General features: G+C 43.3%; 1 protein-coding gene across 1 annotated transcript; it reads left to right on the top strand.

Annotated features, from left to right (window-relative positions):
• Positions 1-5,915: 5,915 nt before the first annotated feature.
• LOC120021214 (collagen alpha-1(VII) chain-like) lies at positions 5,916-113,262 on the top strand. The gene is made up of 103 exons (XM_038964880.1): positions 5,916-6,581; positions 10,932-11,021; positions 19,781-19,853; positions 19,947-20,190; positions 20,366-20,522; positions 20,681-20,774; positions 21,181-21,339; positions 21,473-21,630; positions 23,374-23,503; positions 24,001-24,120; positions 27,250-27,405; positions 29,505-29,624; positions 30,271-30,420; positions 32,666-32,782; positions 33,017-33,163; positions 33,299-33,424; positions 33,521-33,667; positions 34,404-34,676; positions 36,639-36,782; positions 37,002-37,133; positions 39,668-39,814; positions 40,209-40,340; positions 40,589-40,735; positions 40,984-41,103; positions 41,266-41,415; positions 41,532-41,668; positions 41,763-41,889; positions 42,468-42,611; positions 42,814-42,989; positions 43,110-43,148; positions 43,294-43,320; positions 43,427-43,471; positions 43,568-43,681; positions 44,037-44,108; positions 44,652-44,705; positions 44,810-44,884; positions 45,002-45,115; positions 48,249-48,275; positions 48,420-48,473; positions 48,639-48,710; positions 48,807-48,866; positions 50,001-50,045; positions 50,141-50,176; positions 50,458-50,502; positions 50,690-50,725; positions 50,879-50,914; positions 51,262-51,333; positions 51,550-51,609; positions 53,300-53,335; positions 53,492-53,598; positions 59,700-59,744; positions 61,501-61,572; positions 61,900-61,951; positions 62,426-62,506; positions 63,080-63,115; positions 63,276-63,311; positions 63,757-63,837; positions 63,961-63,996; positions 72,586-72,657; positions 72,821-72,876; positions 73,427-73,462; positions 73,656-73,695; positions 74,220-74,324; positions 74,422-74,487; positions 74,614-74,649; positions 74,773-74,808; positions 75,080-75,115; positions 75,357-75,482; positions 75,729-75,938; positions 76,062-76,097; positions 76,189-76,233; positions 76,345-76,461; positions 78,079-78,114; positions 84,586-84,621; positions 84,714-84,758; positions 84,942-84,974; positions 85,664-85,726; positions 85,938-85,973; positions 86,127-86,207; positions 86,339-86,407; positions 87,652-87,687; positions 94,182-94,307; positions 94,418-94,489; positions 94,891-94,926; positions 99,112-99,168; positions 99,353-99,424; positions 99,563-99,634; positions 99,920-99,955; positions 100,171-100,251; positions 101,643-101,696; positions 101,961-102,014; positions 102,175-102,237; positions 102,339-102,401; positions 104,028-104,144; positions 104,229-104,306; positions 104,705-104,758; positions 104,915-104,963; positions 105,202-105,210; positions 105,729-105,818; positions 106,251-106,382; positions 106,862-106,924; positions 109,350-109,532; positions 112,811-113,262. Exons 1-103 carry the CDS (start codon positions 5,916-5,918, stop codon positions 113,260-113,262), a joined length of 9,813 nt encoding a protein of 3,270 aa, XP_038820808.1.
• The last annotated feature ends 8,634 nt before the right edge of the window (positions 113,263-121,896 follow it).

Genomic DNA, 121,896 nt, shown 5'->3' with positions numbered 1-121,896 from the left:
CCGTGTTGATGTCTTAAAGTAATAACGGACAGTCGTTTCTCTTTGCTTATTTGAGCTGTTCTTGCCATAATATGGACTGGTCTTTTACCAAATAGGGCAATTTTTTAAATGTTTATTTAACCTTTATTTAACTAGGCAAGTCAGTTAGGAACAGATTCCTATTTACCATGACGGCCTACCCCGGCCAAACCCTAACCCGGACGACGCTGGGCCAATTGTGCGCCGCCCTATCTTCTGTATACCACCCCTACCTTGTCACAACACAACTGATTGGCTCAAATGGAATTAAGAAGGAAAGAAATTCCACAAATTAACTTTAAACAAGGCACATCTGTTAATTGAAATGGATTCCAGGTGACTACCTCATGGAGCTGGTTGAGAGAATGCCAAGGGTTTGCAAAGCTGTCGTCAAGGCAAAGGGTGGCTACTTTGAAGAATCTCAAATATAAATACATTTTGATTTGTTTAACATAGTTTTGATGTCTTCACTATTATTCTACAATATAGAAACTAGTAAAAAATAAAGAAAAACCCTTGAATGAGTAGGTGTGTCCAAACTTTTGACTGGTACTGTATGTATACTGTAGCTAAGAAAGTAATAGTAAGTGTATGTTGTGTAGTAAGCTGTTAGTAGCCAATGTGCCTCACCCTAATAATTTTGTCTATTTTCCCCTCTTAATTTCACCTACTGTTTTGACTTGGTGGTGCACATGTAGCCTATAACTTGTTTAATATAAATAGAATCATTGAATATTGTAAGCACTTTCATTGTCTGCTTATATGGCCCCTTTATTTATCCTACGGTTCTGACTTGGTGTACAGGGAGAACACTGTAAGAATGGCCCATGTTCTGAATTCTGTCGCTGTACATTTCAAAAGTGCTGAAGAAATAGTTATATTGACTAAGTCCGTTCTAGCTCGCTCATCAATGTCTTAATCGAAATTACGGATTGCCTCTTATCCACTTGTCGTCCCATTATGCCATAGTTTGTACTTCTCAATTGTCCGTAGAAACCGTATTTGTGCAAGTCAGCAGCTATGTTTTTTTTAAAGGCAGTAAAGGAGGCTGAATGAACTGTTTCGCTGCCAGACAAGGCTCTGCTGATAGCCAGGTGTACAGTAGCAGTGGTAAAGTGTTGGGACTGCTTTTGGGACTCTGCTGTTGGGACAGTTTTATGTAGGCCCTAACAGTTTGTGGGCACCGTTTGTCACCGTTATAGTGCAATTCATGTATTGATTAGTGTTGTGCTGTGTTGCGGCTTTGCTGCCATTTTATGCCCCACCAAGATTTACATGCTAAAATCGCCTCTGGTTATTTCATAGTTTTTATGTCTTCACTATTATTCTACAATGTAGAAAATAGTAAAATAAAGAAAAACCCCTGAATGAGTATGTGTGTCCAAACGTTTGAGTGTTACTGTATCTCTAATTCCAATGTAAAGGGTTTGGTATAGAGGCAAATATGTCATCAACGCACGAGGTCTTCGCGCCATTGGCTGCTGCTGATGAGGGCGGGTAGAGCGTGCGAACCCCAGCTCGGGACTGTGAGGGAGAGAGAAAAGTGAGACATAAAAAAGGAAAACGAGGGAATTGCCCAGGACTCTCGTTCAAGCATCCGAACAAATCTGATTTCCCAGTACTGCAGTTTCTGCCCAAATTGAGCCGTCCATTCTGCCTGTGTTACAGTTAAACTAAACACGACATCTTTTCGTGGGACCTGGCATGCGCCACGGGACGCTTCGTAAACTTTATGCAGCAGAGGAGCCTATCTGACAACGGACTGGAGTGACAGAGTGAATATACAGTTTGCCTATTAATTTACTAACTCGCAGTAGACGTGGAGGAAGAACGGGGAGACGGTGGATTATTATGCAACAAGTGGAAAGGTGAGTGAGGACTTGGAAGGCTGCCAGGTGAGGTCGTTGCCGTCTGTTGTGAGCTCGGATGCTGCGGCTGAGAGGTTCGGGACATGCATTACGCACGGTTCTTACTCACTTAATAAAAGTGCTACCGTTTCTATGGTGCATGCTTATTTGGTTTATTCATGTCTGCTCTAGCCTGGTGTGCTTAAACACAGAAATATATGCCTATGTCAATCAATCAACCACAAATCACCAGTCTCCCTGAGGCAAAAGCACTTGAACAAGACCAGACAACTGATTAGCTGTTTACTTGTCAAATGATTTAAATTGTACATTTTTTATTTCATATATTTTTTTTAATTCAAATTTATTTGGATCCCATTAGCTTTTGCAGAGGCAGCAACTATTCTTCCTGGTGTGCAAAATGCTGGCTAATTGTTTTGAAATCAGGTTTTTGATACAGAGTCAGACTACACTGTCAAACCAAGTGTTTAGGATCTGAAAACATAACTAAAAACTTGTCTATAACACTTTTTGAACGCATCAAGGCATTTAGAATTTAAATGAAAACACATAAGTGTCACACACACTTTTAAACACACGCATATGTTTATTCAGCACAAGGTGGTTAGGTTTTAAACACTAAACACTGGGGGTGTTGTTTTAACACTGTAGGGTGTAAAGCCGTAAAGCCAAATTTCGAATGATTAAATGCACTCTAAACAAGACGATGGGAAATAAAATCTGAACACTTAGGAGATAAAGGTATTTTCCAGGTTGGAAACTGACTGGAAAAAGCTGACTATCATGTTTAATCTTGCATTCTAAACGCATGTGTTTAAGATGAGAACACTTATTGGCAAATCTAAATGCCCAAAGTTTAAGTTTTAAACACTGATGTTTAGGTTATAAACGTGTCACATGTTTCATGGTTTTACAGTGTAGGCTACTTCTATTGCTTCACAGTCTCAGACTAACTCAAATTGTAGCCTTCGGGGTAAGCATATCTCATTACCTCAGCATCCAGCATCAGAATGCTGAAATCACCTGGTTCATTAGACTTTATAATCCGAAGAAGAAAAAAGATGAGTTTGAAACACAGAGAGTAAGTGAATAGGTTGTATGCACCTGGCCTGAACTCTTAGAGGAACCTTCTAAAAGCAGGCATTCATTCATGGGTCATTCCACAAAATGAGTCCCTTTGATATTTTCAGCGAAATTATGTTGCCACGAGCAGCACTGTAGGTATTGAGATGAGCGAAATGCAAGACTTCGCTCTCACACAGTCACACACAGTATCTGCGTATGTGCACTGGTTCGCTTCACACTGTAACATAACTTTTAACGCTATTAGTTGTTGCGGAAATTGACCCACTATGCTGTATACTTTCTGCATCAACGTCATATCGCAGAGTCTACCTTTAAGTAGAAAATGTACACCGATATTGGATTTTAAAAGCCTGTTATATTAAATGAAGTTCCCTTTAATATAGATCACATGGACAATTCAATTAATCCGTTTTTTTATATGAATAAAGACGTGCTAAAGTGCCGAAATTCAGAATTTATGCCCCTCTGTGCACTCGCTGTGACTTCTCTGAAGATTTTAACCCACTTAACCCCAACATTTCTTCAAGTTTCATTGTAAATCCCTAGGTATTTTGTTGCTTTGACAAAGTCATTTCTGAAGATGATTATTTATTTAATGTGATTAGTGATTCAACCTGTCCCTCATTTTAGGGTCAACCCTGTTACTTGAACTGAATTGTTGTTTTAATTTGGTGAAACTGTTCCTTTTTAAAAACATAACAAAACGAAGAAACGTTGAACCTCTAATAGTCAAATCATCATAGTGTAAAAGCAGGTGAGCTGGTTCTACTCTTTTTGGCAATTTTCTGGTGTTTTGTGGTGGAAAACTAAATGGGTCGAGCATAACACGTCAACCCTGTTACCATGTATAGACAGGCTAGAAATGGTTGAACAATTACTTTTTTTTTGGTGAAGTTTGCGTTCAATTGCCCATCCCTGTTGCATACAACCAGCTTTGAATGTTAAAATTAAGTGGAGAAAAAAAAAGAAATCACACCAACTCATTTCGTGGAACAACCCTCCTATTAATTTAAAAGAACAGGATGTCTTTGATCAAGTACCAGCCTATGTTCTTTCTACATTGGTATAGTATTATGTGGCATGCAGTTACTGTAAATATAGAGTAGTTGCAGTGTTTCACTCAGGTGATGACATAAGTGTTGACTTTGTCTGCTTGGCGACATTAGATATTTCACACTTTGTGTAAAAGTCTTAAAAAGAAGATATTTCACACTCTGAAGAGCTGGGCCCCTTACGTGTCTACCCATGTTGGGAACTGGTGCCACTGGTGTTTATTTCAAGAGGTTTATTTCCAAAGGTCCATCAAAATGTTCTAGGATTTTGAAATAAATTGTAGCCATTTTATATCAGGCTGGGGGCAATGCAGCGGGCTCACCCCACCCTGTTTAAGTAATAGTAGGGAAAACTACAGCCAGGCCTATATGCTGGCAGATAGTTGTTCTCAGGTGGTCTCATTTTCCCCATTCTATTCTCTTTGATGTGCTGGAATGGAACAGTGCAGGAATCTTAGCTGTTGTAGCTTATACTCCAAACTATCTGCAATATCCATGTACTGTATGTCGTGACTGAAATTGTTGTCAGGATTTTGCAGGAAGTTTGGAGTATATCAAAAACAGCTAGGATTCCTACACTGTTTCATTCCACCACATCAAAGAGACTAGCATGGGTTAAATGTGATGAGTCAGAAAGCACCAGTTAGTTACCACCACCACCCTGCCCCTGGCAGCGGTTTAACAATGTCAGAGGAAGCCTCAGCATCAGCCACCACATCCCACCCCACACCTGCCTGCCCGGGTTGAGCCACACTGGCCCACCTGAGAACAACTCTGCCAACATCCTGTTGTTTCCCCTGCTATTATCTGTCACTGGCATGCTACCATGACAAATATGGCGACCAGATCCAATGAGACAACTTTAATTTGCTGTGCAAAGCCCCTCCTCTCCCTCTGTTTTTCCCCCTCATCTCTCTTTCTTTCTTTCTCACTTTCTTTCTCCCTGCTATGTTCTCTCTTTTCCTCTGTCTGTCTGTCTGTCTGTCTGTCTGTGTGTCTGTGTGTGTCTGTCTGTCTGTCTGTCTGTCTGTCTGTCTGTCTGTCTGTCTGTCTGTCTGTCTGTCTGTCTGTCTGTCTGTCTGTCTGTCTGTCTGTCTGTCTGTCTGTCTGTCTCATTCCATCCCTTTCTGTGAGCTGTTATGAATTAAGCGGCCGTCTGTATCAATGGTTTCAATCGTGTGTTCCATTCCCTGGGAAAGTTCTGTCTTTGCTGTGGGTTTCTGCCTTTTGCTGTTTTTTTTTTACCTCCCAGTGCCACAGCGACTGAGACTGCATAGTCCCCCCTTCTCTGAATTGTCTTTATTTCCTCCTCACCTTCTCTCAATAATCACTTTCCTGTCTCTCGCTTCCTCTCAGATTTCACTTTCACCCCTCTATATCCTTCTTTTTCATCCATTCATTCTCCTACTCCTCATCCATGGTTTGTTTGCTGCTCATGGCGTGCCACTTTCCTGGGCTGTGTTGTGTAGAGACCTGGACGGTTACCAAGTGTGTCATCTGTGGAAGGGAAGACTGCTGTTGGTTACTGTCTGTTTGCTGTGTTAGTCCATGTTGGTGTTGTCAGGGAGCTGATTCTCTATTGTCTTCAGAGAGTTTCAGAATAGAAATGAAGTAAAGCTGAGTTAGAGTAAGGTATTTATAAAGGTTGGGGAGGTCTAGACATACAGTAGTATGGAACTGATCTGACTCTTATGTGGGTTTAGTGTTAGATAGCTGACTCTTAAGTGGTCGTTAATGTCTCATGGAAAATGAACAGGACAAAGGCTATAATCTAGACAGGAAAGAGTCTCTTTGTATGTTTGCCTCGGCTTCTCTCTCCTTTCTCTGTGTCTATGTGGCGAAAGTGACTCACTACTTTCTTATAGATGTTCTCACAGCGAGCCAGGTAAAGATGCACCAGAGCCAGGTAAAGATGCACCAGAGCCAGGTAAATATGCACCAGAGGCAGGTAAAGATGCACCAGAGGCAGGTAAAGATGCACCAGAGCCAGGTAAACATACACCAGAGGCAGGTAAAGATGCACCAGAGCCAGGTAAAGATGCACCAGAGCCAGGTAAAGATGACCCAGAGGCAGGTTAAGATGCACCAGAGCCATGTAAAGATGCACCAGAGGCAGGTAAAGATGCACCAGAGGCAGGGAAAGATGCACCAGAGGCAGGTAAAGATGCACCAGAGGCAGGTAAAGATGCACCAGAGGCAGGTAAAGATACACCAGAGCCAGGTAAAGATGCACCAGAGCCAGGTAAAGATGCACCAGAGCCAGGTAAATATGCACCAGAAGCAGGTAAAGATGCACCAGAGCCAGGTAAAGATGCACCAGAGCCAGGTAAATATGCACCAGAGGCAGGTAAAGATGCACCAGAGGCAGGTAAAGATGCACCAGAGCCAGGTAAAGATGCACCAGAGCCAGGTAAAGATGCACCAGAGCCAGGTAAAGATGAACCAGAGGCAGGTAAAGATGCACCAGAGGCAGGTAAAGATGCACCAGAGGCAGGTAAAGATGCACCAGAGGCAGGTAAAGATGCACCAGAGGCAGGTAAAGATTCACCAGAGGCAGGTAAAGATTCACCAGAGGCAGGGAAAGATTCACCAGAGGCAGGGAAACTTGCAGAGTTTAAAGAAACTTAAACATTTCTTACAGTGAAAAGTCTTCATGTTTGGAGACAAGTTCATGAGGTCCCTGACATTTCATCTGCTACATCTTGTAATCCCCAGGGGCATGTTAGGAGCTTGTGCAAACAGGGTTATGGACTTCTCAAAGACAATTGATCAAAATGGAGTCTCTTTGTTTGGTTTGGCTGATAAGAGAGCGTGGACATGACCGTGCTTGATGCTTTAGTGCGTTCCATGATAGTCGGAACTAGGAAGCTCATAAATTTCCGACTTGGTAATTCGTTGAACGCTGCACGTGATTAACCACAACCAGTTAGCAAGTCGGACATTTCAGAGTTCCGACATGCACTTTAACGGGGCATTACCATGGAGGTCACTGACTGGGTTGTCTGTCCTGTTCTTGACTTCAGACATGTACTGTAGGCCTATACAGTAGAGTTGCTCTTTAACGTGGCTCCCGTTATAAAAGGGACAAATGCTGTACACTGAACAGAACACTTAGGCCTACACAACATCTCACCGGTGAGTGAAATAGTGGGATAATTGACTATGACATTTCCCCCCCTGTCCCCCTCCCCTCTGTCCCCCTCTGTCCCTGTGCTGATGTCACGCCAAGGGAACCTTGCTGTTACACAACAGTCCTCTCTGTCACTCCAGGCGAATGGCATCTCTCACCAACTGTAACACTGGCATTTCACAGCTGCTCTCTTGGGAGAAAGTACAGTGTGTGTTCACTGTCTCCTTACTTTCCTTCACTCTCTTCCTTTCTCCCTTAGCTACTCTTTCCCTTTCTTGTTCTTGTTCATCTCTCTCTCTCTCTCTCTCTCTCTCTCTCTCTCTCTCTCTCTCTCTCTCTCTCTCTCTCTCTCTCTCTCTCTCTCTCACACTCACACACACACACCCCGGTTCTTCATCAATGACTATGTAAGGAACACAGTTCAATCAGTCAGTGGTCTATTAGGTCACCCCAGGGCAGCAGTGTCATTGTTACCAAAAGGGATAACCTTATGACCTCAGTGCTATGCTTCATACCCCAGGTGGGTTACAGTGGGTGTGGTCATACCCAGGTGTGAAAGCTGCTCCCGGAATGTGCAAATGCTGCGTTCATAACCAAGTGGGAACGTGGTAATTACCAGTTGTGAAGTCATAAATACCAGTTGGATGCATTCACGTGCTTTGAACTCGTTTAGAAATGCAGATTAGCTAATGGCCAACAATCTGCATCAAACATAAACTAAAAGTACAGCTATCATGCTTGTAAATAAATTAAAGTTTAAAAAAGCCAATTGCAATGAAATTCCGTTTCTGTGGAAATTGCGATTTTGGTTGTTTTGGATACTTTAAATCCTTCACTTTATTGTAATACACTGCTCAAAAAAATAAAGGGAACACTTAAACAACACAATGTAACTCCAAGTCAATCACACTTCTGTGAAATCAAACTGTCCACTTAGGAAGCAACACTGATTGACAATAAATTTCACATGCTGTTGTGCAAATGGAATAGACAAAAGGTGGAAATTATAGGCAATTAGCAAGACACCCCCAAAAAAGGAGTGATTCTGCAGGTGGTGACCACAGACCACTTCTCAGTTCCTATGCTTCCTGGCTGATGTTTTGGTCACTTTTGAATGCTGGCGGTGCTCTCACTCTAGTGGTAGCATGAGACGGAGTCTACAACCCACACAAGTGGCTCAGGTAGTGCAGTTCATCCAGGATGGCACATCAATGCGAGCTGTGGCAAAAAGGTTTGGTGTGTCTGTCAGCGTAGTGTCCAGAGCATGGAGGCGCTACCCTGGAGACAGGCCAGTACATCAGGAGACGTGGAGGAGGCCGTAGGAGGGCAACAACCCAGCAGCAGGACCGCTACCTCCACCTTTGTGCAAGGAGGTGCACTGCCAGAGCCCTGCAAAATGACCTCCAGCAGGCCACAAATGTGCATGTGTCAGCATATGGTCTCACAAGGGGTCTGAGGATCTCATCTCGGTACCTATTGGCAGTCAGGCTACCTCTGGCGAGCACATGGAGGGCTGTGCGGCCCCACAAAGAAATGCCACCCCACACCATGACTGACCCATCGCCAAACCGGTCATGCTGGAGGATGTTGCAGGCAGCAGAACGTTCTCCACGGCATCTCCAGACTCTGTCACGTCTGTCACATGTGCTCATGTGCTCAGTGTGAGCCTGCTTTCATCTGTGAAGAGCACAGGGCGCCAGTGGCGAATTTGCCAATCTTGGTGTTCTCTGGCAAATGCCAAACGTCCTGCACGGTGTTGGGCTGTATGCACAACCCCCACCTGTGGACGTCGGGCCCTCATACCACCCTCATGGAGTCTGTTTCTGACCGTTTGAGCAGACACATGCACATTTGTGGCCTGCTGGAGGTCATTTTGCAGGGCGCTGGCAGTGCACCTCCTTGCACAAAGGCGGAGGTAGCGGTCCTGCTGCTGGGTTGTTGCCCTCCTACGGCCTCCTCCACGTCTCCTGATGTACTGGCCTGTCTCCTGGTAGCGCCTCCATGCTCTGGACACTACGCTGACAGACACAGCAAACCTTTTTGCCACAGCTCGCATTGATGTGCCATCCTGGATGAACTGCACTACCTGAGCCACTTGTGTGGGTTGTAGACTCCGTCTCATGCTACCACTAGAGTGAGAGCACCGCCAGCATTCAAAAGTGACCAAAACATCAGCCAGGAAGCATAGGAACTGAGAAGTGGTCTGTGGTCACCACCTGCAGAATCACTCCTTTTTTGGGGGTGTCTTGCTAATTACCTATAATTTCCACCTTTTGTCTATTCCATTTGCACAACAGCATGTGAAATTTATTGTCAATCAGTGTTGCTTCCTAAGTGGACAGTTTGATTTCACAGAAGTGTGATTGACTTGGAGTTACATTGTGTTGTTTAAGTGTTCCCTTTATTTTTTTGAGCAGTGTATAACAATATTGTATGATTACTTAAGGAAAATGGTTCATTTCCACGTTTTTGTCTACATTAGCTAGCATGCCCAATGTGAACACGCTATCTCAAACTTCCCAGAGAGTGTCACAGCTGACTTGGCCCATTCAAGATAGCCTAACATGCTACAGATAAATGGAATCAGCTGGTTTAGACACATAATAATTAGCTAGCTAGTTAGTAATGTAGTAGTATAAAGTTGTAATTTACAATCAACAATGTAGTTATCAATACAAAAGTGGGTCAGATTTTCATTTTGTCTACAAGTAGCCGTAAGCCGGAGCAAAAGCCAAAAGTTCATAAAAGAGGTCCGCACTTTCTTCCGGTGTTGCTTGATCAGTGGGTAGGCCTATTAGCTGGCCAAAATGACATGAAAAGTCATCCAAATATATTAACAGTATTGCAGTATCCTAGAACTTGTTGGAAGCGAGTGACATCTTGCTATCATTTTTCTGTCATTTTGAGCCGCATTCAATTTCTTGCTAGCCCTGGCCAATCACTTTTACTCCCCTCAAGATGTAAAAACATTGGATAGGTGTAGATTAATTATCTACCAACACAGGTACAACAATCCACTTCTTTTAATATTTGAGGGGGTGTGAATGAGTGCCCTGGCAAGAAGGGGTGCAATTGGGATTGGGTTCATGTCATCGTAGCACACGTACGACATCTTCCTGTTTTCTAGTTGTAATCAATCATCGTTGAAGCTGACAGCTGACTTTTCCGAAAATAGCGACATTGCTTGTTGTTTGATTTACATAGTTAGTTGTCATTACTTTGAGCAAAGCTGCCAGTATGCGCTGAATTACCGTTAATCAAGGATTATCTTACAATCGTCTGTCACCTCATCATGAATGGAGAGATGAGAAAGCATCTTCACTGACAAGCAAGGTATGTTACGCTAGTTAATTAGCTAGCTAGTTAGTTACTGTAAGTACACAATGCATTACCTAGACTTTATAAACTATCAGGCCTTCACTACCTCCATCTACTTTGAATTTGTTTAAGGTAAGCTATAGCCAATGTTGTTGGAGTGAATACCACTGAAGACAGGCTTGAAGACATGCTGGTATAGCATTAGCCTAAATGTTTAACTCACTATTTCACCAGCCATGGTATTTTTCATCCCTATATCCCACACAACAAGTTAGCTAGCTAACAAGTTCATGTTAATTCATTGAAAGCGAGATACAGATTAGAGACACACAAAGGTTTGAAGAGGAATAGAGCCACTTCGCTTTAAAACAATTGTGTCTCCATGACAATTTACTTTATTGTGGACCCAAATAAATAAGACTGATAAAAGCACTGAAACATGTTTTTTCCCCCCCTCAGGGTAAGATGGTGAAGGGAAGGGGCAGGCTCATGGATCTGGTGGTGAGAGCTGGATCTGAGGTGGCTGTCACCATGGAGCACTCAGCTAAGGTAAGAATTATGACCTGGTAGTTTTTGTTTGTGTGTGTTAGAGATCTCTTTGTTTGACTGTTTGTCATAGAGAGTCAAATTCATTATTATCAATATGAATTAAATCCTTCTTTCACATTGCCATACGGGCCTTCAACAAAACCAGGTATCAGTCAACACACAAAACTACTCAGTCACTTTATTGGCTTTTTCACACTATTACTGTACTATTTTCCTTGCCTCTCCACAGTTATATTTATGTTTCGTGTGATTGTCTTGTTCTGTTGTGAGTATTTGTATTGTTTTTACTTTTCCTAAATGACAAATGAATCTAATCTCTCAGCAGATGAGATTGTCTCCATGACCAGGAGAAACATGGGCAACTGGTTCCAGTACCCGTTCCTGCAAGCTGAATTTAAATGATCATTATTTTTGCCATCATTCATGCCTTCCAGTATTGTATATAGCCAAATCAAACAGATCTTTCTTTACTGTTTTTCTTATAAAGAATTTGTTGTTACCGGTTCTTACATGTTCTGTTTGAGCTGCTTTTGAAAGAAAAGTCGTATTAAAAACATTATTGGCATTGTTGAATTCGATTTTTATAATAGCAAGCTAGGACTGATGGTTTGGTTAGCTAAACTACTGTAGCAAGTCTGTTTGTTTGGTTATCAAGGCAACTACTGTAGCTATCTAGTAAACTTGCTAGCTAATTTATTGGTGATTGTTGAATGCAGTTCTACTGTCAAATGACCATTTCTAGTGGCAAATGTGTTAAATTATAGCCATGGTACAGTATAAAAGGGATAATCAACTCAGGGCTCTATGCATTCTCTGGAAAATAATGTAACTCCGTTGAAGGTCAGTTCCACTCCACTAGGGTGTCTTGGAAACACCTTCCATGTCGTTCATTATTTTTCATAGAACTCATAGCCCAGCCCCTTCGTTGATTATCTCTTACATATAATAATTTAATTATTTAATGCAAATAATACCAGCAGTTGCTGTTTTAAAAATAATAAATATAGTGACAATCTCTTTTGAAACAATCAAGCTGAGTGTTGGTGTTTTTCTCTCATTCGTCTCAATGGAATTAGAAATAAACTTAACGGAATCTTTCATTGCCATTTTCTCAGTTTTAACATTTTGGCTGAAGTCAACTTTAAATGCTCATAACTCGGGTTCTGATAAAGCTATGTCCGTGATTTAAAAAATCTGGATTTGGGACAGTTGGTAGTTTTCAGAGCTATAAAGAATTCAAAGTTTAGCGTTTTCCTAGGCCGCCACACAGATTAATTGATTTAGCTTTTTATAAATAATGTTTTGTTACATTTAACTGCAGAAAATGTTATCGAGGTAATTTCCTTAGTAGGTGACGTCAGAGGTCAGTTATGTGGGAGAAGTCGGAGTTCAGGGATGATTGATGATTTTCCCACTAGTAGTTACAAGTTGGAGGGGCGTTCAAGTGGATTTTTCCCAGTCGTATGTGGTAAATGCCACCTTTCCACTTGGTTGTGAACGCAGCATAAGTATGGACTCTTATCGGGGTGTCCTTGGATCACACCATGTGGTAATAAATGATGGTGTTAAAAAGCTTTTAATAGCTATGTTACATTGATGAATACCAGAAGGACAGGTGCTGTCTCAGAAGGTAAAAACAATGTGAGCGAGAGAGTCAGAAAGAGAGAGAGAAAGGGAGGAGAGCCAAAAGAAGAGAGAAGCTGGCATATAAGCTAAGAGGGGAGAGAGAAGACAAGAGAGAACACCTGAATGCACTTCAAATCAAATCACATTTTATTTGTCACATACACATGGTTAGCAGATGTTAATGCCAGTGTAGCGAAATGCTTGTGCTTCTAGTTCCGACAATGCAGTAATAACCAACAAGTAATCTAACCTAACAATTCCACAACTACTACCTTATACACACAAGTGTAAAGGGATAAAGAATATGTACATAAAGATATATGAATGAGGGATGGTACAGAACGGCATAGGCAAGATGCAGTAGATGGTATAGTGTACAGTCTATACATATGAGATGAGTAATGTAGGGTATGTAAACATAAAGTGGCATAGTTTAAAGTGGCTAGTGATATATGTATTACATAAAGATGGCAAGATGCAGTGGATGATATACAGTACAGTATATACATATACATATGAGATGAGTAATGTAGGGTATGTAAACATTATATTAAGTGGCATTGTTTAAAGTGGCTAGTGATACATTTTTACATAATTTCCATCAATTCCCATTATTAAAGTGGCTGGAGTTGAGTCAGTATGTTGGCAGCGGCCACTAAATGTTAGTGGTGGCTGTTTAACAGTCTGATGGCCTTGAGATAGAAGCTGTTTTTCAGTCTCTCGGTCCCTGCTTTGATGCACCTGTACTGACCTCGCCTTCTGGATGATAGCGGGGTGAACAGGCAGTGGCTCGGGTGGTTGTTGTCCTTGATGATCTTTATGGCCTTCCTGTGACATCGGGTGGTGTAGGTGTCCTGGAGGGCAGGTAGTTTGCCCCCGGTGATGCGTTGTGCAGACCTCACTACCCTCTGGAGAGCCTTACGGTTGTGGGCGGAGCAGTTGCCGTACCAGGCGGTGATACAGCCCGACAGGATGCTCTCGATTGTGCATCTGTAGAAGTTTGTGAGTGCTTTTGGTGACAAGCCGAATTTCTTCAGCCTCCTGAGGTTGAAGAGGCGCTGCTGCTTCTTCTTCACAACGCTGTCTGTGTGGGTGGACCAATTCAGTTTGTCCGTGATGTGTACACCGAGGAACTTAAAACTTTCCACCTTCTCCACTACTGTCCCGTCGATGTGGATAGGGGGGTGCTCCCTCTGCTGTTTCCTGAAGTCCACAATCATCTCCTTTGTTTTGTTGACGTTGAGTGTGAGGTTATTTTCCTGACACCACACTCCGAGGGCCCTCACCTCCTCCCTGTAGGCCGTCTCGTCGTTGTTGGTAATCAAGCCTACCACTGTAGTGTCGTCCGCAAACTTGATGATTGAGTTGGAGGCGTGCATGGCCACGCAGTCGTGGCCGTACTTTGTAGGATGTTTACCATGCTACAACTGATCATATAGTTTTCAACTGGTGTTGTTTTTATATCTAACTGTCATTGACATATAGTGTTTCAGTTGTAAATTTAAGATCTTAAAGACATGTGGTCAGACTGTGTTCTCACAATCTGGTTTCCTTAACTCTACCTTCATGTACATATTACCTCAATTACCTCGACTAACCGGTGCTCCCTCACATTGACTCTGTACCAGTATCCCCTGTATATAGCCTCGCTATTGTTATTTTACTGCTGCTTTTTTATTTTTTGTTACTTTTTATTTTCAATTTTTTACTTAACACTTTTTTTCTTCTTAACTTCTTAAAGCATTGTTGGTTAAGGGCTTGTAAGTAAGCATTTCACTGTAAGGTTGTTGTATTTGGCGCATGTGACAAATACAATTTGATTTGATTTAATTTGACCATAAAAGAACTGTAGCTTTATAGATTCCACAGAAAATGTAAAAAATAACATGAAAGGTAAGAGGGTGGATTTGGTTTCTGTTATTGCACAATTGTGAGTAATTCCATTTTATAGGTGAGGAACCTATATAGAGGATCTCGATTTGTCTAGGGTTTTAGAGAGGAAAGGGACACTACATTTGGAATTAAATATGTATGTCGGTTGCTTACGAGAAAAGTTCAGGAAATGGCAGTTATGTGGTTTTGAAATTATTCAAGGGGAACAAACATTTCAGACTCATGAGTTTCTGCCTTCAGACAATTATCTAAAAGGGTTGTTGTTTTCTCTGCTCCCCTATCCTATGAAAAATAAATATATTATGGACTTTTTAATGAACTGTGCACTGACACGTAGCAATAATAATAATAATAATATAATATGTGTCATTTAGCAGACGCTTTTATCCAAAGCGACTTAGTCACCTAAAGGATCTAAGATTGTGTATCTTTCTAAATTTGTCCTGCTGTCGATTGTTGAGATACAAGAAGTTCAGCACGAGTTCTGCATACCAGTACCAGGACAAACATTTACCCCTTCACAAACAGAGTGAGCTTTGTGTTAGATACTCAAATCGCAACTCTAAATAAATTTGACCCTTGCTGAAGGCAGGTGTGCTTGTCTGTGTTTAGTGACTGATAGCATGAGTCGGACATTGACTCATTCATCCCAACCACAAGCCGCGGGCTGTATATGTGTGTGTGTACTCAGTATGTATGTGTGCGTGCGTGCATGTGTGTTGTGTATGTGCATGCGTGTGTGTGTGTGTTTTTATGGACATATTGTAGACTACACAAAGTAATGCAGTGTCAGCTTCTAAAGGTCTCCAGTCTAATGTAGTTGTTAGTGAGTCTGGCAGTTTATTAGCGTGTTAATTGGTGAGTCCCAACATGACCTCTTTCATGTGTGAGAACAGCTTGACATTGTCTGCTCTATGGGCTAGGGTTAGTTCAGTAGTGTGACATGCTATGCTACTGTAAATGCTTACAGATGCTGGGATTTTGATTCACTTTACAGACCAATACATATACTCTGTCCTCTGCCTCTGTTACTCTGTCATGCCTACATATAAACATACAGTTGAAGTCAGAATTTGACATACACCTTAGCCTGTTTGGGCTGCAGGGGGAGTATTGAGTAGCCAGATAAAAGGTGCCCATTTCAAACGGCCTCGTACTCAATTTTTGCTCGTACAATATGCATATTATTATTACTATTGGATAGAAAACACTCTCTAGTTTCTAAAACCGTTTGAATTATATCTGTGAGTAAAACAGAACTCAAGTTGTAGCAAACTTCCTGTCAGGAAGTGAGAAATCTGAAATCAGGCAGTCTGTTCTAGGGTCAGTTTATTCATTTGCATGTATTCTATTGGTCGACATGCACTGCATACGCCTTCCCCTAGATGTCAGCAAGTAGTGAGAATTGGAATGGAGTTGCTAGGCAGATCTGAGGCCATATAAAGGGTCTTGGTACGTGGGGTACACTCTTTTCAACATTCGCCATGACGCAAGACAGACCTCAGGATGGCGTTCTGGAAAGCTCTCGTTATAGGCCTTAGATATATCCGGCTCTGATTTTATTCGATATAGGTGTTAAAAACGTCATAATGTAGTTATTTTAAACCGAGTTATATCATTTTATATCAGTATATTGCGATTTTTGGAATTTTCTTAGTGCTGCGTTATAGTGAGTTGGGCACGTCTTCGCCACATGGCTAATGTTTACTGCTAATTCCAAAGTTGAAGGCGACAATCTACAACCGAGCAACGATTCTTCTGGACAAAGGACAACTTGCCCAAGATTCTGATGGAAGCTCATCAAAAAGTAAGAACTATTTATGATGTTAATTCGTTGTTCTGTTGAAAAATGTCAAACTACTATTCCGCCATTAATTTCGGTGCGGTCTCGCTTTAACGCACGCTGTATGTCGTAGTAACGTTAATTTTAAAAATCTAACACAGCGGTTGCATTAAGAACTAATGTATCTTTCATTTGCTGTCCAACCTGTATTTTTTAGTCAAGTTTATGATTAGTTATTAATTAGATTAGGTGCCTCTCCCAAGATTTCTCCCGACATTTTGTTGGCAGCTTGGCTACTATTCTCATTGTATAACCACGATTTGTGCCGCTAAATATGCACATTTTCGAACAAACTCTATATGTATTGTGTAATATGATGTTATAGGACTGTCATCTGAAGAAGTTTGAGAAGGTTAGTGAAAAAATGTATATATTTTGCTGGTTTATTCGTTATCGCTATTGTTGGCTTGAATCAATGCTGTTGGCTATTGTAGTAAGCTAATATAATGCTATATTGTGTTTTCGCTGTAAAACACTTAAAAAATCTGAAATATTGGCTGGATTCACAAGATCTTTGTCTTTCATTTGCTGTACGCTGTGTATTTTTCATAAATGTTTTATGATGAGTATTTAGGTAATTCACGTTGGTCTCTGTAGTTATTCTAGTTGCTTTGGTGAGAGTTGTGATGGTGGCTGCAATGTAAAACTATGATTTATACCTGAAATATGCACATTTTTCTAACAAAACATATGCTATACAATAAATATGTTATCAGACTGTCATCTGATGAAGTTGTTTCTTGGTTAGTGACTATGTATATCTTTATTTGGTCGAATTTGTGATAGCTACCTATGCAGGAAAAAAATGGTGGAGAAAAAAAAGTTGTGTCTTTTGCTATCGTGGTTAGCTAATAGAAATACATATTGTGTCTTCCCTGTAAAACATTTAAAAAATCAGAAATGATGGCTGGATTCACAAGATGTGTATCTTTCATCTGGTGTCTTGGACTTGTGATTTAATGATATTTAGATGCTAGTATTTACTTGTGGCGCTATGCTAGGCTATGCTAGTCAGCTTTTTTACTGATGAGGGTGCTCCCGGATCCGGGATGGTGACTCGTGAGAAGTTAAACCAAAACCACGCCCATCATTATCATATTTCCTAGCCTAATCTATTGATTTTTAGAATTGTTTGTTTCAATATCTATGTTTTTGCATGTACATTGATTGATTCATTAATCTCATGCTATTCAAATATTAATAACATACATTTTTCTAAACTAATCCAATCTGTTACTTGGACTTTTGCACCTGTTACTGAAATGGTTGTTCCAGTTTAGGTCGTTTCATATCGTAGTTGTCCCAGTCGGGCAGTCATTCTGAATGCAGTTTGTGGGTTATATAAAAATGTAAAAAACATGTTGGATATCCTCACTCTGGCTGGATTCTAGTGATGTTACATTTGATACCGGAGCTCCGAGGCATGTCTCGAAATCGCTAAGCAGCTAACTTCGAAGCAGTGTGCCGATGTGTGTATCACTTTATCAGAAGTACGTCATCAATGACGTCCGAAGCTTAGTTTGATCACATGCTTTTTCAAACCGTGTGTTGGAAAATGCGAGATCCCATTGATTTTCAAACACCGACACCTACTGGACACTGTACTTATAAGTCTAGTTAGGATTTTGTACAAACTGTTTCACCTGACCGGTAGTTTAGCAGATAGAGTAGGGAACTATGGAATATTCAGGGACGTGAGGGTGAATCCCATTAAAAATACACACTATTTAGATTTTTTTTAATGTGAAACCACACTTTCTGCACTGTTGTTCATATAATTAGTTTTATTTAGTATAGTATAAGCTTCTGTCTTAAGCATCCTAAATAATGCCATAGATTCCGTTTTTTGAAAAATAGTAAACTGGAAGGCGAAAAAGGGATGCATGATGTAAGATGCGAACCTGGTATTCCAACTGATTCTAGGCTACTTCAGATAATGGCTTACCGCTGCTCCATGGAGTTTTAATCAACAAATAAAAAGCTTCTATCTGGTATTCACACGCTGCTATTTATTGACCAGCAGATGTCACTATGGTAGATCTCTGGGGATGGTCATGGTTAATCGAATATCCGGATTTCCAAACAGACGTTAGTGTTTAAACACTTATGAGGGTAGGCTATTCATTTTTGGATATATTTCTTTAGGCCTATTTTTAATAATGAAAAAGCTTTGTTTGAATGAAATTGTCCATGTTATATCGTTACACAGAAGGATATACCATGACATTTTAAATGCTTAATTTAATAAAACAGCAAACTTTAGAATGTAGTGTTTATACGGCACATTAAGCTACTCTGCTTCAGATGTCACATGTCTTTGACAGTCCATTGTGCACTGTAAGTGTAACCTACAGTTCTGAGGATGTTGATAACTGATTGTTTTAATGTTCAAGCTCATTTTCTCTCATGGGTTATGGGATGGGTTTTACATGAAAAGGCATTTTACTATCATAGAGCATTTAGCCCTCCGGTCAGACCTAACAGCGGTATGCTATTTTCACCTCTTCAAATAGGGATTAGCCTATAGGCGCACACCAACAGGGTCCAGAAGACCTGACACAGATCAATGCTAAACACTCAACAGAAAACTATTTTTTTTAAACAGAATCAGTTCTATGATGGCGAATATCAGACTCTTTCACTGTTGATGTTAGCCTAAGCTACTGTTAGCCAAATACTACTGGAATAGCACCCTGTTGTGGCATTTTGCATTATTCTGATTGGGCAATAGAGTAGAGAATTGTAGTTATTTATTTTTAGACTAATCATTATATTTTTTGAATAGTGAAATCATTTCAAATGCCCATCCCTACTTCTGTTGTGCATCACCTTGCCTGTTTTTGAACAGCCATGTCGCGGAAAGAAACAGACCCTATTGCCAGATCCTAAACCATTGCATGAGGCAAGGTATTGCATGACAAATAAGAGATGGCTCTGAACAGTGATCACTAGCTAATCGTCTGAGGCCTGTGCTTAATAGCTTGGTTAACTTCTCTCCTGTTCCCCAAAAATTCAAAAATAAATAATAACTTGCATCCTTTTCCTCCTGACTAAGGCCAGGAGTTTTTTGTTGTTGTGATATTGGTGTTCAATGTGAGTAGTCTTTCTTCACCGAGAGTGTTAGTTAGTTAGCTCCATTGACCTGTGACATGGTGAGGTCCTTGTAGGGAAGTGAGGGGGATGCAAGGCAGGCTGTAGAGTGATGTGTCCCTCCACTCTGTGACCCTCAGAGAGGCCTCACTGACTTATTGAGGACATACTGTGGGACAGCTGTGAGGCAGACCACACTCAGTCTGTGTTTATGTGTATATTTTACAACTCAGTGTAGATGTGTGTCTACAGTGTAGATGTGCATGTGAATGTGCATTTTGTAACGGTTGTGTGCGTCTGTGTGCAGGTTGTGAAGATGTGGAGCTGGGTTTTCCCCCTGGCGTTCCTGCTGTCCTCAGTGCACCAGGCTGAAGCCCAAGGTAAATTGACCCCCCTGCCTACAGTAAAACAGCTATCTATTCTGTCATACTATGCCTCTGCACTAATTCTCTCTACTTGCATCATCATACTAGCCTACTCTAGCCCACGACTCCCAGAGCTAAGATACAGAGACTCACTAATGCACATCTCCTCAGGCAGGTGTAATAATGTTGGACCAGCAGACATAGTGTTCCTGATAGATGGCTCGTCCAGTATCGGCAGGGCCAACTTCCTGCAGGTCAAGGGCTTCATGGCCGGTATTGTCAAGCCCTTCACCAGCTCCGTGGGCCAATCAGGGATCCGCTTCGGCGCTGTGCAGTACAGCGACACCTCAAGGTCAGACACTGAGAGTTTTGTCTGTTATGTTTGTTTCTAGTGACAATATCAATCTATAACACCTGACTCTCCGTTCTTGTCTCTTCCTCTCTTTCTTTCTTACTGCCATAATAATAGTGTATGGTTTTTCCCAGGTAATGAAGTTGTTTATTGTTGTGTGTTTTGTCCCGTTCAGAGTGGAGTTCACCTTCACCACGTACCTGAATGGCACAGAGCTGGTCAGCGCTGTGGAAAACCTCAACTATAAAGGAGGCAACACTCGCACCGGTGCTGGCCTCAAATTTGTCGCTGACAACTTCTTCAACCCCACTTCCATCCGGAATGTCTCAAAGGTTTGAGGGGGGATAGAGTGGGCTGAAAGACAGACTATATTTTGTCCTGTGACAGACCATGACATATTTCTCCCTCTCCCTCTCCCTCTCCCTCTCCCTCTCCCTCTCCCTCTCCCTCTCCCTCTCCCTCTCCCTCTCCCTCTCTCATATATATGCAGGTCTGTATACTGATCACAGATGGGAAGTCTCAAGACAGTGTAAGGGACCCAGCTCAGAAGCTGCGGAGTCTGGGAGTGGAGATGTTTGCAGTGGGTAGGTTTGGGAAGACATTCAAAATCTGTTTTTTTTGTCACATGCACAGGATACAGCAGGTGTAAACAGTACAGTGAAATGCTTACTTGCAAGCGCTCCTCAACAGTGTAGTAGAAATATCAATATGAAAATATCAAAGTCAGATGACAAAATCAAAATATTAACAAGAAGTATAGAAAAGCACTAGAAGTAGGCGAATAGAAGGTCTGTGCAGGTATATAGCTAGGTTTAACTGTTCCGCAGTCTTATGGCCTGGAGGTAGAACCTGTTGGTCCGAGACCTGATGTTCCGACACCATCTGCCAAATGCCAAATTGACTCATTAAACCCGACCACAAGCCTCAGGCTGTATATCTTGATAGTTTGGGTGTGTACAGTATTTAACTGGTTGTTTTTGTTTCTGTCAGGTATAAAGAGTGCAGACCAGACTGAGTTGGCTCTGATAGCCACTCCTCCTCAGAGAGACTACACATTCTTTGTGGGGGACTTTAAGTTGCTTAACACACTGCTCTCCCTGGTGGGCCCGCGTGTTTGTTCCAGCTCTGGTGGAGTGTACGCTAGCGATGGTAAACACACACAGCTCAGTACAATACATTACAGTCTATTACACTATAAACATCCCCTCTCTATATTTATCTCCCTTTCATTGTCTTACCTCTCCTCCACTCTACCTCTCTCTTTCTCTCTTTTTTCTTGCAGATGCCTTCTCCGGTCCCTCTAACCTCCAGTTCTCAAGCCAGACCTCTGATTCGCTCAGGTTCCGGTGGACTCCTGCAGGGGGGCCTGTGACTGGCTATGTGGTGCAGTACACGCCCCTCTCTGGCCTTGGCCAGCCAATCACAGCGGAGCTGCGTCAGGTGGGCATTGCTGGTTGGGTGGTGTTCATTCCTGACTCAGGGGATGGGCAGCAGCTCATACTGTAGATGTGACCCAGATTCTAATGGCTCATTGCAGTTCTGGGAGTGGGTGCAGCCAGGGAGCCTGATTACATGGCAGACAGACAGAGAGAGAGGGATTGGGTTGAGTAGGAACATGTTTCAATGGGTGGATCTGGAGTTTAATTGAATTTCTGTGTCTGTGCAGATTAAACATTGGCAGGAAAACAGTGAAATTCCCCCTCTGTGACTGGGTGTGTGTGTTGGCAATCATGACTAGGGTTGCAAAGCTACTGGTAATTTACCAAAGTTATCAGAATCCTCTGTAATTCTGGTAATTAACAGGTCATCTATGGTAATGTTGGTCATTTATACAATAATTACCTTTTTTTTATTCATATATAGCATTCATTTGTTATACTGTATCTGTGTCCATATGGTTCATGAGTTTCTAGTGGATAGACCATATGATCCATGAGTTTCTAGTGGATAGACCATATGGTCCATGAGTTTCTAGTGGATAGACCATATGGTAGACCATATGACCATATGGTAGACCATTCTAGTGGATAGACCATATGGTAGACCATATGATAGACCATATGGTCCATGAGTTTCTAGTGGATAGACCATATGGTCCATGAGTTTCTAGTGGATAGACCATATGGTCCATGAGTTTCTAGTATATAGACCATATGATCCATGAGTTTCTAGTGGATAGACCATATGGTCCATGAGTTTCTAGTGGATAGACCATATGATCCATGAGTTTCTCGTGGATAGACCATATGATCCATGAGTTTCTAGTATATAGACCATATGGTCCATGAGTTTCTAGTGGATAGACCATATGGTCCATGCGTTTTTAGTGGATAGACCATATGGTTCAAGAGAAAATTGCCTAATTAATTAAAAAAAGCATCTAATCAACAATTGCATTATTTTCAATTAACTCTGCAACTCTTCCAACTTTGACTTTTTTCACAACTGCCACCAGTTTGGTGCCAAAACATTAACAACAACAAAGAGATATTGACATACAGTAGTAAAATAAATAAATAGATTTCATACTGAAACCCTCAGATTGAACACCAATGGTATTCACTAAGTTGATGGTTTATATTTAGTATAATGTTTTACAGCTTTGTCATTCTTTTCTTTTTTAAATCATATTATTTTAATATTTTATATATTTGATGTGTTGAGGTCACACAGAGGGCCAGAGATAATTACACTTTTGATAATCTGAAGAACCCAAAAGGCTACTAGATGTCTTGTGATAAATACATAAAATCCTTTAAAGTTACCAAAATTCTGGTAGTTTACTGGTAAACTTAGAATGTTTCAAGTAATATACCCTCCCTTTGAAACCCTACTCATGACCATAATGAGGAATAACATAGATTAAAGGAAACATTCTCCCCTGTCAAAGGCTTTGACAAAACCTGTTGCTATGTTATTACATTGAAGACCCATTTACAGCAGTAGCTTTGTATGTCAGCTTACATGTATATATATATGTCAGGGGTGCACAAGTGCAATCCTCAAGTTCTGCAATCCTGCTGCCTTTATTTTTTTTGTGATCCTATTTGTCTAGAAAGTGCACACACGCCTAGTTTTTCAGGTAGAAACCAGTCTCTTATCAAAGATCAGATGACGCTGCAGCCCCTCAGGGGAGCAGAACTGAGCACCTCTTGTTCTAACCCCTCCTTCTCCCCCCTGCAGGAGACAGTGTCTGCAAGTCAGAGGAGCTTCGTGGCTAGAGAGCTGAAGTCAGGGACAGACTACCTGGTGACGGTCATCGCCCAGTATCCCAACAGTGTAGGAGAGCCTGTGTCCGCCAAGGCAAGAACCAGTGAGTTCACAGAGAGAGGGTGGGACAGAGGCAGCAGAGGGAGGGAGGGGGGAGGGGAGAAGCTGAGATAATTAGAAACCAATGCACGAATCAATGAGTACACACAGAAAGATGCAGGGAGGAAGAGGGGCGGTGGAAGCCTGGAGGAGAGAAGGAGAGAGTAAAATGTCAATGCATTTCAATTCCATTTGACAGACGGGTGTGGAAGGGGAGGATATGGGGATGACAGGAAGGAGCAAGACCACTTTATAAATGGAGCTTTATCTTTCCTTTCAATCTATGTATATTTTAGATGAGTTCTGAATACCATACCAACACAGTCTTTCTTACCTCTCAATGACATGTCATATAATCTCCTCTCTCCACATCTGTCTTTCTTTAGGCACTAACAAGTTCTCTCCCGTTTCTCCTCAATGTGTCACTCTCCAATGTGAAGCCAAACCATCCTCGTAGAACACACGTATGTCTCATCTGCCTCTCCACCCCTCGTTTCTCAGACTCGCTACCGGGGGTGTCTGGTCTTCGTCTGGTCCAGGCTGGTTTCTTCTCCCTCTCCCTGACCTGGGACGCTCCCACCTCACAGTTCCAGGGCTACCGACTCACCTATGGACCCCGAGGTAAGACACGTGCACGCATGTACAAACACACACACTCATGCTCACACTCACACAGACACACACACACACATTCCTAAACACCTATACACCAGCTACTGCTCAGTCACGCATACTCTCATTCTTTGTGACAACTGCTGATGTAAACATGGCTTTATAACATACATTTGATTGATTGTTCACAGATGAAGGAGAAATACATGCTTTCATGTTAACTGACGTTACAAAACACTAAACTCCTTACATCTTTTCTTTGCAGGTGAGAGTGTAACAGACACAGAAAGGGGGGAGAGAGGGAGGGATGGGGATAAAAACCTACATGTGGCAAGTTGAGAAATGTAAATCTGAGTGTAGTTTTAAGGACAGCAGGGTAGTATGCAGTACTATGGTGAGATACGACGTCTCACCTTATACCGCCCTCCGTCGCTCCCTGCCTGGCAACGAAGAGTTTTATTACCCAATCACTACCACAAATATCACATACACTTTTACAGATAGTTTTACAGAGACGTTAAAAACTATGCAGGAGAGACATAGGGAAACTTCAGGTGTGTAGTACGGATTGAATGTGGCTGCAATTCTATACAGGGAAAGGGTGTGTTATGTCAGATAGATCTATTTATGGGGTGTGTTGAGGTGCGTGGTGTGACGTGCCCCAGAGGAACTACCACCATACGCACACACCATAACTCAGCGAGGCAGCTCCATCCCTGAGTCAGGGTGTGGCAGGAGTACCAGTCTCACATGGAGAACCTTTAGGAGGACAGACTGGCACTCTTGTGTGTTTGTTTTAAATTAGGTCAGTGTGTATTCTTTAAGGGTGCTACACACAATTTCCATAATATCTCTGCAGTAATAGTGAAATGATAGTGTTTCATAATATTTCCCCCCCCAAAAAATATTTTGGGCACATGCAAAATCGCATTCTAAAATGCAGAATTTCTATTTTACAACAAAAGGCTTCTGTTGTCAAAAAGGGAAATCTGTTTAGAATTTGTGACTGTCATTTAGTGGAAACGGCCAATGTAAACATCGCTCTGTCATTTCCTGGTTGCTAAAATTCTACACTTTTCGCACAATTTCAAAAAACAAGCACTGAATAGTGTAGGAAATCATTCATTGTACCATCTAAATCGCTGTGAAATATATTTTCAATAATAAAAAACATGTTTTTATAGCCGTTTGAAGCCGGTGTGCCAAAACTGAAAGTAAACGGCTCAAGCGCGAGTCTTCTCCATGTTACCTAGGGTTTTTACCAACAAGGAATTCAGCAGGAGAATTTCTGCCCCCATTCATTTTCAACAAGGGCATGCAGAGGAATTGTGAGTGGCGAGAACCCTGCTAGCGCCAGAAAAAATTGAGCTCTTCCCTAGTTTATGAACATTTCAAGCGAAGCGTTGTCAAGAGGAGGCACCGACGACTCTGGTTTTATGAGTTAAAGGAGCAGACATTGAAATGGGTTTAGAATATTTATGGGAAAAATTGAATGGATGCAAGAAGGATTCAGGAGGGGATGAGAACGGGCTGGATGAAGCCCAAGGCAGGTAGACATCATCACGCCATGGTAGTTAGGTTGCTGTGGTGATGGCAACCCCCCCAGGAAGAACCGAAGAGACACTTGATAAGGCTAGTACCACACAGTGACGTAGAACGCGACATGCACTGCACAACACAGAGGAGGAATCTTAGTTTGGTCAGGTTTAAGTAGGGTGGCAGTGGTGATTACGGAGAATAATGACAGGTGTGGAGGCTGATTAGCAATTAGTTGCAGCTGATGATGTTGAGGAGCTGCGGTCACGTCAACTAGTTAAAACGTTGCAACAGGCGTGGAAGCTGATTGGCAGTTAGTAGCAGCTGGTGTTTGTTGAGTTAGTAAGGGGCTGCGTTGAGGGCAACTAGCAAAAGTGTTGCATTCAAGTGTGGTCCTTTCTCCTGATTTTATGTTAATTCTTAACCCCATCAAAACTCACCTTTACGGGGAAATGGGATGCGGTAAGGCGGGAGATTTGTTTTGAATGCAGCCTAGTACTGTTGTAATTCACCTAGTTTTCACATGGGGGAGCCATTCTTTGAGTAGGAGCAAGCAACTGCAGGCCCTAATTCATGCACCCAGTACACCCACACCCACAGAGACATTTTGATGTGTCTTGTTACAAATACAAGATACTCTAAAGACCAATGTATCAAACTAAAATACAGGTATTTTGTCTTTTCTAAGTACAAAATACATTTGCAAGGACTACAACAACATTCTCAGTAATGGTAACAAAAAACATTCCACTTGCTATGACTGTGATATGTGGTTGTTTATCTACTTTAGTTGAATGCAGTATGCACTGACTGTAAGTCGCTCTGGATAAGAGTGTCTGCTAAATGACCAAGCATGCTTTGCAAGTGTTCATTTTTACATTTACATTTTGATCAGTTAGCAGACAGTCTTATCACACCATAGTGTCATCAGACTTCTGATACTAATGCAGGGTGAAAGGGGGTCACAAAATTGTGAACTGTTATAAAAAATGATATAGAAGAAGTATTTTGTATTTCAAAAATATAAATTATAGGTCTTGAAAGTATCTTGTTACAAAATATATGGATTGTAGTTTAGGCCAATGAAATACATATGACAAAATTCTCTAAAGTAATTGAAATACATATTTTCCTCTCACTAACAGAAATACTGCCAATCTCTCTACACACACACACACACACACACACACACACACACACACACACACACACACACACACACACACACACACACACACACACACACACACACACATACATGCCTTGTCTGTGGTAGGATGAAGATCTGTGCCCATTTCGCCAGGCAACACATTCCTCTCAGGCTGGCACATTGCCTTGGCAACAGCCTGAAAGTGGAGCTGGGTGGGGCTGGGGTTGCCTCAGACTGCAGGTCAGACAGACAGACATACAGAGAGGCAGGCAGGCACACACACACACACACACACAAACAGTTCTCCAGACTGCTCTTGATCTTCCTCATATTATACACATACACTACAAGCACAAACATGTGCATTTAAAGATGTGTATTGTCAGCTGTGTATTTACTTGCCTGTTGCCTGCTCTAACCCTTGTGAATGGCTGGCTGTGATTGATTGACAGGTCAGCCCAAGGCCCAGCTATTGGAGCAGTCTCTGGCTGCAGACTCTACTTCTGTCACCCTGGAGAGGCTACTGCCCGACACAGAGTACGTCCTCACCCTCTACCCGCTGTTCCCCCGAAACTCTGCCTCCCCCGCCACCCTCACGTCACGGACATGTAAGTACACCACACCCTCTCTCCCATTACCCTCAGTCAGTACTGCATGATGCATCATATCATCTTCTGTTTTAAGTGAACTTCACATTATTGGTGTATTTGTATTTGTTATGGATCCCCATTGTTATGGATCCCTACTCTTCCTGGGGTCCAGCAAAACTAAGGCAATTTAGTTTATACAATTTTTAAAACATTACAATACATTCACAGATTTCACAACACACTGTGTGCCCTCAGGCCCCTACTCCACCACTACCACATATCTACAGTACTAAATCCATGTGTATGTATAGTGCGTATGTTATTGTGTGTGTGTGTATGTGTGTGTGTGTCTGTGCCAATGTTTGTGTTGCTTCACAGTCCCCGCTGTTCCATAAGGTGTTTTTTTAATCTTATTTTGTAAATATCATTTTACGGCTTGCGTTAGTTACTTGATGTGGAATAAAGTTCCATGTAGTCATGGCTCTATGTAGTACTGTGCACCTCCCATAGTCTGTTCTGGACTTGGGGACTGTGAAGAGACCTCTTGTGGCATGTCTTGTGGGGTATGCATGAGTGTCTGAGCTGTGTGCCAGTAGTTTAGACAGACAGCTCGGTGCATTCAACATGTCAATACCTCTCACAAATACAAGTAGTGATGAAGTCAATCTCTCCTCCACTTTGAGCTAGGAAAGATTGACATGCATATTATTAATATTAGCTCTCTGTGTACATCCAAGGGCTAGCCGTGCTGCCATGTTCTGAGCCAATTGCAATTTTCCTAAGTCCTTTTTTGTGGCACCTGACCACACGACTGAACAGTAGTCAAGGTGCGACAAAACTAGGGCCTGTAGAACCTGCCTTGTTGATAGTGTTGTTAAGAAGGCAGAGCATTGCTTTATTATCAACAGACTTCTCCCCATCTTAGCTACTGTTGTATTAATATGTTTTGACCATGACAGTTTACAATCTATGGTTACTCCAAGCAGTTTAGTCATCTCAACTTGCTCAATTTCCACATTATTTATTTCAAGATTTAGTTGAGGTTTAGGGTTTAGTGAGTGTTTTGTTCCAAGTACAATGTTTTAGTTTTACTAATATATAGGGCTAACTTATTCCTTGCCACCCACTCTGAAACTAACAGCAGCTCTTTGTTGAGTGTTGCAGTCATTTCAGTCGCTGTAGTAGCTGATGTGTATAGTGTTGAGTCATCCGCATACTTAGACACACTGGCTTTACTCAAAGTCAGTGTCATGTCGTTAGTAAAAATTGAAAAAAACAAGTGGCCTAAACAGCTACCCTGGGGAATTCCTGATTCTAATTGGATTATATTTGAGAGGCTTCCATTAAAGAACACCCTCTGTGTTCTGTTAGACAGGTAACTCTTTATCCATATAATAGCAGGGGGTGTAAAGCCATGACACATACATTTTTCCAGCAGCAGACTATGATCGATAATGTCAAAAGCTGCACTGAAGTCTAACAAGACAGTCCCCACAATCATTTTATGATCAATTTCTCTCAGCCAATCATCAGTCATTTGTGTGTGCTGTGTGTCCCTATAAGCATGCTGAAATTCTGTTGTCAATTTGTTTCCTGTGAAATAGCATTGTATCTGGTCAAACACAGTTTGAGCCATTGTTGTGAGACATTGTTTGTCAATGGAAGAGGAGAACAGAAGTTCTACAGTTGTCATGCTCCTGAGCCTGACCTCACAGCAAGCACAGTGCCGTGTGGCAGTCGTGGGAAGGCTTCATTAAGAGGAAATCATTTGGAACTGTTTTTGGATGGATGGATTTCATGCCATGTAAACCATACCGATTGGCCTCATGCATTTGTGACTTTATGTGAACCATATGTGAACCATAGGTGGAAAGGTAACAGTGATCAGAAAGGTTGTCATCGCCAGATAGGGAGCTTTGCACGTCTTTCTCCGACACTATTCTTTCAAATCGTTAGAACGTCATACTGCCATCTGGTGGTGACTATTTGCGCTGCAGTAAACATAAAAAGTCTGAAGCTCTTATATATTGTTAAACTGTGCCCTATTTCAGTATGTGAACTGTGTTTAGCACTATTTTTGTGTGTGTTTGCGTGTGCGTGTTATGTCTGTCTTGCAGTGCGTCTAGAAGCGGCCCAGCAGCTGTCAGTGGATACTGTGTCAGAGCGTAGTGTCCGGGTGTTGTGGAGAGGAGTGGGTGGAGCCAGGGCCTACAGACTGGTCTGGGGACCATTCACCGGTAAGGAGAGAGACAGTGACCATTGACAGCAGATTATGTGCCAGTATACCCATGCACCAATCAATATAGACGTACCTTATTAACATGTATATTTACACAGAAGGGTTGTTCTTCAGAAATCTATAGTGACACAGAATGGAATTTATGAGAGAATCAGCAAGGCTGTTAATACTTTGTATAGTGAGCAGTCAGTGACACAATTTATATGTGCACAACAACTGTCCTTGTCCTTTTCTTTCACCCCTCCATACCTTCCTCTATCTTCTCTCCTCTGCTCTCCTCCCCCACCCATCTCTCATCTCCCCCCTCTCTCCTCTCCCCCATCTCTCCCCCCACCCCCACCCCCACCCCCTCTCCTCTCCCCCACCCCACCCCACCCCCTCTCCTCTCCCCACCCCCCTCTTCTCTCTCCCCCCTCTCTCCTCTCCCCCCACCCACCCATCTCTCCTCTCCCCCCACCCCCCTCTCCTCCTCCCACTCACCTCTCTCCTCGCCCCCCACCCACCTCTCCTTCCCCCCACCCCTCTCTCCTTCCCCCACCCCTCTCTCCTTTCCTTTCCCCCCACCCTCCTCTCCCCCCACCCATCTCTCCTGTCTCCTCTCCGCCCATCCCTCTATCCTCTCCCCTTGCCTCTGTCTCTCCCAGGTCGTGATGTGGAATCTGTGGAGGTGGCTGGTGACAGTGAGACTCACACCCTGTTGAACCTGCAGCCAGACACTGAGTACATTGTCACTGTCATCGCTCTCTACGAAGGCAACACAGAGGGTCCTGGTGCTACCACCAGGTTCAAGATAGGTATAGAGCTACACACACACCCATGTATGCATGGCAGACACGCATACACACACACACACCACGCATACACAACACACACACACACGATTCAGTAACTTCCTAAGCACTTTACAAAGTTAAGCAAATTTGGAGAGATCACTGAAACACAAACAGATTTCCCTCTCCTCCTCTCTCGCTCTCATTCTATTTTCCTCTCAGTCTATTTTCCTCTCGTTCTATTTTCCTCTCAGTCTATTTTCCTCTCGCTCTATTTTCCTCTCGCTCTATTTTCCTCTCGCTCTATTTTCCTCTCGCTCTATTTTCCTCTCTCTCTATTTTCCTCTCGTTCTATTTTCCTCTCGTTCTATTTTCCTCTCGTTCTATTTTCCTCTCGTTCTATTTTCCTCTCAGTCTATTTTCCTCTCACTCTATTTTCCTCTCACTCTATTTTCCTCTCTCTCTATTTTCCTCTCGTTCTATTTTCCTCTCGTTCTATTTTCCTCTCGTTCTATTTTCCTCTCGTTCTATTTTCCTCTCGCTCTATTTTCCTCTCTCTCTATTTTCCTCTTGTTCTATTTTCCTCTCGTTCTATTTTCCTCTCGTTCTATTTTCCTCTCGCTCTATTTTCCTCTCTCTCTATTTTCCTCTTGTTCTATTTTCCTCTCGTTCTATTTTCCTCTCACTCTATTTTCCTCTCAGTCTTTGTTCCAGTAACTTCCACTTGTGGTTCATTTTAGCCAGTGAAAGAATGCCTTTATGAAAGACTCTTTCTGCTGCGTCCAACAGACCGTAGTGTAAAGGAGGATAATAGAGGCAGTAGAAAATAGAGGAAATAGAGGAAGAGAGATAACGATATTATTCTGCTTACTAAATATTTACAGTTTATCCTTTTTTGGAAGTTAAATCTGTTGCACACATGCAGACTGTGCAGAAAACACACACACAAACACACACACATACCGCTTCCTGTGTATGACACATTTTTGAGGGATGTCTTCACTTAACAGGGGATTTGTGTTGTTTGAGTTAAAGCTGAGTCATCATCATGTTTATTGGTCTGGATTGAAATCAGGGAGGGGGGTAGCATACTGTAGTTATTTAAAACAGAATGCCTCCTAATGCTCCTCTCTGGGATCTTTGATCTCAAATGGAAGGGGAAACACACAATGTTTGTTAAGCTAAGAGTTGTTCTAAACAAGTATACCGGCAGTCCAACTAAGATGCATTATGAATTGAAATCCCCTCTAATAGCTGATTATAAACTGGGTGGTTCGAGCCCTGAATGCTGATTGGCTGAAAGCCGTGGTATATCAGCTATACCATGGGTATTACGAAACATTTATTTTTATTGTTCTAAATACGTTGGTAACCAGTTTATAATAGCAAGGCACCTTGGGCTTTTGCGGTAAGAACAACCCTTAGCTGTGGTATATTGGCCATATACCACACCCCCTTGTGCCTTCTTGCTTAAATATCCCCTTGTTGGTTCCGTTTTTCTGTGCTCCGTTTTATTTACTTATCAAATAAGGAACACTCAAAATGTGCACTTATAAATCCTAACAATTTTTATCAAAATACAGCTGTAGACAGAAGTCAAAGATCAAACATCACACATACAACTGATGTCTCTCCTGAGTTCTGCCCCATAGGAAAAGTACCAAGTTATTTTATTAAGCCCGAAGTCCAGCCCTAGTGATGTTACTGCATACGTCATTACCTGCTACTCATCCGACCAAGCCCATGCATACACAGCTATACAAACTTGCAAGAGAGAAACAATAGTTCCAGTGTTTTCTAAAGCCTCAGCAGTAACTGTCCACTCCCCCAAGTTGATTTATAGAAGTATGTCTGACTAGCCTCTTATCTCTTTTACTCCCCTGCAGGGCTCTATGTTTATCTTTGAAGTGCTTTTTCACAGACCCCATGCAATAATTAACACATTTCTCAGACCATTTCTTTATAAGATGCAGAGACTTAGAAAATACTATGGAACAATTTTAAAACCTTATAATGAATATATATATTCTTAATCAGTAGTCTAGGACCCTATAAATGTGGAGGAGGAGGGGTCCCATAGCCCCTCCCCTTCTATTAATACAACATAAGCATAGTCAATCATTATAATACATCAAACATTTGGTGCAGCCCCTATCATGACCCCAATTTGACCCCATCACCCTGAATGGGTTTTTAAGAGGTTCTGGCATACCATGATATATCAGTTGATAAGACCCATGGTTGTGTTGTCTCTGTTCCCCCCATGCAGAGCGTCTGGAGCAGCAGGTGCTGAGGGCAGCCACCACCGGGCCCTCCTCCATCCGCCTCACCTGGAATTTCATCCAGTCTGCCAGGGGATACCGCCTGGAGTGGAGGCAGGGAGAAGGTCAGACACACACACACACACACTCATGCTTGCATACACACGTAAGGACACACACACACACGTACGGCACACGAGTGTGCACACACACGTACACTCACACATACAAGCAAAAGATTCATGTACTTTCAAACCCCTCAACATTGAGTACACCGATCCACGCACACAAACATAGATGTACCCTCGCTGACTCACTGTCAACGTCAAACTGCCTTACTGTAGTCTCTCTCTCCTCAGGTGGCAGAATGCAGAGTCAGTCGTTCTCCAGGAACACCACTATTTATGATCTGTCAGGGCTGCAGCCCAGCACTGAGTATGTCATCACCTTGTTCACCCTGTATGAGGGACGAGAAGAGGCCACCCCCGTCTCCACCTCTCCCACAGGTCAGGGATAGGGGCAGGCGCACCCGCTTTGTTTTAGCCTCTTTGTATTTTATATTTACTTCTATATTTCACTTATTATTTGTATCTTATTTGTTTCACCATTTTACTGACTTTCCTCCCCCCTCATGTGTACAGTGGAACAGCCGGTGGGGAGGGTGTCCAACCTGCGAGTGGTAGAGTACCTGGGCAGCACTGTGCGACTGGGATGGACAGGGGTTGCCGGTGCAACGCAGTACCGTATCCTCATGGTCAACACTGAAGGTAAGGGCAAATCTCAAATGACGCCCTATTCCCTCCCTATATAGTGCACTACTTTAGACCGGGAGCCACATATGTTTTAACACTCTGTACTTACAGCGCAAACAGAGGAAACCCGCAGTATCCCTGGAAGCCAGACGACCCTTGACCTTAAGGGTCTGACGGAGGGCGTATCTTATGGGGTCAGCGTGACAGCTGTGGTGGGAGACAGCGAGGGGGACCCAGTCACTGTCTACATCAAAGCAGGTGAGACACACACACACACACACACACACACACACACACACACACACACACACACACACACACACACACACACTGATTGTATGCTAGTGCGTGCTCCAGCCTGTGAGAGAGAGGATGTGGATGGATTGAATGCGTGCAGATCTTGGCTCAGGGTTGCAGTGTGTTTGCCAGTTTGGTAAACAGTGCTGTACTGTGGCTGTGTGATGAATGGCTGCCAGCTGATTGTCAATGTGAATAGGTGGTGAATAGTGATACTGAGGGGAGGTGAGCTGAGGCAAGCACAGACAGATAAAAGAAGAGGGCCGTGTTTAGTAGACACGAAATGGCAAAATGTTTTGAAATGGGAAATGTAAGTTTGATATTGAACATGGGAAGTAGTTTGGTGGTGCACTGAACTGCAATGTTCTTATTGATGTGTGATTTCAGAACAAGCATTGGAGAGAGTGACTAACCTGCGTGTGACAAACACCAATGGTCGGCGACTCCGAATCGCCTGGACAGGGGTTTCCGGTGCGACAGGGTACAGGGTCACTTGGAGACAAGGCAACAGTAAGTGTCAGCTGAATTATGCTTGGAATGATTTTGTGATAAACTAGTCCTTAGAAATACAATGTTGTGATAACATAATTATATCAGCAGTCCCTATTTATGTATGTATATGTTACTGTCTCTCACCTTCTCTTTTAGATGCAGAGCAGTCCCAGTGTGTGTCTTTAACAGTGTGTATCTCTCCTAGATGCGGAGCAGTCCCGTGTTCTGGGGCCAGAGGCCTCGTCCTATACGGTGGAGGGGCTGCAGCCAGACACAGCTGTGGTCCTGGGCGTGGCGGCTGTGATTGGTCAACGTATCGGGGAGGTGGTCACCCTCTCGGCCAGGACCAATGGCAACAACGGCTCAAGCACGGTTAGCGGCCTGCGTATCATTGATGTCACCTCTCAGAGGATACGCATCACATGGTCACCAGTTTCCAGGGCAACTGGCTACAAGATTACCTGGCGCAGTGGAAATGGTAGGCGTGGTTAATATAAGTGAGATGGGTGTTATCTGACGTATAAATTACATTTCTAAGGATCCTTACCTTAGGTCTCAAAGCACATTAAGGCTCAAAGAACACATTGTTTTGGGATTGTCTAGTAGTTGCTGTAGTCTAGTAATAAAGTAATAGCAATCCCCAGTAGCGCTTACCTCTTTGCCTGACCCATAGAGAATGATAGAGGCCTCTAGTGGCCAAAAGGCTGTTTTAGCATTGCCAGAGCCATTGAGGGCTTACACCATTTTAATGTAGTCAACTGGGTGTGACTTAAAACTTTATTGGCTGATGACCCTGTTGGAGTCATGTTCAAGCAGGTCATCAGGAGGGATCAGCCAATTGTAAAGAAATGTACTACTTCAAAATGGAGATTGCCTCAATGGCGCTGCCTGTGCGCTCCCAGACGGCATAATTGGAACTAAACTCAGCAAAAAAGAAACGTCCCTTTTTCAGGACCCTGTCTTTCAAAGCTAATTCGTAAAAATCGAAATAACTTCACAGATCTTCATTGTAAAGGGTTTAAACACTGTTTCCCATGCTTGTTCAATGAACCATAAACAATTAATGAACATGCGCCTGTGGAACGGTCGTTAAAACACTAACAGCTTACAGACGGTAGGCAATTAAGGTCACAGTTATGACAACGTAGGACACTAAAGAGGCCTTTCTACTGACTCTGAAAAACACCAAAAGAAAGATTCCCAGGGTCCCTGCTCATCTGCGTGAACGTGCCTTAGGCATGCTGCAAGGAGGGATGAGGACTGCAGATGTGGCCAGAGCAATAAATTGCAATGTCCGTACTGTGAGACGCCTAAGACAGCGCTACAGGGAGACAGGACGGACAGCTGATCGTCCTCGCAGTGGCAGACCACGTGTAACAACACCTGCACAGGATCGGTACATTTGAACATCACATCTCTGGGACAGGTACAGAATGGCAACAACAACTGCTCGAGTTACACCAGGAACGCACAATCCCTCCATCAGTGCTCAGACTGTCCGCAATAGGCTGAGAGAAGCTGGACTGAGGGCTTGTAGGCCTGTTGTAAGGCAGGTCCTCACCAGACATCACAGGCAACAACGTCGCCTATGGGCACAAACCCACCGTCGCTAGACCAGACAGGACTGGCAAAAAGTGCTCTTCACTGACGAGTCATAGTTTTGTCTCACTAGGGGTGATGGTCGGATTGGCGTTTATCGTCGAAGGAATGAGCGTTACACCGAGGTCTGTACTCTGGAGCGAGATCGATTTGGAGGTAGAGGGTCCGTCATGGTCTGGGGCGCTGTGTTACAGCATCATCGGACTGAGCTTGTTGTCATTGCAGGCAATCTCAACGCTGTGCGTTACAGGGAAGACATCCTCCTCCCTCATGTGGTACCCTTCCTGCAGGCTCATCCTGACATGACCCTCCAGCATGACAATGCCACCAGCCATACTGCTCATTCTGTGCGGGATTTCCTGCAAGACAGGAATGTCAGTGTTCTGCCATGGCCAGCGAAGAGCCCGGATCTCAATCCCATTGAGCACGTCTGGGACCTGTTGGATCGGAGGGTGAGGGCTAGGGCCATCCCCCCAGAAATGTCTGGGAACTTGCAGGTGCCTTGGTGGAAGAGTGGGGTAACATCTCACAGGAAGAACTGGCAAATCTGGTGCAGTACATGAGGAGGAGATGCACTGCAGTACTTAATGCATCTGTTGGCCACACCAGATACTGTTACTTTTGTTCAATGACACATTATTCCATTTCTGTTAGTCACATGTCTGTGGAACTTGTTCAGTTTGTCTCAGTTGTTGAATGTTGTTATGTTCATACAAATATTTACGTTAAGTTTGCTGAAAATAAACGCAGTTGACAGTGAGAGGACGTTTCTTTTTTTGCTGCATTTATATAGGGAAGCTTTCTCTATCATTCTTTATGGCCTGACCCCATCTGTCTACAGGAGTGGAGTCCTCCCGTACGGTGGCCGCTGATGTCACTTCCTTCACCATCGACAGCCTTCAGGAAGACTCCTCCTACCGGGTCTCAGTCTCCTCACTGATTGGGTCTCGGGAAGGATACCCCACCTCCCTGAACACCAGAACAGGTACTCTATCACTCCATTACCAAATTGACCCCTAACCCCTTCTCTTCTTGATAACCCCTACTAGATTTGAATGAGTTGGTTAGCTGTCAACAATATGGTAACAGCTTCACTTAGCCCTCACTTAGTAAATTTAAAGATTGATTGAATTAAATGAGTGCTATCCTATAGAACAGTGCTTGTAAATTGGTGACTGACCTCTTCTACTTCTCTGTCCTCAAGAGTCAGACCAAGTGGTAGTGGGAACAGTGACTTCACTCAAAGCCCAAGAGTCCCGCGGTGAGGTCGTCAGAGTAACATGGGTGGGCGTGCAGGGAGCAACAGCCTATCGTGTGGCCTGGAAGCGAATTGACGGTGAGAGATTTGATTCGCTTTACTGTTTTGAAATGTGAATGATATTCCCATGATGTTTCATGATTAAATAGTGTACTATCCATAGCTCATTTTAATATAGGAATTACCTCTATTCACACCAGCCACACTTAACATATATACACTGCTCAAAAAAATAAAGGGAACACTAAAATAACACATCCTAGATCTGAATGAATGAAATATTCTTATTAAATACTTTTTTCTTTACATAGTTGAATGTGCTGACAACAAAATCACACAAAAATGATCAATGTAAATCAAATTTATCAACCCATGGAGGTCTGGATTTGGAGTCACACTCAAAATTAAAGTGGAAAACCACACTACAGGCTGATCCAACTTTGATGTAATGTCCTTAAAACAAGTCAAAATGAGGCTCAGTAGTGTGTGTGGCCTCCACGTGCCTGTATGACCTCCCTACAACGCCTGGGCATGCTCCTGATGAGGTGGCGGATGGTCTCCTGAGGGATCTCCTCCCAGACCTGGACTAAAGCATCCGCCAACTCCTGGACAGTCTGTGGTGCAACGTGGCGTTGGTGGATGGAGCGAGACATGATGTCCCAGATGTGCTCAATTGGATTCAGGTCTGGGGAACGGGCGGGCCAGTCCATAGCATCAATGTCTTCCTCTTGCAGGAACTGCTGACACACTCCAGCCACATGAGGTCTAGCATTGTCTTGCATTAGGAGGAACCCAGGGCCAACCGCACCAGCATATGGTCTCACAAGGGATCTCATCTCGGTACCTAATGGCAGTCAGGCTACCTCTGGCGAGCACATGGAGGGCTGTGCGGCCCCCCAAAGAAATGCCACCCCACACCATGACTGACCCACCGCCAAACCGGTCATGCTGGAGGATGTTGCAGGCAGCAGAACGTTCTCCACGGCGTCTCCAGACTCTGTCATGTCTGTCACATGTGCTCAGTCTGAACCTGCTTTCATCTGTGAAGAGCACAGGGCGCCAGTGGCGAATTTGCCAATCTTGGTGTTCTCTGGCAAATGCCAAACGTCCTGCACAGTGTTGGGCTGTAAGCACAACCCCCACCTGTGGACGTCGGGCCCTCATACCACCCTCATGGAGTCTGTTTCTGATTGTTTGAGCAGACACATGCTCATTTGTGGCCTGCTGGAGGTCATTTTGCAGGGCTCTGGCAGTGCTCCTCCTGCTCCTCCTTGCACAAAGGCGGAGGTAGCGGTCCTGCTGCTGGGTTGTTGCCCTCCTACGGCCTCCTCCACGTCTCCTGATATACTGGCCTGTCTCCTGGTAGCGCCTCCATGCTCTGGACACTACGCTGACAGACACAGCAAACCTTCTTGCCACAGCTCGCATTGATGTGCCATCCTGGATGAGCTGCCCACCCTTTGCCACTTCTGTGGGTTGTAGACTCCGTCTCATGCTACCACTAGAGTGAAAGCACCGCCAGCATTCAAAACTGACCAAAACATCAGCCAGGAAGCATAGGAACTGAGAAGTGGTCTGTGGTCACCACCTGCAGAACCACTCCTTTATTGGGGGTGTCTTGCTAATTGCCTATAATTTCCACCTTTTGTTAATTCCATTTGCACAACAGCATGTGAAATTTATTGTCAATCAGTGTTGCTTCCTAAGTGGACAGTTTGATTTCACAGAAGTGTGATTGACTTGGAGTTACATTGTGTTGTTTAAGTGTTCCCTTTATTTTTTTGAGCAGTGTATATATATATATATATATATACAGTATATATATATATATATATATATATATATATATATATATATATATATATATATATATATACATACACACACAGCAAATTGGCCAGTGTTACCTAGTGTTGAGTTTTCTGTGTAACATTTCTAGTGTTGATTCAGATGTTAAATTAACTCTGTAAGTGTTAAATTAACACTCATTGGTGTAAAATAACCCAGTGTTGGTGTTAATAACCAGTGTTAAATCAAAACCACACCCATCATTATCATATTTCCCAGCATCCTCTAATGCAGGTTGATTTTTAGAGTTGCTGGTTTCAATTTCTATGTTTTTGCATGTGCATTGATTGATTAATTCACCTTGTGTTACTCAAATATAAATAGCATACATTTTTCTGTTACTTAGACGTTGCATCCGTTACTGAAAAGTTGTTCTAGTTAACACATAAGAGTCTAAGGCTTTATGACATACACTTTATATTGTGTTAAATAATTACATTTTAATGATAACATATTCACTTAGGATCTCACTAGGATTGACACAGGACTGAAAATGGATGGATATATGTCTTTGTCACTAACAAATACAGTCGTAGGTGGTAATTTTACACTTCACTCGAAAGGCAAGGCACTCTGGGAAATATTTGAATAAGGCTTTAAACTAAGCAGTTTGTTGATTTAACACTCCGTATAGACACTGGACCAGTGTTAAATGTCACACTGTCAGTGTTGATTTAACAGTGGAGAATTTGCTGTGTATTAATAAAACATGGCAGCCATTTTGTGCCAGACCACTCACCACCACCCCTTCTGTCTTGGTATAGGTGGGGAGGAGAGGAGCCAGCTGGTAGGTGGTGAGCTCACAGCGGTGGACCTGGAGCAGCTGGACCCAGGGGCTCAGTACGAGGTGCAGGTCATGGCTCTGGTTCAGAACAGAGAGGGATCACCAGTCTCTGTCAGAGTCACAACACGTGAGTTACACTACAGTCTTAAAGAAAAGAGACTGTGCGGTTACATTGTACCTCTGTTTGATTAGAATGGATATGAAAACATTGGAAGGTACAACTTTACAGAATTACTATGTAGCAGGGTTGGGGTCAATTCCAGTCAAATCAGAAAGTAAACTAAATTCCAATTCCAAATGGTCCTCATTGAAAAGCACTGAAGATAATTGGAATGTCAGTGTACTTCCTGAATTCACTGGAAAGAAGTGGAAATTACTCCAACCCTGCTATATAGTACTATGTCCAGTAGTACTGTAACGTGGTGTTTTGATGCGTACTGCTATGTACTGTATTCCCTCTTTCAATATTCTCAGTATTGCCTTGCTCATTGTGCATTTTCTGTGTGTGTGTGTGTGTGTAGCTGGGGAACCTGTTGCTGTGGACCGTGTGGAGGGGGTCAGGGTGCTGGAGGCTACCCCAGGGGTGCTGCGTCTGGTCTGGAGAGGAATGGCTGGGGTCACAGGGTACCGCATCTACTGGAGATCAGCCCTGGGTAAACTCTCACACACACACACACACACACACACACACACACACACACACACACACACACACACACACACACACACACACACACACACACACACACACACACACACACACACACATACATACATACATACATACACATACACACACAGATGCGTACATAAAATGCTCATCCAAACAAACGTTTGCAATTTTTTGGCGGCATCTAATATTTATTTACGTTTTCTAATATTCTCTACTGGTTCGATGCAGGTGAGGCTGAATCCAGCCGTCTGATAGGTCGAGGTGCGACCTCGTTTGACCTGGATGGTCTGCGGCCTGGGGTGAGCTACACAATGAGGCTGGCTGCCATCTTCAGGGACAGAGAGAGTCAAGCTGTCACTATCACTGCCTCCACAGGTACACTTCTCTGCCCACATCTCTTCTCCTTTCATTCACTATAGTTATGGACAGGAGTTTTCCTGACCATGTGACCTGACTAAGATAAAACCTTATAAAAGCCCAAGGTTTTTGTGGTTATGGCTATAGGTTCTAACTGTTGTATAGTCACAACCTCTTAATGTTCTCTATCACACGATTACTGAAGTCACTCACATACGGTTGTCTCTCTCTTAACTGATCACTCACTCCTCCTCTCCTCCCTTTAGCTCCCCTACAGCCTGTAACAGGTCTGCGTGTGGCGGAGGTTACCCAGAATTCTGTGTTGTTAGGCTGGGTTCCACTGACTGGTGCCACAGGATATATCCTGCGCTGGAAAGAGGAGAGAGGTGAGACAGAAACACTGCATAATGGGGTCACATTTGGTAGTTTATTGACTATGTTCCACAATGAAAGGTTATCGCTAATCTTTGTTTGTGTGTGACTGTGTGTGTATGTACTTGTACGTACTCGTCTGTGTGGGTGCCTGTGTGTGTTTGGTCTCTAACCAGATACTGGTCCGGGTCAATCCACCACGCTGCCTGGGTCATCCAGCTCCTACAGGGTGACAGGGCTACGTCTGGGCCTGAGATACCGCTTCACCCTGCAGCCCAACTTCCAGAGGGAGGTGGGCCCTGAGACCCCAGTGGACGAACGCACTGGTAAGACTGACATCACTCTTTTTTAACCAGTCACTCCATTCCCTCCCTTCTCCTTAGTCCTCATACTGGCCCATTATGTTCCAACCCCTCCTCGCTCTCTGTGTCTCTGTCCTCAGTGTGTGTGGGTGGTCGTCTCGACGTGGTATTCCTGGTTCCAGCTTCCAGGGATCGGGCCAGCCTGGCTGATTCTCTGCTCTCCCTCCTGACCAGCGCTGCCGGCTCCCTCAGCACCATTGGAGAACGGGACTCACAGGTACTGTACACATACAGACGTCTGTGATATGTGTGTGTTGGCTGCTAGTGTTCTTCTGTGTGATTCTGTGGCATGGTCTTCCTGTATCCTCCAGGTGGGGATTGTAGTGTACAGCGCCCGACCCAAGGTCTGGTTCCTGCTCAATCGCCATACCAACAGTGAGACGCTGCTTCAGGAGATCCTGTCCACGCCTTTTGAGGATGGCCCAGGGAATGCTATAGGTGTGTGTATTTTGTACGTACTTGTGTGTGCGCATGCGTGCTTGAGTGTGTGTGTGTGAGTGAGTTTGTGTGTGCGCGTGGGTGCCTGTGCATGTGTATGTATATATATGTATATGTATATGTATATGTATATGTAGGTATAGAGATCATTACTTGAAAATAACCCGTTTTTGCATGGACATTGCCATTGAGGGCTTCTGCCATTTTAGTGTTAACTTGGTGGGGATTTTTATAGGTTAGGAGCGATCAGCCAATGCTCAGAGCATTGCCTTCTTCAAATTGGTTTGCCTAGTTTGTAAATGGCTTTAAGCTATATCACCGCCATCTAGTGGCCACAATAAATGAATGACACATAACATTTGGTTCAAGACTCCAGCACTGCAGGTGGCAGTAAATCACCAATATTAGCTTTACACTTTTTTCAAACATCAAAAGAAGAACAAAACGTACTACTTTAAAATAGATATAACCTCAGTGGCGATTCCAATGCTGTCACAGATACCATAATGGTACAGATACAAAGTTGAGATCTCTATACATCTCTATGGTGATATTTAAATGTTTATCTCCCCCGGCAGGCCAGGCAATGACGTTCACCAGACAGTTCCTTCTCAGCCCCACAGCTGGTCGTAGACCCAGAGTTCCTGGTGCGGTGGTGATCATTGCAGATGAAAAATCCTCCGACAACGTCACTGTCCCAGCTAGTGTTGTCAAAGCCTCAGGTAGCCTCACACAGACTGTGTTGAGAGCGTTAAACACACAAGCACATATAGAGCAACTGCATATCTCTACTAATGGAATTTTCGACAGTAACTTTTAACCTACAGTCCCTTGTCACACACATTTTTAAAATTAACATTTTGAACAATAAATAGAAAAATGCCCAATATTTAGTGTGTGTGTGTGTGTGTGTGTGTGTGTCAGGTGTGACAGTGCTGGCGGTGGGTATAGGTAGGGCGGACTCTGAGGAGCTGCGCCAGGCAGTGACAGATGGCAGCACCCAGAACCTTCTATATGCCCGTGATGCCACCCAGCTGGGCACCCTGCACGCCGACCTGGCTGACCTGCTGTGTGGCGTCGCCAGGATACCAGAGGGAGTGGTGAGATAAGAGGGGAAAAGTTGGTGGGGAGGGGAGGTGAGAAAGAGAGTTTAGAAGTCAGACAACAATATGGTGGAGTGCTCTGGGTCTCAGTGTGTATGTTGATGTTTTCTATATCAGGGGCCAGTGACAGAGCAGTGTACCGTACAGTGTCCTCAGGTGAGTTACTGTACTTTACCTCCTCCATCCACACACACGTAGCCATCATTACACTCTCACCATACCTTACAACTTCTGTGTGCTCTCTTTTTCATCCCTCTTTGCCCTGCTATCTCTCATATCTGTTCATTTTTACTATCTCTAGGGTGACCGGGGGGAGCGAGGAGGAAAGGTAACAATTGAATTGTTTTAATACCATTTTCTGTTACTGTATGTTGTCTTGGAAGCTCTATGGTCAGTAGTTGTGTCAGATGTCCTGATCAGTTTCTCTGTTACAGGGAGAGAGTGGAAGAGACGGTGCTGACGGACGCAAAGGAGAGCCTGTGAGTCTTTCACCACTGATTACTGATCTAATACTGGTAGCTCAAACATTAGCATCCACGTATCATCCACTGAGATTGTGTGTGTATGATTTCCAGGGTCGTGATGGTTTGCCTGGCAGGGATGGCCCCAGAGGGCCTGAGGGGCGACAGGGTCAGCCTGGCCGAAGTGAGGACCCCTCAGTGGGGGTCAGAGGGGAGAAGGGGGATAGGGTGAGTACACATTAACACTTATACTCAACACTTGTACTGTTGTAGTGTACTGCTGTAGTGATGTAGTGAACAGATGTAGGATCTTAATTTGATCACTCTTGTTGCTAAGAATGTTGCTGAGGATACGCAAACTTGTAGTGTTTCTGAGGTTTAAAAAGGATTCTAAAGTTTGTAATTTCCACTTTAAAATGTCAGATTTGATTTACTAACTAAACTAAAAATGTATCAACCTCTTCAAACATGAATGTTCATTATAATCCACATTTCCTGTAGGATTATTTTCCTGCTGTAGCAAACTGGCTCAAATTAAGATCCTACATCTGTACTGCTGTATTTACTGTTGTTTATTCTCTAGGGTTTTCCTGGTCTGGATGGGAGTCCAGGGTTGCCAGGGCGACCAGGGACCCCAGGCCCTGGAGGTGTGCCGGTGAGTAGTCAGGGGCCACAGTTACAGCCAGGGGCAATCACAATGTGTAAATCAACTTGCCAATAACACATGTTTTTTATCCTGATGTTCTTATACTGTAAGTAGTAGATGGTCAACCTGCTGTAAATATGTAAGCCTTTTCTGAGCAGCCCATAGGGGCAGGCAGCTTGATGTACAGGTACATCCCCTGGAGAGGACACTAGGCTGTCGCAGGGCCTTAGCCCCAATCCATCTCCTTAATGCAGAGTGCCAAGCAGGGAGGCATCTGGTCCCATTTTTGGAGTTGGGGATCAAACCCCCAACCTTTCAATCTCAGGGTGGCACTCTAACCACATTGCCACTGAATTGGTCCAACCTGCTGTAGACGTGATTTAACAAAATATGTTTTGCTATTTTGTCTTTTTCAGGGTTCACAGGGGCTACCGGGTGTCAGAGGAGATCCTGTGAGTATCCCTCAGCACGCCAATGGGATCTGTTTATACTGTATCTTGTGTTTATGTGTGTGTTGTTGTATTATGAAGTTTGATGTTTTCTCTGTGGCAGGGTGATCCTGGGGTTACAGGAGGACCAGGGACAAAGGGTGACAGGGGCGACAGGGTGAGTACAGCACATCTCTTTATCGTCTGTGAACTATACATTGTATGTAATCCCATCTGCTGTGTGTGTTGGATGTTCACTAAGCTGTTTCTCTGGTGTTCCAGGGTGAGCCAGGGTCAGCTGTTTCAGGAGGAGGTCTGCCCGGGAGGAAAGGGGAACCAGGGATCCCAGGAATACCAGTGAGACACACACACACACACACACACACACAGTCAGACACGTGTGATGGTAAGTCATATTCTCTTCCGTTTAATTAATTCTGAATGACGATGAATGACGTTCTCTCCGTTACCCAGGGTACCCTAGGGCGTCCAGGGAATGACGGGGCCAAGGGCTTTGTGGGACCTGCAGGGACCCCTGGACAGGATGGTCGCCCAGGGATACCAGGCACCCCCGGCCTCTCCATCAAGGTCAGTTACCCTGGTCAGGTCTGGCCCTTGACACAGTAACTAGTGAACAGAACACATGGGGGGAGAAAGAGAGTAGTACCAGCAGAGTAGTACCAGCAGCCTGTAACCTGTATAACCTGTAAAGGCCTTTCGTGGACTACAGGAAATGGAGGAGCGAGCACACCCCCATCGACATCAATGGGGCTGTAGTGGAACGGGTCGAGAGCTTCAGGTTCCTCAGTGTTCACATCACTAAGGAATTAACATGGTCCACACACACCCACACAATTGTGAAGAGGGCACGACAGCGCCACTTCCCCTTCAGGAGGCTGAAAAGATTTGGCATGGGCCGTCAGATCCTCAAAGTTTTTTGAGAGCATTGAGAGCATCTTGACTGGCTGCATCACTGCTTAGTAAGGCATCTGCAAGGCACCCAACCGCAAGGCGCTACAGAGGGTGGTGAGTACGGCTCAGTACATCACTGGGTCTGAGCTCCCTGCCATCCAGGACGTCTATACCAGGTGGTGGAAGGCCCAAAAACATTTCTCTACCCACCCAACATTTCTCTCTGCTACCGCACGGCATGCGGTACCAGTGCACCAAGTCTGGAATCAACAGGACCCTGAACAGTGGTTACCCCCAAGCCATATTAAGACTGCTGAACAAGACCGCTAAATAGCTAAATACCAGACTACCTGCATTGACCCTTTTTTGCTCTCTTGCACTGACACTGACACACACTGGACTCTACCCACACTCTCACACATACTTACACTGACAGCCCAACACACACCCACACACACTACATACGCCCACACACGCATAACATGCGTGCACATGCATACTGACGACAAACACTCATACACACTTTCACACTCACCACATACGCTGCTGCTATTCTTTATTATCTATCCTCTTGCCTAGTCACTTTAACCCTACCTATATGTGGGGTGGAAGGTAGCCTAGTGGTTAAAAGGTTGGACTAGTTCGAGCTGACAAGGTAAAAATCTGTTGTTCTGCCCCTGAACAATGCAGTCAACCCACTGTTCCTAGGCCGTTGTTGTAAATAAGAATTTGTTCTTAACTGACTTGCCTAGTTAAAAACAAAAAATATGTATGTAGTTACCGTGTACCCCTGCACATTGCCTGGTACTCCCTGTATATAGGCATGTTATTGCTATTCATTATTCACTGTGTATAGACGGGTTGGTTGTTCAGCAACAAAACTGACGTTTGTGCAACTATGGGGCAAAGCAAACTGGGTTGGCTTAGATCAAGGGGTAGGCAACCCTGTTTCTGGAGTGCCTCAGGTACTGCAGGATGTTGTTCCAACTAGGCACCACACCTGAACAACTGAGCTAATTTATCAGTTCAGTGATTATCTAAATTCAACACACCTGGTCTTCCAGGTTGGTTAAATCAAAAAACATGAAGTGCCTGCAGCACTCCAGGACCAGGGTTGCCTACCCTAAAGAACAAAATGAAACTAGATGGAACGAGTCACTTACGATATCCCACATGGCAGTTTCTTGTCATTGTTGGTAGCTATCTGGCCATCTAGAATCACAACACGCACATACTTCTGCCCCATTAAAGTGCGTGCATCGTTTCCCTGATGTTGTCAGCTAATCCATCTATTTATTCCTCATGTCACATTTTTGTTACATTTTTTATCTTTAACTCTGCATTGTTGGATAAGGAGGCATAAGTAAGCATTGCACTGTTAGTGTACACCTGTTGTTTACAAGCATGTGACAAATAACATTTGATTTGATTTGACCTGGCCACATTGGGGTGAAAGAGGGTTGGGTTGGGTTGTTTTCACAGCTTTCTTTCCCCTTGCAACTGGTCAAACTGATGTAATTTGGACATTTTGCGCAGGAAATCTTTCAGTTTTTTGGGGGTTGATTTATTGTATTTTCTCCCTAGTCCCTAAACATCTTTGTTCTGCTAAAGATGACAGAGAAAATTGTACCGATGTCAACTAGATTGAAGCATTTATTTTATCGATCAATTACATTATTCTGTTGGGCAAGGGTTTATTTAGTCTTCTAGGGCAACATGTAATAACAGAAGAGAAGCTACATGTATCTAATTTTAGACAAGCTGACTATTAAATAGCCTACCTGTAACGATCGTCTGTTGAATTAGGTGTGGACCAAAGCGCAGCGTGGTAAGTGTTCATGTTATTTTTATTTAAACAGAACACTAAACAAAATAACAAAGAGAATGAACGAAAACGAAACAGTCCTGTCAGGTGCAGCAACACAAAACACAGAACAGAAAACATAGAACACAAAACATAGAATGCCCACCCCAACTCACATCCTGACCAAACCAACATAGACACATAAAAAGGATCTCTAAGGTCAGGGCGTGACACTACCAAAATGTTGGAAACTCTAAGCAGAAACATATATATGCCATCTTTGACTGTAGCCTATAGTGCATTTTCTATATTTGTGGGTTAGGGTTGGGTGCAGGCCTCAGATTTCACTTGATCACATATAGTCGGGCGGTTGCGGATAAGTTATTAGCAATTGTGGGCGGTGAACAAACAGCTGACCTGTGCACCACTAACAGGCACCTCATCAGTTCAAGTTCAATTCAAGTTGCTCCCAAAAACATGTCCCCTTTTCAAAAGTTCTCAGATGGTTATAACTTGGAATAGTTGAAGTGCTGTGAGGGATGTTCATATATCTTTTACTTCCTCATGTAAAATATATCTTCACCTTAAGAGTAACCCCCCAACAGTATGGCTGTGATATGATAATGTGGGATTACATTTTAGATTTCTAGGTTCTTTTCATTCTCTGCCTTTGAGTATATCTGTCATCATCCTCTTTATGTTTTGATCTTCCACCTGATCATGCCCTTCCATCAGTTTCCTTGACAACCAGCATCTTTAGACTTGGAGAGGCCTTGATGTTTCGTCATAGTGCAGTAGACGGGCATTGTGTGTGTGTTTCTGTGGGTGTGAGTGGGTGTGTGTTGGTGCACGTGTGCGTGTCTAGAATTCAAATGTATTCCTATACTGGGATGTAGAGTCTGCGAAACTACAAAGCTCAATCACTAATCATTTATATCTCTCTCTCTATCCCTCTCTCTATCTCTCTCTCTCTCTCGCTCTCTTCCTCTCCCTCTCTCCTTTCAGGGAGACAAGGGCAGCACCGGAGAGAGGGTGAGTCGTACAGGGCTATCCCTAGCTTGTCTTGTAGATTCATTGCATATATCTCTGGAAGAATGATGGAGCATAATGATTATCACCTCTCTGTTATCTTTCTCTGTCTCTCTCTGTCTGTGTGTCTGTTTGTCCTGCTGACAGGGACCTCCAGGAGTGGGCAGTGGCTTGGCTGTGAAGGGGGAGAAGGGATCACCGGTAAGCTCTGTCAATCACTGGACATGTGTCATGTGTGTCTTTTTGTATATGTGCCTGCATTTGTATCCTGCAGATCTCTGGGGTGATAATTATACTGTACACGTCTATGGTTTGATGTCATAACTGACTTATTTACCATATCTTATTGTGTTTTCTTGTGTTCAGGGGTCTAATGGAAACCCAGGAGCTCAGGGTCCCAGAGGATTTACAGGACAACAAGGAGCCAAAGGAGACAAGGTTGGTACTATGTGTGTGCCTGTGTGTGTGCGCCTGTGTGTGTACAGTACATACGTGTGTACTGATAGTGTGTACTGAGTGTTTTTTATGTTTCAGGGGGAGAGTGCAGAGGGGTTGCCAGGACTGGCTGGGAAGGCAGGAGAGCCTGGTGATCGGGTAGGATACACATTTACATACAGTGCATTCGGGAAGTATTCAGACCCCTTGACTTTTTCCACATTTTGTTACCGGAAAGGTCCTTTCCCAAACTGTTGCCACAATGTTGGAAGCACAGACTCAACTAGAATGTCATTGTATGCTGTAGCGTTAAGATTTCCCTTCACTGGAGCTAAGGGGCCTTGCCCAAACCCTGAAAAACAGCCACAGACCATTATTCCGACTACACCAAACTTGACAGTTGGCACTATGCAGGTAGCGTTCTCCTGGCATCCGCCAAACCCAAACGGACTGCCAGATGGTGAAGTGTGATTCATCACTCCAGTGAACGCTTTTTAAGTGCTCCAGAGTCCAATGGCGGCGAGCCACTCCAGCCAACCCTTTGCATTTCACATGGTGATCTTAGGCTTGTGTGTAGCTGCTCGGCCATGGGAACACATTTCATGAAGCTCCCGACAAACATTTATTGTGCTGATGTTGCTTCCAGAGGCAGTTTGGAACTCGGTAGTGAGTGTTGCAACCGAGGACAGACGATTTTTACGCGCTACGCGCTTCAGCACTCGCCGTTCCCGTTCTGTGAGCTTGTGTTGTTGCTTCTAGACGTTTCCACTTCACAATAACAGCACTTACAGTTGACTGGGGCAGCTCTAGCAGGGTAGAAATTTGACGAACTAACTTGTTGGAAAGGTGGCATGCTATGACGGTGCCATGCCATGACGGTGCCACGTTGAAAGTCACTGAGCTCATCAGTAAGGCCATTCTACTACCAATGTTTGTCTATGGAGATCGCATGGCTGTGTGCTCGATTTTATATACCTGTCAGCAACGGGTGTGACTGAAATAGGTGAATCCACTTATTTGAAAGGGTCTCCACATACTTTTGTACAGTACATACATGCTTACATACATATCTTTTTACTGTAAAATGAAGGACATACTCAAGTCATGTACAACATATTCCAACACGTTTGTGTGTTTTAGGGTCCCCGTGGGCCTGCTGGAAGCATTGGACTCAAGGTTAGACAATGGAAAACATTGAATCAAATCTCCATGTTTGGGACTAGAATGTATGATAGAATGTATATTTGGGTGGGTTTGGGTGGATGGATGACCCTACTCTCTCTGTCTTCTCAGGGGGACCGGGGCCAGCCAGGTGAGCCTGGATCACAAGGTGACAGGGTGAGTATGGATACAGCCCCTCTAACCCAGTTAGACTGCTGCTGTTAAACTGGTTTGTCTGCTGTGGGTTGTAACTGACTGTGTTGTCTTTCCAGGGGGAGAGAGGACCTGCCGGCTTGGCAGCAGAGAGGGTGAGTACAGTACCATGCATTTGGTTATGCGTCTTTTCACTGTGACCTTGTTCATGACCATTAAGCTAGATATTGTACAGCTACAGTATATGAATGTCACATTTGTTTTCCATTTTCATGTGTTCACTAGTATTTATCCTTATCCTTGCTCGCTCACTTTTACTCCTACACTGAACCGAATCCATTTGTATTAGCATGAAGGTCACAGGTATCGGAAATGCCTGCTGAGGGTTGTCATGCAGTGTGTTGTTCTGACCACAGTGTGGCGCTGTGTGTTTCAGGGGGAGAGTGGACAGCCAGGCTCTACAGGGGCTCCAGGCCTGAGGGTGAGTAACCATGTCTTACTGTACCTCTACATGATTTGAGTCATTTTCACATCGTGACCCACCACTATTGATTGATGTTGTTCAGTTATAGGATTTGATGATACATGCAGAGGCTTTAGATATTTGTGATATTTGTGTGTGAGTCATGTGTGTGTATGTGAGTAAGTGTGTGTTGACTTGCTCACAGGGTTTGCCTGGCACCAGTGGACTACCAGGGGAGAAGGTGAGGCTAATACAGTCTGACTGACTCTCTGATCATTTAAAGTGAATCTCCACAAAATAAACATGAGTGAACTATGTAATGTAATCAGAACAATGACATCAACTAAACATAGATGAACATCAGATAAAAACACCCTAACCTATCTGTCTCCAGGGCAGTGAGGGCGCTAAAGGAGAACCTGGCCGGAGTGTGAGTCACCTCATACATGGTTTATTTTGATGCCTCGTCATTAGATGGACCGATATGATTTATTTTTATGGATTTTTATGGAAGTACTTCTCTACAGTAATTGAAAAGGCAGAGATCAGTATTGGTCAGTATTGGTCAATGTAATGATATTTCCTCCTTTTGTATATTTCTACACATCCAGGGGCCAGGATTAGGTGGGAAGAAAGGTGAACAGGCAAGTTTCCCACTTTTACTATCTCATACTTCCCATCTCCATATTAATGGTTGATATTTTGATGTACTGGACACAGTTACAACACTTTCTCCATAGACTCATTCTCTCTTCCCCCTCTCCTCTCTTTCCTCAGGGTGAGCCGGGTCTGCCAGGTGCAGAGGGGCCCAGGGGCCAGAAGGGCGATCCAGCCCAGAAAGGTGAAAAAGTGAGTTGGTACCCACAGGTTACATGATGGTGCGCTGCATGAAACTGGCACTCCATGCCCTTCGGTGGTGTGTGTGTGTGCTCGGCATGTGTGTGTATACAGGGGATTTAATTATGTTCTCTATGCAAGCGGTATCAATGTTTTATGCTGTTCATCTGTCTTTCTGTTCCTCACTGTCTCTCATTCTCTAATTTCTCTCCTCTTTCATTCTTCCAGGGTTCCCCAGGTACTGGCTCTCCTGGCCAGGCTGGATCTAAAGGAGAGCAGGGGGATCGGGTGAGTTCAGAGGAAGCTGTGATAATTTATCAGTCTTTATCTAAGCTACAAATCTCATTTTTCTTTATTTTTTTCTATATTGTAGAATAATAGTGAAGACATCAAAACAATGAAATAAGATATGGAATCATGTAGTAACCAAAAAAGTGTTTTATATTTTAGATTCTTAAAAGTAGCCACCCTTTGCCTTGATGACAGCTTTGCACACTCTTGGCATTCTCAACCAGCTTCACCTGGAATGCTTTTCCAACAGTCTTGAAGGAGTTCCCACATATGCTGAGCACTTGTTGGCTGCTTTTCTGTCACTGTGGTCCAACTCAACCCAAACTATCTCAATTGGGTTGAGGTCAGATGATTGTGGAGGCCAGGTCATCTGATGCAGCACTCCATCACTCTCCTTCTTGGTCAAATAGCCCTTACACAGCCTGGAGGTGTATTGCGTCATTGTCCTGTTGAAAAACAAATGATAGTCCCACTATGCGCAAACCAGATGGGATGGCGTATCGCTGTAGAATGCTCTGATAGCCACGCTGGTTAAGTGTGCCTTGAATTTTAAATAAATCACTGACAGTGTCACCAGCAAAGCACCCGCACACCATCACACCTCCTCCTCCATGCTTCACAGTGGGAACCACACATGCGAAGATCATCCGTTCACCTACTCTGTGTCTCACAAAGACACGGCGGTTGAAACCAAAAATCTCAGATTTAGACTCATCAGACCAAAGGACAGTTTTCCACCAGTCTAATGTCCATTGCTCGTGTTTCTTGGTCCATGCAAGTCTCTTATTCTTATTGGTGTTCTTTAGTAGTGGTTTCTTTTCAGCAATTCGACCATGAAGGCCTGATTCACGCAGTCTCCTCTGAACAGTTGATGTTGAGATGTGTCTGTTACTTGAACTCTGTGAAGCATTTATTTGGGATGCAATTTCTGAGGCTGGTAACTCTAATGAACATATTCTCTGCAGCAGAGGTAACTCTGGGTCTTCCTTTCCTGTGGCGGTCCTCATGAGAGCCAGTTTCATCATAGCGCTTGATGGTTTTTACTGCACTTGAAGAAACTTTCAAAGTTCTTTACATTTTCTGGATTGACTGTCTTAAAGTAATAATGCATTGTTGTTTCTCTTTGCTTATTTGAGCTGTTCTTGTCATAATATGGACTTGGTCTTTTACCAAATAGGGCTGTCTTCTGTATACCACCCCTACCTTGTCACAACACAACTGATTGGCTCAAACTCATTAAGAATTAAAGAAATTCCACAAATACATTTTTAACAAGGCACACCTGTTAATTTAAATGCATTCCCGGTGACTACCTCATGAAGGGGTGGTAGGTAGCCTAGTGGTTAGAGTGTTGGGCCAGTAACCGAAAGGTTGCTAGATCGAATCCCCGAGCTGACAAGGTAAACATCTGTCGTTCTGATTTGTTTAACATAGTTTTGATGTCTTCACTATTATTCTACAATATAGAAAATAGTCAAAATAAAGAAAAACCCTTGAATGAGTAGGTGTGTCCCAACTTCTGACTGGTACTGTCTCTGCAGAAAGCCCCAAAGGTATATTGTAAAACATATGTATCATTCATTGAGCTTCCCTGTGTAGCTGCTGAAAGATGCTCAGCATGTAGGTCATGTCCTACAGACTCAGACTGACAGTCTGTAAACACATAAACCTGTTCTTTCCCCTCTAGGGACTCTCTGGCTTAGCTGGAAGACTGGGGATCAAGGTGAGACACATGCCTTGACTGGCTTTTGTCTTTTTTAAATTTTAACTTCTATTTAGTATTTCTATTGCGTCAGTGTTGCTTTCTCATAAAGTAACTTGTACATTCTTGTAAGTAATTCTTAGCTTTCTTATAGTAAAACTATTGTGTCGTTTCCAGCTGATGTGTTCCTATTGGTTTTGTAGGGAGATTCAGGTGAACCAGGAGAGAGAGGGGAGACAGGACGAGCTGGACCCGCAGGAAAGAATGGCATCCCAGGGAAAGAGGTCTGAGACACTACCCATTCGACCCTGGAGCTTTTCACCTCTGCCAAACCCCTGCATGTTATACTATCACGCACCCAATGCAAATCATCCCTGTTTCAATAGTAGTCACTTACTGCGCTAACGACCTGTTATCACTCTAATACTACTACTCTGAGAAAATACAATAGCTATAACATAATAGTAGTATAGTTATAACAAACTCTGCTTCTTCACTACTGGGCCCATTACCTTTTTACGTCTACACTTTTATTTCTCCAGTTCAATCAACCTAGAGCAGTAGTCACCAACCTTTTCTGAGCCAGAATCACTTTCTGAGTCGAAATGCAACCCGAGATCTACCGCTCAGATTTCTTTAAAAACATGACTTCAAAAATGTAAGCCTATGCAACATTAACCAATTAAAAACAGTTCTGCAGCGATGAGGTTCGTGCAGTAGGCTACAGGACCAATACAGTCGTGGCCAAAAGTTTTGAGAATGACACAAATATTAATTTTCACAAAGTCTGCTGCCTCAATTTGTATGATGGCAATTTGCATATACTCCAGAATGTTATGAAGAGTGATCAGATGAATTGCAATGAATTGCAAAGTCCCTCTTTGCCATGCAAATGAACTGAATCCCCCAAAAACATTTCCACTGCATTTCAGCCCTGCCACAAAAGGACCAGCTGACATCATGTCAGTGATTCTCTCGTTAACACAGGTGTGAGTGTTGATGAGGACAAGGCTGAAGATCACTCTGTCATGTTGATTGAGTTTGAATAACAGACTGGAAGCTTCAAAAGGAGGGTGGTGCTTGGAATCATTGTTCTTCCTCTGTCAATCATGGTTACCTGCAAGGAAACACGTGCTGTCATCATTGCTTTGCACAAAAAGGGCTTCACAGGCAAGGATATTGCTGCCAGTAAGATTGCACCTAAATCAACCATTTATCGGATCATCAAGAGCTTCAAGGAGAGCGGTTCAATTGTTGTGAAGAAGGCTTCAGGGCGCCCAAGAAAGTCCAGCAAGCGCCAGGACCGTCTCCTAAAGTTGATTCAACTGCGGGATCGGGGCACCACCAGTACAGAGCTTGCTCAGGAATGGCAGCAGGCAGGTGTGAGTGCATCTGCACGCACAGTGAGGCGAAGACTTTTGGAGGATGGCCTGGTGTCAAGAAGGGCAGCAGAAAAGCCACTTCTCTCCAGGAAAAACATCAGGGACAGACTGATATTCTGCAAAAGGTACAGGGATTGGACTGCTGAGGACTGGGGTAAAGTAATTTTCTCTGATGAATCCCCTTTCCAATTGTTTGGGGCATCTGGAGAAAAGCTTGTCCAGAGAAGACAAGGTGAGCGCTACCATCAGTCCTGTGTCATGCCAACAGTAAAGCATCCTGAGACCATTCATGTGTGGGGTTGCTTCTCAGCCAAGGGAGTGGGCTCACTCACAATTTTGCCTAAGAACACAGCCATGAATACAGAATGGTACCAACACATCCTCCGAGAGAAACTTCTCCCAACCATCCAGGAACAGTTTGGTGACGAACAATGCCTTTTCCAGCATGATGGAGCACCTTGCCATAAGGCAAAAGTGATAACTAAGTGGCTCGGGGAACAAAACATCGATATTTTGGGTCCATGGCCAGGAAACTCCCAAGAACCTTAATCCCATTGAGAACTTGTGGTCAATCCTCAAGAGGAGGGTGGACAAACAAAACCCCACAAATTCTGACAAACTCCAAGCATTGATTATGCAAGAATGGGCTGCCATCAGTCAGGATGTGGCCCAGAAGTTAATTGACAGCATGCCAGTGCGGATTGCAGAGGTCTTGAAAAAGAAGGGTCAACACTGCAAATATTGACACTTTGCATCAACTTCATGTAATTGTCAATAAATGCCTTTGACACTTATGAAATGCTTGTTATTATACTTCAGTATTCAATAATAACATCAGACAAAAATATCTAAAGACACTGAAGCAGAAAACGTAGAAAATTAATATTTGTGTCATTCTCAAAACTTTTGGCCATGACTGTACATTATCACTGCATTTTGGCTACGCTTGAATTGCCCTGCCAATGTTGTTCTTTTCAGACCATTTTGACATTATATTTCAAAATTGTAGGTATATGATCACACTGGTAATAGATTGTTTGTTGTATTACTTGTGAGGCACAGCTGAGTGAGCATAATAAATTGCTTTTTTGCTGGACTGATGCCCTGCATCAGATGGTCAGTCTGAGGGGAGGGAGGGAACAGCGGTGAGGCTGTCTCACCCGACTCACCGTCCCGCCTCTCTCCCTTCCTCCATGAGAAAAAGGACAGACTTTTAGCTGATGGCAAAACTTAAGTCACACTGCATTATTTCTGCTTTATGCACCAATTCATGTTGTTACCCCTATGACCAGAGAAAGTGAAATATTCCTTGATATAAAAAAAGACACAAGCTGCCAATAATAACAACTTAAACATAGCCACGGGAAGTAGGGATGCTGAGGTTGCTGCAGCACCCCCTGAAAAGTCAGAATGTACATTTTTGTATATATATATTTTTAAAATTCTTACAAAAGTAGTGCACTGGGCCTTTACTAGTCCTGTATTAACGGACCAATATAGCTGACTAGTGCGGGCAAACAAAGTGGTGCACTGGGCCTTTACTAGTCCTGTATTAACGGATCGATGCAGGCAACATTTTTTTGCGTCAAAGTTTCGGCAGTGCTGAAAAACAAATTAAACATGAACTTACTCATAAAATCAGCAGCTCTTTGCTGTATTCGTTGAGTCTCTCTAGTCATGGTTTTAAAGGTTTTCAAATCTATTCGAGGCTTCTTTTTACAGTCTATAGTGCAAGGAAACTGTGCAGACACGGTAATCTGAGTTATCTGATTGGCCAGCGGTAGGCCTATAAGTGCACTTGATTTTCCCTCTGGGCCTGACAAGGGTAGGCGAAGTTCTACATGAAATGGTTAAAAATGGGAACATTTGCCTTCCTGGCGCTAGGGCTGCTGAATCAAGTGCATCTACCACCAACAGCGTGAAACAATAAAAAAAATAGGAACGCAAGGCTTTATCGTTGGGTTTTTTACAGAAATGTTTGGTGATCCCGATCGACCGGTTGGTGACAATTAAACTATTAGTATGTTATTCAAGACTGTACCACAAAGGGAATGAATTTCATACTGCCATTCCAGTGCAACTAATAACTGTACTAATACAGTGTGTCTAAATCTGACCTCTTTGTTGTGTAAGTATTGTTATTTACATTTTACATTTACATTTTAGTCATTTAGCAGACGCTCTTATCCAGAGCGACTTACAGTAGAGTGCATACATTTTTATTACATTTTACATACTGAGACAAGGATATCCCTACCGGCCAAACCCTCCCTAACCCGGACGACGCTATGCCAATTGTGCGTCGCCCCACGGACCTCCCGGTAGCGGCCGGCTGCGACAGAGCCTGGGCGCGAACCCAGCCCAGCCTGGGCGCGAACCCAGAGACTCTGGTGGCGCAGCTAGCACTGCGATGCAGTACCCTAGACCACTGCGCCACCCGGGAGGTTATGATATAATGATGACCTAACCAGTCATATAAGACTTTCTTTCTATCTCTCTCCCCCTCATACCCTGATGACACTAGAGGTACATCAACACTAATGACTATTACTACAACTACTTTTTGGAATAATACTCAAACAATACTACTGCTACTACTACTACTAAGTCTATTTCATGTCTACTGCAATCTCTTTTCTGTATACAGTGCATTTGGGAATTATTCAAACCCCCTTGACTTTTTTCCCACATTTTGTTACGTTACAACCTTATTCTAAAATTGATGAAATCATTTTTTCCCCTCATCAATCTACACACAATACCCCATAATGTCAAAGCAAAAACAGTTTTTTAGAAATTTGCGCAAATCTATGACAAATAAAAAACGGAAATATCACATTTACATAAGTATTCAGACCCTTAACTCAGTACTTTGTTGAAGCACCTTTGGCAGCGATTACAGCCTCAAGTCTTCTTGGGTATGACACTACAAGCTTGGCACACCTGTATTTGGGGAGTTTCTCCCATTCTTCTCTGCAGATCCTCTCAAGCTCTGTCAGGTTGGATGGGGAGCGTCGCTGGACAGCTATTTTCAGGTCTCTCCAGAGATGTTCGATCGGGTTCAAGTCCGGGCTCTGGCTGGGCCACTCAAGGACAGTCCAATACTTGTCCCAAAGCCACTCCTGCGTTGTCTTGGCTGTGTGTTTAGGGTCGTTGTCCTGTTGGTAGGTGAACCTTTTCTCCCAGTCTGAGGTCCTGAGCGCTCTTCATCAAGGATCAATCTGTACTTTGCTCTGTTCATTCATTCCCTCGATCCAGACTAGTCTCCCAGTCCCTACCGCTGAAAAACATCCCCACAGCATGATTCTGCCACCACCATGCTTCACCATAGAGATGGTGCCAGGTTTCCTCCAGACGTGACACTTGGCATTCAGGCCGAAGAGTTCAATCTTGGTTTCATCAGACCAGAGAATCTTGTTTCTCATGGTCTAAGAGTCCTTTAGGTTCCTTTTGGCAAACTCCAAGCGGGTTGTCATGTGCCTTTTACTGAGTAGTGGCTTCTGTCTGGCCACTCTACCATAAAGGCCTGATTGGTGGAGTGCTGCAGAGATGGTTGTCCTTCTGGAAGGTTCTCCCATCTCCACAGAGGAACTCAGGAGCTCTGTCAGAGTGACCATCAGGTTCTTGATGACCTCCCTGACCAAGGCCCTGCTCTCCCAATTGCTCAGTTTGGCCGGGTGGCCAGCTCTAGGAAGAGTCTTGGTGGTTCCAAACTTCTTCCGTTTAAGAATGATGGAGGCCACTGTGTTCTTGGGGACCTTCAAGGTTGCAGACATTTTTTGGTACCCTTCCCCAGATCTGTGTCTCGTCAGAATCCTGTCTTGGAGCTCTACGGTCATATCCTTCAACCTCATGGCTTGGTTTTTGCTCTGACATGCATTGTCAACTGTGGGACCTTATATAGACAGGTGTGTGCCTTTCCAAATCATATCCAATCAATTGAATTTACCACAGCTGGACTCAAATCAAGTTGGAGAAACATCTCAAGGATGATCAATTGAAAACAGGATGCACCTGAGCTCAATTTCGAGTCTCATATCAAAGGGTCTGAATACTTATGTAAATAAAGTATTTCAGTTTTTCATTTTTAAGTAATGCGCTAAGGAGTGTTCCAAACTTGTTTTCGCGTTGTCATTATGGGGTATTGTGTGTTGATTGATGAGGAAAAATGTTATTTAATCAATTTTTTAATAAGGCTGTAACGCAAAAAAATGTGGAAAAGGGGAAGGGGTCTGAATACTTACCATTGCCCTATGTGATGTTGTGGGGTTCAGTTTTAAAAGTTTGATGTATTTTGACTGTGTCACTGTGGTCAGTGTGGTGTTCTCCCCCTGTGATGGGACTGAATTATGGATCACTGTGTTTTACAGGGAGCCAAAGGAGACAAGGGCGATGAAGGCACTCCCGTAAGAAACAATCTCTCCTTCCAGCTCTTCCTTCCTGTGACAAACCATGATATCTCTTTCTCTCTCTCTCTCTCTCTCTCTCTCTCTCTTTCAATTTAAGGTCTTTATTGGCATTGGAAACATATTTTTACATTGCCAAAGCAAGTAAAATAGGTAATAAACAAATGTGAAATAAACTATTAATATATTTACTGTAAACATTTCACTCATAAGTTCCAAAGTTCGCTCGCTCGCTCTCGCGATCTGTTTCTGTCTCTATCTCTCTTTCGCTCACTCTCTCTCTGTCTCTCCCTTATTCCCTTATCTGATTCTATCAGTTCCATTCAAAGTGTTCCATGTTTGAATGCCACTTCTCTCTCTCTGGCACCCATTGTCTTTATTAATATTGGTGAGTGAGAGATGTGTATTATTGTCACATGATTCAGTCAGGCCTCAGACCCTCTGCTCATCTGACAGGGGATTGGTGGAGACTAGAGACAATAGCAGACAATAGCATAGCATTTATCTGTTTCTATGTCTTCCTCACTTCCTCCTTCCCCTCTTCCTCTCCTCCATCGGTCTCTCTAATTTTCCGTTTGTTCTCGCTCTCTCCACCAGGGGGAGTCTGGACTCCCAGGGAAGGCAGGGGAGAGAGGACTTAGGGTGAGTAGTCACATGTCTGTGTCACATACAACCAATGAATGGTGTAAATGAATGGACAAAGCCATTGATCACATGACACAATTTATTCCAATAGCATATTGAAGCCAAATGAAGTCGGTTAAGATGGCGTCTCATGGAGACATAACATGCACCGTTTGAGCTACTCCAGGAATGGACGTTGGAGGCTAGCTCAGTGCTGTCGCCTCTCATTGTTGAAGGCCGACCGGTGTACTGCAGGCTGCCATGAGCAACTAAATTATCCTTATATCTTTTTCTGTGTCTGATTTTAAAAGATTCGGTTTAAGGACATACCATTTTTTGTACCATGCATGATTTTCAAAAAAATATAAATGCAACATGCAACAATTTCAAAGATTTTACTGAGTTACAGTTCATATAAGGAAATCAGTAAATTGAAATAAATTAATTTGGCCCTAATCTATGGATTTCACATGACTGGGAATACAGATATGATTTTTTGGTCATAGATACCATTAAAAAATGAGCCTTACAATGGGCCTCAGGATCTCGTCATGGTATCTATGCATTCAAATTACCATTGATAAAATGCAATTGTGTTCATTGTCCGTAGTTTATGCCTGCCCATACCATAACCTCACCACCACCATGGGGCACTCTGTTCACAACGTCGACATCAGCAAACCGCTCGCCAACACGATGCCATACATGTGGTCTGCGGTTGTGAGGCCATTTGGACATACAAATTCTCTAAAAGGACGTTGGAGCTGGCTTATGGTAGAGAAATTAACATTAAATTCTCTGGCAACAGCTCTGGTGGACATTCCTGCAGTCAGCATGCCAATTGCACACTCTCTTAAAACTTGAGACATCTGTGGCATTGTGTTGTGTGACTAAACTGCACATTTAAGAGTGGCCTTTTATTGTCCCCAACACAAGGTGAACCTGTGTAATGATCATGCTGTTTAATAAGCTTCTTGACATGTCAGGTGGATGGGTTATCTTGGCAAAGAAGAAATGCTCATTAACATTTGAGAGAAATTTGCTTTTTGTGCGTATGAAAAATGTCTGGGATATTTTATTTCAGCTCATAAAACATGGGACTAACACTTTACATGTTGGTTTATATTTTTGTTCAGTGTAGATTTACACAAAGATTGACCATGAAGATTGCCATTTTTCCATTCACTATAATGGGGGATCCTGTTTTCTGCTTACAATGCCTGCAGTACCGCAGTCGGCCTTGAATTTCCGTGGCTTCAATGAGAGGGGGCACTATAAAACATTTAAAAAACTCCCTTTATGCCTTCTTTTCAGAATCGTCTTGGTGTACTGTATATGGTGATTGATCACTAATGTAGGTCATGATCAATCAGTGAAATTGCTTATCCATATATTTATATATTCTTATTCCTTTACTTAGATTTGTGTATATTAGGTATTTGTTGTGAAATTGTTAGATATTACTTGTTAGATATTGCTGCACTGTCGGAACAAGAAGCATAAGCATTTCGCTACACTCGCAATAACATCTGCTAAACACGTGTATGTGACCAATACAATTTGATTTGATTTGATGAACCATGACCTACATGATATGAAGTGGATGTTTTGAGGACAGATGAAACCCTGATGAAGACCGCTTAGCTGTCGTTGATTAAATGCAGTTTTGCATCGGAGCCATCAGTGTGCAGCTTTTCCTTTCTTTTCTAATATGTTTTTAGGACTGCCATGGTAACTAAGCACAATCTGTGTGGGTTTTATCCCCTGTCCTCAGGGCCTTGCGGGTCAGCCTGGACGAGCAGGAGAGAAGGGAGACCTGGGAGACCCTGGAGAGCACGGACGAAATGTGAGACACATGTTTATGTGACAATGTGACACTCCTCTGACAGATTGAGCTGATATACTGTATGTGTCTTCTGTGTAATAGTTATTGAGAGCATGGAAGACATGTGAGACACATGTTTGTGACGTGACACTTCTGTACACCCATGAATCAGTCAATAATTCACGTGACACACTTCTGCACTTCTGACACTCTTCTTCCAGATTGATCTGATACTCTATATGTGTCAGTATTTGTGTTGGTTACTGTGAGTAATACAGTAGCAGTTGGTGTCTGTCTGTAGTGACAGTTGGTGTGTGTGGTGTGATGTGTATGGTGTGTCATCCACAGGGCAGCCCAGGACCTTTCGGACCAAGAGGAGAGAAAGGAGTTGAGGTCAGAGGTTATGCTGTTTGTTATCTAATCTGATAAAATAGTTCCAATCTGCTAAAAGTAACAAAACTGTATGTTGTTTATGACACAATAGGGAGCTCAAGGCCCCCCAGGACCTACAGGGAAGGTGGTAAGTCCTGATAAGATTATAACTCTTTAACAATATGTTAATTTAGCAGAGGCTAAATGTGACTTTCAGTCAACAAATATGGCCCCTGTGAGAATCATACCAAAGAAATCGTATTACAAGCACCGTACTAACTGAATGAGCCATCAGAACCACATAGCTACCTACATCTCTCTGTGTCTAACTTCTACAGGGCGATACAGAGCAAAAGCTTAAAGGAGAAAGAGGAGAAAAGGTATGTAGATGTCCCTTACAAACTTCTAACATTGTACGAACACATGTTTGTATGTATACAGCACAGCTCTCTCTCCCAGTCCACCTAACCTCCCAGTGTCCGACGTCACTTCCTGTGTCTAGGGAGATGCTGGTGACCCGGGAGAGCATGGGGGCAAAGGTCAGAAGGGCGAGGCAGGGTCCTCAGGGGCTGCGGGGCTCCGGGTGAGTAAGACTGCTGTCTCTGTCTCTTATCTAACCTTTATTTAACTAGGTAAGTCAGATAAGAACAAATTCTTATTTACAATGACGGCCTACCCCGGCCAAACCCGGACGACACTGGGCCAATTGTACGCCGCCCTATGGGACTCCCAACCACGGTCGGTGATGTGTGATGCCTCTAGCGCTGAGATACAGTGCCTTAGACCGCTGCGCCACTCGGCTCCTTTCTAGCCATAAGGGGGAAGAAAGCCTTATTACGAAAATAAAAACCCAATTTCTAATTGGGTTTAAAGGACAACTTGTCATCCAACCATATACCTAGATATTTGTAGGATGACACTTTTTCAATGGATAAGTACCCTTGATGGGTCACTGCCTCTAAACTACCTCTAAACTTTAAGCAGAGTCTTACGGGGCTATCCTTCCAAATCTAGTGTCTTGAGAAGCCTAAGCTTCGGCGGTTACTGAAGTATACTGACCTGTGATGGCTGTCTGTCTGTCTGTGTGCTGTAGTGTGTGTAATTCTTACCCTGTGTCTTCTCTCTGTCTCACCTGCTCTGTTGTTTGTCTGTGTAGGGTCTCGAGGGACAGCGTGGACCTCCAGGGTCGAGAGTAAGTCACTGTCTGTCTTTCTGTCAAGTGTGTCTGTCTTTCTGTCTGCCTGTCCGCCTGTATGTCTGTCACTTATGTTTGTCTGTCTGTCTAATCACTCTATCCCTCTCTCTTCCCCTCTCTCTATTTCACTCATTGCCCTTTCTTTCTTTTTCTCCAGGGTGACACAGGAGAGAGAGGAGGCCCAGGAGAGAAGGTCTGAACAACACATGCTACAGTGACTTCTCACATTCTCACACAGGCAGATTTTCTAATTGACAAATCCTGATAGGATATGGTTCTCCAAACTGGCTGGTGATTGGCAGGTTGCACTGTCCTTCATTCCACCGGATCCTGTTTACCAGTCTGCAGATTCCCAGTGGGATGAAGCTCAGTGGGGCCTGCTCACAACATCACCACAGCCTTAGACATGCAACTTACTACTGTATACACACATGCTCTGCATCCTAAAAAATATCTCACCGTAGTCATTTTCAAACATTGAACTAACTGTGAGTAACGACGCTGGAGCTCTGAATTGCCTTTCCACAGTAGTAGTAGAGTTTTATCCTCTTGTGCAAAATGTTCCCAGGTCCAATACAACCACTGTGCAGCCCTTATTCTGATCATACTCTATGCATCATGTGTGCTCCTCTCTGTAGGGAGAGAGAGGTGCGTCTGGGCTGGATGGACGCAATGGTCTGGATGGCAAACCAGGGGCACCAGGAGCGGCCGGCCTGAGGGTCTGTACCTCTGTCTCTGTCATACAGACATTACAACAGCTGTAGATTCTCAGGGTACTGTGAACATAACATAAACATTACTGTCTTTAGTTGTCTCTCAATCCTTTTCCCTTGGTGTTACAGGGAGACCCAGGGAAACTAGGGGATCCAGGAAGAGATGTGAGTACCACTGTTCCCCAGGCCAGAATCAACCCCTAGACTCGGGGTGCACAACCCCAGTCCCAGAGGGCTGCACTTCTGCTGGCTTGTGTGGCTCTCTGGTACATTCATTAGTCTGTTAAAGTCAGTGAGTGGAGCTGTTACCATTTGTCTTATCTGAACCTTGGAGAGGTCCCATTAAGAAGTGAGAAAGGACTTCATGCAAAGATGATCTATTATATTGATGGTCCACTGGCCGCTTTAACAATGGAAATACATGTCTGCAAAGGTGAAAGGCAGGTGGGAACATTCTAGCCAGTGATCCTTTGTAGAAAACTTATCAATACACTCGTAACAACCAAAGCATTATGAAATCAAATAAGCCTCAGCTATCAAAATAGCAATTCACTTTCATCTTAAACAAATTCATCACTTTCACATTGCCCTCCAGACAAAAACACCTCACTTGCTTATAGCGTTAAGCAAATCTGCTTTATCTGCGAGGACAGATTTTGGGCGGAGTCGACCCTCTGGCTTTGCCTCTTGCATTCAGCTTCAGGCTAGTATCACATCTGCCAAATTACTAAAATGTCAATGTACATGGAACAAGAATATGAATGCAACATGTAAAGTGTTGGTCCCATGTTTCATGAGCTGAAATAAAAGATCCCAGAAATTTTCCATATGCACAAAAAGCGTATTTCTCTTAAATTTTGTGCACAAATTTGTTTACATCCCTGTTAGTGAGCTTTTCTCCATTGCCAAGGTAATCCATCTACCTGACAGGTGTGGTATATCAAGAAGCTGATTAAACAGCATGATCATTGCACAGGTGCACCTTGTGCTGGGGACAATAAAAGGCCACCCTAAAATGTGCAGTTTTGTCACACAACACAATGCCACTGATGTCTCAAGTTTTGAAGAAGCATGCAATTGGCATGCTGACCTCTGGAATGTCCACCAGAGCTGTTGCCAGATAATTTGATGTTAATTTCTCTACCATAAGCCGCCTCCAACATCGTTTTAGAGAATTTGGCAGTACATCCAACCGGCCTCACAACCGCAGACTATGTGTAACCATGCCAGCCCAGGACCTCCACATCCGGTTTCTTCACCTGCAGGACCGTCTGAGACCAGCCACCCAGACAGCAGATGAAACTGTGGGTTTGCACAAACAAAGAATTTCTGCACAAACTGTCAGAAACCATTTCAGGGAAACTCATCTGCGTGTCCGTCGTCCTCACCAGGGTCTTGACCTGACTGCAGTTTGGCGTCGTAACCGACTTCAGTGGGCCAATGCTCACCTTCGATGGCCACTGGCACCCTGTAGGAGTGTGCCCTTCATGGATGAATCCCGCTTTCAACTGTACCGAGTAGAGGTCGACCGATTATGATTTTTCAACGCCGATACCGATTATTGGAGGACCAAAAAAGCCGATACCGATTAATCGGACGATTAAAAAAATAAAAATAAAAAATAAGTATTTGTTTTAATGACAATTACAACAATACTGAATGAACACTTATTTTAACTTAATATAATACATCAATAAAATCAATTTAGCCTCAAATAAATAAAACATGTTCAATTTGGTTTAAATAATGCAAAAACAAAGTGTTGGAGAAGAAAGTAAAAGTGCAATATGTGCCATGTAAGAAAGCTAACGTTTAAGTTCCTTGCTCAGAACATGAGAACATATGAAAGCTGGTGGTTCCTTTTAACATGAGTCTTGAATATTCCCAGGTAAGAAGTTTTAGGTTGTAGTTATTATAGGAATTATAGGACTATTTCTCTCTATACGATTTGTATTTCATATACCTTTGACTATTGGATGTTCTTATAGGCACTTTAGTATTGCCAGTATAACAGTATAGCTTCCGTCCCTCTCCTCGCCGCTACCTGGGCTCGAACCAGGAACACATCAACAACAGCCAGCCTCGAAGCAGCGTTACCCATGCAGAGCAAGGGGAACAACTACTCCAAGTCTCAGAGCGAGTGACATTTGAAACGCTATTAGCGCGCACCCCGCTAACTAGCTAGCCATTTCACATCGGTTACACCAGCCTAATCTCGGGAGTTGATAGGCTTGAATTCATAAACAGCAGAGCTGCTGGCAAAACGCACGAAAGTGCTGTTTGAATGAATGCTTACGAGCCTGCTGGTGCCCACCATCGCTCAGTCAGACTGCTCTATCAAATCATAGACTTAATTATAACATAATAACACACAGAAATACGAGCCTTAGGTCATTAATATGGTCAAATCCGGAAACAAAACATTTATTCTTTCAGTGAAATACGGAACCGTTCCGTATTTTATCTAATGGGTGGCATCCATCAGTCTAAATATTCCTGTTACATTGCACAACCTTCAATGTTATGTCATAATTACGTAAAATTCTGGCAAATTAGTTCGCAATGAGCCAGGCGGTCCAAACTGTTGCATATACCCTGACTCTGCGTGCAATGAACGCAAGAGAAATGACACAATTTCACCTGGTTAATATTGCCTGCTAACCTGGATTTATTTTAGCTAAATATGCAGGTTTAAAAATATATACTTCTGTGTATTGATTTTAAGAAAGGCATTGATGTTTATGGTTAGGTACACGTTGGAGCAACGACAGTCCTTTTTCGCGAATGTGCACTGCATCGATTATATGCAACGCAGGACACGCTAGATAAACTAGTAATATCATCAACCATGTGTAGTTATAACTAGTGATTATGATTGATTGATTGATTGATTGTTTTTTATAAGATAAGTTTAATGCTAGCTAGCAACTTACCTTGGCTTCTTACTGCATTCGCGTAACAGGCGGGCTCCTCGTGAGGCAGGTGGTTAGAGCGTTGGACTAGTTAACCGTAAGGTTGCAAGATTGAATCCCTGAGCTGACAAGGTAAAAATCTGTCGTTCTGCCCCTGACCAAGGCAGTTAACCCACCGTTCCTAGGCCGTCATTTAAAATAAGAATGTGTTCTTAACTGACTTCCCTAGTTAAATAAAGGGGTAAAAAAAAAAACGGCAAAATCAGCGTCCAGAATTACCGATTTCCAATTGTTATGAAAACTTGAAATCGGCCCTAATTAATCGGCCATTCCGATTAATCAGTCGGCCTCTAGTACCGAGCAGATAGCAGACAGCGTGTATGGCGTCGTGTGAGCGAGCTGTTTGCTGATGTCAATTTTGTGAACGGAGTGCCCATGGTGGTGGTGAGGTTATGGTATGGGCAGGCATAAACTACAGACAACGAACACAATTGCATTTTATCGATGGCAATTTGAATGCTCCGTGACGAGATCCTGAGGCCCATTGTCGTGCCATTCATCCGCCGCCATCACCTCATGTTTCAGCATGATACTGCACGCCCCCATGTCTCAAGGATCTGTACACAATTCCTGGAAGCTGAAAATGTCCCAGTTCTTCCATGGCTGCACATGTTTGGGATGCTCTGGATCGACGTGAACGACAGCATGTTCCAGTTCCCGCCAATAACCAGCAACTTCGAACAGCCATTGAAAAGGAGTGGGACAACGTTCGACAGGCTACAATCAACAGCCTGATCAACTCTATACGAGGGAGATGTGTCGCGCTGCATGAGGAAAATGGTGGTCACACCAAATACTGACTGGTTTCTGATCCACGACCCTACCTTTTTTTTAAGGTATCTATGACCAGCAGATGCATATCTGTATTCCCAGTCGCGTTAAATCCATAGATTAGGGCCTAATGAATTTATTTGAATTGACTGATTTCCTTATTTGTATTTATTATGGATCTCCATTAGCTGCTGCCTTGGGGTCCAGCAAAATTAAGGCAGTTTATACATTTTTTTAAACATTAAAATACATTCACATAACACACTGTTATGAAGTCTGTACCTCAGTAAAATCTTAAATTGTGGCATGTTTATATTTTTGTTCAGTATACTGTAAATGTGGTGGAGGATGCTCTCCCTTTGCATGTAAAAAATAAATAAAAATAAAAACGGTGGACAGAGACTTGCTAGCTACGCAAGCTAGCTAGCTGGGATTGTTTACAAGGAATCTGCCTCCTGAAAAAAGCTTCTCCCAAGCGGGTTTGACACCTACTCCCGTTGCCTGCTGCACTGCTGCTTGGATTCCACCTGGTGATCTGTTCACCATCTCCCCCTGTCTGGTACAGGTACCCCCTGCCACACTCCCCCCCTCTGTCCTGAGCTTTCGCTCGCCTCCAGCACACACGCACTTACACACACACCGCAGACTTTGGACTGATCTGAGTTTTAGGTAGGCTAATTAACTTGTGAAGGTTATTATGTGAGCTTACTCAGAAATGCTTTAATTAACTAGTATAGGCCTACTATTTATTTATTTATTTTATCTCATACTTTTATAGCCTACTGGTATCAATGTCGCCCGGAGGAGATGGCTGCTGTTTTACGGGCTCCTAACCAATTGTGCTATTGTGTGTGTTTTTCTACGTTATTTGTAACTTATTTTGTACATAATGTTTCTGCCACCGTTTCTTATGACCAAAAAGAGCTTCTGGATATCAGGACAGCGATTACTCACCTTGTACTGGACAAAGATTTTTTCTTTAACAAGTCAGATGCAAAGGATTTACTTCAGACACTGGACAAGGCCCAAATCACCGTAATTCGCTTGAAGAAGAGATGGAGATATCGGGGATGTAGGTCGAGGTGCCTTGTAACGATCTGACGGAGAGTGGGTAATCCTGTACTCCCTGTTCACCCATGACGGCATGGCCAAGCACGACTCCAACACCAACACCAACATTGTTTGCTGACGACACAACAGTGGTAGGCCTGATCACCGACAACAATGAGACAGCCTAAAGGTAGGAGGTCAGAGACCTGGCCATGTGGTGCCAGGATAACAACCTCTCCCTCAACGTGATCAAGACAAAGGAGATGATCGTGGACTACAGGAAAAGGAGGGCCGAGCACACCCCCATTCTCATCGACGGGGCTGTAGTTGAGCAGGTTGAGAGCATCAAATTCCTTGGTGTTCACATCACCAACGAACTATCATGGTCCAAACACACCAAGACAGTCGTAAAGAGGGCATGACAACGCTTATTCCCCCTCAGGAGACTGAAAAGATTTGGCATGGGTCCTCAAAAAGTTATACAGCAGCACCACCGAGAGCGTCCTGACTGGTTGCATCACCACCTGGTATGGCAATTGCTCGGCCTCCGACCGCAAGGCACTACTGAGGGTAGTGTGTACGGCCCAGTACATCACTGGGGCCAAGCTTCCTGCCATCCAGGACCTCTATACCAAGTGGTATCAGAGGAAGGCCCTAAAAATTGCCAAAGACTCCGGCCACCCTAGTCATAGAATGTTCTCTCTGCTACCGCACGGCAAGCGATACCGGAGCGCCAAGTCTTGGTCCAAGAGGCTTCTTACCAGCTTTTTTCTTCTTAACAGCTTTTTTTCCTTCTTCTTAACCAAGCCAAAAGACTCCTGAACAGCTAATCAAATGGCTACCTGGACTATTTTCATTGTTGGTTAAGGGCTTGTAAATAAGCATTTCACAGTAAGGTCTGTTGACCTGTTGTATTCGGCCCATGCGACAAATAACATTTGATTTGATTTGACGCATAGAGAGCAACTCTCTCAAGTTATCTTGTTGGGGCGAGTGACTTTCTGAACTTACAATGGCTAGCTCCAAGTTGTTTTTTTCTTGTGCTTTATGCTATTTGCCTCATGACTCCTGCGTGCTTTGTTGACTATGAACTTGCTTGTTTATCCAACCGGGTGACAGACTATGTTTGTTCCTACGCTCTGGACTCTGACTCTATTGGTTACACAGGCTCTTGGCCTCCCATCGTATTCTAACTACCTCTCGCCTGCTTTGTATTCATGTTACCTGATGAAATTGCTGTACAATATTATCTTGTTGCCATCTGATGCACATCCAAATGTCATACAAAATCAACACTGCAGAGTTCTCCCAGTCCTCTGCCGTGCCCTGATTGTATTACTGCTGATGATATCTGGAAATGTGCATGTACACCCTAGCCCATCTACTGTTGCTAGCCCCAATTCTGACTTGTGCTCTGGTATCTGTTTCACCGATTTCTGCTCTCGTAAAAGCCTGGGTTTTCTGCAAGTTGACACTTCAAGCTTATTACCTAAAATTGATCAATTGAAAGTGTGGGTTCACAGCTCCAATCCAGATGTGTTGGTCATTACTGAAACGTGGTTAAGAAAGAGTGTTTTGAACACTGATGTTAACCTTTCTGGTTATAACCTTTTTTGACAAGACAGATCTTCAAAGGAGGTGGAGTGGCAATCTTTACCAAGGAACACCTTCAGTGCTCGGTTGTCTCCACCAAGTCTGTCTACAATCAATTTGATTTCCTGTTTTTAAGCATTAAACTTTCAAATAGCTCTTTATTGACTGTTGCTGGGTGTTATCGCCCACCATCAGCACCGGGCCTGTACCCTACCTGCCCTAAGATCTCTCCTGGCCCCTTACACTAAGTCTGAATTTGTCCTGCTAGGTGACCTAAACTGGGATATGCTTAAAGCACCTGACCAAGTCCTAAAGCAATGCGACTCCCTAAATCTTTCTCGGATTATTACCAATCCCACAAGGTATGACTCCAAACACCTAGAAAAGGCTACTCTCCTTGGTGTTATCCTCACAAATAATCCTGATAGGTATCAGTCTGGTGTTTTCTGTATTGACCTTAGGGATCACTGTTTTACAGCCTGTGTTCGTAATGACTGCTCAGTGAAACAACCTGTCCTGCCTTGTCATAGACGCTTGCTAAAAAACTTTAATGAGCAAGCCTTCATGACCTCTGTAAATTGGTATAGAATCACCTCTGTCGAAGACGCTTGGTCTTTCTTTTTTGGTATTTTCAGTGGTATTGTTAAGAAACACGCCCCCATAAAGAAAATTATAATTAAAAACAGGTTCAGGCCCAGGTTCGACCGTGATCTGGCAGAGTAACTCCACCTCAAGAATTTCATTTGGCAGACTGGCTCTTGTTCAGGCAAATGATAAATAAGTGCACTCAGGCTATCCAGAAGGCCAAAGTTAGTTACTTTAAGGAGCAGTTCTCTCTCTGTGGATCTAACCCCAAGACGTTCTGAAAAACGGTTAAAGACCTGGAGAATAAACCCTCCTCCTCACAGCTGCCTATGTCCCTTAATGTTGATGATGTGGTTGTTACTGACAAGGAGCACATGACTGAGCTCTTTAATCACCACTTCATTATGTCTGGATTCGTATTTGACTCAGCCATGCCTCATTGCCCGTCTAACATTTCCTCATCTCCCACCCCTTCTAATGCGGAACTATCCCTAATGCTCCTCACTCTTTTCCCCCTGTCCCACTACAAAGTTTCTCCCTACAGGCAGTCACTGAGAGGTGCGAAAGGACCCCAAAAGAACATATGGTTCACTGCAACCTTAAAGGTCCTAAATGATGTCACCATTGTCCTTGATTGTAATTAATGTTTTTATTGACTTGGCCAAAGCTTTTGATACGGTAGACCATTCCATTCTTGTGGGCCGGCTAAGGAGTATGTCACCAAGGGAGTACCCCAAGACTCGATCCTAGGCCCCACGCTCTTCTCAATTTACATCAACAACATAGCTCAGGCAGTAGGAAGCTCTCTCATCCATTTATATGCAGTCTTATACTCAGCTGGCCCCTTCCCGGATTTTGTTCTTAAACGCTCTACAACAAAGCTTTGTTAGTGTCCAACAAGCTTTCTCTGCCCTTAAACTTTTTCTGAACACCTCCAAAACAAAGGTCATGTGATTTGGTAAGAAGAATGCCCCTCCCCACCAGTGTGATTACTACCTCTGAGGGTTTAGAGCTTGAGGTAGTCACCTCATACAAGTACTTGGGAGTAGGGCTAGACGGTACACTCTTTGTCTCAGCACATATCAAAGCTGCAGGCTAAGGTTAAATCTAGACTTGGTTTCCTCTATCATAATCGCTTCTCCATCACCCCAGCTGCCAAACTAACCCTGATTCAGATGACCACCCTACCCATGCTAGATTACGGAGACATAATTTATAGATCGGCAGGTAAGAGTGCTCTTGAGCGGCTAGATGTTCTTTACCATTCGGCCATCAGATTTGCCACCAATGCTCCTTATAGGACACATCACTGCACTCTATACTCCTCTGTTAACTGGTCATCTCTGTATACCTGTCGCAAGACCCACTGGTTGATGCTTATTTATCTCCATCTCTTCATTCAAAGACTGAATCATGGACACTTACTGACAGTTGTGGCTGCTTCACGTGATGTATTGTTGTCTCAGACTTCTTGCCCTTTGTGCTATTGTCTGTGCCCAATAATGTTTGTACCATGTTTTGAGCTGCTACCATTTTCTGCTGCTATGTTGTGTTGCTACTGTGTTTTTGTCATGTGTTGCTACCATTCTGTGTTGTTGTCTTAGGTCTCTCTTTATGTTGTGTTGTCTCTCTTGTCGTGATGTGGGTTTGTCCTATATACTATATTTTTTTATTTTATTTTATTCCAGCCGTCACTTACTGTGTTTGAACACTAGAGGGCACTGTGTTGCTGTGTGGTTTCAGCCCTCACCCCTCCACTCTGTCTGTCTGTCTGTCTCACCAGGGGCTGCCAGGACTAAGAGGTGTACAGGGCCTCTCAGGCCCTATTGGGCCCGCTGGAAATCCAGGCACACCTGTGAGTTTGCCAACACTGTCAACCACACAAACAAAAACACATACATGCATGATGCACCCACCCACACACAGACACCTGCCCACACACACACACACACACAAAGCTCCACTTTCCAAAGCACGTGTCTCATTGATGTCTCATAACCCTAATTGTTGTGTTTCAGGGCAAAGCAGGAGAAGATGGAAAACCAGGGGCTGCTGGGAAAATGGTGAGGGATCAGTCAGACCTCTAACAGCATCTTGCAGGGCATTACCACACTACATCAAACCTCTGATTAATAACAAACTGGATGAAAACATTTTGAATTGGATGCGATTCAGTGCTATTCATTATGAGCTTTATCGTCACCAGTTAGTCCTATGTGTCTCTGTCTGTGTAATTACCATTAAACATGTTTGTCACATCCTCAGGTTAAAGTGCACTGATCAGATGTGACTCTGGGGCTTTTATTCTACCTGAGTGGCTGTGCTGACTGTGGGTTCATTCCAAATGGCACCCTATTCCCTATATAGTGCACTACTTTTGACCATGCCCCATAGGGCTCTGGTCAAAATGAATGCATTATGTAGGGTTAGGGAGCCATTTGGGGAGCTACCCATCTGTTGTAATGTTAAGTGAGGAGGAAATAGGATGATCAACCAAAGCCTCTGCAATACATTATCTATCTAACTGAGAGGCTTTGCTTGATACAACAGCACAGTGAGCTTTTATAAATGTGCATTTCAGTGTTGTTAGTATGGTAAGTGTGTTATTGTGTTGTTTTTCGCAGGGTGAGGATGGCGTACCAGGGGAAGATGGCAGAAAGGTCAGTGTTGGTTACAGCACTCAGAACTATTTAAATTCACATAACTTTATTCATGGATTATGGTCCACTGACCTGTAAACATCACTGTTTCCTCCCATTGCTGTGCTGTTTATGTTCATTTGGAGTTGATGTCTTTGCAGTGTCACTGTTGTCTTTAGTGGTGTGATGAAAATGATGTTTCTCTACCTCACAGGGTGACAAAGGAGAGGCTGGGGTTTCTGGAAGAGACGTTAGTAACTTGTTACCCTGTATCTTTATCTCTCCCCTCTCGCTCTCTTTCTATGTTTGTACAATGTCCTTTCTTTCCTCCCCTGCTGTCTCTCTCTTCCTCTCGCTCCCTCTTTCCCTACGTCTTCATCGATCCTGCTCTCCTCGGCTCCTGAGCATCTCTCGATTATCCCTGTTCCGTTTCTTTCTCGCCATCAATCCTCCTCCTAGTGTGTGTTTATTAAGCGTACTCTCCTGTGACATTGATATTTCTATCACACCCTACCTTCACGGTGGAATCAATAGCGCTCTAAGCAGCAGCTGTATAAATGCAACGGTGGGTAATGATCAAGCTCTGCCTTTGAGGGCCAGCCGCTTCTGCGAGGGGATCCGCACGGGCATAGAATGTCAAGGCTTTGGTTTCATGTCCAAATTCATAGAAATGATCTAGGACATCTGCCTCCTTTCTAGTTCAGGCCAGACCCCTTAGGAATAGAATAGAGTGTCCGTGCTGGTCTGAAGTTGTTGTGTGTGTGTGTGTGCGTTTCAGGGCCGTGACGGGCTGAAGGGGGACCGGGGCCTTGGCGGGCCTGCAGGGCCAACTGGTCTATCTGGGCCCCAAGGGGTCCCTGGCACCATCGGACCTCCAGGACAGGTACAGAACAGTCATATGGCTCTGCTTCCTAGAATGTGTGTGTCACTTGGTGCTCTGATTATACAGTTATCTCTCTCTCCCCTCTCTTCTCTCTCAGGTGGTCTATGCGAAGGGAGCTCCAACACCATCTATCCCTGGCCCTCAGGGGCCTCCAGGAACCCCAGTAAGTTACTATGTTGGATATGAGCCGTGCAGTATAGCATAGCCTGATGTAGCAGTACTGTGTGTTTGTCTTAAGTACATTTCTAACGCACTCTGTTTCTGATGCCCATCTCTCTGTGTCTCTCAGGGTGTGCCTGGAATCCCAGGGACCGTAGGATCTAGAGTAAGTCATTTTCATAGAGATCATTTACTATTATTTATTTCTATGGTCAGTCAGTCTGCTCCAGCCCTGTCCATCCATCTGTCCTTCAGTCTGATCTCTGACCCATTCACTCTCGTATTTCAGGGGGAGAGAGGAGCAGTGGGCAGTAAAGGTGAAAGGGTAAGTGTGTGTGTGTGTGTGTGTCTGGCATATGAATGTGCACACATGCTGTTTCCTGAGTGTGTGTTAGTGCATCTTTAGTATTACTGATGTGAGATGTTATTGACAGGGTGACCCAGGAGAGGACGGGCAACCGGGCAGGCCTGGAACAGCAGTGGTAAGAAAATACGCATTCAAGAAAGGAGAATAACCCCAGCATGTGACTGATAAAGGCATGACCATGTACTGTATTCACTCCTCCTTGACACTGTTTGTGCCTCTTTCCCGTCAGGATGTGCAGAAGGCCCTCTCTAACCTTGGCATTGAGGTAAGTGGATATTAAATGTCTGCAATGATGTGACATTAAGGCATAGCTGTGCTGTATATGAGTCTCCTTCCCTTTGACCAAGCCTGGGTTCTATTCATTAGGACACACCGTATCAAAGTGTTGAAACGTTTATTTCAACTTGAAACGAAGTCCAAGTAGACCCCTCCTGTTTCAGTTTGCTTCCTTTCGTTTGGTGCCTGATGAATACGACCTTTCTTTCCCTGTACTGTCCTGTCTGTAGATGCAGGACCTGAAGGTGCTTGTGGATAACAGCAATGTGCCGGGCAAGAGTGTGCTGGAGAAGGCTGAGAAGGGCCAGAGAGGAGACAAGGGAGAGACCGGGCAGAGAGGACCAGCAGGGATAGATGTGAGTGAGCGGTCCCCAATTTGGGAGCAGTGTGGGGAACAAAGAGATTATATCAAGACTCCACGCAAATGGTGTAGTAGAGTGAACTAAAACATGGTGTTAGTGTGTTTATTTAACCCATGATGTAATGCATAACTCTCTGCTTACTCTAAAAGTGATTCTCTGTATGACTGCATGGATTTTGAAAACAATTATGATTTCTAGAACAGTATGTGTAAGTAATGTCTTTACTCATTTCCATGTCAGGGTGCCCGCGGGCTGTCTGGGGAGAGGGGTGTGAAGGGAGAGCAGGGGGAACGGGGGCCTGTAGGGGCCACAGGACCCACAGGGAGGGCCATTGGAGAGAAGGGCCCAGTGGGACCCACGGGACAGGCTGGAGAGCCAGGAAAACCTGGAATACCTGGAGTACCAGGGAGAGCCGGAGAACTGGGAGAGGCTGGACGACCTGGAGATAAGGTGAGGTGGAGGAAGGAGTGGTTTAAGGAGAGAGAGAGGGAGAGGAATATGAAAGGAGGAAATAAAAAAGAGGAAGATCATGTGGATTAGAGATGTGTCATGTGATACCACTTTGACTTCCAGGGGGAGAGAGGAGAGAAGGGTGACAAAGGAGAGGCTGTGAGTATATTCATCACCACAATAATCATAATTTAATGTACTGTATATACTGTATGTATGTTGACCAGAGCATGACTGTTCTCATCTCCAGGGGAAAAACGGTCTAGGTGGCTCAGTGGGACCTCCTGGACCAAAGGTGACCTGTACAGACTACTTTTCTAATAAGTCGTCAATACAGTAAACATATCATAGTTTATCCAGAGGTTACTGGGTGCAGTGTGTTTATTGGGGTGTGTGTGTGTTTAAGGGTGCTGCTGCAGTAGCGGGTGAAGCTGGACTCCCCGGAGCAAGGGGCCTCCCTGGGGTCACAGGACCGAAGGGAGAGCCTGGTGCCTCAGGGCCACAGGGATCCAAAGGCGACAGGGTCAGAACACCTCACTCAAAATATTACAGTACTTCATCATGCAGCCTGATGTGGGTCCCTGTGTTTAATCAGCTGTGTGTGTGTGTGTGTGTGTGTGTGTGTGTGTGTGTGTGTGTGTGTGTGTGTGTGTGTGTGTGTGTGTGTGTGTGTGTGTGTGTTACAGGGTATTGCAGGGCTCCGTGGAGATAAAGGTGATCGGGGTCCATCTGGAGAACAGGGACGCAATGGTTTTCAGGTGACTGTGTGCTTTACAATAAGTGGCTATCCCTCATCTCATCTACAACTGAGGTGTTAAACATGCAGCCCGGGGGCCATTTCTGGCCCGCCATCTGATTCAATGTGCACCCCTTGGTGAAAAGGACTTTGACACCTCTGTGCTACGCTGTGAGAGGAGATGTGACTGGCTCTAACCATATGGGTTAACAGTTGGCACTACCTGATACCAGGTTGTATTACCCTCATCATTGTGTGATTATGGTGCAGAGGAGGTTGTGAAGACAGTGTTGTAGTCGTAGCTAGTAGTAACCAGGTTGTGTTTTGATTTATTTCAGGGGGCAGCAGGAGAACCTGGCAAACCGGGACAGGATGGGAAGCCGGTGAGAGGAGGAGGGGTGGGGTTGAAGGGAAGATTAAAATAATGATAATATTGTAATCGTATGGTAAGGTTACTGTAGCTAGCCTACCTAATACATTTTCAGATAAAGTCTGTATCAGGCTTTTATTTTAATTGATATCAATAACCATACAATTATACAGTGATATACTGTGGTGCTTCTTTGTTGATATATGATATTAGATATGACTGCATGGATGCATTATGCAGGTGCGTACTGTGCACTCATCTGTTTTCAAAGAGACAGCTTCCAGGAGACAGATCCCAGACATCAAAGGACAAACTGGAGTTACACAGTTTTCAGGTCTTCAATAGAATGGCTGCACTACAGTATATAGTTAAGCAGATAATGTTGTGTTTGAGTTCCAGTGATCATAACATGTCCAACCATACAGTAGGTGAGTATCTGAAGCATTGATGTTGTTGTGTAATCAGCCATGACTAACTAGGGCCCAGAGTTTCTCCTGGTCTGTAAGAACTCAGGGCCCTAGTAGTCATAACATGAGGAGGATAGAGATGGGTAGAAGAAGAAAGAGATTTGGAGGTGTGGAGGGGGAGAGATGAGATGATAAGATAACTCACGCTTCTTGTTTCATCCCACAATGTTTCGAAGCAGGGTCCACAAGGGCCAGCAGGTCCTCAAGGCCGTTCAGTGAGTAACAGTAACCCAGCCATGCAGCCTCCTTTAGGGCTGGCCCTGCGTAGGAAAGCCTGTGGATTGGCTGCCAGTGCTAGGCCGCTGATGGAGCTGATATATCTGTTTCCTTTGGGCTGAGGCTACGTAGAACCTTTAGACTGTAACCTTTTGCAGCTCTGCTTCTAACAACACCTCCATTTTCTTCTTACCTCCCCCCTTCAATCTGTCTAATTTTGATCTATTTTACACCCTTTCTGTCCCTCCCTCTCTTTTCAACACTTCCAATTACCCTTGTGTCCTACTATCCTACTATTTCTTTTCTTCTTCTCCCCCTCTCCTTCTTCCTCTCCTCCCTCTCTGACTCTAGGGCCTGCCTGGGTTCCCCGGAGTGCTGGGCAGACCGGTAGGTTTTCTGTGCTGCTGGCTGGCATGCTTGTGACCAGGGAAATGGGGGCTGGGGGGGTACATGATTCGGGTGGAGGGGTACTGTTAACTCGAAATGACACAACGACAAGGTTCCAGTTTAACAAAGTTTACTATACTATATGAACACACTACAAGTAGCCATTACACTCAAGGCCAGGTCCATCAACGAACTCCTTTCATGCGCAGGCGCACTCTTGACTCAGTGATAGCCCCGTAATAACAGAAGTATAGGGATACTTAAAACATGAACGTAACAATCTCCCCCTTTTCTTTAAAGACAAATAAAACATCAACAACATAATTAAAGGTCCAAGTATTATTCAAGATCCCCATTTCAAATGGGTTGTGTGACAGTTTTTATTTGTATTACTCAAGCTGCCACTTTCCATTACTGAGAGCCTGTAGGAGCACAAGACTGGATGCTCCTTTTTTAGTCAGACAGTCAGCAAGCTGTTCCTTTGTGGTCGACCACAGAATCCTCTGGATTCTCTGTGCTTGAATAAGTTCCTTGATGCTGCTAATCTCAAGACGAAATCTTTTCTCTGTGACAGACTTGGTTGACTTCACAGCATCAACTAATGAGTAGTTGTCAGTGACACAAACTACAGGTAGAATGTGCCGTTTTGTCTCACCAGTGGTAAGCTCTGAGAACAGAGTTGCAAGAAAGATCGCATTGTCAATTCCATCCGCAAGAGCAAGTGTTTCTCCAGCAAGTGTGCTTCGGACAACCCTTCTGATCCTTTTTGACTGCCAACAGATAGGTGAGAATCTTCCTCCTTCACCCATTAACACGATTAGATGTCCACCTTGTGTGCCTCCATCTGTAAGGTTCCCTAGCGAAGCATCACTGAAGACAACTAGTTTCAAAGAGTCATCTTTTCCAACATGTTGAAACTTTAAAGTCACTTGTTGTGATTTCAGTTTACGAACAACTTTGTTTGCCTCATGAATGGTTTGTACAGTGGCGTGTTTTGTGTTAGATGCCAAGTTGCAAACATCAAACATTACATCAGGTCTACTCTGTCTAGCAACCCATAGAATTTGACCTATCTTCGACCTCAATTGATCAGCTTCAATTCCACATAGAGGGGAATTCCTTTGTACGGCTCTTGAAGAATCCATGTGGATGGGTTGAAGATTCTTGATATAGCTCTCCTGTTGCATCAGTATTGTTCCATCAACTGTAATAAACTCTATGCCAACATAACAAAAATTATCATGCTCTTCACGGCCGACCTGGAAAACAGCTTTGAGGTTTGGAATCACAGTTGTAGCAAAGGTCTGTGAGCCACCCCAGATAAAGTCATGAACATGACAGGCAAGTACTCCAGTCACATTGCAGTCTTGATCAAGCCAATAGAAGACTGCAGGGTCCACTTGTGACATTTTTCCACCTGTATTCAGCATTGTTGCCTTGACTTTGTTGTACCAGTAGAGTGATGCATCTGCCAGTCCATACACACACTTTTTTAGTTTCCACAGTGTTCCTTCGCTTTTAGCTTCGGGCGGAGGTCGGATGTGAATGTCCCTTGACAGCTCTGTTCCCTGCAAAAATTCAGATTTGATGTCTATGGAATTAAGTTTCCATTTTTTCGGGCAGATCACTGACATCAGCAATCTGAGTGACTCTGAGGCGCATGTTGGTGAGTCTTTTGGGAGTTCTTTAGCAGCCAGCTCCTCAAAACCTCTAGCCACTAGACGTGCTTTAGGCACTATTCCAGTTAAGGATTCTTTAAGGATACACACCCACCTTGTTGAGACACATTTTTGACCAATGTCTTTGACTTCCTCAAACACTCCATTTTTTCTCCAATTACTGAGCTCATCTAGCTTAGCTGAGTCAAATGACACGTCCTTTGTTTCAAGTACATCATCATTTTGAATGTCATTCTGTTTTTCTCGATTTTCCATTGGTTCAATTCTGAGATTATCTACAAGTGACAGGTCAGCTGACCCTGTTGTACCAGAAAGTGTAGCTGGTTCAGAGTACTGCAAGTTGTACCAGTTCTGGTGTTTACCTTTGGCTTTTCCTGCTCGTCCAATGACGGTTGCTGTGTGTGGAATACCACTTTCTCTGTCCATGTATTTAACAGTTTGTCCAGTTTTCAGATTGGAACAACCATGTTCTCTTAACACATGTGCCTGTTGTTGAATGTTTTCCTCATTTGAACGCTCAACAGTATTACCTGCGGCATGGTTGAAGGTCTCTGCTCCATTTCCTGTGTCAGTTTCAGTGTCCATATCATTGGATGCGACATCTGGTAGGTTTGTGTCTGTTACTGTGTCCTTTTTGTCATTTTCATTAGGAGACTGATTCTCAGCAACAGCCCCTCTATCTTGTTGATCATTTACTTTCCGCAATCTTGAGTGATGCACCCTGACAAAGATGCCTCCGTGTCTCACAAATATCACCACACCATCTTGGCCAATGACTACTCCCGGTCCTTTCCACTCTTGACAGTTAACTTGTTTGTAGTACACTCTGTTTCCAGTCTCGTACTTCTCATCGGTGGGTCGAAGCTGTTTCCGCAGAGTCCTGCGAATTCTTTCTGAGCACTCTGCTTCAGTGAATGCTTTTCTCGCTGCATGTAGTGCTGAAAGGTGCTGTCCCACCCATGCACTCACACTGGTCCCTTCTAGTGCTGGTGGCTTGTCAACCAGTACTGAGGGAAGATTAGGGTTCTGCCCGAACACTAGTTGATATGGGCTGTAACCATGAACATTGTGCATTGAGTTTTTTGCCATCAAAGCCCAATCTAGGGCTGTGTTCCAGTCACATCCATTGTCTTGCTTCACTTTCAGCATGATCTCTGTGAGTGTTTGATTGTGTCTCTCCAGAAGTCCATTGCTCCATGGACTGTATGCAGCAGTTGTCTTTACTTCCATGTTGAAGTTCTCTGCCATTTCTCTTATTTCATTATTATTGAATTCTCCTCCTTTGTCACTGTACAATTTCTGTGGCGGGCCATGCACACATATCCAGGAATTAATGAAGTGCTTGACGATTTCACTGGGTTTCTTTGTATTCACAATGCTTCCAGCACTAAAGCGTGTGAATTGGTCGATTATGTGAAGGTACCACACACTTGGTCCTAACTCATGTAGATCTACAGCCACTGTTTCATTGTACATGGAAGCCAGTGGCAAACCAACAGCTGGTCTGGGCTTAGGTTTGCTGTATTTTTGACATGTCTCACAATTCTTAACTATCTGCTGTAGAATGGAAATACTCTCATCATCATTATTCCCTGCACTCCTGAGTAACTTCTGAAGTCTGTCAACTGTAGCATGTCCAAACTGTTTGTGAAGCTTTAACAATACTTTGTGTTTTTCTTTTGTGTTCATGTTCTCTGTGACTGTCAGAATCTCCATGTGCTTCGTGTCAGTCAGAATCTCATTTTTGCATGGACTCTGTGTGATGTCTTTGTCCAAAATGTTTACACAATAGTGGCCTGAGGTAGTAAGTTCAAGAGTCACTGGTTGTTTAAACATCACTGCCTTGTCATTTTTTATGTCTAGTACAGCCCCTGCCTTCTTGAGTGAAGCTTTGCTTAATAGTAAGGGGATATCTGTAGGGACCACCTCTGTTTCAATGTGACACTTAGTCTGACCAATTTTTGCTGGTATCTTAACTCTCTTGGTAGAATGGACAATTCTCCCATCTCCAAATTTGAAAGCTCTGTTGCTTGGTGTGTCAATCATATTTTGTACTTCCTTCATATTTAGTTCACTGACATAGCTATCAAGCCATTTTTCACCACACACTGTCCGTGTGCATGCAGTATCAATCACAGCAGATCCTAAGGATTCAACTATAAAAATCTCAGTATCAGATTCATTTGAAAACAGTGTAATGTTACACTGCTCTACCTCTGTGTTTACATTTTCCTCTGTTAGTTAAACTTGTTCATTTTTATGAGGACAGTCTTTAACCCAATGGTAAGTGCTTTGACAAATAGCACATTTCGATTTCCTTCCATATTTGTCCAGTGGATTTGTGCCGGGAAATGGCGCCCTCTTCTGGTGAGAAGAGTCTTGAGAACGTGACTTTTTGGCGCCTTTTCTGGCTGCTCTGTGTAATATGCTGCGTCACTCACTTGCATTCCATCTGTTATTGGCGCGACAGACGTCTTTTCACCAAATATTCTTTTGAGTGCCGACTTCATATTTGCAAAAGTCAGCACAGAACAAGCAGTCAAAGCCAACTGTTTCTCCCTACCATCTAGACGGGCAGTATCTAGTAACTTGAACGCTAACACTGCATCTGGGAGAACCATGTCGTACTTGCGCATTCTATTGTACCTCTGTTCGAAATCAATGATATAGTCCGTCATTGCAACCAAAATATCTCTCGTAACACTGTCAAAGTTTGAATATGCCTCGTAGGCACGGTCTTTCTCTTCTTTAAGAAATACAGAATCCAGTGCTGTGATCAAAGTTCCCATACCGTCATCCTTGTTCAAATCCTCAACGGATATTTCCAGTGCTGTATCTCTCGCTCTTCCCTCGAGCGATAATACCACCGCAAGTGCTTGCTTTTTCGCGTCCAGATTAGTAACGCGTGTCCAGATTCCCAGTTCATTTTTCCAACTTTCGTAGGACCTCTTCTCGTCGAAGCGAGGTGGCACATTGTAGTTATTAGCCATCCTCTGCTACCAATGTTAACTCGAAATGACACAACGACAAGGTTCCAGTTTAACAAAGTTTACTATACTATATGAACACACTACAAGTAGCCATTACACTCAAGGCCAGGTCCATCAACGAACTCCTTTCATGCGCAGGCGCACTCTTGACTCAGTGATAGCCCCGTAATAACAGAAGTATAGGGATACTTAAAACATGAACGTAACAGGTACAAGCACGACCCAAACTGCAGCAGAGGGGTTTGGAGAGAGGGGAGTATTGTCATGGGACGCTAGTGTCATCAGTATCAACATGCACACACAGTCACAGAGTCCTCCACCGCGCCATCCTCTGCATTCATGTCTCCACTTTCATTTTCTTTAATTTGTATTAGGGCCCATCTCCCAGGGGTCTGAGACTAGAGTTGGGCCTTGATAGGAAACTCATGAAATATTAATCTGAACCACCTGTTCCCAGAGTACCACTGATGGCTGGAATGTTTTATGTATTAAACACCACACGTTTGTAACACATATGCCACATACACTAACCAAGATCAATTGGACACAGTAGGGTTGTGAATACTGAGATGGATTACCTGCCCCGTCAGAATTGTAACAGATGCATTTTGCTTAGTGTCATAGCTATCTGTGCGTTTTGTGCTAGCTTTCTGTGCATGTGGCTTCACCTGCTCTGTTGTCTGCTTCTCAGCCCTCCCAAAGCACTGTTTGTACATTGTATACTATGTGTGTGTCTTTGTGTATTGTGTGTGTATGCAGTTGTGTATTTGTTTGTGTGTGAACACTTTTTCTTTGATGTTCATGTATGAAATGTGTATTTTTCTATTTATTTTTTATTTTTAACCTTTATTTAACTAGGCAAGTATGTCTGTACAAAGCCTACATGTATGTACAATATGCTGTGTGTATGCACAGCAAATTGGCCAGTGTTACCTTGTGTTGATTTTTCAGTGTAACATTTCTAGTGTTGATTCAATTGTTAAATTAACACTCATTGGTGTAAAATAACCCCAGTATTGGTGTTAATAACCAGTGTTAAAACAAAACCACACCCATCATTATCATATATCCCAGCATGCTCTATTGCAGGTTGCTTTTTAGAATAGTTTGTTTCAATATCTATGATTTTGCATCGATGAATTAATCTTATGCTACTGAAATATAAACAAATCTAAAGTAATCCAATCTGTTAATTGGACTTATTGCACCCGTTACTGAAATGGTTGTTCCAGTTTATATGGTTTAGGTAGTCCAATATTTTTGACTTCCCAACAGGCATTCATTCTGAATGCAGGTTAGGGCGGGGTGAATAAAATTTTTAATTGTTGGGTATCCCCACTCTGGCTGGATTCCTATAGGAATTACACTTCACTTTGCAAGCCAGCACAATGTGACTTGCATGCCTGAAAACCATGGGTTTCAGGCCACTATATTAGGGTGAACAAAGCCCTCGAAATAAGGCCTTATTGTGTGAGTAATTTAATTTTAATGATGACATACTTGCTTAGGATCTCACTTGGTGAAGGCAACAGGACAAAATAATAATTCTGCAACAACCATATCTCTGTCACTAACAAATGCAGTCATGGGTGATAACTCTACAATTCACCAGAAAGGCAAGGCACTCTGGGAAAAATGAAAATAAGGCTTTACACTAAGCAGTGTGTTAATTTAACACTTTCAGTGTTGATTTAACACTGGAGAATTTGCTGTGTTTGTGTGTCGTATCATGCATGTGTTCTCTGTGTGTGTGTTATGTCTTGGGCATGTGAATCCAGCATGCTCTTATCTCTTGTTTGCAGGGAAACCCTGGAGAACCTGGAATTAGAGGGCCAACTGTAAGTATGATATTTTAATATCCGACATGCACGTGTGCACACACACACACAGCGCTGTACTTATACGGATGCTATCTCTTTTGTAATTGTAGGGTCCGATCGGTACCAATGGACCTCCAGGTCCGTCAGGGGTAAAGGTGAGAACTTCTTCCGTCATAGACCTACAGTATCATTCATTCTTAGTTCCAGCTCTGTGGGGGTATTGCTGATGCATTTAGTAGTGTTGATATTTTTTGGTCTACAGTAGCTTAGTATTACAGCACTGGAATGGTCCATTTCATATCTTTGTTGTTCTGAGAATGTGTTTTGATCTCTGACAGGGTAATCAAGGAGTGCCTGGGGTTGGCGTTCAGGTGAGAACTTTATATGATAAATGTTGTGTTGTACATTATGGACCAGTTTCCCAGGCTGTCACGATGGCATAAATGGTTGGGAGACAGGCGCAGGAATGCGTAATAGGGGTTTTTATTTAGCCAAATCACAGCGTGCCGTGTAAAGGCACGGGGACGAAGACCAAACAAACACTATACAAAACACAAGGTTGAAACCCAAACAAAAGAGCGAAGAGTACCTCGAATAAATAACACACGCACACAATGATTATCACACGGGACGAGACCCATAATCATCTGCACAATACGCGTGGTACGAAAGCCAAAACAACATAGCACAGGTACTCACACGGACAACAGAACAATAATTGACAAGTCAATGGTGAACCAAAGCCACACTTATACAATTACTAATCAGGGAATAGAGACCAGGTGTGCATAATGACAGTTCCGGAGGGATCCGTGGCACAGGCAGAGATTTAGGCTAGTCCAAGTCTAGAAAGTGTTATCAATAGAGATTCTCCATTGAGAGAGCTTTTTAGTCCAGGACTAGGCTTAATCTGTGTCTGACAAACTGGCCTTATATGTTTTATGTTACTACTGTATATTCCTATTAGATGTTTATTGCCTCAGTGTTTTTAGAACTACTCACCCACTTTTCACACAGAGCTTCATAATAATCTATTTGAATTGACCCTCCTGTTCCACAGGGACCTCCTGGTCCCGAAGGCAGCATGGGAGTGCCTGGACCTGCAGGGCCTCCTGGAGCTGTGGTAGGGCACAGCATCAATCATCTATAAACCAACTCTCATACTGTATAGTTTTACTGGCTAAACTGGTGTTGTAGTACATTCCCATTGGGCTGGGGATTCCTTGTATGCTCACACCTTTACCTTTAAGCTTACTGTAATTAAAAAGGCCATTGACACAATAATGTGTGTTTAATATTGTTTCATGTATTGTAATGATACCGTCTTTTCCCAGGGTCCATCTGGGCCTCCAGGTCTACCAGGGCAGACAGTGAGTACAGCAGCTCCGTGGGACTCACAGTTCACATACTGTACTGTAGAGCCGACACACACACACACCTCTATCATCGCCATGGTTAACACACAGCAAGCCATTCACACAAACATCAGTTCTGGTGGTGACATTAAGTGTGTCTCTCCACAGGGGGAGGGTGGCAAGCCAGGGGTCCCAGGAAGAGACGGGATACCTGGAAAAGAGGGAACACCAGGGTTGCCAGGGAAACAGGTGTGTACTGTGTATGGTATCTGTCTCTACATCCTACTGTGTGTCTAGTATGTGTTAGGATGGCATCAGGTTTAGTGTGGATTTTTCTTAGAAAAAGTTTTTTAGAGTGCTGTGTTGGATCTTTATTACAGGGTATCGCTGGACCAATGGGGTCCGCGGGGTTGAAGGGGGAGCAGGGGGACAGTGGCCCCCCAGGAAAGGTGAGTCAGAGGGTTGAGAAGGGATCAGGGAAGTGACGTGAGGTGAGGTTGAATTGAGCTGTATTAAAGATGCACAATGCAGAAATTGCTCCGCCATTTCCTGGATGCTAAAATTCACGTAATGTCAGTTTATGTGGCCAAACATACAAGTATAGTGTAGAGAATCATTGTACCATCTAAACTGCTGTGAAATATATTTTCCATAACCCAAAATATTATATTTTCAGCTGTTTGAAGCCGAAAGTAAAAGGCGCAGAAACTAAACTGAAGAACGGGAAGAATAGAAATAGAGCACATGGAACAGATCTACCGCTTCTTAGACTTGCTTTCAATGAGAATAACAGATATATAACACATATTTCTATGTGAATTTGGTCTGGTTGCCAAAAAAGTTACATATTGCAGCTTTCAGACTAATTCAGAGTCCACAGCCGCAGAGCCTAGATAGTCCGGCGGCCCATTGTGAGACTACCGTCCGCGGGGGACGCACAGCCTGACCTAGCACCTCCCCTAAAGTCCCAACCAACGCGGCTCCATGTACTCAGCACCTATTCATTTGATTGTGGTGACAGTTGGAAAAATAGCTTGCGCTGCAATATCGAAAAGTATGAATGCCAACATTCCAATATTCTAGAACATGTTTTGGACTCTTGAGTGCTTTATTCAAAAGCTCTATCTGCACATGATTCCCTCTTCTATTTACTGTAAATGGCCATGACTCACATCCTCTTTATCCAACGTCTCTCCATTTCAAAGACGAGGAAATCATTGGCATGAATAGGAGGGCAGAGGCACATGTACAGATACACAAACAATGACACACCAATGCTCAAGCATATGAGCACGGATGCACACATATAGACACACACACATAAATATACACACACATATACATTCACATCATTCCCCCGGAAGCTTTAGCAGGATGTACTACGGTTCTTGAGAAATAAGAGCTTTTGAAGGGACGAGATGTACTGTACTTATAGACAGCACATCTGTTAAACTCTTCCTCTAGTTTGTGTGAAAACCAAATTAAAACTCCCGTTCATGGTCTGATGCTCTAATGAAGGTCAAAAGGCCAAAGCAGTAGCACAATAAAAAAGTGATTCTTTGCATAACATAGTGAGTGGGTAGGAGTTTCCTCAATCGTTTACTATTGCTGTCCATCTTCAGTGCATTTGCAAACAACCTAATCCAGATATGTGAGTTTCACGTCATGTTCTCCCTACATATCCCCATCACAGGCTGTAGCAGGACCCCCTGGTGTGAAAGGAGCACAGGTGAGTGATTGTCATGGTTACTCTTCCAGTCGTGGTAACATCCAGTCATGGTGACTAACCTCACCATGTCTAACTGGTGTATGGAGACACAATAGATACAACTCGGAATCAGTGAATCACAATACTGAATTATACTGAATCATAGGCCAACAAACAGATGTATTGTAAACATTTCTGAGAAAATGGCGCTGAAAGAAATGGCAGCAGTTTTACAGGCGCCCAACCAATTCTGCTATTATGTATTTTTTCCCCGCATTATTTGTAGCTTATTTTGTACATAATGTTTCTGCAACCGTATCTTACGACAAAAAAAAAGCTTCTGGATATCAGGACAGCGATTACTCACCTCGGATTAGACAAAGATTTTTTCTTCAACAAGCAGGACGCACAGAACATTCTCCGAACACCCGACAAGGCCAACATCCCAGTTATTTGCAAGAGGAAGAGACGCAGGTACAGAGGACACAGAGCGGGATGCCTCGTAAGGATTCGCAGAAGGCGAGTGGGAAAGCTGCCGTTACCGTCAATATTACTCGCCAACGTGCAATCTTTGGACAATAAATTAGACGAGGTACGATCACGAATATCCTACCAACGGGACATCAAAAACTGTATAATTTTATGTTTCACGGAATCGTGGCTGAATGATGACATGGATATTCAGCTAGCGGGATACACGCTGCACCGACGAGGGGGGGCGGTCTGTGCATATTTGCAAACAACAGCTGGTGCACGAAATCTAAGTAAGTCTCTAGATTTTGCTCGCCTGAAGTAGAGTATCTTGTGATAAAATGCAGATCACACTATTTGCCTAGAGAGTTTTCAGCTATACTTTTCGTGGCAGCTTATTTACCACCACAGACGGATGCTGGCACTAAGACCGCACTCAGTCAGCTGTATAAGGAAATAAGCAAACAGGAAACCGCTCACCCAGAGGCGGCACTCCTAGCGGCCGGAGACTTTAATGCAGGGAAACTTAAATTAGTTCTACCTAATTTCAATCAACATGTTAAATGTGCAACCAGAGGGAAAACAATTCTAGATCACCTGTACTCCATACACAGAGATGCTTACAAAGCTCTCCCTCGCCCTCCATTTGGTAAATCTGACCACAATTCTATCCGCCTGATTCCTGCTTACAAGAATTTAAAAAATAAAAAATTAAAGCAGGAAGCACCAGTGACTCGGTCTATAAAAAAGTGGTCAGGTGAAGCAAATGCTGAACCACACGACTGTTTTGCTATCACAGACTGGAACATGTTCCGGGATTCTCCCGATGGCATTGAGGAGTACACCACATCAGTCACTGGCTTTATCAGTAAGTGCATCGAGGACGTCGTCCCCACAGTGACTGTACGTACATACCCCAACCAGAAGCCATGGATTACAGGCAACATTCGTACTGAGCTAAAGGGTAGAGCTGCCGCTTTCAAGGTGCGGGACTCTAACCCGGAAGCTTATGAGAAATCCCGCTATGCCCTCCGACGAACCATCAAACAGGTAAAGCAGCAATACAGGGCTAAGATTGAATCGTACTACACCTGCTCCGACGTGCGTCTTATGTGGCAGGGCTTGCAAACTATTACAGACTACAAAGGGAGGCACAGCCGCGAGCTGCCCAATGACATGAGCCTACCAGACGAGCTAAATCACTTCTCTGCTCGCTTCGAGGCAAACAACACTGAGGCATGCATGAGAGCATCAGCTGTTCCGGACGACTGTGTGATCACGCTCTCCGTAGCCGACGTGAGTAAGACCTTTAAACAGGCCAACATTCCCAAGGCTGCGGGGCCAGACGGATTACCAGGACGTGTGCTCCGGGCATGTGCGGACCAACTGGCAGGTGTCTTCACTGACATTTTCAACATATCCCTGATTGAGTCTGTAATACCAACATGTTTCAAGCAGACCACCATAGTCCCTGTGCCCAAGAACACGAAGGCAACCTGGCTAAATGACTACAGACCTGTCTGTAGCCATGAAGTGCTTTGAAAGGCTGGTAATGGCTCACATCAACACCATTATCCCAGAAACCCTAGACCCTCTCCAATTTGCATACCGCCCAAACAGATCCACAGATGATGCAATCTCTATTGCACTCCACACTGCCCTTTCCCACCTGGACAAAAGGAACACCTAAGTGAGAATGCTATTCATTGACTACAGCACAGCGTTCAACACCATAGTACCCTCAAAGCTCATTACTAAGCTAAGGATCCTGGGACTAAACACCTCCCTCTGCAACTGGATCCTGGACTTCCTGACGGGCCGCCCCCAGGTGGTGAGGGTAGGTAGCAACACATCTGCCACGCTGATCCTCAACACTAGAGCCCCTCAGGGGTGCGTGCTAAGTCCCCTCCTGTACTCCCTGTTCACTCACGACTGCATGGCCAGGCACGACTCCAACACCATCATTAAGTTTGCAGACGACACAACAGTGGTAGGCCAGATCAACGACAATGACGAGACATCTTATAGGGAGGAGGTCAGAGACCTGGCCCGGTTGTTCCAGAATAACAACTTATCCCTCAACATAACCAAGACTAAGGAGATGATTGTGGACTAAAGGGAAAGGAGGACCGAGCACGCCCCCATACTCATCGACGGGGCTGTAGTGAAGCAGGCTGAGAGCTTCAAGTTCCTTGGTGTCCACATCAGCAACAAACTAGAATGGTCCAAACACACCAAGACAGTCGTGAAGAGGGCACGACAAAGCCTATTCCCCCTCAGGAAGCTAAAAAGATTTGGCATGGGTCCTCAGATCCTCAAAAGGTTCTACAGCTGCAACATCGAGAACATCCTGACTGGTTGCATCACTGCCTGGTACGGCAATTGCTTGGGCTCCAACCGCAAGGCACTACAGAGGGTAGTGCGCACAGCCCAGTACATCACTGGGGCTAAGCTGCCTGCCATACAGGACCTCTACACCAGGCGGTGTCAGAGGAAGGCCCTAAAAATTGTCAAAGACCCCAGCCACTCCAGTCATAGACTGTTCTCTCTACTACTGCATGGCAAGCGGTACCGGAGTGCCAAGTCTAGGACAAAAAGGTTTCTCAACAGTTTTTCAACAGACTATTTGCATTGACCTCCCCATTTTTAAGCAGCTGCTACTCTCTGTTTATTATCTGTGCATAGTCACTTTACCTCTACCTACTTGTACATATTACCTCAACTAACCTGTGTCCCTGCATATTGACTCTGTACCGTTACCCCCTGTATATATATCCTCGTTACTGTTATTTTATTGTTGCTCTTTTAATTATTTATTACATTTTTTTCATTTTTATTTATATTTTACTTCAGTTTATTTAGTAAATACTTTCTTAACACTTATTTATTTCTTAAAACTGCATTGTTGGTTAACTTCTCACGAGTCACAAACCCGGATCCGGGATCCCCCCATCAAAAAAGCTGACTAGCATAGCCTAGCCTAACGCGACAGGGATATCATATAATATAATTTTCATGAAATCACAAGTCCAAGACACCAAATGAAAGATAAACATCTTGTGAATCCAGCCATCATTTCCGATTTTTAAAATGTTTTACAGAGAAAACACAATATGTATTTCTATTAGCTAACCACGATAGCAAAAGACTCAACCGCATATTTTCACAATTTCTTTACCGCATAGGTAGCTATCACAAATTCGACCAAATAAAGATATAAATAGTCACTAACCAAGAAACAACTTCATCAGATGACAGTCTTATAACAGATTTATTGTATAGCATATGTTTTGTTCGAAAAATGTGCATATTTCAGGTATAAATCATAGTTTTACATTGCAACCACCATCACAAATCTCACCAAAGCAGCTAGAATAACTACAGAGACCAACGTGAAATACCTAAATACTCATCATAAAACATTTATGAAAAATACATGGTGTACAGCAAATGAAAGACAAACATCTTGTGAATCCAGACAATATTTCAGATTTTTTAAGTGTTTTACAGCGAAAACACAATATAGCATTATATTAGCTTACTACAGTAGCCAGCCACACAACCGCATTCATTCAACGCAACGGTAGCGATAGCGAAAAAAACAGCAAAAGTTATAAATTTATTCACTAACCTTCACAATCTTCATCAGATGACAGTCCTATAACATCATATTACACAATGCATATATGGTTTGTTCGAAAATGTGCATATTTAGCGGTACAAATCGTGGTTTTACAATGTGAATACGTAGTCAAAATGCAAAAAAATTGTCCGGAGAAATCTTGGAGAGGCACCTAATCTAATCAAATAACTAATCATAAACTTTACTAAAAAATACATGTTGGACAGCAAATGAAAGATACACTAGTTCTTAATGCAACCGCTGTGTTAGATTTTTAAAAATAACTTTAGTACGACATACAGCTTACATTATAGCGAGACAGCGCCCAAATTCAGGGCGGAAAATACTACTACACATTTTCGACAGAAATACGAAATAACATCATAAATGGTTCCTACTTTTGATGAGCTTCCATCAGAATGTTGTACAAGTTGTCCTTTGTCCAGAATAATCGTTGTTTGGTTGTAGAATGTCCTCTTCACCTGTCGAATTAGCAACCAAAGCTAGCCATGTGACGCAGGAGTGTCCAAATTCCCCATAACGCAAAGAAAAGAAATTGCCGAAAATCGCAATAAACTGATATAACTCGGTTTAAAATAACTACTTTATGATGTTTTTAACACATATATCAAATAAAATCAGAGCCGGAGATATCTAACGTCTATAACGAAAGCTTTTCAGAACGCAATCCAGGGTTCCTTCTCGCGCCTTGCTGAACAAAGGAAAAAGTGGTCACGTCATTCCAAGAGGTCTTGTTCGGCCTCAGATCAAGCTATACACCCCATTCCACCTCTCACTGCCTATTGACATCTAGTGGAAGGCGTATGCAGTGCATGTAGATCCATAGATTTCAGGCAAATTAATAGGATGGCCCTGGAACAGAGCCCCCGATTTCAGATTTTTCACTTCCTGACAGGAAGTTTGCTGCAAAATGAGTTCTGTTTTACTCACAGATATAATTCAAACGGTTTTAGAAACTAGAGAGTGTTTTCTATCCAATAGTAATAATAATATGCATATTGTACGAGCAAGAATTGAGTACGAGGCAGTTTAATTTGGGCACGATTTTTTACAAAGTGAAAACAGCGCCCCCCTATTGACAAAAGGTTTAAGGGCTTGTAAGTAAGCATTTCACTGTAAGGTCTACACCTATTGTATTCGGCGCATGTGACAAATAGAATTTGATTTGATTTGAAATCTGTGTGGCCCACCTTTGAATTTCGAAATCCCGGTGTGGCCCTCAAACCAAAAAGTGTGCCCACTCCTGCTTTAAAGTAATAGTGCCATAATACCAGAGTCAGATGAACTCATGGATACTATTTTTATGTCCCTGCATGCAGTTTGAAGGAAGTTGAAGGTAGTTTTGCAAGCCATTGCTAACTAGTGTTAGCGCAATGATGTGAAGTCTACTGGAACATGGGGCTTACCTGCCAAAATCTTGCGTTATCCCTTTAAAGTAAGATAATAAAGCAGAATTGCAATACTAAGGTGAGGAACTAGGTGCAATAGAATAGGAGGGAACATAGTTTAATGTAATTAAAGTGTATTGGTTGAAATTGGTTCAGGGACCTCCTGGTGTGACCTTACCTGGGACAGTGGGAGAGAGCGGGCTGCCAGGGCTACGGGTGAGTCTCATTGGTTGAATCAATTATCAACATATTTCAGCAATTATTCAGGCATTTACTACACACATTATACTATACAGATTATTATAACAAGAACGTGTTTAGTGATGGCTTAATTATATATTTTTAAAACGCAATTTTTCTAAAATGGTTGTCCTTTAGGGTGAGAGGGGAGACAAGGGTCCTGCAGGCATCAAAGGGGACAGGGTGAGTAAAGTCACTTAACACACAACGTTACTCAACATTCACAGACACAGTGATCAGGGAAGTTATTGTGTGTGTGTCTGTCTTGTTGAAATAGGGAGCTGCTGGTGAAAATGGGGAGCCTGGAGAAGATGTGAGTCACCTTTTGACATTTTGTAACATTAAATATTTCACATATCTAACAGATGTCACTCTTACTAACTTCTCCATTCACTTTATTTCTCTCAGGGGGGCAGAGGACCAGCAGGGCCTAAAGGAGACAAAGTAATACACATCACCAGCTGATTCCCTGTGTCTGTGTTTCCCTGGCTGCTAACCATGTGACAGTACTGACAGGAAATGTGTTGCAGGGAGAGAGAGGCATCGGACTGGCAGGGCCTCCTGGTCAGCTGGGACCTCAAGGGTTAAATGTTAGTATCATGGACTTGACAATACATCTAAATGTTCTCATAAACACATAAATCACATAAATGATGTAGCTATGTTCATATTAACATATGCACACTTCTCAGTCTCATCTTCCCTGAGCTAAACATCTCCATAACTACACCATTGCCACAGTGAATGTGAACCCCTGTATGTTTGTGTTTTAGGGGGACACAGGTCTCCCGGGCCCAGCAGGCCCTCCAGGAGCCCAGGGCGTAGCAGGGACCCCTGGTCTGGCCGGCCTGAGAGGAGAGAACGGAACTCCAGGACCCCCAGGACCTCTAGGACCCAGGGTGAGAGTGCCTATATCGCCACTATACTATAGTTATTACATGGGTGACTGGTGTGGTCTTTTTAGCCCTGCTCTGTGGAATGTTTATGTTGTATGTTGTCTCATCTCCAGGGTATCCAAGGCTTTACTGGTCAGGCAGGGAACCCTGGAGCTCCTGGGCCTCCCGGACCCCCTGGCCTAGCTGTGAGTGGACTTAGGATTGCATCATGATGACTTAATTGAGTGTCTGTGTGAGAGAGAGCGAGAGAGAGAACCCACTAGGCAGAAACTGGTTAAATCTTCGTTATTTGCACGTAATGTCCACCTAAGAAGTCAATGTGATGACTTTGAAACAACGTGGGAAACTAATTGGATTTGCAAAAAGTCATTAATGTAACAGCATTTCATATTTTTTCACCCAACTTTTAAACTAAATCCAATGACATTGTGAAATGTTTTGTTGAATTCACGTTAGTTGACAACTCAACCATGTAAATCAAAGCTAGACATTGAACTGACGTCTTTGCCCAGTGGGAAAGACTTTGTGTGTTTGCGTTTTTGTGATGTAAGTGTTCATGATCAGTATACCGTTTTTTCCTTACCAGGGTTCACCGGGCACTGCTGGAGGCAAAGGGGATAAGGTGAGTTAACAACGAGATAAACACGTCTTTTATACTGTATAATATCTTATCAAATATGATGTTGATGCTCATAAATCCCCCTCTTTAGGGAGCGATTGGAGCGGGAGTACCAGGATTGAGGGGCGAGAGAGGAGACCCAGGACCCAGGGTAAAATCACATCACCATATGAGTTTGAATTTCAATTGTATCTAATTTTCACAGTTACGTGTTGTATTGAAGATTTGTGTGTGTGTTGGGGGATTTACAGATCTATGTGTCTGATGTTTGCAGGGGGAGGAGGGTCGAGGTGGTCAGAACGGGGAGAGAGGACCAGCGGTAAATCTCTTACCTACTGTTAACATCACTATCTTTTTACTGGGAAAGTAATTCTGCTTTGAAAGTTGATCAACTTGTAAACTCACTTTTGAGAAACTGGCCTTTGAATGTGTTGGTATTGTAACGACCCTGGGTTTATAAGCGCATAAGCGCGGAAATCGACTGCCGCTCGAGCATGCTTTTGCGGCACAGTCGATAGCGCGCCGGACTTCGGGCTAGAAGGTCGAGGGTTCGAGAACTGCTCCGTGCTGTTTCATTACACTGGTGTCGGAAGTGATCGGACCTCGCATCCACGACAGTGCGTGTGCTTGGCCGGTGAGCGCGTTCCTGTAAGACGTAAAGTCGCAAGCTAGCGCGAGGACGCGCTCTTTGAAAGGAGGGAGTAGTGTAACGACCCTGGGTTTATAAGCGCGGAAATCGACTCTGCCGCTCGAGCATGCTTTTGCGGCACAGTCGATAGCGCGCCGGACTTCGGGCTAGAAGGTCGAGGGTTCGAGACCTGCTCCGTGCTGTTTCATTACAGTATCTAGTGAAGAGCTCTTCTTTGTCTACACACTCTGGCCAATGATTTGTTTACCTATGGATAACATGAAAACAGCCTAACCAGCTCTGCTGGCAACAATTTCATTACGCTTCTTTGCAGACGTTTACTGACACCGGCCATATTCAACGTGTGATGTACACTTTAGCTTAAGACATGTAGCTAGCTAGGTAAACGATGAACCTAGCTAGGTAAACAATGTGTAAAATCACACGTCAAGTAAAGTTAGCTAACGAGCCAGCCAGCTAACGTTAGCTAGTTAAACAACAATGCACATAGTGCCAAATCATGTCATTACTACACTGCATGAATATGCTGGGAACTAACCATCCAGGTTCAATGTTAGCTAGGTAACATTAGGCTCTAACTAGCGAAGCAAACAGCTGTGGGATATGAAAAGCAACGTCATCTAGGCAGCCAGCCAGCTAACATTAGCTAGCTAGCTAACAGTACACTTTAGCTTAAGACATGCAGCTAGCTAGCTAGGTAAACAATGAACCTAGCTCAGTAAACAACGTGTAAAATCACACATCACGTAACGTTAGCTAACGAGCCAGCCAGCTAACGTTAGCTAGTTTAACAACAATGAACATAGTGCCAAATCATGTCGTTACTACACTGCATGAATATACTGGGAGCTAACCGACCAGGTTCAATTTAGCTAGCTGACATTAGGCTTTAACTAGCAAAGCAAACAGCTCTGGGATATGAATAATAATGTCAGCTAGGGAGCCAACCAGCTAACGTTAGCTAGCTAGCTAGATAACAGAACACTTTAGCTTGAAATGAAACCACTTTAGAAATGTGTAATATATGAAAATGTAGCTAGCTAACGCTAGATTATCTTACCTGTATACATCATCATGCATGATGGATGCCTCTCCTTGTCATGGATGACATGCCACAGTTGCCCTAAGTTTGAAGATCTAATCTGGATACAGGTGTTTTCTCCATCTCTTTAGCTATCATACTCTAATTCCACTGATTTCAAAACTTGATCCTCCAGAGAGTGGAGAGCAACACTTAGCTATGCAGCACCACTACACGATACATAAAAAAAAAGCTGTGTTCGACAGGATTACCAACACAGCCTGACCAGCTCAAATAGACAGAAGCCATCTATATGGCAGACCAATCCGAACTCCTCTCTCGGTATGTACAGCCCACTCATTATCTCAGCCAATTATGGCTATTGGGAAGGTTTTCTCGCTTTTTCTGTGGCTTAACCAACAAGGCTCATAATTTAACAATTGTATTTGTATTTACAGATGGCATACACGTTTGTTATTAAGGCACAGGAACGTTCACTTGTTCGAGAAGGCATTTCTGCCAAAAAACGCATTTTGATTAAAAAAATATGTTTACGTTCGAACGGCTCTCCTGTGAAGTCGTGACTTGCGACATATGCCTAGTTTCCTGAATCGGGTCACAAATGGCAATTCATCATGACCAATTTTGATTCTACTGCCTATATGGTGTTTATTTATTTGTGTTTGTTTATTATTAGAGGTCATTGGCCCATTCCTCGATATTGATCCGACTTAATTGAGAGAGTGAAAACGAGAGAAAGGATGTGGGAAGGCTGAAGTGGACATAGATAGAGCTCAAAAGAAGAAAAGAAACGATGTGGCTTAAGCAGTGCACAAATAACTCAAACGAAAGGAAAAGTAATGAAAGTAAAAGACGTCAGCATCATCGTCAGCATCATGCGTATACAGTTCAATCGTTTCACTCTCCATCCCTAGTATACCTTGATTGTAGGAATCAATGCAATCCATTATTGTCATGCCCATTACCGCTCCAAACATAGAACATAGGTAAATCTTGTTTCTCTAAACATATCACTAGTAATGCAGTAGATCTGTCCTTACGATATGTTTTATCCTCCACTTTAATTTAATGATATTGACCTTGTACTACATAGCTCTTTTAAAAGCTGCCAGCCAGGCTCTGACCCTCTTCACTTCCGGTACATTAGTCCTACTGAGAGTAAGGCTTTTGTTCTAGGCTGAGACAACTAAGCCTGGTCCTTTGTAGATCAGTTGGTAGAGCATGGTGCTAACGCCAGCGTAGAGGTTTCGATTCCCGGGACCACCCATACGAAAAAATGTATACATGTATGATTGTAAGTCACTTTGTATAAAAGCATCTGCTAAATGGCACGTGTATATATATACATGAAACTCTTCGCCCTAGCTCTCATCTAGAACATACTCAGCCTCTCTCATATTAGTTGCCTGGTAACCTCTAGAAAGGGGGTTGGATATTGTAGAGTGCCAATGGCATTCCATTTTAAACTCAGGTGAGAAACAGACAGCAACTCTTCTATTATAGTACAGTCCTTCCTCATACAGGAGAGTGCTAGTCAGTGTGGATATAGAGAGCTATTTATTGCAGTTCTGGATGATTAAAACCATAATGGTGATGATTTCTGGTGAGGATGTGCATGTGGGAGTACAAATGTTGAGATTTCTGTGTGTGTTCTGTACTTGATAAATGTATTCCTCTGTGTGTGTGGTGTGTGTGTGTTCTGTACTTGATAAATGTATTCCTCTGTGTGTGTGGTGTGTGTGTTCTGTACTTGATAAATGTATTCCTCTGTGTGTGTGGTGTGTGTGTTCTGTACTTGATAAATGTATTCCTCTGTGTGTGTGGTGTGTGTGTTCTGTACTTGATAAATGTGTTCCTCTGTGTGTGTGGTGTGTGTGTTCTGTACTTGATAAATGTATTCCTCTGTGTGTGTGGTGTGTGTGTTCTGTACTTGATAAATGTATTCCTCTGTGTGTGTGGTGTGTGTGTTCTGTACTTGATAAATGTATTCCTCTGTGTGTGTGGTGTGTGTGTTCTGTACTTGATAAATGTATTCCTCTGTGTGTGTGGTGTGTGTGTTGCGCTCGCGTGTGTCTGTGTGTGTTCACCAGGGCTCTCCAGGTGGCAAAGGAGGCAGGGGAGATAAGGTGAATATTGTGAATATTATTATTAGATTATTGTATTTTGCATCATGCTCTCGCTCTCTCTGTCCACTGAGCATTCTGCTCATGTAAAATAGTGAATCAAATTGACATGCCTGACTAGTGAGTCCTACTCTCAATATATTTCAGGGTGAATTGGGGCTGCAAGGTGGCAAAGGAGAAAAGGTATGAATTTTAATGTGTGATGAGTAATATTGTTTGTGTGCGCGTGCGTGGTAGAATAATGTGGAGAAGCATAGAAAAAAGAGCAAAGGAGAGACAATAAGAATAAAACCGTTAAAATGAAAAAGTTGTTAAAATAATTACAAAAAACGACATATACTGCTCTGCCTAACAGTGATGTTGTCCCCTTTCAGGGTGATACTCTCCTGGTCGGAGGACCTACAGGAGAGAAAGGAAATAAAGGAGAGACGGTGAATGACCCTCTCTACCTTAAATACCCCACAACACTTATTATTGACTAATCTAATAAACAATTGATCACAAAAATACCTCAGAGCACCAAGTATTGACTATGACACTACTAATCTCTCTGTGCGTCTGTGTGTGTGCGTGTGCAGAATGGTCATTTACAACTGTTGTTCTCTTCTTTATCAGGGTGACCGAGGGCCCAAAGGGGTGCAGGGAGAGAAAGGCTTGAAAGGCAATGACGGCCCAGCTGGGGAGCAGGTGAGGTTGGCCTTGACAATGACACCATTGGAGTTTTCAAGAGCATAAACAGATCTGGGAGCAGGCTATTAATAACAGGTTTATAACTGTGTGTGTGTGTGTGTGTGTGTGTGTGTGTGTGTGTGTGTGTGTCCACAGGGTCTGAGGGGTGAGCCAGGAGACAGGGGCTCTACAGGGTTCCAGGGAGCCAGAGGTCCAGGAGGACAGAAGGTGACTACATGACCTGATCTGTGTCAATGCTTTCATCAAAACTGCTGTGTTATCTATGTCAGAACCAATAGCATCAATAGTCAATCAATATTCATCAATGTCATAATGTCCCCTGTGTATAATGGATGACATTGCACACAGTTTTCCCACCCATCGTGTGAGAATATATCATCACACAACAGTGTACCCTGTGAAAATGAACAGTGGAAAATGAACTCAGACTAGATGCTGTAGGTGACCCATTAAAAATGCAGTGTTTTAATGGGTTTGTCTTTGTGTCTGAAGGGAGAGGCGGGACAGCCTGGTGTACCTGGAGAATCAGTGAGTCTCCCATTTCACCCTCAGTTATGAAAACAATGTGTACTTTTTCCTGACCACATGAACTGAAAAACTCTATTATAGCCTATAACTAGGATCCAAAGTTATTCCTGGTCTGGTCACATGGTCAGGAAAAACTCCTGGCCCCATGTCTAACTCCCCATTTACTCTCCTGCTGGTGGATAAAAGCCTCTGGTCGATTGTGTGTGTTCTCCCAGGGTACACCAGGAAAAGATGGAATGCCAGGCTTTAGAGGGGATAAGGGAGACGTGGGAGTAACTGGAATGCGTGGAATTAAGGTTTGTACGCGTGTGTGTTTGTGTGTGTGTATGCAGCGCAATGTATCTGTGTGTGTATGTGTCTGGTGCTTGTGTTGGTGCGTGTGTGCATGCGTGTGTTTGTGTGTGTGTACAGTCTGTCATCATATTTCAACTGTCTTTGAGTTCATCCCCATTTGAAGAAGTTTAGTGCCAACCTTGAGATGTCCTCTAAGCGACTGGCAGCCTCCCAGATGATGCCACTGGGTCATAATGCTTCTATGGTTCCAAATTGACGTCACATTGTGGAGGATTAGTTGAAATTCAACTGGAAATTGGTTTTCATCCTCATATATTCTATAAATACCTTTAATGACTGTTGGAAATATAATTTGTGTGTTTCTGTGGCATTCTGACAGACTAATTGCAGAACCCTCTAACCTTCCTACTGTGTGAATCACTGTCCTCTTAAGTAAAGGCAAAGTGTGTCTGAGGAAAACTTTGAGATGTGTTCTGTGTTTTCTTCACATGACCTTGCAACACTAACGGCAATATAATCACAGCATGATAATCTGGGTTTAGAAATGACTAATCCAGACAGCACAATATCTGCCAGCCCACTCAGTCTCACCATGCTATCAAACCCCCCTCAATTTCCTCTTATCTGTCACTTGCTATTATTCTCCACAAATCACCCAGTTACTCATCCTTTAATCCATCCACGATTCAGCGATCGCAATTTTTTTAGCTAAATCAACAATATCCTGCATATTGTGCGAAGGCTTGCGAATTTGACTGATCATTGCACCATTTGTGCATAAAGCAGTCAAATCATTGCAATATTATTGCAAAAAAAATGACCCATCACCACAGTACCAAAACAGGGCTTGTGTTTTCAACCAATCACACACATTTACTGCATGATATGGTTCAATCAAGCCACACGTCAACAAACTTTTCCCCTCGTCAGCTCATTTTTGCAATACATCTGTCAAAATCATAACATTGTCATATTTTTTTCCTGCAAACATTGTCAAGTATTTTTTCCTGCAAATATCACAAAAAAATCCTGTGAAATCCTGGATCGACTGCTTTAAGTATTTTAAGACTGAAACAGTGGTCTGTTCATGATCAAACATGGTTCAACTCAGTTCTGCTGGTCACTGTGACAAGCCCATGTTGACCCCCACCCAACACAGACCTGGTTCTGACCAGCTGGTTCTTATTGGCAACCATCTGATTGAAAGTTGTTATTGATGAGTCACTTGGTGAATGAGGGGTTGTGTGCATTAGGCTGGGTTTTCTTGGCAGCTGAAAGGATTGTAAAATCTTTCTTTCATTCTGAATTGGCAGTTTGGAGCAGTTTGTCCCACTTTGACTGACAGGGTCCCTCATCTGGCTCTCTGACTAACTAACTAACTGATCGTTTCCAGGGCGACCGAGGATCAAAGGGGGCGTGTGGATCAGACGGACCGAAAGGAGAAAAGGTACAGTGGGAGAGAAAGAGAAGGAGGGATGAGGAGGGGGAGAGGGGAAGAAATGTGTGACAGGAAGTTAAATTGAATCAACTTTATTTATCCAGAGGAGCCATTATTGTAGTTGCATGGTAAGTTTTAAAATGAAAGTCTTTCATAACCACTGTAACTATGACCTCTCTCACTTTAGTTGTTAATGAGGACATTTTATAAGATTAACAGTAGGGGATGCACCAGGCTGTGTCTTTCTAATGACCTGGCTCTGTGTGTGTTCAGGGAGATTCAGGGATCCATGGGAGGTCAGGGTTGCCTGGAAGGAAAGGTGAGCAGGTAAGAATTATCCCATGAAGTACACTATAACCTAATGTTTAAAGGGCACTGAACAGTACACCATTGAGTCTGATATCTGGAATTTGGTATTACAACTGTATTTTCAGCCTTATCAGCAAAGGGTAGACATGTTACCAGGTGTTGTACCTGTGTGTTTCAGGGAGACTTGGGGCCTCCAGGGGCCATTGGAACCCCTGGCAAGGAGGGACTGATCGGCCCCAAGGTATTTGTCTTTGTATGGTGTCTGTGTGTGCGTGTGTACTTAATTGTGTGTGTATCACGAGAACTGTGTTAATGTGTTACTTAATCTCTGTGTGTTTGTAGGGTGACCGAGGCATTGATGGAGTACTAGGACCCAAAGGAACGCAGGGAGAGAAGGGCGAAAGGGTGAGTCTTTAACCACAATTGAATCCACTCATAAAGTGCAGATCAGGGCCTCCCGGGTGGCGCAGTGGTCTAGGGCACTGCATCGCAGTGCTAACTGCGCCACCAGAGTCTCTGGGTTCGCACCCAGGCTCTGTCGCAGCCGGCCGCGAACGGGAGGTCCGTGGGGCGACGCACAATTGGCATAGCGTCGTCCGGGTTAGGGAGGGTTTGGCCGGTAGGGATATCCTTGTCTCATCGCGCCCCAGCGACTCCTGTGGCGGGCCGGGCGCAGTGCGCGCTAACCAAGGGGGCCAGGTACACGGTGTTTCCTCCGACACATTGGTGCGGCTGGCTTCCGGGTTGGAGGTGCGCTGTGTTAAGAAGCAGTGCGGCTTGGTTGGGTTGTGCTTCGGAGGACGCATGGCTTTCGACCTTCGTCTCTCCCGAGCCCGTACGGGAGTTGTAGCGATGAGACAAGATAGTAATTACTAGCGATTGGATACCACGAAAATTGGGGAGAAAATGGGATAAAAATGTATTTAAAAAAAACTAATAAAAAAAATAAAGTGCAGATCGGCACAAATACTCTGAATGTGACCACAGCCAAACCGCAAGCTGACCACTGACTGTAGATGCAGGGGAGAGTGGGGTAAGTTGAGCAATGGGGTAAGTTGAGCAATGGGGTAAGTTGAACAATGGGGTAAGTTGAGCCAATGGGGTAAGTTTAGCCACCCTTGTTTCTAGGAAACAATACACAAAATGATTCATTTGACCAAATATTTAGGAAGAGGTCATAATTTCATGGGGTCTGTGAAGGAATAAACCACATGGAAAAAGTGGTAAACAGATTGAATCAAGTCAAATTAATTCATTGTGTTAGAGGTTTCATGATGCTTGTATCTATCTAAAACAAAGTAAATATTTTAAAGATTGTTCAATACATCAGTTAGGGTCTCTATAAGCTTCTATATGAGGTTCTAAACATGGCATGAAAGTGCATCTTTGTAGCTGTGTGGGCTAATATCGTAAAAATGTTTGCCTTGGGGTAAGTTGAGCCAATGGCAAGTTAAGCAAATTAAAGCGTTTTCTTCACAGGTGTAATGCAAGGCATTATCACTGGGATATGAGGTAACAACAGGGCCTGGCCTATGTTAAAGTGTTTAAAAAAGTACAAAGTGTTTCTTAGGTGTTAAGCCTGTGTTAAAAGATGCTTAAAATGATTAAAAGACAAAAAAGCGATTGTGATTGTTTTCAATTTTGTTTGGGAAATAAAGACCGACATGGTTTTAAAAAGGTAGTGGTAATATTTAATTTAAAACAGAAATTTGTGGGCCGCTTAACTTACCCTGTCCCGCGGATCAACTCAAACCTTACACGGGATAAGTTGTGCCAAGTGCAAGCTATGTTTTCAAAACTGTAATGTTTACATTCATTCTGATTATTTCCAGGGATACACAACATCTTGAAATATATGTAGATATCTTTGTTAGAAAGAATGCGATATTATCCTTGACGGAGTGATGGTGAATATAAAAACTGTCTCAACTTACCCCACTCTCCCCTGCTGTATAGAAAGTCTGATAAAAACAACTGGTTGTAAATGGTATCTGACTGTGGCTCCCTTCCTCTACCTCTTCCTCTCTACAGGGCCCCTCGGGTATCCCTGGCCCTCCGGGCCCCACAGGAGTGGACGGGGCCTCTGGACTGACAGGACCTCAGGGGCCCGCTGGAGCTAAGGGCCCAGAAGGGCTCCAAGGACAGAAGGTACTCACTTTCTTTATTTGTTGATGCCACCTAGTTATGTTGTTGTAAATTAAACATGGTCAACGTGATTGTTGTTGTTGTCAGGGGGAGAGGGGGCCTATTGGTCCTGCCAAGATTGGTCCACGTGGTATCCCAGGTATACCAGGAGAAAGAGGCGGGCAGGTGAGTGTCACCACTCTACTGTGTGGTATGTCTGCTCATAGAGTATCTGACTGCAACTGTCCCTCAATAAATCCCCCAAACTGGCCACAGCACAGACACAGCTCTGACACTTTTACTAAACATTATGCACTATATGGAACATTTGGGAACTTCAACATAAAATGTAGAAAAGGGTCAAATACAAGTTTTTGTGAAAAGGTTTTGTAAAGAAATTATATATTTAACCCTTGAAAAAAACAGCTGTTGTTCCTTTCCAGTGCTTATTTCTGGTTCTTTGAACCAGTGCGTAGTACATCGGACCTTGGGGTTGTATAGCTATTAGTTTGCCCAACTGCTCTGAGAACAGTGTCTTTATGTCAGTTGTGTGCTGTGTGTTCTAATACCTGTCTCTGCTGCAGGGCGAGTTGGGTCTAGATGGAGCCAAGGGAGACAGAGGAGTGCCAGGCTTGACGGTCAGTGCTTCACCTTGGCCTCAGGGCCCAAATCTGCAGGTTCTACCACCAACCTGCCCACACACACATGCATGCACAAACACACATTATAATGTAGTCATGTCTCTCTGCCTGTCCCTTACTCTCCTCCTCCTCCCCTCTGGCTCTCTGTGGCAGGAGGATGAGATTCGTACATACGTCCGCACAGAGATGAGCCAACACTGTGGTAAGTCTTAAAGTCACCTGCCAAAAACACAATGTCCCAATCTAACATGCTGGTGTTCTCAGTTGAACTTCACTTGATCATCAAGTGAAACAAGTAATGGTGCTAACACATGTCTATTGAACGTAATGCGCCACGGAGTGTTATACAGATCCTCTGTCCATCTAGAACCTCTCGGTGCTGTTGACTAAAAGAGAGAGTAACATTCTATTTTCTCCTCCCTTCTCTCTTTGTCTTTCAGCTTGTGGAGGTGAGTGGGCTCAGTCTGACACGTGGACTAGGTGGTTTAAGGCCAGTAGCAGTAGTGCGCTTTGACCTGAACTATTCAATTAGATTAGCTTTATTATTAGTTGTATGTACTCAATGTGTTTTTGGTTCTGACATGTGTTCGCACTATATGTAGTCTTGGTTCTGTTGTCATGTGGTGTGGTCCATGTAGGTGTTCTACTCAGTGCTTGAAGTGGGCCAGTACAGAACTGACCTGTACAGAATATTGGCTCTAAAATATGATGAGTATCGGCAACTAAATATAAATAGTACCGGCACCCAAAATGAGTACCGGTACCTATTTCAGTCCACTTCAAGCACTGACTGTAGTGTATGTTCTCATGTGTGTGTATATGTTAGTGTGTGTGGCTGCCTGTGGGTTTCGGTGGTGTCTGGTTGTTATGTTTGTGTTTTACTGAACAACCTGGATGTCCTGTTGTTTTTATGTTCCTGGACCCTCTTCCTTCCCCCCCCTGTCCCCTGTTCCGGCCCGGCTCTCAGGTATTGTTGTGACAGAAACCCTGCCCAGCCCCAGGGTACGTCCTGCTCCAGAGCAACAGCTGGCCCGGAAGGGCAAGCAGGGCAAGGACGGTGAGTGTGTCCATCCATCCGTCCAACTGTCCTTCTATCCCTCATCACTCCTCTTGTATGTCTGTCTGCCTGTTTGTTTGTATGTCTGTCTGTGTCTGTTGGTCTGTCTGTCTCGGTCTGTGTCCGTTGGTCTGTCTTAACAAACAACCCAGGGGGATGCTGTGAACACTGTTTTCTCATCAATAGTCTCTGAACATTAGGAATAATATGTCTGTCCATGACAGTTTTGCACACTTTTTAACTCTGATTTTTAAAGTTAGGGGGTTTGTAAGTGAGGGTATTCCAGCTGAATAAAGGCCTTCGCCGTTCCTTGGTGGACTGAGCCCTTGGTGAAAGTCCAGCGTTGGGCTGTAGGAGTTGCGGTGGTTAGTGAGGGGTCGGGGGTTAGGTTTGTGACCGTTGTGGCGGCCCCTGCCCTGTGATATGTTGTAGGGCGTGAGCTGCGTGTAGTGGTGAACACCAACGACCCCGACTACGAACACTTCTACTCTATAGAGAGTTACGACGACCCCATGGCCATGGAGCAGAGCATCCACCTGACTCCCACTGCCAATCAGAGCCATGGTACGTCACACACGCACACCCTTAACCTTGGATCCAACCTCACACACTGAGGTCAGTCTAACACACAAACTCAACCTTGTATCCCTCTCACATACCCAGCCCAACCATCCACTTAACTAACCTTCATGTACTAAACCCAGTCCCACACTAAGACCAACCCTGTTTCCCCTTCACACTGCCGTCAACATGCAGCTTCCTGGGTGTCTCTGTTGTGTTGATAGTGTGTTTGTATGTGTTGTGTACATTGGTCTGTTTCTAACCTGAGATACATGGGTATTTATAACAGCCTTGCAAATCTCTCATTTCCAACAATGGGGGATTTACATGAATTGTTCAATTATGTGCATGTTTCTCAAGTTAGGATTGTATTTGTTTGTGTTAATGTGTCTGAAGTGTTTCTGTTTTGTGTTGTTAGTGTGCTTATTACAGTATGTCTGTTGATAAATGTTGATGTTTGTTGTATGATTACGTGTCGGCAGGTGAGAGAGTCACTGTTGACCCTCTGAAAACAAAGAGGCCACGGAGAGAGGTCAAAGGGGAAGGTAAACCCGCCCACTTCCTCCTCTCCACTACTGGGGTGTTTCAAGGGCTTACTCCACCACCCCATCTCTGCATGTCATGGGCCTCTCCAGGATGATGGTTATTGATGTTCTGAAGAACACACAAACACACACATATACACTAGCAGAAAAAATATCCCAAATAACCAATTGAGAATTAGATTTTTCTTTCTTTGATTGCTGTCGATAACAAATCAAAACACCAAAGAGAGAGCAGTTTATTTTGTATGGGCTGCATCTCAATCCACTGCATCCACCAATGTCGGCCTTCTGCGTCTGCGGTGGAGGGTGACCGAGCTACAGCGGTGTTTGTCAGACGAGGAGGCATCCAGAAAATCGGTCACAAAAACGACTGTAGTGTCTGAGCGGTTTGGCATCAAAACTAATGTGAACACTCTCATGAACACGTACATTGTTTTGCTCTAGAACACCCATAAGACCCGTGTGACGGTAGCCCGGTACAAGTAAAAATATTTTATTGAAGTACAGTATATATAGAAGTAGTTTAGTGCCAAATAAAGGTGTTAAATAGGCGTAAAAAAAATCTAATGTATTAGTCTTTCTTATATCTCTCAGATATAGGACAGACACTTCAAAACAAACTTAATATTTTTACTATCTGTTTACTCTATTCATCTATTAATCTATGGCAAAGATACTTATATGTTTCCCTTTTCATCTGTGTTTGGTGTTAGCTAGTTACAGGCTAGCTAGGTCTCCAGCCAGCATGGAACAAAAGGGGAGAAGGGTCATTCAAAACTCTTACGCAGTTGTCATGTCAACACATCCGTCAGTTCCGCTGTGAACTGCATCACAAGAGACATGCCAAGCGGAAAATGTATAAAAAGAAATTACACCATTGATGCAATTTGAATGTTGTTTGAGTGTCACCAAATTTGCTTGAGATGATTTGACATCCAATTTGCGTGACATAAGCGTTTCAAAGAACTGTCAGTCAAGGCGAGCTCATGAATCTAAGCACACCACCCACTGAGCCTGTCTTTTCAAACTTCCAGGTAGTTAGCAATGAGCGAAAAAGTACTTATCAGAATGACTGTTCAGGACTTTTAAACCTAGCCTAACCTATGACCTGACCCATCACCTGTGTACTACTGCCCCCCCTAGCCTCCTACTCATGCTTTTAGTCCCTAAAACTGAAACTAAATAATATAAAAAATTAAATAGAACTATACAATCAAAACTAAATAAAAACTAGCAAATCAGGTCTGAAAACGAACTGAAACTAAACTGAATTTTAAATAAAAATCAAAAAATGAATAGAAATATAACCAAATATAAAAACGCAAAAATATAATAACCTTGTTATGCGGGAAACAAGCATTCCATTCAAGATAAACATTGGATATATAGTGTTTTGCAACTAAATCTATTGCAATACACTTTTTTTTTTTTTTTTATGTAATTCAAAATCTGAGTACAGTAATATTTTACGAACACATAAAGGTACCCATAAGCATTAATTTCTGATTAAAAAACATATGTGAAACATTTGTGGATATAGCGTTTTGGAAATAAACTCTTAAATTGTATGATCACTTATTTCATGATAATCACAGAATGTTAAGCAACTGTACAGTAACATTAATACTAATATCACATTCATCTAACATTCACCTATAGCTTACTATAGCTTTTGAAGCTTGAACCCCTCACTGTGACTTTGCCTCTGTTCTGATTCCAGATTTTTGGTCTGTCTCTCTCTCTCTCTGCATCTCTCTCTCTCTCTGCATCTCTCTCTGCGTCTCTCTCTCTCTCTGCGTCTCTCTCTGTCTGCGTCTCTCTCTCTCTCTGCGTCTCTCTCTCTGCGTCTCTCTCTCTGCATCTCTCTGCGTCTCTCTCTCTCTCTGCGTCTCTCTCTCTGCATCTCTCTATGCATCTCTCTCTCTCTCTGCGTCTCTCTCTCTGCATCTCTCTCTCTCTGCATCTCTCTCTGCATCTCTCTCTCTCTCTCTGCGTCTCTCTCTCTCTGCGTCTCTCTCTCTCTGCGTCTCTCTCTCTCTCTCTGCGTCTCTCTCTGCGTCTCTCTCTCTCTCTGCGTCTCTCTCTCTCTCTGCGTCTCTCTCTCTCTGCGTCTCTCTCTCTCTGCGTCTCTCTCTGCGTCTCTCTCTCTCTGCGTCTCTCTCTCTCTCTGCGTCTCTCTCTCTCTGCGTCTCTCTCTCTCTGCGTCTCTCTCTCTCTGCGTCTCTCTCTCTCTGCGTCTCTCTCTCTCTGCGTCTCTCTCTCTGCGTCCCTCTCTCTCTCTGCCGCTCTCTCGCTCTGCCGCTCTCTCTCTGCCTCTTTCTCTCTCTGCCTCTCTCTCTCTGCCTCTCTCTCTCTCTCTCTCTCTCTCTCTCTCTCTCTCTCTCTCCATCTGCCTCATTGTGTGTGTGTGTGTGATGCATTCCAGCTCCAGTGGATCCTTGTGTGTTGCCCCTGGAGGAGGGCAACTGTGGGAGATTTACTCTGCGCTGGTACTTTAACAGCCAGGTCCAGGCCTGCCGACCCTTCATCTACAGCGGCTGTGAGGGCAATGCCAACCGGTTCCTCCAGCAGGAGACCTGTGAGGAGCGCTGCCTCGGGGAGGACACAGGTACACACACACACACACACACACACACACACACACACACACACACACACACACACACACACACACACACACACACACACACACACACACACACAAGCAAGCATACATAGTAACCTACTGTGCACGCACACAAACACGTGCATACAGTTAACTGGCAAAATAAAGGAAACACCAACGCAGTGTCTTAATAGGTTGTTTGGCCACCACGAATCTCTACAGAATCTCCCATAAGTGTTCAATTGGGTTTAGAGCTGGTGACACACAGACAGACACGCGCGCACACGTGCACACACAGACAGATACACACTCCCTATGCTTAAACTGGCCATATTTATACATGACCCTAAGCATGATGGAATGTTGATTGCTTAATTAACTCAAGGACCACACCTGTGTGGAAGTGCCTGCTTTCCATATACTTTGTATTCCTCATTTACTCAAGTGTTTCCTCTATTTAGCCGTTACCTGTACATTATGCTGAATACAGATACATTCATGCTGCACATACACACATACACACGTACACACATACACACATACACACGTACACACGTACACACATACACACATACACACGTACACACGTACACACATACACACGTACACACGTACACACGTACACACAAGCAAATATATAAAAAAACGGCACATTTTCTTTTGTTGCAGGTGCTGTTCCTTTGAAGAAGGGGCGATGATGAACGGCATGTCATGACCACCTCTCCACCCTAAAGAATGTCAACAAATGGTTGTTTCATATTTAAAACTATAAACATTGGCAAGGTTTTGAATATATATATATATAAAGCTTTGATGGATCTTGTCTCATGGCCACAGGTCACATTGTTGATTTGCTTATTTATTTCAAGTACATTTATATTACATTAACTGCAGCCAAACGTTTTAATCCCTCTCAGAATGACATCTAGCGATTACAGCAGTACTGTATTACTGGAAGACAATGTTGTCCAAACATTGACGCAACCTTACCACAGAAAGCAGGATCTGCCTCATGTGGATGTACAGCTCATGAGTTCCAAATCTGTCCACTAAAATACAGAGCTGTTCTGTATGTATGAAGAGGCACGCACAATACGTTATACAGTATGTTATAATATTTTGCCAATGTGATGTACATATAAATGTATATTTTTATTACCTGGGAAAAAGTGTTTTGTGTGTCCTAATGATTAATGTTAAACTCTGCATGTTTTTACCTGACAGAGGAAAGGTGCTATTTTAAAATGTATTTTTGTATTGCACTTTTCATTTGTTGTTTTCAAAGAAAAAACTAAAGTTTGTTTTTTCATCAAGTTTAATGTTCAAATTGCAAAGGAACACACTCATGTTGGCTTGACAACATTAATCATTGTTTTATTAAATATATAAATTAACCAGAGAATTTGAACAAGAGTATTTCTACAATGTTTTTTAATGATGGTAGTTTGTTTAGGGCTTGGGTTAGCACACTGGGAAATATGATAATGTACATATAGCTGAGAAGCCAAGAGTTTTTCCTGGTCAGGTCACATGGTCAGGAAAGATTCCTGGCCTTAGTTTTAGCTATGTCATGTGCAGTTCCTGTACCTGAGTAAGTATGAATTATTGATGGCACCACCTTGAGCATAGAGAAGATGAGGATATTGATGATGACCATGTTGAGGCTGATACTTCGATCTGTTTACACTTCCCTCCTTCACACGTCTTTACTGTGTGTGTGTGTGTGTGTGTGTGTGTGTGTGTGTGTGTGTGTGTGTGTGTGTGTGTGTGTGTGTGTGTGTGTGTGTGTGTGTGTGTGTGTGTGTGTGTTGTGTGTTGTGCGTTGAATGTTCTAATTCCAATGGAGAATGTTTTATTATTGAGAGGATGTTCTGTCTGTTGGGTGTGACTCATCCTCTCCTGGTCCTCTCTCTCTTTCTCTTTCTCTCTCCTCTGAATTCCCCTGGGGAGACACTTCAGGACAAGCCCTACACACACACAGTTGGTCACAGATTTGCATCGTTTTTAAATAGATTTTATTACATGGTTATTACAGGTTTAATCATGTTTATTACAGTTGTGTGGGGAGGGGGGGCTTAAGACCTGGATGTGTTTTAGCATTCATCACACTTCTCTGCACCCAGCCTGGCCCTCAATCTGCTCAGTTCCTCTGTCTATTACTGTTACTCAGGGTGAGTGTGTATGTGTGTGTACGTTGTCTATGGTACACAGCAAATTCTCCAGTGTTGAATCAACACTAAGAGTGTTAAACTTAACATTATTCCAGTGTTTATATGGGTTCACACTCTTCAGTGTACAATTATCGCTTTGCTTAGTGCTGACGCTGTTCATCTTTCTCTATCTAAGAAATGAACACCTATAGTGTTACAGTAACTCGTTTTTTTATGTTTTAACACTGTCTGGTGTAAAGCCTAATTTGCATATTTCGCAGGGTGCCTTGCCTTTTCAAGTGAATTGTAGAGTTACCACCCATTACTTTATTTGTTAGTGACAGCGACATGGTTGTTAAATTTGTTCCTTTTAAAGTCCTGTGGCCGTCAAAAAGTGAGTTCCTTGGTTGACAATACATTACATACTGTATATCAAGGCCTTACTTTGATGGACAAGTTTTACCTTAAACTCCTGGTTTACAGGTCACTCACATCAGGCACTGCAAGTACATCCGGCCCTGCAAATAACATTATGCTGGCACATCACTATGTGTCATTTTTATTTGAATCCAGCCAGAGTTAGGACTGATTGGATTAGTTTGGGGAAATCTATGTTATTTATCTTTGTCTAGCATAAGATTAATTAATCAATGTACATGCAAAAACATAGATATTTAAAACAATGCCCCCCAAAAAAAGCAGTAGGGCTGGAAAATCTGATAATGATGAGTGTGGTTTTGATGGAAATGTTTTACTCTCCACAGAGTAAAACTGACTCACACTCAAAACTGGTAATTAACACCAACACTGGGGTTCTTTTACTAGAAATGGTTCACTGAAAAATCAACACTAGGTAACACTTGCCAATTTGCTGTATAGAGTAAATGTTTTCCTCTCCTTATATCTGATCAACAGCATCTGCCATTGAATGATAAATATTTTAGCAACCAGTGGTGCATACAGTAACATCTTCTCATCCTGCCTGATCAAGGGAGAAGGGGGGTTACCCTTCCCATGAGTCTCTGCCTGGGGGGCTTCTTTCCTGCTTTCCTCTGTGGCACCAACTTAGAGAGGAGAGGGGGGCTGTGGTACCTCTGAGAAAGGAGAGGGTGGCTGTGGTATCTCTGATAGAGGAGAGGGTGGCTGGGGGCTGTGGTACCTCTGAGGAGAGGGGCTGGGGTGATGGGGTACCTCTGAGGAGAGGGGGGCTGGGAGTCTGTGGTACCTCTGAGGAGAGGGGGGATGTGGTACCTCTGAGGACAGGGGGCTGGGAGGATGTAGTACTTCTAAGGAGAGGGGGCTGGGGGGATGTGGTACCTCAGGAGAGGGGGCTGTGGTACCTCAGAGGAGAGGGGCTGGGGGGCTGTGGTACTTCTGAGGAGAGGGGGGCTGTGGTACCTCTGAGGACAGGGGGCTGGGAGGATGTAGTACTTCTAAGGAGAGGGGGCTGGGGGGATGTGGTACCTCAGGAGAGGGGGCTGTGGTACCTCAGAGGAGAGGGGCTGGGGGGCTGTGGTACTTCTGAGGAGAGGGGGGCTGTGGTACCTCAGAGGAGAGGGGCTGGGGGAATGTGGTACTTCTGAGAAGAGGGGGGCTGTGGTACTTCTGAGGAGAGGGGGGCTGTGGTACCTCAGAGGAGAGGGGCTGGGGGAATGTGGTACTTCTGAGGAGAGGGGGGCTGGCGGGCTGTGGTACTAATGAGAAAGGTAGAGCAGAAGTGCGAAAGAGAGAGAGCAATGATGTGGTGCACATATGTGACCTAGTACGCAATTTTCGGGGACCACTTTTGGCTCGTGGGTACTACTTTCAGAACTACTGGCTAAAAAGTGCAAGGGAGCACGTATATACTCTGTGTTTTCCCGCTTTCGATAACGGTTAGTATTTATGTTGCATGTGGTTTGTCTCTCATGGGCCCATGATTGTTTGTGCACTTGTGCAATGCTTGCATTGTAATTTCATTATTTCAATTTGAGTGCCTTCCCAGCAAACCAAAATTGGTCTGTGCAAGTTCCCAGAACATTCATTAAGTTGCGGTAAATGTTCTCATAACACAAAAACTGTCCAGTTGATGATGATTATACAATGTTCGTATAAAACATTTGCCTGACATTTCAAGAACGTTCCCAGAAACATTTAGTCTGTTCTTTAAAGGCTCACAGAATGTTTCATTAGGTTGTGGGAACAGTTGGGTGGGAACATTGTGGGGACATCACAAAAAATATGTTCCCAAAACCCCAAAAATGTCCCGTTGTGCTGATGATTACAATGTTTTTATTAGGTTGAAAAAGCTTTGCCTGATGTTTCAATAACATTCCCGGAACGCATTTTTTGTGTTCTTTAAAAGTCCCCAAAACATTTCTTTAAGTTTCGGGAACATTGTGTGGATATGACAAGAGATAGATTCCCAAAACACTAAATCTGTCCAGTTGTGATGACATTGTTATAACTTTTGTATCAAGGTGCACAAAACATTCCCTCAATAGTCTTTGAATGTTATTCATATGTTCCCAGAATTATAAAATTCGGTTTTGAACAGTCCATGAAGATTTCTTTCATGTGTCAGTGTTATTTTACTGTTGATGAAGATAGTTACAGTATACAACAATCCATGTAGACACACATATATGGCAATAATTTTGAATCACATGACAATTTATTAGACATTTATTGTACAAACATAGTTTTACTGTATTTTGTTGATAGTCGCAAGCAGGGATAAAACCTGGGAGCTTTGGAGTGTTATCTCTGGAATGTATCCACTGCAACACTGAAATGGGACTAACACAAACATTTACTCTGACTTCCAGGTTGTTATCTTTGAAAAAGAGAGGATAACTAAATCTAGAAAAAAAAGTTTCCTTATTATTTCTTACTCTATTAATCTTCTTCATATACTGTACTGTAAGTTGGGATGTTTTGACTTAAATTTTTCCTACAACTTGATTTCAGAAATGATGTTAAATTATTAGCTAACAGATTGCTGTGAGGTGTACCTAGATGTTCATACAGTTCCTTCAGAGATTATTCAGATCGCTTGACTTTTTCCACATTTTGTTACATTACAGCCAAATTCGAAAATGAATTAAATAATAGTTTTTCCTCAGCAATCTACACACAATACCCCATAATGACAAAGTAAAAACAGGTTTTTCGAAATTTTTGCAATTGTATTAAAAATAAAAAACAGATACCTTATTTACATAAGTATTCAGACCCTTTGCTATGATACTCGAAATTGTGCTCAGTTGTATCATGTTTCCATTGATCATCCTTGAGATGTTTCTACAACTTGATTGGAGTCTACCTGTGGTAATTTCAATTGATTGGACATGATTTGGAAAGGCACACCTGCCTATATAAGGTTCCACAGTTGACAGTGCATGTCAGAGAAAAAACCAAGCCATGAGGTTGAAGGAATTGTCCATGGAGCTCCGAGATAGGATTGTGTTGCGGCACAAATCTGGGGAAGGGTACCAAAACATTTCTGCAGCATTGAAGGACCCCAAGAACACAGTGGCCTCCATCATTCTTGAATGGAAGAATTTTGGAACCACCAAGACTCTTCCTAGAGCTGGCCACCCGGCCAAACTAAGCAATCAAGGGAGAAGTACCTTGGTCAGGGAGGTGACCAAGAACCCGATGGTCACTCTGACAGCTCTAGAGTTCCTCTGTGGAAATGGGAGAACCTTCCAGAAGGACAACCATATCTACAGCACTCCACCAATCAGGCTTTTATGGTAGAGTGGCCAGACGGAAGGCACTCCTCACTAAAAGGCACATGACAGCCTGCTTGGAGTTTGCCAAAAGGCACCTAAAGAGTCTCAGACCATGATAAACAAGATTCTTTGGTCTGATGAAACCAAGATTGAACTCTTTGGCCTGAATGCCAAGCGTCACGTCTGGAGGAAACGTGGCACCATCCCTACGGTGAATCATGGTGGTGGCAGCATCCAGCTGTGTGGATGTCCTTGAGTGCCCCACCCAAAGCCCGGACTTGAACCTGATCGAACATCTCTGTAGAGAGCAGAAAATAGCTGTGCAGCAACGCTCCCCATCCAGCCTGACAGAGCTTGAGAGGATCGGCAGAGAAGAATGGGAGAAACTCCCCAAATAGGTGTGCCACGCTTGTAGCGCCATACCCAAGAAAACTCGAGGCTGTAATCACTGCCAAAGGTGCTTCAACAAAGTACTGAGTAAAGAAAGGGTCTGAATACTTACAGTTGAAGTCGGAAGTTTACATACACCTTAGCCAAATATATTTAAATTCCTGACATTTAATCCTAGTAAATATTCCCTGTCTTAGGTCAGTTAGGATCACCACTTTATTTTAAGAATGTGAAATGTCAGAATAATAGTAGAGAGAATGATTTTTTTCATTCTCTTTCATCACATTCGCAGTGGGTCAGAAGTTTACATACACTCAACTAGTATTTGGTAGCATTGCCTTTAAATTGTTTAACTTGGGTCAAATGTTTTGGGTAGCCTTCCACAAGCTTCCCACAATAAGTTGGGTGAATTTTGGCCCATTCCTCCTGACAGAGCTGGTGTAACCGAGTCAGGTTTGTAGGCCACCTTGCTCGCACACGCTTTTTCAGTTCTGCCCACAAATTTTCTATAGGATTTAGGTCAGGGCTTTGTGATGGCCACTCCAATACCTTGACTTTGTTGTCCTTAAGCCATTTTGCCACAACTTTTGAAGTATGCTTGGGGTCATTGTCCATTTGGAAGACCCATTTGCGACCAAGCTTTAACTTCCTGACTGATGTCTTGAGATGTTGCTTCAATATAGCCACATAATTTTCCTTCCTCATGATGCCATCTATTTTGTGAAGTGCACCAGTCCCTCCTGCAGCAAAGCACCCCCACAACATGATGCTGCCACCCCCGTGATTCAAGGTTGGGATGGTTTTCTTCGGCTAGCAAGCCTCCCCCTTTTTCCTCCAAACATAACGATGGTCATTATGGCCAAACAGTTCTATTTTTGTTTCATCAGAGCAGAGGATATTTCTCCAAAAAGTACGATCTTTGTCCCCATGTGCAGTTGCAAACCGTATTCTGGCTTTTTTATGGCGGTTTTGGAGCAGTGGCTTCTTCCTTGCTGAGCAGCCTTTCAGGTTATGTTGATATAGGACTCGTTTTACTGTGGATATAGATACTTTTGTACCTGTTTCCTCCAGCATCTTTGCTGTTGTTCTGGGATTGATTTGCACTTTTCGCACCAAAGTACGTTCATCTCTAGGAGACAGAACGCATCTCCTTCCTGAGCGGTATGACGGCTGTGTGGTCCCATGGTGTTTATACTTGCGTACTATTGTTTGTACAGATAAACGTGGTACCTTCAGGCATTTGGAAATTGCTCCCAAGGAAGAACCAGACTTGGCTGATTTCTTTTGATTTTCCCATGATGTCAAGCAAAGAGGCACTGAGTTTGAAGGTAGGCCTTGAAATACATCCACAGGTACACCACCAATTGACTCAAATCATGTCAATTAGCCTATCAGAAGCTTCTAAAGCCATGACATAATTTTATGGAATTGTCCAAGCTGTTTAAAGGCACAGTCAACTTAGTGTATGTAAACTTCTGACCCACTGGAATTGTGATTCAGTGAATTATAAGTGAAAAAATATGTCTGTAAACAATTGTTGGAAAAATTACTTGTGTTATGCACAAAGTAGATGTCCTAACCGACTTGCCAAAACTATAGTTTGTTAACAAGAAATTTGTGGAGTGGTTGAAAAAAACGAGTTTTAATGACTCCAACCTAAGTGTATGTTAACTTCCGACTTCAAATGTATGTAAATGTGATTTTTCCAGGGGGGATTTCTCATAAATTAGCAACTATTTCTAAAACCCTGCTTTTGCTTTGTCATTATGGGGTATTGTGTGTACAGTAGATTGATTAGGGGGAAAAACAATTTAATCAATTTTAGAATAAGGCTGTAATGTAAAAAAAAAAAGGGAAAAATCAAGGGGTCTGAATACTTTCCCAATGCACTGTATGTACTCAGACATATAGCCATTTCAGTGCAAATAGAAATCCACTAGAAACATTACGATCCTGGTGGTGCAGCAGACTAAGTAACCTACAAGGCTCGACGATGGCAGAGCGCAGCTTAAAATCTGTGTACTTCATTGTCATTCTTTTAAAAAACTATATGTTTGGACAATAATCTCAGAAAATATGTTGTAAGAAAATGTAAATGCCATTCAAAGTTTGGCAACTTGATATGTTAATGTTACATTTCACATCAATATTAGCAGAACATTGCAGCAATGTTTTCATCACTACTTCCATTATAGCCATAAAATAACGCAATATATGTCCCAACTGGTCTAAATGTGTCATGACAGTGTTATGACCATATTATAACAGGTTATGACAAGTTATGTGAGATGTTATGACATGGTTATGACCATATTATAACAGGTTATGACACGTTATGTAAGATGTTAGGACATGGTTATGACCGTGTTTTAATGTGTTATGGCCCTGAGTGTCAAGTAAAGTGTTACCAAAAGGTGAATAGAGGGTGTTGTCCAGGAGGGGTTGTAGAGCTCGCTCACGAGTGCACAAATATAATATGGCTCTGATTTATCAATGGAAACATGCATATACTGTATGTTGTGTGTGCACGCAAATCCTAGAATCTCCATGTACGCCAGAATTTAGTAAGAAATGTATGTACGTTCGATAAATGAGGCCCCTGGATCATCATGTCATTACCTTATAGAATAACTTTATAAAAGTCTAGCACGAATGTTTGTTGTTATAGGTGTTAGTAGTAATTTCTCCATCAAGATTAACTGAATATTCCAGGAATCTCCAACATTTTATTGCTGAAGTATTGTATGTTCAGTGAACTTTATTATAACCATCATGTCATAATGTCACACTATAATTTTATGAGATTATTGTAGGAATATTCCCTGCTTGTTGTTATGGCTGTTTTGAATAACACATCCAGAACATTCCTGTAATGTTTCCTCGGAACCACTTCTATTGCTCCCACATTTTGTTTCCAGTATGTTCTAAGAACATTATCAGAACACTGTTATTACATTCCCTGGCAACGTAATGATAACCTTAATGGAATGTTCTGTAGTAGTTTTTACTGATGTTGTGAACATTTTAGTGAATGTTAAAAGAACTTTCCAATTCTATTTAATTCTAACATTTTCTTGAAAATAATATTTGGTGATCAAAAACATTCTTTGAATGTTTGTGGGACGTTTTCATCCTAATGTTAGCTCAAACCCTAACTAGAACTTAATGGGAATGTTAACTAATGTTCTGGGAATGTTCCCAGTTTGCTGGGCTGTTTGTTGTTGTCAATACATATAATTGGTTGTTAGACCTGCAGTATACAGAATCTTAATTTGGCCACCCCTTTGCAAGAGAAATGTCCCTTCGGCGCAAGAAATTAAAACTTGCATTGTATTCGAGGTTTAAAAATGCTTCTAAAGTTTGTCATTTCCACTTTAAAATGTCAGACTTGATTTGAAAAATGTATCAACCCATACAAAAATATTTTTTGTTCTGGGTGTTTTAGGTCACAATCTACCATAATAGCAATGTGCCAGCTACAGGTAACTGCCAAAATAAAGGAAACATCAACATAAAGTGTCTTAATAGGGCGTTGGGCCAACACAAGCCACCAGAACAGTTTCAATGCGCCTTGGCCTTGAAAGATTAGACTTTTAGATTCTAAAAGTGTCTGGAACTCTATTGGAGGGATGCGACATCAACCTTCCATGAGAAATTCCATAATTTGGTGTTTTGTTGATGGTGGTGGAAAACTCTGTCTTAGGCACCCCTCCAGAATCTCCCATAGATGTTCATTTGGGATGAGATCTAATGACACACACACACACACACACTCAGACAGACACACAGACAGACACACACACAGACTTTAAACCCCCTATGCTCCTTTGTGACCCCTCTTTCAAGTCACTGAGATCTCTTCTTTATACCTTCAGGTAACAAGACAGGACACGTTCATGGATATGTCTCCTGTTAGTTCAAATGCACAACCAGGATATGATCTCTTCTTCTAGCCATGGTAGACAAAATAATATGCAACTGGGCATTTGTATACATGACCATAAGCATGCTGGGATTTTAATTGCTTAATTAACTCAGGAACCATACCTGTGTGGAAGCACCTACTTTCAATATACTTTATATCTCTCATTTACACAAGTGTTTCCTTTACTTTGTTAGTTACCTGTATATGAGGGGATAGTGGGCCTAATTGGACATGGCTATATTAATGTGCCCATGATCGAAGTTAAAGGTAAATATTAATTATTTAATGGAAAACAATGCACTGACTACATGTGACTAAACAACTGTGACTAAAACTAGACAAAAAATGTCCAGAGTTTTAGTTACTAATAGTAACTAAAACTAAGAAGGATGAAATGACTAAAATGAAGCTAAGCCTAAAAAGTATTTTAGTGATAAAGACTACATCTAAAATAGCTGCCAAAATTAGCACTGTATTAGACAGAGGTGGCTCCCCCTTTCTCCATGTGCCAGTACTGCACCCTAACACCTATCAGCATGAAGCAGAGGCACATTCTGAAGCTGTTTATTTTTCCTCTTGAGTGACCTTGTCTGTTTAAAGCCGCAGGGTCTGTGGTTGGCAGAGCGCTAGAGTAGTAGGAACAAGCCAACAGGAGGACAGCGCATGCCAAGAAGTCACTCTTTCTCCCTCCCTCCTTCTCTCCTCCGCTCACTCTTTCTCCTGCCAACTTCCCTATCCAAGTACCCCAAGGGCTATTGCCATGGCAATGAACATTTACTGGCATGTATTTTTTGCTTCCATTGCTTTTTACCCTCCTCTCATGTGATATATGTAACTATGATACTTTTTACCCTCCTCTCATGTGATATATGTAACTATGATACTTTTTACCCTCCTCTCATGTGATATATGTAACTATGATACTTTTTACCCTCCTCTCATGTGATATATGTAACTATGATACTTTTTACCCTCCTCTCATGTGATATATGTAACTATGATACTTTTGTTTAATCCTCAGATAACCGTAGTATATCGTGTGTGTGTGTGTGTGTGTGTGTGTGTGTGTGTGTGTGTGTGTGTGTGTGTGTGTGTGTGTGTGTGTGTGTGTGTGTGTGTGTGTGTGTGTTTGGCGTGAATGAGTGTGTACATGCGTGGGTCCTATTTTACCCCGTCAGCTCCTTTCAGGCTTTGACCTCATGTCTTATCTGATTCAGAGGGGTTGGGTTAAATGCGGAAGACACATTTCAATTGAATGCATTCAGTTGTACAACTGACTAGGTATCCCCCTTTCCCTTTATATATCGTGTGTGTGTGTGTGTGTGTGTGTGTGTGTGTGTGTGTGTGTGTGTGTGTGTGTGTGTGTGTGTGTGTGTGTGTGTGTGTGTGTGTGTGTGTGTGTGTGTGTGTGTGTGTGTGTGTGTGTGTGTGTGTGTGTGTGTGTGTGTGAGAGAGAGAGTGCGGGCATTCAAAGTTCCCTCTGTCCTCTAAGAATTTAACTCAAGTGCCACTGTAAGCATTTATTTGGCCTATTGATCCGACCCTTAGTTGCACCCTGCTGTGCTTTTGGCTGTCTCTCCACTGCCAGTAAGCAGTTTCACTAGAAACAAATTAGAATTAGAAATGGATATTACACACCTTACTCTCTGCCTCTTTATACATACCCTATCTGCATTTCTCAATTACCATTAGTAGCAATGTGGGTGCCCCACCTATCTGAGGATCTGTCTTTTTCAGCCATCTATATTTCCTGTGTATAAGGGGTGCAAAATCCACTTGTCACTTAAATATCGCTGAATTGGTTGCTTTCATTTCACTCATACAACTCTTTCATACTCTTGCTTGTGCCTGTTGTTTTTTCCCATTAACGTTATGACCATGGAAATGTTTGTAATGATCTATCAAACGCTCTAAAATGAGTAGTTTTGTCACACTACACAATACCACAGATGCCTCAAGTTTTGAGGAAGCGTGCGGTTGGCATGCTGACTGCAGAAATGTCCACCAGAGGTGTTTCCAGAGAATTGAATGTTAATTTCTCTACCATAAGCTGCCTTAAACGTCATTTGGCAGCGGCAGCGTAGCCTAGTGGTAAGAGCTAGTAACTAAAAGGTTGCAAGATCGAATCCCCAAGCTGACAAGGTACAAATCTGTCGTTCTGCCCCTGAACAAGGCAGTTATTAGCC

The sequence above is a fragment of the Salvelinus namaycush genome, chromosome 2 (genome assembly GCF_016432855.1).
Source record: "Salvelinus namaycush isolate Seneca chromosome 2, SaNama_1.0, whole genome shotgun sequence".
NCBI lineage: Eukaryota > Metazoa > Chordata > Actinopteri > Salmoniformes > Salmonidae > Salvelinus > Salvelinus namaycush.
Note: the sequence above shows the minus strand (reverse complement) of the source record. Positions and strands in the feature narration are given on the sequence as shown.

What these genes read in the sequence shown, in the direction of transcription:
- LOC120021214 (XM_038964880.1), top strand. Translation starts at nt 5,916, where the DNA reads ATGCACCAGAGCCAGGTAAAGATGCACCAGAGCCAGGTAAATATGCAC. An exon ending in AAGGAAATAAAGGAGAGACG is followed by an intron (nt 99,169 to 99,352) that starts GTGAATGACCCT and finishes CTTCTTTATCAG; the next exon opens with GGTGACCGAGGGCCCAAAGG. An exon ending in GAGGTCCAGGAGGACAGAAG is followed by an intron (nt 99,635 to 99,919) that starts GTGACTACATGA and finishes TTGTGTCTGAAG; the next exon opens with GGAGAGGCGGGACAGCCTGG.